The 144,179-nt window shown below is 46.3% G+C and overlaps 1 protein-coding gene across 1 annotated transcript; it reads right to left on the bottom strand.

Annotated features, from left to right (window-relative positions):
* Nucleotides 1-32,992: 32,992 nt before the first annotated feature.
* On the bottom strand, nucleotides 32,993-143,531 carry CPNE7 (copine 7). The gene is made up of 15 exons (XM_030202750.1): nucleotides 143,189-143,531; nucleotides 127,428-127,610; nucleotides 116,790-116,864; nucleotides 112,077-112,151; nucleotides 110,525-110,608; nucleotides 58,275-58,364; nucleotides 49,781-49,879; nucleotides 47,283-47,369; nucleotides 46,303-46,362; nucleotides 43,346-43,479; nucleotides 40,622-40,676; nucleotides 38,586-38,637; nucleotides 35,216-35,349; nucleotides 34,111-34,347; nucleotides 32,993-33,130 (listed from the first exon to the last, which is right to left on the bottom strand). Exons 1-15 carry the CDS (start codon nucleotides 143,363-143,365, stop codon nucleotides 32,993-32,995), a joined length of 1,680 nt encoding a protein of 559 aa, XP_030058610.1. The 5' UTR covers nucleotides 143,366-143,531.
* Nucleotides 143,532-144,179: the final 648 nt, after the last annotated feature.

Here is a 144,179-nt window from a genome sequence, read left to right as displayed (position 1 = left end):
CTGTTTTACCTTTTTTTTTTTTTTTGTAAAAGTGCCCCCTGGGGTGCCCGGTTGGTGTCTTGGCATGTGAGGGAGACCAGTGCACTACGAATCCTGGCCCCTCCCACGAATAAATGTCTTGGAGTTATTCGTTTTTGAGCTGGGCGCTTTTGGTTTCCATTATCGCTGAAAAACAAAAACGCCCAGCTCAAAAAAAGATAAACGTCCATGTTTTTAGAAAATACGGTTCAGTCCACCCCTTCACAGACCCGTTCTCGGAGATAAACGCCCATGGAGATAGACGTTTCCGTTCGATTATGCCCCTTAATATCACCTTGTATTTGTTTCTCTACCAGACTAGGCGAAAGCCTTTACGGTACTATGTAAGCCACATTGAGCCTGCATATAGGTGGGAAAATGTGGGATACAAATGCGACAAATAAAAAAATAAATAAATAAATGAAAAAGGAGCCGACAAAGGAGCAATCACAGAGTGTGTCCACCTTGGTGTGTCGGAAAGTAACCAGCCTACTTTAAAGGGACCATGTAGAGTAAGTGTGGGGATTAAATCAATCAACAATCTTCATATCATCCCAAACACTAAAGAATTAAATCATTTTTAGTATTCTCACAGTGTGTCCATTACTAACTCCTTCATGTTTAAGTAAGCGGGGATCTTCAGAATTTATAACAGCAGAAAACCATCTAAAAAACTTTTCAGTTATACTGATGGTGCTGTTCACCTCGTCATAGATCAACCCGTGATCTCCTAATTTCTTATTTATTTACTTATTTAGTTTCAATCGTTTCTTGAATAAACTTCTTCTTAAAAATTTCTTAAATACTTTTTAAATCTTTTTCCAGAAGAAATGGAATAATGTAACTTAGCTTTGAAGAAACTTAAAGCAGCATTGTATCTCCAATTTAAACCTCTACCGACTTGGCCAGGTTTCGAAGGTCTTCTTCAGGGAAGAGGTTTGCATTTAAAACTTCATTTGTTCGTATAAACAAAATGGCTGCCCAATACCGGCTCTGGCACAGACCGTATAAGTCTGCCCAGCACTATCTCCGCCTCCCAACCACCAGCCCCTCCTCCCACCACCGGCTCTGGCACAAACCATATAAGTCTGCCCAGCACTATCCCCGCCTCCCGCCACCGGCTCTGCCACCCAATCTCGGCTAAGCTCCTTAGGATCCATTCCTTCTGCTGAGCAGAGATAGACACCATCTCTGCTCAGCAGCCCTTGGAAAAGCATCTCATGTCCAGGAAGCCAAAAATGCTCTCCAGGACCCCATCTAAACAGCCGCATATTCATTTCCAGGCTGCCAGTTTCTCTGCCTTAGAACTTTTCCTGAAGTCTGATTCTCATCTTTGAAAGTGATTTAAGCGTTGCTGCACTGTAAAAGCCATTGAAGGAGGGCTTTTTAATAAAAATATTGCTGAGCATTTTTGTAAGAAGAAGCTGTGTGTGAATCCCAGTAATTAATCCTGAAAAGGAACGAGCAGGATTGTAAGCAAATCTGCCAACTCCTCTGGGTTTTTTTTGTCTCTCAGACTGTTTAAAAATACTCCAGAAGAAAAAGAGACCTTAATTTGAACTCTCGAGTTAAATACAGCTTTCTAAGGGGCTCTTTCACTAAGTCGCGGTAGGGCTGACGCACGGGTAGCACGAGCTAAATCGACAGCACCGCTGGGATAGTGCGGGGCGCCCTGTGGTATTTTCAAAGTTAGCGTGCACTGTTTCCTAAAGTAGAAAATCATTTTTTATTTTCTAGCGCAGGGGGGCGTTCCTGGCAGTAATCGGCAGCACGGCCTCATTATCATGCGCTGTCTGATTACTGCAGGATTAGCGAGCGAACCCTTACCGCCAAGTAAATACGTGGCATTAAGGGCTCAGGCAGTAAATAGCCACGCACGACTTTTAATATTAGCGCATGGCCATTTACCGCCCCATTAAAAAAGGCCTTTTTACCAGCTGTGGTAAAAAAATGGCCCAGAGCGCACTAATTTCAGGTGTCCAAATTAGCACAGGCCACTTTTTACCGCAACTTAGTAAAAAGGCCCCCTAGGGGCTGTTACCTCTACTACGACTACTACCTAACATTTCTAGAGCGCTACTAGGGTTACGCAGCGCTGTACAAATTAACAAAGAAGGACGGTCCCTGCTCTAAAGGACGAAATGTCAAGTTGGGGTAGTCTAGATTTCCTGAGTAGAGGTGTAGTGGTTAGGTGCGGAAAGCGACATTGAAGAGGTTGGCTTTGAGCAATGATTTGAAGATGGGTAGGGAGGGGGCCTGGCGTATGGGCTCAGGGAGTTTGTTCCAAGCATGGGGTGAGGCGAGGCAGAAAGGGCGGAGCCTAGAGTTGGCGGTGGTGGAGAAGGGTACTGAAAGGAGGGATCTGTCTTGAGAGCGGAGGTTACGGGTAGGAACGTAAGGGGAGATGAGGGTAGAGAGGTAAGGAGGGGCTGCAGATCGAGTGCATTTGTAGGTTAGTAGGAGAAGCTTGAACTGAGGGAAGACCGGGATCATATTGAATTTTGCACAAATGAGAGAGAAGAGAGGATTTTAAACTTTGCATTACATCCTGCGGAACCTAATTGGAGCGTTTGTAGGCGATACTGGATCCTTCTGGTGAAGAGAACTGTGAAGTCAGTTTTATTGCAAGTGAAGATATCGTTTCAGCATGAGATTTGTTTTGCTAAGACTTAACGGACTATGGAAACGGGACAGAAAGGAGACCACTAACTCAGGAGGGTTCTGTGGGGTATGTTTGATTTTATAGAAGTTGTAATGTTTGAATAAAGTGATTGTATTTGGAATTAAGATCAATGCTTATTTAATTATTTTACTTATACAATCTTATATCCCACAGTTATCCAAAAACAAGTTTCAGTTCAATGTGGCTTACAGACATTGGCATTGGGGTTACAAATTAGTAGAGGGGTACATATGATATATTTTTGTAAGTGATTCCCCTGTTGAATAGTGAGAAAAGAAGGGAGATTTATGGGCACTTGTAGACAGTGGTGTTTCTTGGCTCAGGCCCACCCAGCGTCAGTGCCACACTGCTCTCTTCCGCGTCGTCTCAGCATCTGCGCTCCTGTCTCTGAACCCCCATCCCTCCCCAGTGTCATTACAGGCATCCTTGGCGCCTGCAGCGATTTATTCTCACTGCTTGCACCTGTTCTGCAAGCTTTCATCTGCCGTGCTCTGCCAGACAGGAAACAGGCAAAGATCTGTAACAGAGTGGACACCCGGGAGGGAGTGGAAAACATGAAAAAGGATCTGAGGAAGCTAGAAGAATGGTCTAAGGGTTGGCAATTAAAATTCAATGCCAAGAAATGCAAAGTGATGCACTTAGGGAGTACAAATCCACGGGAGACGTATATGTTAGGCGGGGAGAGTCTGATAGGTACGGGCGGAGAGAGGGATCTTGGGGTGATAGTATCTGAGGATCTGAAGGCGACGAAACAGTGTGACAAGGCGGTGGCCGTAGCTAGAAGGTTGTTAGGCTGTATAGAGAGAGGTGTGACCAGCAAAAAGGAGGTGTTGATGCCCATGTATAAGTTGTTGGTGAGGCCCCACCTAGAGTATTGTGTTCAGTTTTGGAGGCCGTACCTTGCAAAGGATGTAAAAAGAATCAAAGCGGTGCAAAGAAAAGCTACGAGAATGGTATGGGATTTGCGTTACAAGACATATGAGGAGAGACTTGCTGACCTGAACATGTATACCCTGGAGGAAAGGAGAAACAAGGGTGATATGATACAGACGTTCAAATATTTGAAAGGTATTAATCTGCAAACGAACCTTTTCCGGAGATACGAAGGCGGTAGAACGAGAGGACATGAAATGAGATTGAAGGGGGGCAGACTCAAGAAAAATGTCAGGAAGTATTTTTTCACGGAGAGAGTGGTGGATACTTGGAATGCCCTCCCGCGGGAGGTGGTGGAGATGAAAACGATAACGGAATTCAAACATGCGTGGGATAAATATAAAGGAATCCTGTTCAGAAGAAATGGATCCTCAGGAGCTTAGCCGAGATTGGATAACAGAGCCACGGAGCTGGTGGTTGGGAGGCGGGGATAGTGCTGGGCAGACTTATACGGTCTGTGCCAGAGCCGATGGTAGGAGGCGGGGATAGTGCTGGGCAGACTTGTACGGTCTGTGCCCTGAAAAAGACAAATACAAATCAAGGTAAGGTATACACAAAAAAGTGGCACATTTCTTGGGCAGACTGGATGGACCGTGCAGGTCTTTTTCTGCCGTCATCTACTATGTATGTTATGTTACTATGTCAGCGAGGGCGGGACATGGCAGATGAAAGCCTGCGGGCCAGCATAAGCAGTAAGAATGAGTCGCTGCAGCACCGAGAACGCCTGTACGGTACACCGTGGAGGGACAGGGTTCAGAGACAGGAGCGCAGATGCCGGGTCGCCGCTCAGGAGAAGGAGCAGATGTGGGGTGGGTGAAAAAAAAATCTGTGAGAAGATATTTGATGTGTGGTGTGATGTGGTGTGTGGGGGAGGGGGGGCAGCATGTGCACATGGAAAGACCCATCCAATTTACCTCTGGGTCCATTCAAAATACCGAGTCTTGGCTATGCCTCTGCTTGTAGGTAAATAAGGAAAAGAGAGCAAAGTTTTTAATGAGTTCTGTGAAATTTAAGGAACTGTCTTTTGTCTTCTCCAGAGCTTTTCTGACCTAAACTTGATTAGATTGGAAAAAGAAAAATCCTGCCAAAGTAAAACAGGCACCTCTTAAAGGAGGTCAGCTAAGAGTTTTTGATTGCTGTGTATCAGTGAACCTGTAACAGGAATACTTTCTTTCTGGAAGAAGCCAGCCTAACCCGAAGAAACTAGAATAGTGAGGGAAATAAAAGTAAAGAACAGAAAAGGAATGCTAGGAAAGGAATTAAGAATTATTGATTTATTTCTAGTAAACAGGTTGTCTCACAGTGTAGGTATCCTGAGACTTCTATAGGAAAAGTCCATTGATCATTATTAAATTTGGGGGTTTTGTCACAGAGTGCTGGGCTTGATGGACCTTTGGTTTTTTTCCCAGCGTGGCAGTGCTTATGTACTTATGTACAAAGGCAGTGCAGACATTTACAGACAGGCAGACAGTTACAGGTTCTCAGCTGGATTCTTCAGCATCTGGAAGAGAAGAAGGGCCCCTGCGCCACTAGGGTTACGCAGCCCCAGCGCTGCGTAACCCTAGTAGAGCTTTAGACATGTTAAATAGTAGTAGTAATAGTAGTATTAACCGAGAAAGAAGAAGAAATTAAGTTTAAAGATATGTGGAAGCAGATAAGTGCTGCTGTCATCTACATTGCACATACATCACGCTCAAGGACTGTTCTGGAAAAACACTGTAGTTATTTTTCTGATCCACTAAAACTTAAGGGGGGAAATTAAGTACAGCTGAAGTTTTTATTTAAATTTATACTTACATGACAGGCATTGCCATTCAGTAGTGGATCCAGCCATGTAAAGTAAAAGCAAGCCAAAAGAAGTGGGTCTTAAGGGTTAATGATATTTTAAGGAACGCATAGAAAGAAGTGTTGGAGTGAGACATATTGATACTTGCCTTATATGAGGTGAAAGGGTTCCTGAGTAAAGGTTCTTGAAGTCTATAGCAGGGGCGTAACCAGACTTCGGCGGGAGGGGGGTCCAGAGCCCGAGGTGAGGGGGCACATTTTATTCCCCCCCCCCCCCCCCCCGGTGCCATTGACCCCCCCCACCATTGCCGACCCTCCCCTGGCACCACCACCACCACCACCAACAACAACTTTGACCCCCCCCCTGCCACCGACCCTCTCAACCCCCCCTCCCGCCGCCAACCCTCCCCCGCCGTCGCCATCACCTACCTTTGCTGGCGTATGTGCAGGACGTCAGACTCAGAAACAGAACGAAGGAAGAAGAGGACCTCGGCTGGTGGGGGTTGGGGTCCCTTGCCAGCAAAGGTAGCAGACGGCGACGGAGGGTTGGTGGCAGGAGGGAGGGTCAAGAGGGTCGGCGGCAGGGGGGTACAGGGCCAAATCTACAGGGGCCCAGGCCCCCGTGGCCCCACATAGCTACGTCCCTGGCCTATAGTAATTGTAAGGAAGAAAGAACTTACAGAAGAAAAATAGATTCTATATATCACGCTTAAAAAATCGGTGGGAAAATGAAATATGCCTAGGCATACTCTATACAGTATGCTTAAATTTAGATGCACTTTATAGAATAAGCCTACATTCCCACATGGTTTCTAGAATACTCTGAGCACCTGTCCACGTGACTAAATTTAGTCACAGACACTTACGCCAAGTAGAACTTGGTGTAAATGCTGACACCCAAATTACATGCGGACTGGGTGTTTTCTATAACCATGGGCACAGATTTTTAAAATGCCCACGACCCGCCCATTTCACACCCATGGCCACACCCCCTTTTCTTAGAATATACGTGCATCACGTTATACAATACGCCTAGACACTTCTGCGCATAAATTCTAACTAATGCCAATTAGTGTCAATAATTGCTTGTTAATTGGCAATTATCAGCACTGATTGGCTTGCTAACTAATTAAGTTGCGAGCGCAAATCCAGAATACGACTGGATTTGCACACACAAATTAAATTGCGCTATATGGAATCCCTTGGAATACTGTGAAAATTCAGCTGAATTTATTTAAAAGGCAATTGATGCTTAAAATAAGTTTATACAAGATGTTCTGCCTCGTATTGTGGAACTTTACCGCCCAGGCCACGCGGTAGTTCCGAATTGGCGTGCATTGGGCGCATGTAGGCGTCTACGCAACTTAGTAAAAAGGCCCCTTGGTTTTTTGTCAAGAATTACATCATGAGGTTTTAGTCAAAGAAATCAGGTTTTTTTTTTGGACTTTTCTCAAAAGTTACTGTATTTTGGCTTTCAGGACAGTGCAGATAGCCAGTTTTTAAGCCACTGTTTCCTGTATTTATCCCACTCTGTTTTAGTCTTCCACTCAATCTCTCTCTCTCTTTCTTTGTACGTCATTCCCTGTCTCCCACCTTTTCTTTGACAGTGTACCTTTTACTGTCTTTATTGTTATCAAGATATCATGCAAGAAACAAGAAGAGGCATAAACATGCAGCAATCAATCCATGACACCCTCCCGCTGTAATGAGCACAAGGGCTGTCCGGGTTGTGCCACATTCAGCTAAGTGAATCCAGACAACCACAGTCAAGCCTAAGAGAATAAATACTGTTGAAGCTTCAAAAGTCCATATGTGGGGAAACAGCAGCTAAAAAAAGGAGAAGGCGAATAAATTACAGGAGATAATCAAAACCAGATTCAATCAAGCACATCTACTCCCAGAGAGGAGGTGGCAGACAGACAGACAGACATCTTCTTCCTCTGTATCACATCTTTCCATTGAGATGGTTGAAGAAACTGGTATCATCTAGCTCAGGGGTGGGCAACCTTCATCCTCGAGGGCCGCAAACTAGTCGGGTTTTCATGGATTTCCCCATGAATGTCAACCGCCTTTTCTCCAAGCTGCAGAGCCCTAACCTTCTCAGCCTTTTCTCATAGGGAAGTCGTTCCATTCCCTTTATCATTTTCGTCGCCCTTCTCTGCACCTTCTCTAATTCTTTTATATCTTTTTTGAGATGCAGCGACCAGAATTGGACACAATATTCTAGGTGCAGTCGCACCATGGAGCGATACAACGGCATTATAACGTCCTCGTGTTTGTTTTCCATCCCTTTCCTAATAATACTCAACATTCTGTGCGCTTTCTTAGCCGCCGCAGCACACTGAGCAGAAGTTTTTAACGTCTTATCAACGATGACTCTCATGCATATTACATAGTAAAGACCTGTACGGTCCATCCAGTCTCCCAACAAGATGAATTCATAGCATAAGGTATGATGTGATGCTGCATATGTATACTTGATCTTGATTTGTCCTTGTCATTTTCAGGACACAGACCGTAGAAGTCTGCCAAACACTGGCTTTGCTTCCCAATTACATGTAATCACCACTAAGCTTCTATGCTTCCATGCCTTCTATACAGGATTCCTGTGTGTTTTTCCTACACATTTTTGAATTCCATTACCATTTTCATCTCCACCATCTCCCGCGAGAGGGCATTCCAGGTATCTACCATCCTCTCCGTGAAAAAGTACTTCCTGATATTACTCCTGAGTCATCCCTGCTGCAACCTCAATTCATGTCCTCTAGTTCTACCACTTTCTCATCTCTGGAAAAGGATTGAAATATTTGAATGTCTTTATCACATCACCCCTCTTTCTCCTTTCCTTCAGGATATACATGTTCAGGTCATAAGAACATAAGAATAGCCATACTAGATCAGACCAATGGTCCATCTAGCCCCGTATCCTGCTTCCAGCAGTGGCCAATCTACTACTACTACTACTACTTAACATTTCTAAAGCGCTACTAGGGTTACGCACAGGGCCGGGCTGATGCAGTAAGCGAAGTAAGCGCTGCAGGGGGGTGCTTGCCTTTGAGGGGCGCCACTGCCCTGCCGTCTGCTCACTTGCAAAATCTTTCACCTGAACTTGTGATTCTCCTATTTCCGCTGCCCTCCCCTTTTCAATGAGGGATACATACAGTGCTTTTTTTTCCTGAGGTCCGGCTTACTTGCCTGCTCCCTTCTGTTCCTGCTCTGCTGGACAGGGGGGGGGGGGGCGCCAATCGATAGTCTGCAGGGGGGCACCAGAGACCCTAGGCACGGCCCTGGTTACGCAGCGCTGTACAATTTAACATGGAAGGACAGTCCCTGCTCAAGGAGCTTACAATCTAAAAGACAGGTGTACAATCTAAAAACAAGTGTAGAGTCAATCTGATAGTCACAAGTACCTGGCAGAAACCCAAATAATACCAACATTCCATGCTACCCATCTCAGGGCAAGCAGTGACTTCCACCATGTCCATCTCAAAAACAAGTTATGAACTTCTCAAAAACAAGCTATGGACTTTTCCTCCAAGAACTTGTCCAAACCTTTTCTAAACCCAAATATACTAACTGCTGTTACCACATCCTCTGGCAACAACTTCCAGAGCTTAACTATTCTTTGAGTGAAAAAATGATTTCCATCCAGTTTAATTGGGCGTAGCTAGGTGGGGCCACGGGGGCATGGGCCCCCACAGATTTAGCCCTGGCCCCCTCTACTTTCGACTTCCCCCTGCCGCCGACCCTTCCTTGCCACTTTCAACCCCCTCCCACCGACACCGTCCCTCCCCTGCCGCCACCAGGTACATTTGTCCTCAACCCCCGCCAGCCTTAGTCTTCTTCAGCGCTGTTTTTTTCCGGCGCGTTCGCTGATCTGAGCTATGAGTCCTGACTCCTGACATCCTGCATGCATGTCCTGTGTGTAAACGAACGGAAACTGGCACTGAAGAAGACTAAGGCTGGCGGGGGTTGGGGACCCCCGCTAGCAAAGGTACCTGGTGGCGGCGGCGGCAGGGGGGGTCCAAAAGTGGCGGGGGGATGCGGGCTAAAATGTGCCCCCCACCTTGGGCTCTGGACCCCCCTCCCGCCGAGGTCTGGCTACGCCCCTGGTTACCGTGTGAGTCTTTATCGCTAGGTCAATTGCTGGCGGTAAGGTCTCAGACCCAAAATGGACAAGCGGCAATTTTGATTTTGCCACATGTCCATTTTCGGCAAAATTTTTTTTTAAAAAGGCCTTTTTTACAGGCGCGCTGAAAAATGGATCAGCGAGCGCCCAAAACCCGCACCTACACTACAGCAAGCCATTTTTCAGCGCACCTTAGTAAAAGGACCCCACAGTGAAATATCTTGCATGCCATAAGAATATAAGCCATCAATATTTTATTTCTTTATTTATGCATTTGTATCCCACATTTTCCCACCTATAGGTAGGTACAATGCGGCTTACAAGAGTCTGAAGTTAATAGGTTACAGATTGTATAAAACAAAGAACTTGGTTAACAGTTACATAAGTACATAAGTAATGCCACACTGGGAAAAGACCAAGGGTCCATCGAGCCCAGCATCCTGTCCACGACAGCGGCCAATCCAGGCCAAGGGCACCTGGCAAGCTTCCCAAACGTACAAACATTCTATACATGTTATTCCTGGGATTTTAGTTTTTCCAAGTCCGTTTAGTAGCGGTTTATGGACTTGTCCTTTAGGAAACCGTCCAACCCCTTTTTAAACTCTGCTAAGCTAACCGCCTTCACCACATTTTCCGGCAATGAATTCCAGACTTTAATTACACGTGGGGTGAAGAAATATTTTCTCAGATTTATTTTAAATTTACTACACTGTAGTTTCATCGCATGCCCCCTAGTCCTAGTATTTTTGGAAAGCGTGAACAGACGCTTCACATCCACCTGTTCCACTCCACTCAAAATTTTATATACCTCTATCATGTCTCTCCTCAGCCGTCTCTTCTCCAAGCTGAAAAGCCCTAGCCTCCTTAGTCTTTCTTCATAGGGAAGTCGTCCCATCCCCGCTATCATTTTCGTCGCCCTTCGCTGCACCTTTTCCAATTCCACTATATCTTTTTGTCTAGAATTAGGTTATAGTTTATATAGAAAAACGAGATTTTGTCTTGATTATGACAAGCTTTACGTGCCTATAGTCTCAGGTGTGTGGAGCGTCTGGGGTGAATTTGGTGATGGAGCTTAGACAAAGCATTCAAAATAAGATTTTGTGGGAAGTCTTTGAATTTCTCTCTCGACTTTGGGAAATGTGCCTTTCTGGTGGCTTTGTATCTTGCACAGGAGGAAATGCATTTCCTTTTTTTCTTCTCTGCTGTTGCACTGCAGGCAGAGTCTGGCTTCTTGCGCTTTCCCGTTCAGATTTTGCTTATTTTTGGACATTTAGTCAATATTACCTGTCTCTGTGCTTCCTTGCCTTTCACACATAAATGTCACACTCTCTCTTCCTCTTCCTCGTTTTCCTTTCTCTCTTTCTTCCCCGCTGATCTTTGTTCAAGGGCCTCGCTGTGTCTTCTCTTAACACTAAATGTTCATTAAGAGAACGGGGACTGCAAATTTGGTTTATTTCTGCCCGGGAGCAATTTTCAGGACTGTAATAATCACAAATTGTTGCAATCAGTCCCATTATAGATAATCACTCTGTATATTCAAATTGATCATTGTTAATATTGTTATAAGATGATTATTATTTGTTAATTAGAAAGTATTATTCATTCCTCAGTTCAAGCATCGCAGAGAATTAAGAAAATACAAGCCAGCTATGCTCAGTGGATGTCAGAAGCAATTTTGTCTCTTGCCTATGGTCAGAATCTACTCGCTTCAGACTTTGTGTTAAAGTATGGAATATACATTATAATAAAAATTATTTTTTCCACACTACCAGCGCGGTTTTCCTGCCTGATAGACTAGTGGCAGTTTTTCAGACAAAATTCAGTGATTGTGTTAATACCTCCATTCTGCATGGTGAACTCATTGAAAAAGCCATGGTCCAGTGTGTTTCAGTAGGGTAGCAGAGAATGTGTGAGTTACATAAGTACATAAGTATTGCCATACTGGGACAGACCAAAGGTCCATCAAGCCCAGCATCATGTTTCCAACAGTGGCCAGTCCAAGTCAGAAGTACCTGGCAAGATCCCAAAAAAGTACAATACATTTTATGCTGCTTATCCTAGAAATAAGCAGTGGATTTTCCCCAAGTCCATTTTAATAATGGTCTATGGACTTTTCCTTTAAGAAGCCATACAAACCTTTTTTAAACCCTGCTAAGCTAACCGCCTTTACCACATTCTCTGGTAATGAATTCCAGAGTTTAATTACACATTGAATGAAGAAAGGTTTTCTCCAATTTGTTTTAAATTTACTACTTTGTAGCTTCATCGCATGCCCCCTAGTCCTAGTATTTTTGGAAAGAGTAAACAAGCGATTCAAGATTCCCCTTTCCACTCCACTCATTATTTTATAGACCTCTATCATATCTCCTCTCAGCCGGGATAATGGTAAGGATAGTGGGTTTGGGATGTGAGTAGTGACTGATGGTGTACGTGAGGGCTGTGTAGATCAGTGGTATTAGTATTTAGCTACACAAAGTGAATTTAGTTGTATATATGTAGGGATATGTTGGTATGTGTGGGGGAGGGGAATGAGTATGGTGGATGTGGATGTGCAGGGGTAGGTATGGTAAGACAGGGAAAAGAAGCCTACACCCCTCCCCCAGCATACCTAACCCACAAACCCTCCTCCAACACACATATTTCACAAGTCTCTACACACACACACACACACACACAAACACATACTCCCAACATCCCCAAAAATACCAACACATACAACACATGGGGAAGAGTGTTATGGTATTGATGTGTGGGGGAGAAATGGGTACGATGGGTGTGCAGGAGGTAGGAGTATGGTGGGTTGTGTGGGAGTGGATATGGTGGGGGGGGGGGTATGAGGACAGATGGGTATAATGGGTATGAGAGAATGAGTATGGTGCTTAGCCGAGATTGGGTGGCAGAGCCAGTGGTGGGAGGCGGGGATAGTGCTGGGCAGACTTATACGGTCTGTGCCAGGGCTGGTGGTTGGGAGGCAGGGCTGGTGGTTGGGAGGCGGGGATAGTGCAGGGCAGACTTATACGGTCTGTGCCAGAGCCAGTGGTGGGAGGCTGGGAAAATGCTGGGTAGACTTATACGGTCTGTGCCAGAGCCAGTGGTGGGAGGCGGGGCTGGTGGTTGGGAGGCGGGGATTAGTGCTGGGCAGACTTATACGGTCTGTGTCAGAGCCGGTGGTGGGAGGCGGGACTGGTGGTTGGGAGGCAGGGATAGTGCTGAGCAGACTTATATGGTCTGTGCCAGAGCCGGTGGTGGGAGGCAGGGATAGTGCTGGGCAGACTTATACGGTCTGTGCCAGAGCCGGTGGTGGGAGGCGGGGCTGGTGGTTGGGAGGCGGGGATAGTGCTGGGCAGACTTATACGGTCTGTGCCAGAGCCGGTGGTGGGAGGCGGGGCTGGTGGTTGGGAGGCGGGGATAGTGCTGGGCAGACTTATACGGTCTGTGCCAGAGCCGGTGGTGGGAGGCGGGGCTGGTGGTTGGGAGGCGGGGATAGTGCTGGGCAGACTTATACGGTCTGTGCCAGAGCCGGTGGTGGGAGGCGGGGCTGGTGGTTGGGAGGCGGGGATAGTGCTGGGCAGACTTATACGGTCTGTGCCAGAGCCGGTGGTGGGAGGCGGGGCTGGTGGTTGGGAGGCGGGGATAGTGCTGGGCAGACTTATACGGTCTGTGCCAGAGCCGGTGGTGGGAAGCGGGGCTGGTGGTTGGGAGGCGGGGATAGTGCTGGGCAGACTTATACAGTCTGTGCCAGAGCCGGTGGTGGGAGGCGGGGCTGGTGGTTGGGAGGCGGGGATAGTGCTGGGCAGACTTATACGGTCTGTGCCAGAGCCGGTGGTGGGAGGCGGGGCTGGTGGTTGGGAGGCGGGGATAGTGCTGGGCAGACTTATACGGTCTGTGCCAGAGCCGATGGTGGGAGGCGGGGCTGGTGGTTGGGAGGAGGGGATAGTGCTGGGCAAACTTATACGGTCTGTGCCCTGAAAAGGACAGGTACAAATCAAGGTAAGGTATACACATATGAGTTTATCTTGTTGGGCAGACTGGATGGACCGTGCAGGTCTTTTTCTGCTGTCATCTACTATGTTACTATGTTATTATGTCAGCAAAAAATGATAAGAGCAAAACTGCAAATGACACAAACATATCAGAAACAGACCAATGAAAAGCATAAGAAGTGAAACACAGAATGCATAAAGACTATACAGTGAACACAAGAACATATAAATATCCTTTATATATAAAAATAAATCTGTCAACTTCATTTTATATGTCCCCCCCCCCCAAAAGAAAATGCTGCAGATCTCAACACAGAAACTATAGCAAACAGAATACCACACTTGGTTCACACACAAAACACAGACAGACCTCACCAATTAGAAATGGAAATATGAAGACAAAAATTGAACTGGGAACACCAAGAAGTCAAACTTGCAACACTGGAGAAATAAAAACATAAATCCATTATATTTTGTACTGAATACAATACAAAGGCATCTGTGGTGCACATTTTCCAAAGCTAACATATTAAATTCAAATTAAAACACTTTTTTTCTACCTGTGTTCTCTAGTCAGTTATGGACATTATGTTGGTAGCACTTTCTCTTGTCTGCTTTCCTGTCTGTCTTCTGCTAATTCTGTTTCTAGTGGCTGCTGTTCATTTGTCATTTCTTCTCTCTCCTACTGTCTTGTTCTCTCTCATTATACCTGTCTCTGACAGTCGATCTTTCCCTTTTAGGTCTTTCATTTTTATTCTTGTTTTCTGTTTCTGTCCACTCAAATTTCACCCTACTCCTTTCTATTTCTCTTCTACCCATCTCCTTCTCTCACCCCCATTTCCTATCTTACCCCTTCCCCAGACTCCTATTTCCATTTATCTTTTACCTACTCCCCATTACCATTTTTCTACCCTCTATATACTCAGTACTCTTCTCTCACTCATCTCCTTGACAACTTTCATGGACTTTCCCACATAGTTTGTCCATTCCTAGTATCTCTCTTCCCTGCCCCTTGCACCACCCTTATAGCCCTGCATCTCCTCCCTCTCTTTCCTTTCCCCCTCTCCACCCTTGAAGCCTGACATCCCCCTGTCCCATCTCTTTTCCCTCCTGCCCCCTCCCATGCATCTCTTTCTCTTCTCTGTCATCCTCCCCTCCTGTAGTCCAGCATTTCTCCATCTCTCTTCCCTCCCTTGAGTCCAATATCACTCTCTCTTTCCTTCCTCCCTCCCATTGTCCAACATCTATAATTCCCTCCCCTGTACCCCCAATTCCAAGATTTTTCTCTATCTTCCTTTCTGCCTCCTGTTGTCTAGCATCTCTCCATCCCTCTTCTTTGTCCTGAGTCCATCTCTCCCTCTCCCTCTCTCTCTCTTTCCTCCCTCCCCTCCCCTCCAGCAGCCCTTTGATTCAAACATCTCCTTGCTGACTGTTGTCCAGCATTTCTTTTCTCTTCCCCTCCAACCTACCCCCAAACATTTCTCCCTCTGGCTTCCCTTCCTGCCTCCTGTTATTTGGGTGGTGTTGGAGGGGAGGGAGGAGAAATGCTAGACATCTCTTCTTCTGGCTTCCACTTCTGCCCCCTGCTTTCTCCCTCCCCCCTCCAGCCCCCATTCAAATCTTTCTCTCTCTGGCTTCCCTTCCTGACTCCTTTTGTCCAGCGCAACTCTCCCCCTTCCCTCCACCCCACAAACATGTTTCATTCTGGCCACCCTTCCTGCCTCCTGGAAGGTTATCAATAGAAATCAAACAAAATAAAACATGGAAAAGAAAATAAGATGATACCTTTTTTATTGGACATAACTTAATACATTTCTTGATTAGCTTTTGAAGGTTGCCCTTCTTCCTCAGATCGGAAATAAGCAAATGTGCTAGCTGACAGTGTATATAAGTGAAAACATTCAAGCATTACTATGACAGTAAAATAGATACCATTGGAGATTCTACCTGGAATGTTGCTACTATTGGAGATTCTACATGGAATGTTGCTACCATTGGAGATTCTACATGGAATGTTGCTACTATTGGAGATTCTACATGGAATGTTGCTATTCCACTAGCAACATTCCATGTAGAAGCCTGCGCGGCCACATTGGTGATCTGCAAGGGCCGACTTCTACATGGAATGTTGCTAGTGGAATAGCCAATACACCAAACCAAAGACAAAGAACTGATGATATGCACCCCATGTACCTATAGGAATTCTTCTATATTTTCTATTAATTTTCTGTACTTGTAAAATAACATAAGCCCAAACATCTGAAGATTCAAAAACATGAATATACTCTAGAATATGTTTGGGAATCCTCAGAAGACACCACTTCCGGCACATTCAATAATGATTATTTTTTAGCCTAGTGGCATAGCGTCTCCTCATCGGACAATCCCTTAGGTAACTATTTTATAGTGCTTTTGCAAACACACACTGCAAAAAGTGCTCAAAGCTACATGTGCTCGCTGCTACAAGTGCTCTAAATCAAAATCAAAAACTGTTTAAAAGGACTTATCTTAAGTTCCTCTCCGTGTTAAATACTGTTGGAGTCCTTCTTTGGCTTTCCCTAAATGAACGCCCGACACCGCGGGTTTCAACATTTTCGTCAGGGACTCGGGTTAACACTCGCCCATCTTCCCTTCACAACAGTCTGTACTTCCGGACATCGATAATTCTTCCAGATGCACTCGATTGTTCTTCATAGGCGCTTTTTAAAGGCTGCACGATGCTGTCTCGTTATCATGACGTCACTGTGTCAACAAAAATACAACCTTGGTAATAGTTTTTTATCAAGGCCTGGTGGAAACCCCAGGAGTAACATAAAATAAGTAAATAAATTCAGTTACATCTTACTTAGTTTAACCTATCATGAGCAAATTCAAGAATTACAAAAAATACCTAACAAATCGGAAACAACTGTTAGGGTTTTGAGAGAACTAAATTCCAAAGATCAGATAAGTGCCCTAAAATTAGAAGTTATGGTTAGATCATGGAATTCCATTCCACCGATTCGTTGAGCCCATAAGGACTCATTGTCTGCAACCTATGAATCCACCATTGTTCTCTTCTAGCAACATTCCATGTAGAATCTATAGAAATCAAACAAAATCAAACATGGAAAAGAAAATAAGATGATACCTTTTTTATTGGACATAACTTAATACATTTCTTGATTAGCTTTTGAAGGTTGCCCTTCTTCCTCAGATCGGAAATAAGCAAATGTGCTAGCTGACAGTGTATATACTGTAAGTGAAAACATCAAAGCATTACTTTGACAGTCTGACAGAGTGAGAGGGTGGGGGTGGGTAGGAGGTATGCATGGGGACATCAAAGCATTTCATTGATATTCTAACAGGATGGGTGTTGGTAGGTGAGAGGAGGGTGATAAACAGAAAAATAAACAGAGAAATACAACTTTATGGTTTATAATGGGCTAGAAAACCCAGATCCTTATTAAGTCCTGTCTGTTGGGTGTCAAAATATTCAATTATTCTGACTTCAAAGGTCTTGCGTTCCTGTATTGTTTTAAAGTTACCTTTCAGGATTCTTACTGTGAAATCACTGGTGCAGTGTTCTGGTCTTGTAAAGTGTTGGCCCACACGGGTGGGGGCCTGACTGGCACCGGCTATTTTCATGTGATGTCTGTGCAGATTGAATCTTATCTTAAGCATCTTAAGCTATATTGGAGAAACAGGCCAGCTCCTTGTGACTCTGGGCAAGTCACTTAACCCTCCATTGCCCCATGTAAGCCGCATTGAGCCTGCCATGAGTGGGAAAGCGCAGGGTACAAATGTAACAAAAATAAAATAGATACTATTGGAGATTCTACATGGAATGTTGCTATTCCACTAGCAACATTCCATGTAGAAGGCTGCGCAGGCTTCTGTTTCTGTGAGTCTGACTCACAGAAGCAGAAGCCTGCGCAGCCACATTGGTGATCTGCAAGGGCCGACCTCTACATGGATTGTTGCTAGTGGGACTCTGGACAAGTCACTTAACCCTCCATTGCCGCATTGAGCCTGGCATGGGTGGGAAAGCGCAGGGTACAAATGTAATTAAAAAAAAAATTTTATATCATCACTGGATTCTTTTCCTTGTGTCCCTGCTCCTCAACCAAGGGATAGGAAGAGTCTGTCTCAGGGAGTTGAACTGCTGTTGCCATTTCACCCTGCTGAATCCTACAGACCTCGGAGATTTACAGAGGTCCATTAGAATTCAAACCTGCCTCAGTATTGAGGAAATAATATCTGACCTCCAATTGTACTAACAGCCAAACGCACAGTCCGGCTTTGCATCACTTGAGGCTGGAGGAGGGGGCAGAATGCTTCCTGCCACCAGGCAATGAGAACGAGTTTTCTTTTGGGGTCACTGCACAGAGGAGTTGCTAATTCATACATCCTTTGTCTAAACAGGCTGAAGTGACTCATACAAGGACAGTGTGGAAGCTCTTAACTCTGTCATAATTATGGTTATTGTAACACCGGGTGCATGTTAAATTGTATTTAGTTGAATTGCTCAGAGAGCTGCAGTTCTGATCCATGTTTGAGGATCTTATATCCATCTGTCACCAGTGGAAGAAGTGGTCAACTGATTTTCAGTAGCATGGAATCTTGCTATTCTTTGGGATTCCGGAATTTCACCACTCTTTGGCATTCCGGAATCTTGCTACTCTTTAGGATTCCGGAATCTTGCTACTATTTAGGATTCTGCCTGGTACCTGTGACATGGATTGGCCACTGTTGGAAGCAGGATACTGGGCTAGATGGACCATCGGGCTGACCTAGTATGGCTATTCTTATGTTCAGGGCCACCAAGAGGGAGGGGCAAGGGGGGGCCAGCGCCGGGGTCTGTCTCTCTCCTGCTTCTGTATGTCAGGATCTGGGCAATTGCGTTAGCATGATAACCCGGGTCCAGGCACACAGGAGCAGCAGGAGAGTGACAGACAGAGGGAAGAGCAGACACAGGAAGGTAGAGGGGGCAAGGGCTGTGGCAGCGGCCCAATTGGGGGGGGGGGAGGTCCTGCTCGGACTCGGCAGCCCTGCCCAAGACCCAGCTCTGTCTCTCAGCAGCTATGCTTATGTTCATAGAAAGTAAATGGCCCACAGAGTTGACATGCCATGGCCCTCCTTAGTCATTTGCAGAGCGGATCAGCCTGAGACATTTAAAGAGGTCCTGAGAGACACCTGCCAAAGACGGGGGTCCACCAGCTAGTAGGCAGCAGGGAGAGACAGCTCAGGTCTTTATATTATTCATTTTTCACAGTTTTAATAAGATCTGTCTGGCTCATTGGAGAGTTGCCTATGGTTATTTTCTTTCAGATATGACAATGGGATTGATGCTGAGAGGGAAGGCTAGTAATGAATTTGAACCTTATCTGATGTGAAGAGGGGGTGTTGTCATAGCAGCCTCTGCACAAGCTGGAGAAGTCACATCTGAAAATACTGTCACATACTGAGAAGAGGCAGCCTGGAGACAGAGACCTCAAGAGCTAAGAGACTCAGCTCTGCCCTTGGGGAAGGGAGTTTAAATATCCCTTGCCACAGGATGGGAATCAGAACCTGTGCCCCACCTTCAAAATCCACCTGCGATCTCCAGGTCTGCCACAGCCTCACACAGGAAAGTTATATACATTTTCAAATATACATGAAACAAATGTTATTCGGCTCAACCACCCCCCAGTATGCTGAGTGAAATATTTTTCTACGCTGTGATCACTGTCTCCATCCTCTGATTAGTTTTCCGGGAAGCTGGCATGTACAGGCACCATCCCGGGCCACTGGCTACGCACGGACTCAATTAATACAAATGCAACACTGCCAAAAGTACATGTTTGTAGGATAAATTTGGGATTAGGTCCCATTGCCAGAGGGGGATGTGATGCTGGCACAGGGCAATGGGATCAGCTCCAGCCCCCGCTCACCCTATGGGAAGAGATTTTTGTTCTAGATTTGTTCAATTCAGTGTTTCCAGCACTGGACATATCAATAACGTTTTCTTCAAAAGAACAAAACTTGAATCAGGGCGTCCAAGGTCAGTCCTCAACAGGTTGGGTTTTCAGGATTTCCCTGTTGAATATACATAAGATTCTGAACAGGTGTCCTTTCTCCGTTGCATACAGGACATCAGACTCACAGAAACAGAAGCCTGCGCGGCCGCAATGCTGATCTGCAAGGGCAGGCTTCGAAATGGAATGTTGCTAGTGGAGGAGTAGCCCAGTGGGGCTAGTGGAGGAGTAGCCTAGTGGTTAGTGCAGTGGACTTTGATCCTGGGGAACTGTATCGGGCAATCAAGCCATTGTGACATCACTGATGAGGTTGGCTCTTATTGGTGGAATGAGTGGAGGAGTAGCCTAGTGGTTAGTGCAGTGGACTTTGATCCTGGGGAAATGTATCGGGCAATCAAGCCATTGTGACATCACTGATGAGGTTGGCTCTTATTGGTGGAATGAATGGAGGAGTAGCCTAGTGGTTAGTGCAGTGGACTTTGATCCTGGGGAACTGAGTTCAATCCCCACTGCAGCTCCTTGTGACTCTGGGCAAGTCACTTAACCCTCCATTGCCCCTGGTACAAAATAAGTGCCTGAATATATGTAAACCGCTTTGAATGTAGTTGCAAAAACCTCAGAAAGGCAGTACATCAAGTCCCATTTCCCTTTCCCCCTTTCCCTTATGACATCACAATATCTGAGCCAAGTATCGGGCAATCAAGCCATTGTGACATCACTGATGAGGTTGGCTCTTATTGGTGGAATGAATGGAGGAGTAGCCTAGTGGTTAGTGCAGTGGACTCTGATTCTGGGGAACTGAGTTCGATTCCCACTGCAGCTCCTTGTGACTCTGGGCAAGTCACTTAACCCTCCATTGCCCCTGGTACAAAATAAGTACCTGAATATATGTAAACCGCTTTGAATGTAGTTGCAAAAACCTCAGAAAGGCGGTATATCAAGTCCCATTTCCCTTTGTGGACTACAAGATAAGTGTACCTACCATTTCAAAACTATTAAGTAATCAATTTAATGAAAGCAACTCTACATTATTTTACTTGGGGGAGGGGGGAATTGTACATTTTATTAATTCAGCATGATACACGGGCAATGACAGATTGTGCAATCGATTCCTTTAACAACAAAAAAAAAAGACACCAAGCCCCAGCCCCAGCCCCAACCCTTCCAACTCAAATCAGATCAAAAGCTTTAACAATGAAGAGTAACGTGCAGGAAATCCTGCTGCCCTCTTATCCAGAGAGGGACCAATGAGTAGCCAAGACTCAGGTGGCAGATCACTTGTTTTAAATAATTGAAAAAGTTACATTTGATTTCATTTTTTTAAAGATAAGCATATGTATAATTACTATTCAAGGCCAATGTAAATTAGGCAAATCTTTTAAGTCTAGCCCCCTCCCCACCCCATTACAACTAGTAGTCATACTTCACAAGTAACATTCAGCCTGAGGATTCGCCGATCACCCTTCAGACTTTTAAGCGCCCTTCCCCCTGCCAGCCAAGGGTGAGGCTGAGCTGTCTCAATAACGTTTGCTCACTGCCGCTATCCTTTTCCCATCCCCAAAATGTTGATATTTTCTTGGTTGTGAGATATGTGGCTATGTGTGCGTGATTCATGATCTGTGTACACACCATTACGCACAGCTTAGCGGGACCAGTGGTTGATACAATGTAACAGGTTTACGAGCAGGAAATGAGACGACTGAGGGGGGATATGATTGAGGTCTACAGAATCCTGAGTGGTGTGGAGCGAGTGGAGGTAAATCAATTTTTCACTCATTCAAAAAGTACAAAGACCAGAGGACACTCAATTGAGTTACATGGAAATACTTCACTCAAAGAATAGTTAAGCTCTGGAACTCATTGCCAGGGGATGTAGTAACGGCAGTTAGTATATCTGGGTTTTAAAAGGTTTGGACAAGTTCCTGGAGGAAAAGTCCTTAGTCTGTTATTGAGATGGACATGGGGAAGCCACTGCTTGCCTCAGGATTGGTAGAACAAAATGTTGCTACTATTTGGGTTTCTGCCAGGTACTTGTGACCTGTATTGGCCACTATTTGAAGCAGGATACTGGGCTAGATTTGTAGCATGGAATGTTGCTACTCTTTGAGATTCCGCATGGAATCTTGTTACTCTTTAGGATTCCAGAATCTTGCTATTCTTTGGGGTTCTACATGGAATGTTGCTACTCTTTGAGATTCCGCATGGAATCTTGTTACTCTTTAGGATTCCAGAATCTTGCTATTCTTTGGAGTTCTACATGGAATGTTGTTACTAATTTTCTGCCAGATACTTGTGTCCTGGATTGGCCACTTTTGGAAGCAGGATATGGGCTAGATGGACCATTGGTCTGACCCAGTATGGCTATTCTTATGCTCTTAGGTCAGCAAATGATCTGCAGTGTAAACCAAGAACGTCGCCTGTGTATGTATGTCCCTGTTAGGTTATTCCTGTGACATGGAACCTGTGAACTTGACAACTTACCAAATTCCAGGAGGGAAGCTTTTTGGCCAGTCCTTTACTTTGAATTTACATGCCAAAAAGCAGTGTGTTATTAGTGGTCTCTAGTTCTACTCATTGCAATAAGAACTACATGTTCCATAATGCATCGGGATGGGGTTGTCAGACATTCAGGACTGCCCTATGCTTTTCTTTCTTTTTAAACCACAAGGGCGAAACATCTCAGGCTTAGATACCTCCGTTTGCAGTGCCTTGGACTTCTTTATCTCCACTGCTGATCAATACATTTGTACATAATCTTGGGGATTTGATTATGGGACATAATATCTCCCATTTCTCTTAGGCAGATTAATTTCATCTGATTTTATCTGTAACCAGCTCCTTCACAGCAATTCTTTCCCATTTGCCCTCTTGCTTGACTGCCATTAGTAAATAGAGGATAAACTCTGGAATTGGTTGCCAGAGAATGCAGTAAAAGCAGTTAGCTTAGCAGGGTTTTAAAAAGGTTTGGATAGCTTCCTAAAAGTCCATAAACCATTATTAAAATGGGACAAATTTGTACTGTTTTGGTATCTTGCCAGGTACTTGTAACCTGGATTGGCCACTGTTGGAAACAGGATGCTGGACTTGATGGACCTTGAGTCTGTCCCAGTATAACAACACTTATGTAACTTACCTTTCAATTGTCAGCCAACAATGGTCAGTGCTTCTTTAAACACCGACACTGCTGGAATTAGACCTGGACATTCAGTGCTGGCCCCTATCCGGCTACTGGCACTGAATGGTCCGGATGATTGGTGGTAGCTGGGGAATAACTGGATGCAGCCGATATTTAGTACCAGACCTGGATAGCATTAGCTCCAGATTTTATCAATGGCATTGAAAATTGTTTGTGCCCAAATTGTACGCACAATCGCTTAACAAGCCCATTAGCTCCAATAATTGGGTGCTAACCATAATTTGGGTTTGCGTGCATCTTCCGAAGCGCTGTTCTATAATGACCTGCACATAAATCTTTCAGTGCACAACTGAAAATGGGTGGAGCCATGGGAGGATCAAGGGCGTGCAGTATTATAGATTTCGGGGGATCCGTGCCGAATTTATATGCAAGGATTTGCACCAGGTTTCAGTTGATGCAAATCCTCATGCTCCAAGCTTCGGCGCACGTCCCGGCACTATGCGCTAATCTATAAACAGCGCCCAACTGAGAGCTCTGTTTACCGAATCTAGTCCTAATTTTCTCTGTTAGCTATCCAGGCGTCGGCATTGACCACCTGCGATGCATAAGGTACCTTCCAGGTCTGCCCAACTCTTCCTAGTATTAATCAGATAGTGCTGCAGTGCTCACAAGCGGGTATTCGGCAGCTCTGTCTGCTAAATGCCGCTGAGTATCTGCTCTCCTGCCGGATTAAAACTTTTAAAACGTCAACATGTATACGCTGGGAGAGAGGAGGGAGAGAGGAGACATGATAGAGACATTTAAATATCTGAAGGGCATTTATGTACAGGAAGAGAGCCTTTTTCAAATGAAGGAGAGCTACTACTACTACTACTACTTAGCATTTCTATAGCGCTGCCAGGGTTACGCAGCGCTGTAGAGCTCTGGAATGAGGGGGCATATGACAAAGTTAAGAGGGAATAGGCTTAGGAGTAACCTAAGGAAGTATTATTTCACAGAAAGGGTGGTGGAATTGAGGACTGTTCCAGAATTTAAAAAGGCATGGGATAAGCATGTGGGATCGCTTAGGAACAGGAAGAATTAGGGGTTACAGAGGATGGGCAGACTGGATGGGTCATATGGCCTTTATCTGCCATCATGTTTCTATGTTTCTATTCCACCAATGCCTAAGAACCAACCTCATCAGTGATGTCACAATGGCTCAATTGTCCTATTCTTGGCTTACTTTCCCCCCTTAGTGTGAAGAGTTTCAGTCTCTGGTAACCAGAGCTCATATTGTGATGTCATAATGGGAATAGGCTTAGGAATGACCTAAGGAAATATTATTTCACAGAAAGGGTGGTGGAGGCGTGGAATGGCCTCCCGGTGGAGGTGGTGGAGTCGAGGACTGTTCCAGAATTTAAAAAGGCATGGGATAAGCATGTGGGATCGCTTAGGAACAGGAAGAATTAGGGGTTACAGAGGATGGGCAGACTGGATGGGTCATATGGCCTTTATCTGCCGTCATGTTTCTATGTTTCTAAAATATCGACCCCCTACTTTTTATGGGTTGAAAGAATTCAAGTCTGTGCCACTTGGAAAGGTGAACATTGAGAGATAATATTGAGCCGCGGCAGTAAGAGCAGCTCCAGGCACTGGCCAACATTCAAACTGGTGCCGTTAACTCAGCGGTATTTTCACCATCCTAACGTTATGCGTTTACTTCACCAGTTAGTGGATTGAATATCACGGATAACCAGCTAACTTGTTGCTCCACCGAAATATCCCGGCACTGCTCCTACCCTAGCTGGTTAGGGAACGGCTAGTTAGCGAAGGTATTCAGAGGCACCACCTGGTTAAATGCGAGCCAGCCACATCAGTGTGGTTGAACTGGGCCCCCTTTGTATATCGAGCCCTCAGTTACAATCGCACATTAAAAGCTTGGGGATTTTATTAATTTACGCTGGGATTTTACTAAGCTGTCGGCTCAGCCAGCAGTGCACTTGTGCCGACACAGCCAATTCACAGTGAACGGGCTGTGTCGGCAATGCCGCATGGAAGCCTCTAGCGTGAATTAGTAAAAGATCCCTTAGTGTTATCATTAGAAGTTCAGGTGTCAAATCTCTTTGGCAAATCTACTATGTGGATAAAGTTAGGCAGGAAAAGGTTATCAGACCATTAACCGGATTAATATTCAGATAAAGTTGGGACAGGATCACACCAGTAGCCGGATTACTATCCCATTATCTATGTGGTTAACGGTCTGAATATCGCTACTAACTGGATTTGGATTTCCGGGTCAGCGCTGAAACTGGATATCCGGCACCATCTGGTCGTGCGCAAGACTGTGACCTCGATCCTTGCGATGAACGAATGAAGAGAGATTATTATGCAATGGAGACAAGAACATAAGAGTAGCCATACTGGGTCAGACCAATGCTTCATCTAGCCCAGTATCCTGCTTCCAATCCAGGTCACAAGTTCCTGGCAGAAACCCAAATCGTGGCAACACTCCATACTCACTGTGGATATCCTGAAATCCAAGCGGGGGGGGGGGGGGGGGGGAGGCCCGAGGACTGGGTTCAGAACCCCTGCACTAAAATAAAACCAGCTTCCAACAAATCTCTCTGCTTTCTGTGCTGGCCAGGGCCGTAGCTACGTGGGGCCACGGGGGCCTGGGCCCCACAGATTTGGCCCTGAACCCCCCTGCCGACGACCCTCTTGACCCCCCTCCCGCCATCAACCCACCGTTGCCATCCTTTGCTGCTGGGGGACCCCAACCCCCGCCAGCCGAGGTCCTCTTCTTCCCGCGCAAGGCTTCGTTCAGTTTCTGAGTCTGACATCCTGCGCAGGAAGAAGAGGACCTTGGCTGGCGGGGGTTTGGGTCCCCTGCCAGCAAAGGTATGTGATGGTGGGGGAGGGTTGGCGGCAGGAGGGAGGAGTCGAGAGGGTCGTTGGCGGGGGGGGTCAAAGTTGGTGCTGGTGGTGGTGGCAGCGGGGGGTGTCAGCAATGGTGGGGGGGGTCGGCAGCAGCGGGGGGGGGACAACTAAAATGTGCCCCCTCACCTCGGGCTCTGGACCCCCCTCCCACCGAAGTCTGGCTACACCCCTGGTACTGGCATTACCAGAATATTCTCACTGCTAGAAATCTTCACGGTTCTTCATTGCTTGAACAAATTAAACCCCCAGAAGCTAATCAAAGGGATCATTCCGGACTTCCAGCTTCAGTGAACTTGGAAACTTCCTCCCCTTACCACCTTTTCTGTTTCTGGGCTTTTCCCTTTTACTTTAAAGGCCTGAGATCTTCCCTCCTAAAGGTCTCCACAGCTAAGTAAACACCTGGCAAAAGGAATCAGGAACACGGCAGGTGCTTTGCTGCCCAGCACGGCACGTTCCGGAGATGGGTCAGGGCTCGTTCTCTGAGTTGTCTGGAGTCTTTCGTCTTTCCTTAATTTGTCTTCCTGTTTCGTTGTTCTCCAGTGTGTTCAGCAAGGGCGTTTCTAGCTACACTCTGGTTTCAGTATGGAAAGAAGCATGAATTCCAGTTTAGCTGAAAACATCTTGTCCAAATTGCAGTGGGAGGCTGGAGCTGCACTTCTGCCTGTGGAAAGGAGTAGGAGAGATGCCGTAGCCTGAAACTGCAGAGATCTGGCGATTGCGTTTCTGTAACGCATCCGATGTATCACTTTCTGTGGTACAACCAAAACAATTCATATAAACTACATACATACAGGTACTTTCCCTGTCCCTGCTGGGCTCACAATCTAAGCCCTGGTCTGCTATTTATATGCAGAAACATTCTGTTGGAGAGGGCCAGATGTGCCATTCTGTGGGTCATGTGACTGCATTCACTTCCTGTTTCTCAGATGTGGACTTCCTTGCTTCTTGTTACTGTATGATTCTTTTTTTTATCCCCTAAATGTGGATATTTATTTAAACATACTGTTCTGTAGTACACATGTGGGTGAGCACCTAATATCCCCTAGTGGTTAGGGTGGTGGACTTTGGTCCTGGGGAACTGAGTTCAATTCCCACTTCAGGCACAGGCAGCTCCTTGTGAGACTCTGGGCAAGTCACTTAACCCTCCATTGCCCCATGTAAGCCGCATTGAGCCTGGCATGAGTGGGAAAGCGCAGGGTACAAATGTAACAAAAATAAAATAGATACTATTGGAGATTCTACATGGAATGTTGCTACTATTGGACATTCTACATGGAATGTTGCCATTCCACTAGCAACATTCCATGTAGAATCTCAAATAGTAGCAACAGTGGAGGAGTGGCCTAGTGGTTAGGTTGGTGGACTTTGGTCCTGGGGAACTGAGGAACTGAGTTCAATTCCCACTTCAGGCACAGGCAGCTCCTTGTGAGACTCTGGGCAAGTCACTTAACCCTCCATTGCCCCATGTAAGCCGCATTGAGCCTGCCATGACTGGGAAAGCGCAGGGTACAAATGTAACAAAAATAAAATAGATACTATTGGAGATTCTACGTGGAATGTTGCTACTCTTTGAGATTCTACATGGAATGTTGCTATTCCACTAGCAACATTCCATGTAGAAGGCTGCGCAGGACGTCAGACTCACAGAAGCAGAAGCCTGCGCGGCCACATTGGTGATCTGCAAGGGCCGACTTCTACATGGAATGTTGCTAGTGGAATAGCAACATTCCATGTAGAATCTCAAATAGTAGCAACAGTGGAGGAGTGGTCAGGGTGGTGGACTTTGGTCCTGGGGAACTGGGTTCGATTCCCACTGCAGGCACAGGCAGCTCCTTGTGACTCTGGGCAAGTCACTTAACCCTCCATTGCCCCATGTAAGCCGCACTGAGCCTGCCATGAGTGGGAAAGCGCAGGGTACAAATGTAACAAAAATAAAATAGATACTATTGGAGATTCTACATGGAATGTTGCTATTCCACTAGCAACATTCCATGTAGAAGGCCGCGCAGGCTTCTGTTTCTGTGAGTCTGACGTCCTGCACGTACGTGCAGGACGTCTGACTCACAGAAGCAGAAGCCTGCGCGGCCACATTGGTGATCTGCAAGGGCCGACTTCTACATGGAATGTTGCTAGTGGAATAGCAACATTCCATGTAGAATCTCAAATAGTAGCAACAGTTGAGGAGTGGTCAGGGTGGTGGACTTTGGTCCTGAGGAACTGAGTTCGATTCCCACTTCAGGCACAGGCAGCTCCTTGTGACTCTGAGCAAGTCACTTAACCCTCCATTGCCCCATGTAAGCCGCATTGAGCCTGCCATGAGTGGGAAAGCGCGGGGTACAAATGTAAAAAAACAAACAACTTTTTAAAATATTAATAATAAAAAACCAAAACAAGCAAGCCTCTTGGAGATGGGGAAGGGCGTTACATGGCCCTGTAATACTTTGGAAACACCTGGAAATCTATCATCATGCCAGTGTAATTACACGACACCTTCCACTGCCGCTCCTCGTTTTCTGTAACTAGTGAAGGGCAGCAGGGCTGGGTGCAGTATTCAGGGCGAAAAATGTACAGGAAAGAATACGAAGGGAAAACTAAGTTAACGCTCACTTTATTTTGTCATTCCTCCCAGACACTGAGAACACCACACTGGTCCAATCCAGCCTTACATGACATGAATCAATAGAGAAACAGAGAACTAGAAGCAACAGCCATAAACATGAAGAGTATACTGTGAAAAGGAGGCCAAAGCTTGCAAAGAAAAGGCCAGGCTTGCATGCAGTTTACAGTCCGATGAAATGCAGCTTTAGAGCCGGGCCAGCAGCAGGAGATGGGCTGTGCTGGTACCCGAAGGCAGTCCGGAGGCATCACAGTGCCTGAGCAGCTATGGGGTTCTGCTGTGTCACCCTGATCCCCCAAATCCAGTGTCTGTGCTAAAGGAACCAGCATGCAGGGAATCCTCAGATTTCATGTATTTAGAAGTAAGAAAAATCTCTCTCTTTCAATCCCGGATTCTGCTTAACACATAATTAGCTCTGAGTGTAAGGTATGATGATCACCAGTCATTCATCCCTGCTGGGATCCCTTCTTAGACCCTACTTTCTCTCTCCTGTGATTTGGAAGGGAGAATCCTTTCCTAATAAACATCTTTGCTCCTGTGTTTTGATCCCAAGAACCCTGGTTGTCTCACTACAGAGAGGACAGAAGACATTTGTTCTCTTGATAATTAGACTTTGGTCACAGACAAAAGACGTCTGACAGCCTCTAGGAAAGTAAAAGGTTTTCATATGATGAAATGGTGGATTGGTAGCACATTATTCTTGTCTAATCCTGAAGGTTTATAACTGACAAATTATGTGTAATTGACTGAGCTGTTTTTTTTTTAATTGTATATTATTATATGTTGTATGGTTATTCTTTGTTAAATTGTGTATGTATTTTTGTACTCCGCTAAGAATTGGAAAGATAGAGTGGAAATTATTATAATAAATAAATAAAAGCCGGGACCTGTCATGTAGGGACCACAACACTCCTCGGTCCCTAAGAAGGGATGATGACTGTTCTCTAATGAAGGGATCTGTATCCCTCAGTCTCCCACCCTGCAGAGGAGAGCCCAAGAGATCAGCAGCAGAGCAGGTAAGAGTAGGAAATCTGCTCCCCCCTGGCTAAAGAGGCAGAAAGGCTGGAGGAATCAGGCTGAGCCCTTCCAGTCTGCTCTGTGTGTAATGTGACGAGGGCTGGTATCATGTGACCAGAGACTCCCTGAGTAGGAGGAATCTGCTGAAACACGCCATCCAGACACAGTTAATTATTTTCAACCTTTTAAAATGCCAGATGCTAGAATCTGATAGGAAACGGCTTCTTCTGCTCAGCCCTTTCTCCCATAAAAGAGACAGTCTAGAGATTGAGGCTCATTTTCAAAGCGCACAGACTCACAAAGTTACACAGGTTGCTATGTAAGTCTATGTGCTTTGAAAATGAGCAACTAAATCAATGACATAAATCTCGGGCAGACTGGACGGTGTTAGACATACACTCTGCATGGAAAATGCTCCCCCTCCCCCCCCCCCCACACACACACCATCTCACCTACTGTCAGTTGTGGCACACAGGCTTCCTTGTACTGCCTCCACCCTGCAGCCTCCCCTCTCCTCCTCCTCCCCTAAAGCAGCACTCCTCTCTTTAACCTCCACCTCGTCCACCCTGAAGCTATGTGTTGCCTACCATGGTTTGAGCCAGTCCAACTTGCAAGAGAACTCGGAGGAATGGTTTCTTCAGTCATGTTGATAGACATTGTCTGAATTCATTAGTCCCTATAACCTGGGTGCAGTCAGGCAGCAAATTCAATATGAAGGAAGAGGGTGTGGGAGTCTGATCAGTGGCTCATGTGGAATTCTTTAATAGTGGGCATCCCAGAGCCTTCAGGGGTGGACACAGAAAAGCAGCAGATGGCAGACCTCAGGTTCTTGTAGTAAGTATCTTAAAAACTTATTTTATCTTATCTTAAAACTTCTTTTATCTTATTTTATCATCTCCACCTTAGTAATTCCCTTATCTCTTATTTGTCCTGTTTGTCTGGCCTAATTAGATTGTAAGTTCTGTCGAGCAGGGACTGTCTCTTTCATGTTCAAGTGTACAGCACTGCGTACATCTAGTAGCGCTATAGAAATGATAAGCAGGGCCGCCGAGAGGGGGGGCAGGGGGGACAAAATTCCCCGGGCTTGGGCCTCCAAGGGGGGGCCCCGCACCACAGTCCCACCCTTCCTCCGTTGTCAACCATCTGCCACTGGGCCGGGCCCCCTGCATTGAAATCACAGTGCCTCTCAGCTCCGTGTGAAAGCGCTGCAGGCAGCAGGGCAGCAGATCACATCCCTTCGGCCCTCCTTCCTTCCTTGTGTCCTGCCCTCGCGGAAGTTACGTCAGACGAGGGCAGGACACAGGGAGGGAAGGAGGCCCGAAAGGAGGCGATCTGCTGCTGCCTGCAGCACTTTCACACGGAGGGGAGAGGTGGCGGGCGGAGGGGGGAGCAGCAGCTGCCACCTCAGGGGTGGAGGGGGGAGCCGCGGGGGTGGGACCTCGGGGATGGCAGGGCGGGGCCCCGGGGGTGGCCTTGCCCCGGGCCTAGCCCAGCCTCTCGGTGGCCCTGATGATAAGTAGTAATAGTTAAAAACATGATGATGGACCCTGAATGCAAAACAAACACGGAGATAGACCAATTGCCAGTCCCAAATGAGTCTCCTTTCTTTATCACTGTGTCTGAGGCTGATTAAAGGGTTAGAGGAGCAACAGAACATTTATCTAGAAACAGACTTCAATGGCGGATAAAGGCCACCAGACCCAGTTGACTTCCTATTACAATATCATAGGCCCAAGTCCATTTCTGGCTTTCCCTTCTTCACATTGAATAGCTTCTCTCAGTTCCCATCCCAAGGCATTGTGGGGTTTGTAGTCCCACTTTGTCAACAGAAACAGCAAAACATGTAGAAGCAAGAATTAAGCAAAAGAGGACCGACCGTGAAGATGCAGGTGTTCATGAAAGCAAGAAATTGGCACTGCCATTCACACTCAGAGTACAGTGACTGGGTGTAAGACACCAAAGATGACACTCTGTCAGGGGGAAAAATTGTTCACTCGGAGTAAGTCTCCCTTTTCCCCCAAATCACTGACTTTGCAGACAGTTTCACACAATGATATCAGAAGAATACACCTGCTCAAAACCCCATCCTTCCACTTCAAATTCCTGGGGGGTCCTGGGCAATGCTCCCTCTTGAATGATTGATTGAGATTTATTAACCACCTTTATGAAGAGATTCACCCAAGGCAGTGTGGGAAGAAGAAGAAACCAGACAGCCACTTCCTTTTCACGCTCAGCCCAAGAACACACTTCCTCTCGGCTGGATTTTACTGAAGAAGGCAGACTCTGAAGAAGCTAATTCTAGGACAGCGCCGACAGATTCTGCCATTCCCAGTGCAAGGCCCTACAATTAGGTTTATCTTAAAGCTGAAAAGCTCACCTCCTACAACCGCTTCCTGCAAACACTGAGATAATATGTTATCAGCTTCCAGAACCATCTTGACAAAGGGTTTGTAACATAGCCAAGTACAAGCAAGTCAAAATGTCAGGACACTCCTAAAAGGAAGCTGATTCTCTCCCTCTCCTTCTAGCAACAGACTAAATTCCAGTATAGTTACGTTCTGGAGAGTTTCAGGCTGTCACTTTAAAGACCCCTCCACCCCACATTTTGGTGTGTGATACTACTGGCATTCACCTCATGAGACAGTATCCACTACTTCCATCTGACAAGTCAACCAGGGTCCATCATGTTGTCTCAGTCTCTATATTAATAAACAAGTATATCCTGGTGGCAGGGTGTATAGAGTCCTTCTGATACAATGTTCCACAACCACTTCTAACCCAAGAGCGCTTACGTTAAAACTATGCGAGACCCTAGCCTCTGCGTAGTAAGCAGTGTCAGATGGAGAGAAAGCCCACCAGTCTGCCTTCCACATTTGAAAATGGGAGATGGGGCAGAGTCACGCATGTACCCGTCACAATGCACCAGCTTCCTAGATACACAAGTACAAGAGAAGAGAGACGTCCCTGTGGTGTGGACAGTTAGCTCATGAAGTTTGACTGCTGGATGTGGCTGCCAGGGCTCCTCCACTGCAACTGCTCCCAGCACTCGGAGTGAGTCACATCTGATGCTCAGTGCATGCTCGCCCCACGTCACTCAGCCTGGGGATACACAGCAGCCTCAAAGCAGGAAGCGCTGGGTGGAATGGAACTGCTACGCAAAGCAGAAGCTACCTATCCACACCCTGCATGTTGCCCATTCCTTCCCACACTCCAGGACAGGCTCTATCAAGGGAGGGGGAGGCAGGTGCTCAGGAGCCTTCACACATCAGAGAGGCCCTGCTGGGTGCTAATAGCAGAAGAGAACTGAGCATTAGGTAGTGGTGAGTTCTCTATGATGGTGGCACACCAGTCTGCGATGGTCCTCTGGATGGGAAACAATGGTCAAATACACAGAATCCAGACATACTGGTCTCTATCACTGACATTTGTGCATTTCCCGGGGTCTGCGACATCTTTTATGCACAAACTCCCGCATCTTGTTTCTGAGTTCTCAGCACTGCTCCCAGCCCAGGAGGCGTGGGAGTGAATGGGTCACATAAAAAATAATTCACGTCATTCTTCAGGGGATGCTGTGAAGCACATTGGGAGAATCCTCTCTGGAGTCATTAATCAGCAGCTGTAACCAGCAAGACCTGATGCTCATTTTTCATTTCTAGGACGGGACAATCAGAGATGATAATGGTGATGAAAGAACGGGCTGCCAGGTTTCTGTCTTTGAACCTCCTGTGATGAGTTGATGAACGGAGATATGAAGCGTGGACCGGGATGGAAACGTTTCACTGAGGGGAGTTGAGTGAAGAATCAGGAGACTCCATCCTGGGACATCTGGGGGGGAACGCTTTGTAACTGTAGTATTCAACCACCTGTTTGGGCACCTCTGCGAGGACACACTTCGCCAATGCTGCGGGAGAAGCCTGGGGAAAAAGAGGACACCTTCGTATTCCAGATACGTTTCAGCAGTGCCCAGTTCATCCCATCAATCAGCCCGAAGACCAAAAGAGCTCTCGAGCTTCATCTGCAGTGGATTAACCTTTGTGCTATGAGGCATCATTATGCAGACAAGTCAATAACTTGGCGTCAACATGTAGATGCCGATTCTATAAAGGCACTTGGGTGCACCTTGGCAACATGCCCAAGCTCTACCCATGTGTCCACCCCTCACTAAGCAATTTTGATGTGTACTTTCTAGAATAGTGCTCAGCACGTACACACATAAATGCCAATTACTGATGCCTCTGACATGCAGAAGTGCCAGTCTTCTATAAACTACGAACACACTTGGCGCCAAGTTATAGAACAAGGGGCTATGGCTCATGTACAGACACTCGTCTAATGTCTCCTCCTCCAGATTAGAAGGCAACCAAATATTGGTTTTGGATTCAGCACCAAAACCAACCCAAACTCCAGATTCAAGTTTCGGCCATAAATGGTTGGCTAAAACTGAACTCCTGAACTCTCCACCACCGCCACCCTGCCTCCCCCCATCAGAGGAGGGCAGGACTTCCCTCCTGGACTGGCTGGCTATCTGACCCCAACTCCTCCACCCTCTCACCACCCGAAGGCCCTTTCCGGGCCTACCTTTAAAAGACCTGGCGGTCTAGTTGCTTCTTCTGAGCAAGAGTGATCCTCAGTTGCTCTTGTCCCCACAGGTTCCTGAGCCAGCCTCTCATGACTGCTACAGGAGGTCCTGGTGGCCATTTTGGTACTGGAAGCAGCATAAGCAGGAACAATCACTTTAAAGGGTGTTCCCAATAGAAAAACATCTTCTCCTGGTCCTTAATATTCCTTTCTTTCCAGCTACAAATGTATCCTCACTCTTTCAAGTCTTAGAAGGCAGTAAGACTATATTACTTGAACTCAGTGCCTCGTAAAACATGAGGGAGGAAAATCTTACACTTTTGAAGTCTCTAAATGGTACAAACTGCACGATGTCCCTGAGGACGGGCTCCCCTTTCGGAGAGCGAAGAATTCCATCATCCCCATCCAGGATCTGCATGTCTGTGAAATCTGCATTCCCCACCCCAACGATGATGATGGACATAGGAAGGTAAGATGCACGGACGATCGCCTCCCTGGTGTCTGCCATATCAGTGACGACCCCATCAGTCAGGATCAGCAGGATGTAATATTGCTGGAAAAGAACAGACAGAAACCAGTCAGAACCAGTCCAGCTAGTGACGAATGGCCCACCACCACTGGGAATATGGCCTCTTCTCCACCCATCCAGCTCACGACATGAGAAGACACTGTGGGGGAAGTGGAAAAAAGCACGACTTTCCCACTGCACTTTCCTTGTAATGGTGCAAACGTCTCTGCTTTAATGCTTTAATACTGTCTCACTGGAAAACCCCACTGAGCTGCTGTAACAGGTTTAATGAGACCTTGTCTTGCCGTTCAGCAACCATAGTAATATAATGAAGCAGTTCTAGGCAGAAAAGGAGCCTTATAATCAGGAGCGTAGCCAGACTTCGGCGGGAGGGGGGTCCAGAGCCCGAGGTGAGGAGGCACATTTTAGCCCCCCCTGGTGCCGCCGACCCCCCCCTGCCATTTTTTACCTCCCCGCCGCCACCACCATCTTTGACCTCCCCCCAGCGCCAACCCTTTCGACCCCCTCTTCCCCCCGCCGCCGCCAACCCTCCCCCGCCGTCGGGTACCTTTGCTGGCAGGGCTCCCCAACCCCCGCCAGCCAAAGTCCTCTTCTCTGGCGTGGCCACTTTATGATCTGCAAGGGCAGGCTTCTGTTTCTGTGAGTCTGACATCCTGCACGTACGTCAGACTCACAGAAACAGAAGCCTGCCCTTGCAGATCAGCAACGCGGGTCGCACCGGAGAAGAGGACTTCGGCTGGCGGGGGTTGGGGACCCCCGCCAGCAAAGGTACCCGACGACGGCGGTGGGGGAGGGTTGGCGGCGGGAGGGGCCAGGGCCAAATCTACGGGGCCCATGCCCCCGTGGCCCCACGTAGCTACGCTCCTGCTTATAATGAGGGGCAGGTACATACGGAAGCCTCCTTCGTCTGCTCCTCTTCGGCTGCCAGTCTTGCCACCTTGGATATGATGGGTGCCACATTCGTCGGGCCATACAGTTGAATCTTTGGCAAACAGTTCTGGTAGCACTCCACAATGCCCTGGATTCCTGGTGAGAAGCCAATAACAAAACAGTAAAACTAAGGAACTGATTGTAACCCTAACTTCAATTGGAATGTAGTCTCGACAAATTTAAAAACAGAATTAGACAGTCCTTTGCCAAGATGCTAATTATGATACTGGCTGAGTCAGGGCATATATGTACCAGGGGCGTAGCTTGGTGGGGGCATGGGCCCCCACAGATTTAGCCCTGGCCCCCTCTACTTTTGACTCCCCCCCTGCTGCCGACCCTCCCCCACCACTTTCGATCCCCCCTCCCGCTGCCGCCGCCACCAGGTACCTTTGCTGGCGTGGGTCCCCATCCCCCGCCAGCCGAAGTCTTCTTCAGCGCCGATCTCTGGCGCCTTCACTGATCTGTTTCTGTGAGTTGTGAATCCTGACATCCTGCGTACACGTAACGTGCAGGATGTGCATGCAGGATGTCAGGAGTCAGGACTCACAGAAACAGATCAGCGAAGGCGCCGGAGACCGGTGGTGAAGAAGACTTCGAGTAGCGGGGGTTGGGGACCCCGGTCAGGAAAGGTACCTGGTGGCGGTGGCGGCGGTGGGGGGGGGTCAAAAGTGACGGGGGGTTGGCGGCTGGGGTAGGCGGGCTAAACTGTGCCCCTCACCTCGGGCTCTGGACCCCCCTCCCGCCGAGGTCTGGCTACGCCCCTGATATGTACCTTCTGCTGTGACCCTGCTCTCCTTCCCTGTCACATCCTCTGACTTAATCTGTCTCCTCGCCTTCCTTTTATTCTTCCTTCCTATTGAAATTGTACTTCCTTTCATTGCCTTATCCCTTATAATAATTTGTACCTCAGGGTTCTATGGCTGGCTGGCTGGGTTCGTAACATCTTGTTGACGTCAGCTCGCCTCCATCGTTCCCTTCCCTCTCACTGTCCCACCCTCGTGTAGAGACAAAATGACGTCAAAGGAGGGCGGGACACTGAGAGGGAAGGCAAGGGAACGCTGGAGGCGACGCGAGCCCAGCCTGCCTACCGCAGCTCCAACCTGGATTTCGCTGGGGACAGAAGGCCGGGGGAGAGCCGCTGAGTGGCAGTGCATCCTTCCGCGGCGGGTCTGGGGTGAAACACCAGAGGCTGACTGTCCTCTTGATTGCAGCATGGCCAGGCCATGCTCCAGACCCCAGAAACCAGGAGGAGACCCAAGGGAACGGGCTAGGCGCGTCGCCAAAGTGGGAGTCCTTCCCAGCAGTGCTGGCAAGCAGACATGAATGCTGTGGGCGGCCCCCCCAACCACTGACCACATGGTTAGACAAGGCCACAGTGCTGTGGGAAGCACAGAAAAGGCAAGAATTGTGGGACACGAAGGGGAGGGGAGGGAAGAATCGCTGGACATGGAGGGGATGGCAGGGGAGAGAGGAAAAATCGCTTAAATGAGAGTCTTCCTAGGGCCCATTTCATTTTTTACGAAATGGGCTTAGTTCCACTAGTTGTATTATAAATTTGTGAACTGCCTAGATCAGTGATGGCAAACCTATGGCACGCGTGCCAGAGAGGGCACGCAGAGCCCCCTCCCTTGGCACGTGCGCCGTCGCCATCGCTGGTCCGCCCACTCTCCCTCCCAGTTCGGCGGCTTCAGCCTTCCTCCCACCCTCCCTCCAACCCAACGAGCAACAGCCTGCCCGCCCGTCCTCCCTCCCTCCTTCCCTCCCTCCCAGCACCAGGAACCCCCCCCCCCCTCCTAAAATTTAAAAAGCGTACCTCCTCAGTCGGGGTTAAGGCGGCGTGCGTCGGCAGCGAAGCGCCTGTGCTTCGCTCTACGCGCCTTCGGCCTTCCGGCGGGACCAGAGCTTGAGAGACAGGGAAGGCCGAAGGCGCGTCGAGCGAAGCACAGGCGCTTTGCTGCCGACGCACGCCGCCTTAACCCCAACTGAGGAGGTACGCTTTTTAAATTTTAGGAGGAGGGGGGTTCCTGGTGCTGGGAGGGAGGACGGACGGGCGGGCAGCCTGATGCTCGTTGAGTTGGAGGGAGGGCGGGAGGCCGGCCTGGTGCTGTCTGTGTGCTGCTGGGTGGGAGGGAAGCCTGATGGTGGGTGCTGGGTGGGAGGGAGGCAGGGCAGCGGGGAGAGGAGGGCTGCTGGACATTTGTGGCTGGAGGGGAGAGGATGGTTGCTGGACATGGATGGAGGGCAAGAAATGAAGAAGAAAGAAGGAAAGTAAAGAAATCAATGGAAAGGAAGCCCTGGAAACGGAGTTAAGAGAACAGATAGAGAGCAGCAGAATCAGCGACTAGAACCAATATGGATAGAAAAACAAAATCACCAGACAACAAAGGTAGGAAAAATCATTTCATTTTCGTGTTTGGAATATGTCGAATTTGAGAATTTACATCTGCTGTCTTATTTTGCACTGGGTATACTGGAGCTGTAACAACTTACAGAAATGATTTATAATGAAAGAAAATCATGTTATTTTTTTCTCCTATACTAGTATAATATTTTCAATGATGTCTGTTTATATGCGCCATGGCTGGTGTAGGGGGTGTGGCTATCATAGGGGTGGAGTCATATGTGGTGACCCCGCCCATAATGAGTACCGGCACTTTGCGATAAATAATTCGGTTTTGGGTTGCTGTTTGGGCACTCGGTCTCTAAAAGGTTCGCCATCACTGGCCTAGATGGTTTCCACTGTTGGTGTGGTATATTAAATAAATAAAACCAAACTTGAAACTAGTAGCAAACAGACAGTTGGCAGGAAAAAGCTCTACCGAGGTCATTATGGCCGAGCACTGGGACCTGATGAACGGGGCACGACGGAGACAGAGAGGGTATGAGCATTGGATGATCAGCTCATAAGGTCATAGACTCTGGTAATAATAAAACGACCCCGGTAAAGATCGGACCCCAGCCTGTTCCACACTGGTGGTCTCACTGTATAAAGCCCAGCGACGACAGTGGCACATCTTGGGTGGGGTCACACACAAGCCGCTACTATTTCTGTGCTTAACTTCTCCAAGGTTTTATTTCCAGTAAAAATAAATTAACGTCCTAGCATTACTCAATTATAATAAATATTCAGATTTTTAAATGAAAGATAAAGTCATGATAATCTTTAAACCACTGTATAAAAAACAGTATAAAAAGTAGAAGTATAAAAAAAGCTAATCTTTTTCCCTCCCCCTTCCTTATCACTCATATTCCCCCCACCCTTTCCCCATGTAGTTCCTGCAGGTACATTAAACCCCCACACCCAGCAACTGGTGCCTTCCCTTTGTCCTCACCTTCACATTCATCATCGTCCGGGTTAAAATTAATCGCAAAGTCATGGGACACCTAAATGGACATTAAGATATACATTAACCCAAAGAAACTGAGAAAGGCAGTGACAATCATTAGAGACATCCAGATACCGAGACTGCTTCCAAGGACATTAAGAGGCATTACAGGCCTTTGAAGGGACCCTGTGTGTTTGCCCGCTGTTATCTGAGGAAGACCCACACCATGACAGTAAATTTTACCAGTTTACCCAAAGCGGGGCTGGGGAGCAGTGGCGTACCTAGCTTGCTTGCCACCCAGGTTCGGTTGCTTCTGCATTCCCCCCCCCTCCCCCCGAGGTGCATCACCCTCACCACTCTTCTTCCTAGAAAGGGGGCTGTTGGCTCTGCCAGTCCCCTGCCCCAGAACAGGAAGTAACATCAAAGGAAGCAGGGGACCGGCGGAGCCAACAACTGTGTGACTGCTCCGTGCACCCCCTTGCTGCCTGCACCCAGGGCGGACCATCCCCATTGCCCCGCCCTTGGGACACTATTGGCTGGGGGAGCTGCTCAAAAAGTGTCAGTGTATAAACCTGATGCCAGAGACTAATCGCTGCAAAGGAATCAGCCAGTTTATGTCACACTTTGAACTGGGGATCCTCTACAGCAGTGCTTCCCACCCCTTACCAAGAAGCACACCAGGATTACCACAATGAATATGCATGAAGTAGATTTGCATATATTGGAAGCCAAGTATGCGCAAATCTCTCTCGTGCATATCCATTGTGATAATCCTGAAAAGCTGATGGGCTAGGTGTGCCTCCCGGAGAGGGATTTAAAGCATTGCTGTGCTGAGTGGGTCCTCAGGAGTCTTTGGGGGGGTCACAGCACTTGGGCCCCGATGCTCAGAAGCAAAGCCATTAGCACCGGACTTTTGCTCAGAAGCAAAGCCATTAGCCGTGTTTGCTGGCGCACAGTGCACAGAAGCCCCCACTGCTGGAAATACCGGGCTCGCCCCAGACTAGCGCAAATAGCATGCTAATGCGATTGAAATTAGGTCTTTTTCTATTCCCTGCAAAATTCAGAGAAGAGGGATGCCCATACCACAGAAAACCTAATTCCAGCTCCCAGCTGGCATTAGGGTTTCTGAAGAGAGGATCCGAGCTCCGATTGGACAAACGTACTGCTCTGGGGCTTGGGAGGAGGCTCAGGAACTCAGGACGGAGGAGTGGTGGTGGTGGCAGCTGTAGCGGCTGCGGTGGGGAGGTGGTTTGCTCAGCCTGGCTCCGAAAGTCTGCCCGGAAGAAAATCTACGTCCTGCCTGTGTGGCTGCAGCAGTGGCGGTGTCAGAAACGGAAAATATGCATGCTTCTCCGCTGGCAGGGGTGGAAGAGCGCATGCGCCAGGCACCATCCTCCTCCTTTACTTCCTAATGCTAATAATGCGCATATCATTTGCATGTCATTAGTGTCAAGCATTAGGAAGTAATTCCTCAGTGCTGTTGTGGTAGTATTTAAAACAGCGCCGGCGGCCGCTGGAGTTTTGAGCATCTGCCAATCAATGACTCATCTCAGGAAATCAATAAATGAGTTTACAGTGGAAGCCCTGAAGCCAGAATCCGATGATACTGTAAAGGATCCACCAGGCTCCCCCCCAAGCTGCAAACAGCCTGAGGGAATGCAGATCTCCACATGGCAGGCTGAGGACCACCTAGCAAAGCTGAGTCTTTAACTCCAGTCTCCCATGACAAAACATCTATGGGCTTGCAATACTGAGAACAAATACTTTGGATTCTATTAAACTCTGGAGCTCTATCATCTTAAGACCATTATTTTAAGATTGAAGGATGAAAGCATCTGTCAATAATGCTATGGAAAGCTTCGCTAGACTATATCCTATAGACTATATGATGGGAAGCAGCGGCAATCTTTCTGAGTTCTCTGACGTAGGTTTACCTTGGACGGTGCTGCCAGAAAACGAGAACCTGCCCCATCCCAACCCCTAGTTCAGTTCCTTCTGCAACCTTGCAGAGCTTGGCACAGCCTGGGACACTCATCACTCACCTCATACTTGGGAGGAATCCTGGCACCGAATCCTAAAGCTGAGAATTTCTTATCACTAGGGGGAAAAAATTACAAATCTTATGTTACCAGAAAGTCCACGGATCTTCAAAGCAAACAGACTCCAAACCAGTGAAGCCCCCAAGAGCGCAATTCTTGGTTCGAATCTTGTAAGTGATCATAAACACTCAAGCTACCACAAACACTCAACATGGACTGAGGTCATGTGATCACAGATGGTTTCCAATATTGCTGTGTGATATGTGCCCTGGCCTCTTACCATCAATCCCTTGTATACACCCCAGTGACAGTATGATATGTGCCCTGGCATCCTACCATCAATCCCTTGTATACGTCCCAGTGACGGTATGATATGTGCCCTGGCATCCTACCATCAATCCCTTGTATACGTCCCAGTGACGGTATGATATGTGCCCTGGCATCCTACCATCAATCCCTTGTATACACCCCAGTGACGATATGATACGTGCCCTGGCATCCTACCATCAATCCCTTGTATATACCCCAGTGACGGTATGATATGTGCCCTGGCATCCTACCATCAATCCCTTGTATACGTCCCAGTGACGGTATGATATGTGCCCTGGCATCCTACCATCAATCCCTTGTATACGTCCCAGTGACGGTATGATATGTGCCCTGGCATCCTACCATCAATCCCTTGTATACACCCCAGTGATGATATGATACGTGTCCTGGCATCCTACCATCAATCCCTTGTATACACCCCAGTGACGGTATGATATGTGCCCTGGCATCCTACCATCAATCCCTTGTATACACCCCAGTGATGATATGATACGTGTCCTGGCATCCTACCATCAATCCCTTGTATACGTCCCAGTGATGGTATGATATGTGCCCTGGCATCCTACCATCAATCCGTTGTATATACCCCAGTGACGGTATGATATGTGCCCTGGCATCCTACCATCAATCCCTTGTATATACCCCAGTGACGGTATCATATGTGCCCTGGCATACTACACTACCTAGTACATAATCCCAGTACCTCCCTCATTTGCTGCAACTTGTTAGTTAAAATGTGAGTAAAAAGCAGTTCTTTATATGTTAAGCCTTCTAATTTTGCTTCATTTTTTCTGATTTTATGCTAGTTTCCAAAAATATAACAAATCACAAAAAGCAGAGCACACAAATCTCATCCTCTGTCAAGTACTTTTTTTCCTTTGTCCTTAAACATCCAGCAACAAAAAGAATTTCACTTAATTGCACTTATTGAAAGGATCATGCCATCACATTCGTATTTTAATCCTTGTAATTTGCTTTGCTGGATGTTTTAGGACAAAGGAGATAATGACTTGGAGAGATCAAAGCTACTGCTTTCTCTCCCGGGAGTGACAAAAGATGCCAACTGCACTGTAAAGAGAAACCTGAAAATGATGTTGAGCTGAGGACTACAAGCTTGTGGGCAGGAGAACGTGCTGGAGATGGGATGTTACTGAGGAGAGAACTACAGTGTGAAAATTTGGCTGTGCAGCAGAGTAAGTGGCTGAGACATGGAAAGCACAAGTGAGGGTTGGGGAGAGAACAGTAACCTGCAGGTGAGGGTTAGTGAGAGGTGCGTAACCTGCAGGTGAAGGTTGGGGAGAGAAATGTAACTTGGAGGTGAGGGTTGAGGACAGGAGTGTTACCTGCAGGTGAGGGTTAGAGAGAGGAGCGTAACCAGCAGGTGAGGGTTGATATGAGAGTGTGCTGGTGACAAGTAGAATTACCATATGTCCGGATTTACCCAGACATGTCCTCTTTTGCCAATCTGCCCGTTTGTCTGGATTTCTGGACAAACAGGCAGGCTGGTGTGCGGGCCGTCGCCCACCAGCCTGCCCGTTTGTCCAGAAATCCGGACAAACGGGCAGATTGCTAGCCTCCCCTCCCCTTAGTTACTACTGCCCTGGTGGTCTAGTGACCTCATCCGCCTTCGGGGCAGGAAAGAGCCCCCCTCTTTCCTGCCCGGAGCGCTGCCCTGCATGCATCCTCCCTGTTGGTGATCTCGGCGCTGAGTCAAAATGGCCACCGAGAGTTGAAGTGACCTCGCGAGACTTCAACTCTCGGCGGCCATTTTGAATCACCGCCGAGATCACCAACAGGAAGGATGCATGCAGGCCAGCTCTCCGGACAGGAAAGAGGGGGCTCTTTCCTGCCCCGAAGAGGTCAATAGACCACCAGGGCAGTAGTAAGGTAAGGGGAAGGGGGTGACGGGGTGTGTGAAAGGGGGGAGGGGAAAATGTGGCAGGGGGCGGAGCTGGTGTGTGGTGGGGGCGGGGCATGTGTCCTCCTTTTGGGGGGACAAAATATGGTAACCCTAGTGACAAGAGTGCAGCATATGGGTACGAGCTGGGGAGAAGGGTGTAACACAGAGAAGAGATGTGAGGATGGGGTAGATGGCCAGACACCATGCAATATTCTGACTTATTTTGTGATGAAAACATTTAGGGGTTGATATTCAAAATGGTTTAACCAGGCAGGAGAGTATCCTGTCTGGTTAAACCTTGCTGGGCCGGCCATTTACCGATATTCAATGGCCCTAAACCGGGCAGTGCCCCTGAATATTACCATAGTGAAATTGGCCAATTGAGGGGTGGTCCAGGGGTGGAGTTGTAGCAATCCTGAAAGTTATGCACAAACGCGCACACATGAGAGGAGAGGAGAAAGAGAGGCAGTGAAAGGCGGGAGGTGTTCAGGAAGTACCTGTCATAGTCCTGGCAGATCTCACCCACCGCCACTAAGGCCTTCAGATACTCATTTGGCTGGTACGGGTTGATGTAGTGGAGAGAGCAGCTGTTTCGGGGGTCTCCATTGGAGGCCGTGAAGTCAACGGCAACCTAGAAGAGGTAAGCAGAGTGTTCAGAAGCTGCCGTGGAACAGGATTCATGAGAGAGGATGGGATACCGGATACCTCGCTCGGGGTCTGCTTACATATACGTAGCGCTTCTGATTCTAGCTGTTCATAGTTTGGGATTTTAGCAGCTTATTTTTTCAGGCAATTAAGGTACTTTTATCAGTGTGCTCATACTGCACAAAAGGTTTCAGTAGCTTTTCAGGTGGATTCCATTGAATGACTCAAAACAAATTTCCAGTGCCAACCTCCTTCTCCAAACTCAACAATGTCAATCCACCCTCCTCCCCCCCTTCTTCCATCCTCAGCAACAGTATTAAAACTGTAAACCATTCTGTTTTGCACCAGCAATAAGAAACGGTATATAAAATGAATAAATGATATGTGATTCCCCATACTCCCAGCCCCACTCCCCACAGCCCTCTGCACCCACTCCTCCCTTCTCCCAGCAGTGATACCCCCCCCCCCCTTCAACCCCAGTCCCACTGCTTTCTGCTGCTTTGCTGACCCCAAAGGAGCCCTTTATACACCAGAAATTGTCGGGTCTCCCATTTCAAAGCCTTTCTAGCAGTGGCGTAGCCAAGGGTGGGCCCAGGCCCACCAGTAGCAGCACATCTATGAACTGTCTGGCAGGGATTCCCAAGCCCCACCAGCCAAAAATTCCTGTCATTCCTGCATACCAGCCTTCCCTCTGATGTATTCCCGCCTATGTGGAAACAGGAAGTTGCATCAGAGGGAAGGCTGTGGAGCCAACATGAGCAGTGTGCATTATTTGCTGCTTGCTGCCAGTGAAAATCTGCTATTTAAAAGGTATGGGGGGAGGGGAACGTTTGAGAGACCATATGGCATGCAGGTGAGAGAGGGAGAGATCAAATCACTTGTGGGACAGGGCGGAGTTCTTCTGCCCACCCATCTTGGGCCCAGGCCCACCCAAAATTGGGTGTCTGGCTACGCCCCAGCTTTCTAGTACCAGCAGCAAAGCCAGCAAAGTAGCGGGAGTAAAAGCACCAGGCTCCCTCCCCCGCCACCACCAACAGACACTGCCGCAATAGTCAGCTCTGATGGCAGCTGCCAGACGACATCATCAGAGCACCAAGGAACAGGTGATTTTTCAGTTATAACTAAAAATCCTCAATTCCTCTTCGGGGGTATATTACCAGGGTTTTTTGGTTACAACTTGTGACGAAACTGGGGATTTATGTCTGTAACTTCTTATGTGAATGTAAGGCATAATTGTTCCCTAGTGCATTTCCCTTGTTTAGCCAGCAGACGGTGACTGTCTTTTTTTTTGTAAAGCTGTTACAGAAGTGACCGTTTTTTCCCGCCTGAGCTGTAAGGTAATCTTTAGTCTCAGTATGGGAGCACAGAGGTAAATATCTCTGTCCTGAGAACCTGTTCAAGGCTTGTGAGCAGTTAATTTCCTGAGGCTTCCCAGGTGCTACCCAGGTAGTGACAAAGTGTTTCGACAGTTTTAATATTAATTCTTATTCAGTTACCTGTTGATCCTTATTCAGTTACATGTTATTGCCTGTTACTTTTCCATCCGTTTTATATGGTTCACTGTTCTAATTCTGTGACAATAAACCTTGTTAGTTTATTAGCTCTGTTGTCCTGGACTGACTAAGAATCCTGGTGGTTTGTGTGTTAGGTCTGTGGGTGCTTTCTGGGAACTGTGGGACCCTTAAGAGTGTGGCCCCAGTAACCTAAAAATCACTGGGGAATAACCTGAGAGTGGGAGACTTGCCCAGAGGCAAGTGAGACCCAGTCTGTGGGAGCAGGGTGCTAGTGTAGAGCACAAGCGACAGGTGCAGGTGGACCTGAGCAGTGCTGGGGACAGACCCTCCAGGTGGCCTCAAGGTTAGCCCCAGGTGGGTGCCAGGTGTTCCGTGACAGTAGCTGAAGGTGAGTTACATTCAGGCACTGCGGGCATTTCCCGGCAATGGCGAGTTAAGTGACGTACCCAAGATCACAAGGAGTAGCAGTAGCATTTGAACTGGGCTTCTTTTCCCCTGGTCAAGCACTGTGCTATTCCTGCAGTCTGCAATTCCAATATCACTCAGCCCACAGAATAGAGCTGAGCAGTGCTAAATCCCTTTTACAGGCTCTGCGAAGGAACTAGCCACCTAAGCTTGGACCTGTCCCCTCAGCTAGATCTCCCTCACCCCCTGGGGATGATAAGTGGCTCACTTCACTAAGGGGCAGCTCTAAAACCAGGTGCATTCAGATAGGGTCCCGAATTGTTTATTTATCTATTCCTTTATGAAGAAATTACAGCAGGAGTTTAACATAAAACTTACAATTTTGTTAACAGCATAACAATAGTAAAATAACCAAGAATAAACATAAATATAATAAATGAGGTAAACTTGAAAACAGTAAATTGAAACCTAATAGTAGAACTGCGGTAGGATTGAGTGTTCCTGTGCTTTGAAAAGCTGGGACTCTGCAGTACGACTGAGTGTTCTTGCATCATGGAAAGCTGGGACTCTGCAGTAGGACTGAGTGTTTCTGTGTCATGGAAAGCTAGGACTGAGCGTTCCTATGCCACAGAAAACTGGGACTGCGGTAGGATTGAGTGTTCCTGTGCTTTGAAAAGCTGGGACTCTGCAGTACGACTGAGTGTTCTTGCATCATGGAAAGCTGGGACTCTGCAGTAGGACTGAGTGTTTCTGTGTCATGGAAAGCTAGGACTGAGTGTTCCTATGCCACAGAAAACTGGGACTGCGGTAGGATTGAGTGTTCCTGTGCTTTGAAAAGCTAGGACTCTGTAGTAGGATTGAGTGCTCTTATGCACGAAGCTGTTACTTACAGTAAAGTGGATCTGGCAGCCTCCCATAATATAATCCAGAAAGGAGTACATTCTGTGAATCTGAACACAAACCAGGCATTAGAGGTTATACTAGATCACCAGGAAATGAACCCCTAAACTCCCATCATGGGCAAGGTGTGAGCAAAGGAAGCGACTTCCTCTGAACAGGGAGCCCACCCACCGTTCCAATACTCTGCATAGAGGTACCCTATTCGTAATGGAAATGCCAGGGCAGAAGAGGTGGGGGCTGGAGCTTGCACCCTTCTTTAAACATTGGTGAGGGTGGGGTATGGAAAGGGTCCATTCTTAACCTACATTTTCTCTCCTCAGCAGCACAGGCAGCTCAGCGAGACTTTAAGGCGACAGTGCTGGAGTATTCAAGACATCCTGTGCCCATGCCACACAGCTCAACACCCAAGGGTGGCCCAGGCAGTCTCAGCAGACCTGCAGAGCTCAGTAGCGCAGGATTCACAGATGGAGACAGCCAAAATTCCTGCAACAGCGTTTGACACCTGTGGGTGACCTGAAGCAGTGCTGAGCGCATGGATAGACAGAAGGTCATTTGATAATAGGGCACCTGGCTTAAGAGAGAAAGTAGCCTGCTAATTTACTAGCATGAGTGGCAGACATTGTACCTCCTTCACAATTACACCTGCTCTCTGTGTCTTTAAGGACATGCATAAATTACCATATTTTATCATCTGTGTATGCACACTGAACTTTGTCCAGCAGCCACCCAAACTCCGCCCATGTACATGCCTACATCACGTTATTGGGCAGACTTTTACATAAGAACATAAGAATAGCCCTGCTGGCTCAGACCCATGGTCCATCTAGCCCAGTATCCTGCTTCCAACAGTGGCCAATCCAGTACCTGGCAGAAACCCGGTCAGTATTTTACGAGCGGCCAAGTACACATGAACATGGCTTTATAACATTACCCCAAAATGTCACTCACAGAACGAATTTATCACTGATACCTTCAAGTCTGATAAAATAACCACTCCAGAGTTCCTGTAATTCCTTTTCTTGGCTTTATACTTCGGATTTATACAGTCCCACTGCACCTGGGGGGAAAGAAAAGTTCAAGTGAGCCCAGGAGGCCTACAGAAATCTGGCAGGGCTCTGCCTCCAGCTGCATGAATGTGTATCACCAGGCTTCATCAGCAGACCTCAAGGGACCCCTCCTCAGCTATCTACACACAGTCTATGGACCCTTTCTCAGCCATCTACATGCACACAGACAAGCTACAGACCCCTCCTCAACAATCTACACACACACAAGCTACAGACCTCTCCTCAGCAATCTACACACACACAAGCTACAGACCCCCTCCTCAGTAATCTACACACACACAAGCTACAGACCCCTCCTCAGCAATCTACACACACACAAGCTACAGACCCCCTCCTCAGTAATCTACATACAGCCTACAGACCCCCTCCTCAGCCATCTAAACACACACACAAGCTACAGACCCCTCCTCAGCAATCTACATACAGCCTACAGACCCCTTCTTAGCCATCTATACACACACACAAGCTACAGACCCCTCCTCAGGAATCCACACACATACAAGCTACAGACCCCTCCTCAACAATCTACACACAGCCTACACACTCTTCCTCAGCAATCTATATGCATACAACCGTCAGACCCCTCCTCAGCAATCTACACACATTCAAGCTACAGACCCCCTCCTCAGTAATCTACACACACACAAGCTACAGACCCCTCCTCAGCAATCTACACACACACAAGCTACAGACCCCCTCCTCAGTAATCTACACACACACAAGCTACAGACCCCTCCTCAGCCATCTAAATACACACACAAGCTACAGACCCCTCCTCAGCAATCTACATACAGCCTACAGACCCCCTCCTCAGCCATCTAAACACACACACAAGCTACAGACCCCTCCTCAGCAATCTACATACAGCCTACAGACCCCTTCTTAGCCATCTATACACACACACAAGCTACAGACCCCTCCTCAGGAATCCACACACATACAAGCTACAGACCCCTCCTCAACAATCTACACACAGCCTACACACTCTTCCTCAGCAATCTATATGCATACAACCGTCAGACCCCTCCTCAGCAATCTACACACATTCAAGCTACAGACCCCCTCCTCAGCAATCTACACTCACACAGTGAACAGACCCCCTCCCCTACAGCATACAAAGGGGCATTTTTATATTCAGCCAACATTTAGAATCACATATCCTGTAACCTTTTCCTCTCCTATTTAGGCATTTCAAAGAGGAGGCAGGCCAAGTGATCAGCCCTACAAGTGAGGAGGAATCCTGACAGAAGAGAGTTACTTCCAGCTGTAGCTCTGACTGTGTAACTTCAGGCCAGTGCACACAGAGCGGGGTGACAGCACCTGTGTGCACTGCTCTTTGAATTACACGCGTGTACGCTTTCATGCTGTCAAATGATGACCATAAGCTGCAGGTGGCTGTGCACACACTTTCTGAAACTGAAGTGTACAAATCTAGGGGGTGATTCTATAACTCTAAAGGAGCAGCAGGTGCCTTCTTTCCTTTCTAGAATAATCTAAGCACGTATGAGATAGATGTGAGCTGGTTTAATTGTGTGTCTCAGTGCCGGAGATATGTGCATGACATACGACGTTACATAAGCACCGCCATACTGGGAAAAGACCAAGGATCCATCAAGCCCAGCATCCTGTCTCTGACAGTGGCCAATCCAGGCTTCAGGAACCCAAAGTTACATGCATCCGTGTGAGCCCCGCCCATTTGCTCACCTGTAAACTTCATGCTATGTCGCAAACGTGTATTCACCCAGCTTAGGTGGAATTTGGGCTTATATAATTGTCGCATAACTGCGAGTGTGTTTTTTATGGACCTGCATCGATAGTTTCCAGCCTCAACCCCATGATGCCTCCTCTTCCTCTCTGTGGCCAAAATCATGTGCAGATGTGAGGCAGGTTAACTCTATTTATGCTTGTGTAAATGCTGTCTAAGCCTTTGAAAATATCCCTCTATCTCCCTGTGCCTCAGTTTGTTCACTTGTCATTGGCTGATAATGTCATTTGCTCTGCTCATCTTCGTGCTGTCTTGGAGACAGTAGCTACCTTGTTCTTTTCAGTCACAACAGTGGCGTAGGAAGGGGGGGCGGTGGGGCGGTTCGCTCCGGGTGCACGCCACTGGGGGGGTGTCGGCTCGCTGGTTCCCTGTTCTTTCTGCCCCGGAACAGGTTACTTCCTGTTCCGGGGCAGAAAAAGCAGGGAAGCAGCAGAGCCGACGCAGCTCCCAGTGATGTGCACTGGGGGCGGATCGGCCCTCCCGCCTGCCCCCCGCTGCAAGGTAAGGGTGCGTTTCGGGGAGGGGAGGGTGCGCTCTGGAGGGGGGTGCGCCATGCCTGTGCTGCACCCAGGGGGGTGCACAGCGGCGACCCGCCCCGGGTGTCAGGCACCCTCGCTACGGCACTGAGTCACAAACCTTGTTGCCTCCCTTTGCTCTCTGCATTTCTTCAAATGTTGCATAAAATTCTCCAATGAAGTCATGTTTTCCTCGGGAGTCGTAGTCCCAGACCAAGCACTGCAGGGAGAGAAACCCAGAACTAAAGTGAATGTGAGCACACAGGAAGACTGGAGGAAGAAAAGCCAACATCCTCCCCGTCCTTGCTCCTTGTGAAAGGACCTTCTAAACCAGGGTTGCCCAAGCTTGGATCTCGAGGGCCGAAATCCAGTCGGGTTTTTCAGGATTCCCCCAATGAATATGCATGAGATCTATTTACATGCACTGCCTCTATTGTATGCAGATAGATCTCATGAATATTCAACGGGGAAATCCTGAAAACCCAACTCAGAGAGGGCCAAGGTTGGACCCCCCCTGTTCTAAACAGACTGTGAAATTGTTTTTACATGTCATGCAAGATAACCTCCTGTCTATATTTTACTTCCTTCCTTCTGACTCAGTTTTCCTCCATTTTAGACATAATTATATTATTCCTAAACCCTGTTTACAATCTAGGTAGAATGTGAAACAAATGGGGAAAATATGTAGAACAAAGCTCAAGGAATTCCTATTTCCGTGTGTGTGTGTGTTTGTCTTTGTGTTTGTGTTTGTGAGACCGGAGTGAAAGGAAAGGAAGGGGCAGTTCTGTGGACCTGGAAAGAATGATAAATGAAATCTAGTGTCATATTATCTTTAACCATTAGATGTCACTGTCAACAGATTTCAAAGGATCGATTTTACAATTTAACCATAGGGTGCCACTGTTCTAAGCCAACAGTACTTCACCACTAGATGGCAGTACACATAGCAAGCAGTGCCAGAACCGGTGGTTGGGAGGCGGGGCTGGTGGTTGGGAGGCAAGGATAGAGCTGGGCAGACTTATACGGTCTGTGCCAGAGCCAGTGGTTGGGAGGCGGGGCTGGTGGTTGGGAGGCGGGGATAGTGCTGGGCAGACTTATACGGTCTGTGCCCTGAAGAGCACAGGTACAAATCAAAGTAGGGTATACACAAAAAGTAGCACATATGAGTTATCTTGTTGGGCAGACTGGATGGACCGTGCAGGTCTTTTTCTGCCGTCATCTACTATGTTACTATGTATAGCAAGCAGTAGCAAACTACATGGTTCAGTCTCTAGCTGTTGTCGTGCATAACAACTAAGAAGAAAGCAAAACAATTTAGTCACTAAGTTTCACAGCATCAATATCAACACATATATACCACCGCCCTCCACAAACGGGTCCGGTGCGGTTTATATCATCAAATAAGCAGAACAAAGAGTCACCCTGAGGCGGGACAAGATGGCGTCCTAGAGAGAAGACTGTTTTGACGCTCCTCTTGAATTGCTTCGAAAATGCCTAAGAAGAAATTGCGGGAGAGTTTGCCCTGTGGCTTCAGTGGCTTCTAATTCAATGCCCAGACTTGTTCCAAGTACACTCGAGGATTTTGCAGTGTTGACACCTACTGGGGATCCGCTGCGAGTTCAGAAGGCAGGAGCGTCTACCTCCTTACTCCTGGATATCAGCATATCACTGTCCCCTGATGATCAAAATCTGCTGATGGATCGAGCTGGACTGAGGGAGAGGGCCACCAAAGGAATCTCATTGAGCCCAGAGGCAGTCCTTCCATCGATCTGCCAGCCAGCAGCTGAGGCTCCTGCGGGAACCACCGTGCAGGAATGCGATGGTTCGAAGAAAGCAGGAAGCTCTTCCATCGTACCAGAATTACAACTACAAGCAATTCCAATTGAAGAAGGGATTGAATCTCTTTCTAGAGCACCTGAAGCCAGAACCAGTTTAGCAGTGTCATTGTCATCAATAAGACCAGCTGTGTATGCTTTAGAGAAGATCTGGAATATTATTGTGGCATTAGGAAAACCACTAACAGCTCTTCTGACCATGCTAAATTAACAACTTTGGAACACAGGGTGGATTGATAAGAATCCTAACTATCTGTGGTATAGAACACTGTCCAAACTTTGGTTACTAAGACTAAATCTATGTCTGCCCTTACAACCTCCTTAGTTAAAGGTATGACAACTGTGGATTTAAAATTAGAAAATTTAGAGAATATAGTTCGTATGGGGAATTTGCATTTGATTATTTTTTCCTCAGACTCTATTTATTTATTTGTTGTATTTGTATCCCACATTTTCCCACCAATTTGCAGGCTCAATGTGGTTTACATTATGCCGTAATGGCGATCGCCATTTCCGGATAGAGAAATACAAGTGGTATTGCATTAAGGTGCATAAATGGTAAAGTTGAATACACAGTGGTATTGCATTGAAGTTCCTAAGTGATAAAGTGAATTATAGAGTAAGTTAGACAATCAACTGTAGAAAGTTCATTTCCGGTATGTGAAATAAAGTGGTAGTGCGTATTGCATAACTTTCATTAGTAGCACGTAGGTTATCAGTTTAGTGTGGAGATTTCGGTTTTGTCTAGTTCATGTAGAGTCTAGTTGTCTAGTATTTAGGATGGATCATTATGGTATGCCTTTTTGAACAGGTTGGTTTTCAGTAGTTTTCGGAAGATTGCTAGGTCGTGCATTGTTTTTATGGCCTTTGGTAGTGCGTTCCACAGTTGTGCGCTTATGTAGGAGAAGCTGGATGCATATGTGGATTTATATTTAAGTCCTTTGCAGCAGGGGTAGCAGAGATTCAAGAATGTGCGTGCTGATCTTTTTGTGTTCCTAGGTTTTTTTTGTTTGTTTTTTTGTTACATTTGTACCTCGCGCTATCCCACTCATGGCAGGCTCAATGCGGCTTACATGGGGCAATGGAGGGTTAAGTGACTTGCCCAGAGTCACAAGGAGCTGCCTGTGCCTGAAGTGGGAATCGAACTCAGTTCCTCAGTCCAAAGTCCACCACTCTAACCACTAGGCCACTCCTCCACTGTTGCTACTATTTGAGATTCTACATGGAATGTTGCTATTCCACTAGCAACATTCCATGTAGAAGTCGGCCCTTGCAGATCACCAATGTGGCCGCGCAGGCTTCTGCTTCTGTGAGTCTGATGTCCTGCACGTATGTGCAGGACGTCAGACTCACAGAAACAGAAGCCTGCGCAGCCTTCTACATGGAATGTTGCTAGTGGAATAGCAACATTCCATGTAGAATCTCCAATAGTAGCAACATTCCATGTAGAATCTCCAAAAGTAGCAACATTCCATGTAGAATCTCCAATAGTATCTATTTTATTTTTGTTACATTTGTACCCTGCGCTTTCCCACTCATGGCAGGCTCAATGCGGCTTACATGGGGCAATGGAGGGTTAAGTGACTTGCCCAGAGTCACAAGGAGCTGCCTGTGCCGGGAATCGAACTCAGTTCCTCAGTTCCCCAGGACCAAAGTCCACCACCCTAACCACTAGGCCACTCCTCCACTCCGTTGGCAGGTCTATGAGGTCTGACATATAGACCGGGGCTTCACCGTAAACGATTTTGTGGACCAGGATGCAAACATTGAACGCAATTCTTTCTTTTAGTGGGAGCCAGTGTAGTTTTTCTCTTAGGGGTTTGGTGCTTTCGTATTTAATTTTTCCAAATACGAGTCTAGCTGATTTCAGCTGAGGAGATATTTAAGAGATATATGCTAGAAGGTTTGAAAGTGCCATCACAATCATTACCTCCAATATCAAGAGTTTTCTATTTGCCTTCTGTAAAGAAAAAGAAGCAGTAGAGGTTTTTTTCTCCGATATCACAAGATAGTTTGGATTTAACAGCTTTTGTTGAATCTTTTCAAGAAGGGGTAGCAATATTCTCTACACTGCTGGTCACAATGACTTTGGACTATGATAGAGATTGATTGTTGAAATTATATTTTAAGTATGGTGTGCCTACCTTTTGTACTTTGAAAGTCCAAATCTTCCCTGATGTTGCTAAAGCTACACAGAAACGAAGATAACAGTTTCTTTTTATGCGTCCCTGGGTCATGGCCCTGGGAGGGTTATTTTTCTTGAAATTTCCTTGTAAATACGTAGTGAAATATCAATCTGATACTACTTTTTTTTTTTCGATCCTTCACAATTACCATTATTTTTGAAAGTTAAGATTGTGGCAACTGGCCAAGGTGTTTCTACTAGGATAGAGGAACCTCAACCTCAGCTTTTCTCATAAAGTATATATATATTCTTTTCTCTAGGGTATTTTTCTTTGAATTAATGCTGTAAAAATTTATTCTTGTTGACTCTCATCCCTCCTTAAGTAGCGGACTGGTTCGGTTATCATGTGATTGAATTTCCTTTGCATTTTATCCTTTTGAATACCGTATTATTGATGATCGATTTTGAGTTATAAGTATATTTTACTTGGATTAAACTTGAAATTTCAATAATAATTTCAAAAATAAGCAGAACAAAAGTAGTACAATCTAAAATACAAAACTAAAATACAGCAGATTCAATTATATCTAAACCATAACCAAACTAAGAGCAGGAAAACAAAAAAGTCTTAATTTTCTTACGAAAAGAAAAATAACTGGCTTCTGTTCTAATGTCAATGGAAAACGCTTTCCAATAAGGAATCAGAAAAGATGGTCTTAGCTACCGTTACAAAAATCAAATGCCCTTCAAAATTACTGAGCGTAATATCAACAGACCATTTAGTCTGTTTGAAAACGTACCTAAAGAAACGCAGATCAAATCAGTAATCGGAGAAGAAGAAAGGCCATAAATAGCTTGGAAGAATAGACAAAGTGATTTGTAAAGTAATCTTTGTTGCATCGGAAGCCAATGTAACTGAATTCTATAAGATGAAATACTGTCAAACTTCCTAAGGTTAAAGATCAGCCTTTTGAATCTGTTGCAATTTTCTTAAAAGCGTAATAGGTAAATTCAAGTATTTTATTTGTTACGTTTGTACCCCACATTTTCCCACCTATTTGCAGGCTCAATGTGGCTTACATAGTACCACTAGACGTTAGTCGTCTTCAATGAAAAACAGATACAAAGTGATGTTAATTTCAGAAAGGTTCATGTGTTGCAGATACGTTAGAGTCGTAGAGAAGAAGAGTTATATAGTGTTCGTTAAGGGCTTTGGTTTCGTTGTGTTGCTGGGTTCAGGCATTTTAAGTTGGGTCAGTAGGGTATGCCTTTTGGAACAGGATGAAACAGTAAAGAACGTTACAGTAATCTAAATACGGAAGAATTAACATTTGAACTAATACGGTACAAGCAGACTGAGTGAAGTATGACCTTATTAATCTTAATTGTCTTAATTTAAAGATCGTTTTCTTCCACAGATGGCTAATTTGTGGTTCAAGGGTCAAAGATGAAACCAAAATTACTCCAAGCAGTTTCGCTTTAGTTTCAACAGGGAAAGTGATACTCTGCATTAGAACTATCTCTTTAGGGGCTACAGAACCATAAAGTCTTGGTTTTGTTAGAGTTTAATTTCAACAGATTTACAGAAGCCCAATTTTGAATCTTTTCCATACATAGAGAAATTCTGTCTATAATATCCTGCATATATCATCTATGTATGACAGTAATAAATCCCCAGGATTAAAATGAAGATCACCTAAGGAAGCCATAACAATATTAAAAAGGAGGGGTGACAAAGGGGATCCCTGAGGGAATTTGCAACTAGGAAAATGAAATGCACATCCTAATCAGTGGGAAATGGCAGGGGGAGGGGTTCCTGGTGAGTAAAGCATGTGAACTATGTCTGATGGAACAATCTCTAACCCAGTGGTTCCCAAACCTGGTCCTGGAGGCTCCCCAGCCAGTCAGGTTTTTGGGATATTCACAATGAATATTCATGAGAGAGATTTGCTTACATTGCCTCCACTGCATGCAAATGTCTTTCATGAATATTCATACTGGATATCCCGAAAACCTGACTGGCTGGGGTGCCTCCAGGATCAGGTTCAGGAACCAGTGCTCTAACCCATCTCCATGTGTGTGTATGTCTGTGTCTATGTGTATTTGTGTCTGTGTGTATATGTGTTTGTCTCTGAGTCAGTGTTTGTGTTTCCATGTGTGTGTCTCTGTATGAGTGCCTGGGAGCCTTCGAGCCTATGCATTCACAAAGGTCCTGCTGTTCCTGCCCTCTCAGATACATTCCTGACTCATACAGAATAAGTCAGAAGGGTGGGACCAGCATGGCCTTCGCGAACACAAGGGCTTAAAGGCTTTATCGCACTTCTCACTGGTGCTTCATTTGCTGCTCCGGGCCAGTGTTGCCAGGACTGTGGGTTTCCCGCACAATTGGGCAGCTGTCTGCGACCAGTTGCGGCCAATTTTTGACGGCTGCGGGACGGCTGCAGGCTGCGGGAAATTGGGCGGCTTTTTCACGACAGCTGTGCGGGTTTGGGCGCTTTTCTGGTGGGGCTTCTATTGGTCCAATTTGGTCCAATAGAAGCCTGGCGGAGGCGGGGTTAATGATGGCAGAGGCAGGGTTAATGATGGCAGAGGCGGGGTTAATGACGGCGGAGGTGGGGGTCGGAGGCGGGGGTTAATGACATCAGAGGCAGGGTCAGAGGCGGAGTTGATGACGTTGGAGGCGGGGATAGTGATGTCAGGGGCGGGGTTTGCCTTTGTGCGGTTTGGAGCTGGTTTTGGGCGGGGAAATTTTTTTCAGTCTGGCAATCCTGCTCTGGGCCCAGAAACAGAGCAGTGACAGAAGAAAGGAAGGAGGTAAGTTTGAGGGGAAATGCTGAACTTGTAGCAGGAGGGGGCGAGAGAGAGGGGGTGATGTTGGACTGGGGGATGGGGAGAGAGGGAGTGACGCTGGATGGGTGGGTGAGAGGAGAGGGAAAAGAAAAGTGATGATGCTGAAGTTGGGGGAGCAGAGAGAAGTGGTGATGCTGGACTCGGGGGGGGGGGTGGAAAAATAGAGCGATGCTAGACCAGGGGAGTGGAGTAGAGGAAAAGGCGCTGTTGCCTGAGGTCAGGACAGAAGAATGTAGGGACAATGCTGGACTTGGGAGAAAGAGCGCTGCTGGATCGGGGAGGAGGGAACATCCACAAAACTTTGCCAGGGCACCAGAGGTGCTCAAAGCAGCCCTGTCTATACGCTGCAGCTACTGAAACTCCCTCTCTCATAGAAATGCACTAGACATTTTTTTAATGGGGGGGGGGGGGGGCTTATATCTCTGCAGCTCCTGGTCAGATCTGATCCATTTCTGAACTTGATGTGTGTATGTGTATGTGAGTGAGACCGGGTGGGTGTGTATCGAAGTGTGTGTGTATGCCTGTGTGTGAGTGGGTGGGTGCATATAGGAGTGTGTGTATGTGTTTCTGACCTGGCAGTGCATAGAATACAACAGATTTCCAGTGAAGAAGGACTTGCAGGGAATAGAGATTACCCAGCATTAGGGTTACCATATTTTGTCCCCCAAAAAGGAGGACATATGCTCCGTCCCCTTTCATGCCCTACCCCGCCCCCTTTCACGCCCTCGCTCTGCCCCTGTCACATTTTCCCCTCCCCCCCGTCACACACCCCGTCACTCCCCCTCCCCGTACCTTACTACTGCCCTGGTGGTCTAGTGACCTCTTTGGGGCAGGAAAGAGCCCCCTCTTTCCTGCCCGGAGCACTGCCCTGCATGCATCCTTCCTGTTTGTGATCTCGGCGCCGATTCAAAATGGCTGCCGAGAGTTGAAGTCTTGCAAGGTCACTTCAACTCTCGGCGGACATTTTGAATCGGCGCCGAGATCACCAACAGGAAGGATGCATGCAGGGCAGCGCTCCGGGCAGGAAAGAGGGGGCTCTTTCCTGCCCCGAAGGCGGTAGGGCAGTAGTAAGTAAGGGGAGGGGAGGCTAGCAATCTGCCCGTTTGTCCGGATTTCTGGACAAACGGGCAGGCTGGCAAAGCCCACCCAGTTGCCCAGACATGTCCTCAAAAAAAGGACCCTACCCAGCATGCACAGCAGTGGTCACGACACATATGACCGGGCGTCCCTGGCAAGGAGCAACTCTTACAGTCTCCAACAGCCTCACATTTATTCTCACCCACTGACAGAGTCTGTACAGGACTAAAAAAGGGGTGTACTGTTCACCATGAGGCAAAACCCAAAACATCCAACATGGGCAATGACTGATTAAAGGAAGGAAGAAGGGGACCTGCTCTCTACCACATTCCCACCCACCATTAAACTACTTCGGGTAGAAACATGAAGGGATCACTGTTGAAAAGCACCAGTAACCAGCATATTCAGAGGCAGTACCTGGACAGAGTCAGGACAAAGCATGGGCAGGGGCCAGGGCAGGTAGCAGAACCTGTCCAGATAACTGAAATATTCAGACTGATATCCAGAGAACTAGGATAGCAAAAAAGATAGAAGACTGAAAATCTCAGCTGTCCGGATAAAGTTCCAGCGCTTTACACCATTATCCACAGTCTCCTGATAGTGGCATTGGATATCCGAACGTGGCATCTGAATATCTGCTATAGAAATCCCAGTACAGAGGAGATATGGAACTAGAGTTCGTTCCCAGGAACTTGTACCCTCCTTTAAACACGGGTCCCCCTTCTTACCCTAAGTTTTCTCTTCTCCTCACAGCAGCAGAGGGAGCTCAAGGACACTTTAAAGGGCTCCCACACTGGGTTCAGGTTGTTCTTGATGACCTGTAAGAAAGAATTGTCCATATAGTCACTGTAACATCACAAGGTCAGACTAAAGTCAAGTGGTGGCAGATGGCACTGCAGACCAACCCACAACTTCAACACCCTGCCTGAAATTAAACAGTAGCACAGGAAAGTCTCCTAGAAGAGAAATTAAACTGATTATTTAAAGAGGCTCCAATATTGAAAAATTGATTGGGATGAAATGTCAACGGAGGAAACACCAGTACTTACATTACTACTACTACTATTTAACATTTCTAAAGCGCTACCAGGGTTGCGCAGCGCTGTACAATCTAACAAAGAAGGACAGTCCCTGCTCAAAGGAGCTTACAATCTAAAGGACAAAAAGTGCAGTCAATCAAGATTGAGGCAGTCAATTTATTTATTTATTTATTGCATTTGTATCCCACATTTTTCCACCTCTTTGCGGGCTCAGTGTGGCTTACAATAAGATATGAATAATGGAAATACATTTGTTACAACTTGGCTATAGGTTACATTGTACAAGTTTTGTGAAACCATCGAAGTATCATTAAGAATATGACAATGGGACATCAACATTGAAACGTTGGAAAGAGACAATGGGAAGCTTAAAGGGCAGTGTTAAGACACAGAGATATATGGTGTACATATTCAGGGCCGTGCCGATGCGGTAAGTGGGGTAAGCACTGCAGGAGGGCGCCCACCTCTGGAGGGCGCCGCCGCAGTGCTTACCCTCGCCCTGCGCCGCCGAGGCCTTTAAATCTTTTACTTGCAGTCGCAGCAGCGTCTGTGAAAGCGGAGCGCTGCCGACGTCTTCCTTCCCTTCGCGCTGTTGGTTCCCTCAGTGTCCCGCCTTCTTCTGACGTCAGAAGAAGGCGGGACACTGAGGGAACCAACAGTGCGAAGGGAAGGGAGACGTCGGCAGCGCTCCGCTTTCACAGACGCTGCTGCGACTGCAAGTAAAAGATTTAAAGGCCTCGGCGGCGCGCCGCGATCATCTTCACGGGGGGGGCGCACGCGCCAACTGTTCATCTGCGGGGGGGGCGCCAACTGTTCGTCTGCGGGGGGGCGGCACAGACCCTTGGCACGGGCCTGTACATATTCCTGTGAGTAAATGTATGAGTGATGTGGAATTACGGGGGATGAGGGTTAGGAGTGGATGTATGGAGCATTGATGATCAGTGAGTGTGGACTCTATGTGTTTTGGCTCTTGCCATAAATTGTTTCAAACAGATAAGTCTTCAGTAATTTGCGGAAGGAGGCTGGATAGAGGTACAATGGTTAGGTGCCGAAGGCGACATTGAAGAGGTGGGCTTTGAGCAAGGATTTGAAGATGCTTTTTCTGTAGCCCTGAGTCCAGGCTAGTCAGGAAGAAGTTTGCACTACCTTACAGACACCTTGAGTGCTAGTGGTATGGGGGGAGAAATGCTCATGGGACAAGGGACTATCAATAGCATTATTATAGAAAGTGATACACAGAAGGTTTGCCTTCCAATTGAAAATCAGTAAAGCAGCACCGACACTGCTGCTTAGAAACCTGCAGATCTGACTTTTTTTGGCTTCTCACATCCAAAAGGGTTCTCCCCAGGGCTTTTTTTGAGGCGGTACTTGGGGGTACTGAGTACCGGCACCTTTTCCATTGTCTGCTACAATGACCCATGGACCCCAAGTTTTAATGAAAGAGCTCAGGCTCTACACACCAATTCTGCCTTGTCATAGATTCTGTGACTGGTTGCAGGGGGCCTGGCTATTGTGGGGTGGGTCCCTCAGTGATTACCCCACCCCTGAAGGGTGGCCTAGCATTTGAGTACCGGCACCTTTTTTTTCCTAGAAATAATGCACTGGTTCTCCCACACCCTGCTCTACACTCGGCAGGGCCACCGAGAGACTGGGCCGGGCCCGGGGCAAGACCGCCCCCCGAGGTCGAGGTCCCGCCGCTCCCCCCTTCCACCCCTCCTAGGTCGCAGCCGCCACTTCCCCCTCCGCCTGCCCCCTCCATCCACCACCGGGCCGGGCCCCCTGCATTGAAATCACAATGACTCTCACCTCCGTGTGAAAGCGCTGCAGGCAGCAGGGCAGCAGATTGCCTCCCTTCGGCCCCTCCTTGTGTCCCACCCTCACGGAAGTTATGTCAGACGAGGGCAGGACACAGGGAGTGAAGGAGGCCCGAAGGGAGGCGATCTGCTGCTGCCTGCAGCGCTTTCACACGGAGGTGAGAGGCGCTGTGATTTCAATGCAGGGGGCCCGGCCCGGTGGCAGACGGTCGACGACGGAGGGCAGGTGGGACTGCAGCGCCGGGCCCCCCTTGGAGGCTTGGGCCCGGGGAATTTTGTCCCCCCTGCCCCCCCCCCCCCCCCTCTCTGCGGCCCTGACACTCGGGAGTTGAGTTTAGATCAGTTCTTGAATTATTTAACTTCAGGCCAGGTATTCTGTTAGCACTGCATGTCTATGTAGGAACAATCTGTTGTAATCTGACCTGTAATAGCTGTACTGATGTTCTAATGCCCACTGCAATGTTTATGGTGCTTCCTTTTCCCATGTAGGCCCTTGTTGTGTGTGACTCATGGCAGCTGCTGCTATTATAGTATGGAAGATTTTCTCTATATGTCCTGAGTGACTTTTATAGAGTTTTGTAATACTTCACAATATCCCTGGTATTAGAGAGGATTTATATTAATAAGCATTGGAACAGCTAATAGAGATGATACATATTCCAACCCTGTTTGGAAACTCAATAAACTAACGGCCAGAGATCTGGACCCTAGTGGCCATTTGACAGCCTACCAAAAAAAAAAAAACCTGATAGGCAGTAACCGCAGGATTTCTGCTGAACACCATTATTCTCATGGTCAGCAAGATGACGCTGGACTGCGTGACGAGGGCTGACAGGAAACTAATTATTAAAGTACCTACGTATTTTTTCAGAATACTGCAAATACTGTACTGTTTAATATGTTGCAAATTATTTTGATTTTTTTTTTTGGCACATAATTCCCTGGAGTCTGTTCAGTGTGCATATTACTATCAGTAACACAGACATTTTGCTAATTGGATTATAAAAGCTTCTTTGCTAGCCACTGACAATATATCAAGAAGTCGTAAATAAATAAAAATACTTAGGCGAGGCAGGCTGCACCCGAGTGACATAGCGAAGCTGACATATCCTTCTTGTCCAGGGAGAAAAGTGTCTCCCAATTTATTTAAAATAGTTATAGTCTGCCTATTTAATACAATTATGTTTGAAAAGTATGATTGGAACAATACATAACAGACAGAAATGCTCATACATTTAATGCTCATATACCAGATAACAAAAAGAATTAAAAATACCTAAGGAACATAAATCTGCATGGCTGTACAACGCAATTTGATTTCTGACTCTTTGCAGTGGGCTGGATGGGGCAGTGGATGCATTTAAGGTTAACTCTCTAGTGTGCACTTAAGGGATTTGGAGGCATGTTTAAATCTGAACTGTATTAGCTGGTGTCGGGGTTGGGGGGGAGTGGGGAGTAGGATACAGAGTGTATTTAGGGTTGGGTTTGGAGGTATGTTTAAAGTACTGAATTACTGTATAGTTTCTTTATTTTTTTTCAGTGCTGTTTCTATTCTGTGGAATATTATTCTGTCTCTCTCCATGTGAAGTGTAGTTGCTTAGTGAGACTGTTTTATATATAAAATGGTCTGGCTATTGTTTACAAACTTAAAAAAAGGATTTGCAATAAATAAAAGTGCCCCCGCTGTTCCTTTTTGGCTGACAAAGGTGTTATCTCCCCCCCCCCCCCCCCACACACACACACACCAAGGATTTTAACTTACCCTACTCCAACCAGCTGAGTCACTAACCGCCCATGAAGGGCACACAGCTGAAGGTCAACCTAGGGCATCTGGTACCCATGCACTGGCCCTGAGGACGGGCAAGAGCCACCTAAAAGCATCAATCTGTAGCAGGAGCATAGCCAGAAGTCCAATTTTCTTGGGGGGAGGGGGGTGGAACCCAGAGGAGGACTGGGAGGCAAGCATTTCCTCTCAGCTCTTTTGCCCCCGCTCATACCTTTGCTGGCGAAATGCCCAAGTTCCACCAGCTGAAGAGACTCACTGGACAGCCCCCAGCCCCTGCTGCCTCTGATTCAATGGCTGATGCTGGAACGTCCACGCATGCTCAAAACTGAGCTCGGAACCAGGGCCGCCAAGGGGGGGGCAGGGGGGACAAAATTCCCCGGGCCCAGGCTTCCAAGGGGGGCCCAGTGCCAGGGTCAGGCCGCTGGCGCTGCAGTTCCCAGTCTCACCTGCCTGCCTCCTCGGCTCCGGGCCCCCTGCATTCGAAGCGGCAGTCACAGATCGCCTCCCTTTGGGCCTTCCCTCCCTATGTCCTGCCCTCACGGAAACTGGAAGTTACATCAGACGAGGGCGGGACACAGGGAGGGAAGGCCAGAAGAGAGGCGATCTGCTACCCTGAATGCAGGGGGCCTGGAGCCCTGGAGGCAGGCAGGTGAGACCATGGCCTGCAGCAGGGGGGGAGCAGCGGCGGGGGGCGGAGGCGGGGCGGTCTTGCCCCGGGCCCGGCCTAGTCTCTCGGCGGCCCTGCTTGGAACTGAGCGTGCATGGAGGTGCTGAGACAGCACTGATGGGAGACCAGTCAGTAATCTCTTTGGTTTGGCAGGGGCTTGGGCATTACTACCAGCCATTCATCTGCTGCTGCAATTTTGCAGGGGTGGGGGGTTGAGCCCTGTGATAATGCGTGAACCGAGCTGGGCAGGAGGCCCTCATAAACATACAGCCAGACCAGGGGGAAGTGAAACAAAACTTTTATTAAACCATTACTGTAGCCTGTTATCCCACGGGTACAGTGAACAAGTATAGGCTCTTTTACTCCACAGTCAGCTGGGCAGGCTTCAGACCCACAGTCCTTCCACATATACACCTTTCCTTGCCAGGTTTTACCACCCAGGTCTGTCTCCTACCAGACCTCAACAGTATCCTTATACAGCTTATAAACCAAGCTTAGCCTACCTTGATTCAGGCTCTGGCAGCTGACTTACAAGCTGAAGAGACCCTCAAATAAGGGCGGCTTCTCTCCTCCCGGGACCTCCCTGGTGGAAACCTCTGTATCAGGGCCTCCTTAACATCTTCCCAGCTAAGGCAATTTAATGCCCACCTGGCCTGAGCCCCGCCCCTCTGACTCAGGCTGGGACTCAGCCTCTGCCTCGGCAGACTTTCGCCATCTTCTGGAAGGTGGCTGAACAGCATCAACAGGAAGGGAGTACTGTTCCCTATACCATCTACTCCCTCACAAGCCCAAAGTTGGGGGGTGGCCCTTGTAGACAAACACAGGGGAGGAGGCAAGGAGGTGCTGTAGCTTCTCATCACTCCTAGGCACTTACTAAATCATCTATGCTCATCAAGTCTGTTCCTACGTAATCTGCAGTAACTTAAAAGATGTAAAATCAATTATTGGGACTCTATAAGAGTTTGATTAACCCGTTTTCTGCACAGGAAGGGCAGTCGCATTAGAAAAAAGAGTTCAGAAGTAGGCACTTTTTAACTTTATGAAAGAGAGAGTTCAAATTTTCCAGAGCTCTGTCACATCTTCTCTTGTGCCGTCATCCCCCCTCCTCAATGGGTGGTGGTACGTGCTCTCCCCCCCCCCCCCCCCATGGCCAAATGGGGGCCTTGGCACACGTCAAAAACATGTACCAACACCAACACAGGCCCCCTTTTGCCACAGCTTCGCAAAAGGACCCCTTAACCAGCTATGCGTTACCTGTATTCAATGCTGAAGCCCAGACGTGACCCAGCATTAAATTTGCAGACAGAATGTCCGCAACAGAAAGCAAAAACGCTGAATACTGGGGCCCCTAGATTGTACTTGTTTATAAAAACCAGAATAGTTCTCTCAAAATCTGATAGTTGCAGGAAGGTTACTCCAGAGCTGTGGATCTACCACAGAGAACATTGACCCTCCGGCCCACTGCAAGCACATATTTCCCGAGGAGACAGTTGGGAGCAAAACAGAAGATACATACAAAGTTCTCTTAAATATTCTCACGATCCCCTTTCAACGCTTTAAAAGGCAAATGTCAGCATGTTACATTGACAGCACTTGACTACTGGCAGCCAGTGAAGCTGTTTCGTAGACGCAAAAAGAGGCTAAATTAGTACAAGTCTGAAACTTGTAAGCAGAAACGCCAATCATTAAGGCTTCAACTGTAGCTCCTGTCCAGTCACACGTCTTTCAATCATCTTAAAATATCCATTAGAACCTCTGTGAATAGAATTACGTCTTTCATTCCCTCACCTTGGGCTCTGCCAAACAAGATGAGCATTCAGGCTACAAACTCTTAAAAAGTTTTCTTAGGAAATTTAGGCCTTCTTTTCAAAGGGTCCGCACCAGTACACAGACTGTATGGAACTCTCTCTTTGAAATTTGCTGTGGGTGTCAAAAACGTGATCACTTGCACCAGTTTTTTTTCTGCAGGTGGATTTTTGCCGCAAAAGATTTGAATACGATGCCATTCTTCGACCAAAAAGCATTCGCATCACTAGTCGAAATGTTAGTCCTACCTCACTTGGATTACTGTAATGTTCTATTTCTTGGTATTACTACTACTACTTAACATTTCTAGAGCGCTACTAGGGTTACGCAGCGGTGTACAGTTTAACAAAGAAGGACAGTCCCTGCTCGAAGGAGCTTACAATCTAAAGGACGAAATGTCAAGTTGGGGCAGTCAAGATTTCCTGAATAGAGGTGTAGTGGTTAGGTGCCGAAGGCGACATTGAAGTATTAAGGTCGATATCAGAAAAAACTGCAAATCTTACAGAATACAGCTGCTAGACTAATATACAGATTGAATAGATATACTAGTGTTTCAACTCATCTAAACAAACTGCACTGGCTTCTCATAGCAGAAAGACTCGAGTTCAAAGCTGCTTGTTTAGTTTTTCAAATCTTACAGGGCTTCACCTCTGAATTGCTAAGACCACTTCGCTATGTCTAGTGCAGTCTAACAGACTGAAACAACAACTGATGCTAGCATCACTGTTCCGAAAGACAATTCGAAATCAGAAGATTTTCAGCTCTCTATTTCCCATTCTTGGAATCAGAATATAGAGCTCTCTAGCTATTCCCATCAGAACAGAAAACAGCTATCTCAAGTTGAGGAAGAGGGTAAAAATCTTTCTCTTCCCAAAGACTGCTTTGTAACAAGCCATCATGACGTCTACCTCCTAGTATCATCCATCATCCTTTCCTTAATGTTTTTAGTCTCATGTATTAATCCAATGGTCTCTAATGTTTCTCAAACCTCACACTAACACTTTTTGCTTTTATCTCACCTAGAAGGTAAACCACACTGAACCCTGCAAAGAGGATATTAGTGGCATTCAAGAATTGAATTAACGTAGACTACAGTGATCTGACTACAAAGATTTTGCACTAGCTCCAATTGATTCAGAATGCCACAGAGCAACTGATAGAAGGTTCTACATGAGATGATCGCACCACCATTTCTGCAAAAACTCCACTGGCTACCAGTACCCTATGGGGCTAAATTCAAAACTCTATATCTGATTTTCAGGACCCACCAGCTGGCACCTCGAATCTGTGTCCCGCCCTCGAGGAAATAGGAAGTTACATCAGAGGGCGGGACACAGTGAGTGAAGGGCCAACGACGAGACGGTTTTCTTCTTTTAAAGTCAGCAGCGCTGCAGATTCGAGGTGCCGGCCGGTGCACGGAGCTCAGCTGGTAGGCAGGTGGGGACTGTCGGGGGGAGTGAGAGGCGCTGCGCCGGGGGTGGGGGTCCACGCCAGGGGGGGTGCCATGCCACGCTGGGGGAAGGTGGACGGAGCACCCCCCCACCCGTTGTCCCCCGGGCGGACCGCCCCCACCGCCCCACCCTTGCTATGCCACTGCCTTCCCCCCTCACGCCTCCACTACCCCCTCCTGTGTTCACCTACCCATTGCTCATACCTCTCCTACTCCCTTCTCCCTTGCCTAGCTCTACCTACCTATCTCTTTTATTCTACTATATCTATTTATACTCTGTAATCCCTATTACTGTGTAAGCCGCATTGAACCTGCTTTAAGTGGGAAAGCACGGGGTACAATTGTAATAATAATAATAATAATAACCCAGTTCCCCAGGATCTCAGCCCACTGCATTAAGCATTAGGCTACTCCCAGCCCTCTCTAACCCAGACATGAGGTGAGCGATTGGAAGATGGTCTTCCATGTTCAGACAGATTTTTTGGTACTTTTAAAGATGATTGACTGTAGCACTATTAGACATACACAGCACTGAACATGTCCACCTTAGAGACACCATCAAGGGTGGGACACAGTAGAGGGACGCTTGCAGGGCCGACGCAGGCTGTCTATAAGAATTGCCACCAGTGACAACTCTGAGGTAGACATGGGGGGGGGGGTTCATAGAGAGATGGACAGATACTATGCCGTGAGCAGAGAAGAGGGAGAGAGGAGTGTGACATGCCATCACTGAGGTGCTTTGGGGGCCGTATGGACCGCTAGATTAGATGGGCCTGAGGCAAGAATGGGTGGGCCTGTGCCCACCCAGGCCCACCTGTAGCTACGCCACTGGCCAAGAGCCTGCTTTCAAATAGGTCCAGAATCTTGCAAAATAAACAAAACCCTGCAAAAAGACAGTTTTAAAACCTACAGAGCAAATTCATCAATCCATAAAAGCCCTAACACACCTAGGAGAAGAGAGTGCCATAAGAACTAGACCAGCCCTAGTGCACCAATATACCACCCCCATCTCCCCATCCCATAAATCACTTCCACTCCAGTCTTTGCCTGGGCAGTGGCACTCATAAGCTGCCTGCAGCCTGCACCGGGAATTTCTCTCTGAACTGTCCTGCCCTTCACAAAACAGGAAGTTGTGTCAAAAGGGGCGGGACGCTACAGAGAGAAAGTTCCAGTGCAGGCTGCAAGTATCCTATGAGTGCCGCTGCCCGAGCAAAGACTGAAGCGGAGGTGATTTTAAGGCACGGGAGGAGGGAGGGAGAATTGCAGAGCTTTGTGGGGGCCAGGAAATGAAGTGAGAGATGCCAGACTGTGCACAAAGGCAGGGGGGAGAATGCAAATCAACTGTCTGATAGGGGGTGAGTACGCAACACATGCACCTTGAATGGACACACCACTGCCCTACTGGGAAACTTTAGAATAAGATTACCCTTCACCTCAATCACACCTGCAGAACATGGACAGACCCTCAGCTGATACAAAATAAGGACCGTAAGAAAAATGCAGACAGAAACTGAAATGGTGACACCATCACCCCCCCCCCCCACACACACACACACACACACACCTCCATCCAAGAAAGCCAGACTCTATATGCAGTGCAATACTAGTTTTAAAAAAAATCACACAAAACACAAATGCAAAATACCAAAATACCAAAATACCTTAAAAGTTATTAAATAATATTTTTCTATCTTGGGCATTTTATTTTTCTAAGTGGGCTGGTCCCAGTCTCTTTCCCGCTTTCCTCTTAAATCCTTTTCCAGGTTTCCCTTTCCATTTCTACTCTCTCCTCTCGTCTTCTTTCTTTCTTTCTCGGCAATGCCGACATAGCCCATTCAAAGTGGATGGGATGTGTCTGCATTAGTGCCCGGCAGCTGCTAGCGCAGCTTAGTAAACGGGGGGGGGGGGGGGGGGGATGTTTTCTCTCTCACTTTGTCTGCATGTATATCCACCAATTTCAATTCTCATCCACTTACCCAGCTTTTCTCATCTCCTCTCATCCCCTCTGCAGCATTCCCCTTGCTCTCTCTCTCTCTCTCTCTCTCTCTCTCTCTCTCCTTTCCCAGTCTCCTATCCCATCCACTCTATCTTTCACCCACTCCCTAGTACTCATTTCCATTCTTTGTACTCAACCTCTCAGTCCTCACCTACCCTCCGTTGCCTCTCACTCCCTCAACAGCCCCTGCTCCATCCCTGTCTCTCTTTCCTTCCCTTGCCCTCTACCCCATCATCTCCTATTGCCTCTCTTTCATCATCTTTTTAACCCCATTTCTACCCCCACTCAACCCCTTCAGAGTTCCATCTCTTTCCTCTCATACCCTTCCCCAGTACCCCTATTCCTTTTCAATGCCTCTCATCCTCTCTCCAGTCTTCCAGGTCCTTCACATTATGTCTCAAACTTTCCCCACACTTCATCCCCTTTACTGTATCCCCTGTTTCACATCCTCACTGACTCATTCTCCCAGCCCATAAACATACCCCCACACTCACTATCCCCTTGAAATTCCCTCTCCATCTCTCACATTCATAATTCCCTGCTCTGCCTACCTACATTCTCCCACTCAGTCACCAAGTCCCAATCATCTTCTGCTCTGTTCCCCCTCCCCCATCCTATCTATCTTCTGCTCTGTCCCCCCCCCCCCCGAGTCCCATCCACATTCTGCTCTTTAAAGAGTCTCCTGTCCATTTGACATTTCTTTCCATGACCACCATCATTCCATTTGTGTCATTATTTGTCCAGTCCAGCATCATCTTTTTGTCCCTATGTACAGCTTCCCCCCTTACCTTTCTCTTGCAGCCCACCCCAAGGCCAGTATTTCTCCCTCTCTCTTCCTGCCTCCTCCCGGTAATCCAGCATCTCTCCCTCTGTCTCTTCCTCCATGGCTTCAGTGTCTCCCTCAATCCAGTCTTTCTTTTGAGTCTACTCCCTGTGTCCCAGCATCTCTTCCCCACCCCTTCATCTGATCTCTCTCTTCCCTCCATTCCCCTCCCCCATCCAGCATCTCTTCTTCCCCACCACTCCTGCAATTGGACACCTCACCTTCCCTTCCCTTTCTTCCCAATATGGCATCTCTTACTCTTCTGCCGCCCCTTCCCTCCATGCTTTCTGGTATCTTTCTCCCTTCTTTCCTCCCTTCTCTCCATCCTTTGCCATATCCTGCCTATCATGAAGTTGTATCAGAGGGAAGGAAGGCTTCTGAGGTCCCTGGAGACGGTCTGTCTTGATCACTGACACTGGGCTAGATGCATCAACCAAACGTTAAAAAATCTAAATCGTAAAAGTGCTTAACGAATTTGAAACAACGAAGAATGCACAAAAAAAACAGCTCAGAAATGTTCGGTGCGGTATTGAAAAGTACAATGTATCAAGCGTACGTTATCCCCATCGTTAATTTGCTCCTTAAGCATTTGTAGAGCAGCCACAAACGTATTAAACCTACGTGGGTTGCTTACGTCAGACTGGGGCGTGCGAGGGGGGGATCCCGACCTGCAAGCCTTTTAGCTGTCTGATCTAGCAGAAGAGTACAGTTGAAGATAACTCTAAAAAGAACGACCGACCCTGTAAATCCCCTTTTGTAACAAAAGACCTCTTTGCAGTTTGTTTACAGTACTGGGAAAATTGGCTTTAGGGGATAGAGTGTTAATTTTCAAAGCTGTTGGAGAAGGGGAGAGACAGGATTTTTAAGCTGCAGGGAGAAGCAGTATATTTTGTTTTGTAATGATGCAGGGGAAAGCGGAGAGCCACGTGTTTGTGTTTGTATCTCACTTTTCTTTTTAAACATGCTGGCTTGGATTTTTATGGTGCAGGGGGCCTTAACCACAGGTCTGAGCACACGTAAAATTTCTGACGGTAAATGATTCGTTGCAATCATCGGTATGGTTAGTGCATTCCGAATTGTCCACATTTCAATGGTAGTTTCTCCTTTGCATTCCGTTTTCGTTAGCTGCTTGCTTCCTAGGAAAAAGGCCTTAATGCATGCAACGGTTAGGAATTTCCTTCGTTAAAGGGTTGTTAGAGGGTCGTTAAGGTTTAGTGCATCTAGCCCACTGTTGGCTGACCCGTGAAAAGGTTGGAGGATCGCAAGGGAGGAGGGAGGAAGGAAAGAAAAGAGATGCTGAGCTGCATGGAGGGGGGGGGGGTCAAAGAGGGAGCTATGCCAGACCTCGCATGGAAGAAAGATGCCAGACAGGAAGAGATAACCTGTTCTGCTGCTTTCCTCCTCCCCCTCTCTGCATCACCTGGGGTAGCAGAAGGATGGCAAGTTGCCACCCCATAGTGAAGCCTATGCGAGTTGTAAGAGGGATAGCTCCATTGTTGGGGAATATGGAGTTTATTTATTTGTTGCATTTTTATCCCACATTTCCCCACCTATTTGCAGGCTCAATGTGGCTTACATAGTACAGTAGTGGCAGTCGCCAATACCGGCATGAACAAATACAAAGTGAGGTTATGACAGAATAATGATCAGGATTGATAGACACATTGGCGGTCATAAGGGGAAGAGTAGGTTATGTCCAGTACGAGCATTTATATTGTTGTGTTGCGGGGTTAAGGCATTTAGGTTGGGTCGTTTGAGTATGCCTTTTGAACAGGTTAGTCTTTAGGAGTTTATGATAGAGAATTGGAGGTGCAGGGTTTATGTTGAGATTCTGCCCAGTTCCGTTGAGAATCCAGACTTCACTTACACAGAAGAATTTGTTGTTATCAATTATAACGGTGGTTTTACCTGGCACCTGAAGCTAGCTGGAGGGGGGGATTTCTTTATACTAAGAAGGCCCTGGTGTTTTCTATTGCTAATTTGAAAATGGGGGCCAAAGGAGGGGTGCATGATGTGGTGGTGGGAATGATGTGCGGAAATGTCTCTTTGGTTCGCCCTCCTCTATACTTAGTTGCCACCCAAATATTTCCATCTAGAGATGCCACTGAGCCTCAGGAATGCCTCCTTCTATCCTGGCTACAAATAGACCTGTTACAAAAGCATGCAAAGACTGGATAAGTGTGGCCAGGATTTACTTTTTGTACAGGATGGGAGGCTGCAGATTTCAGGTGAGTAAGAAGAAAGGACAGTTTGTGTGTGTATGTATCTCTCCTAACCAATGAAAAAGTGTCATTTTATGTTTTAATTAGAAGAGTCTCCTGGATGTCCATACTGTAGACGATGGTCAGAAAGCTTCCCTGACCCCAAAATCTGGAAATAAAAAGTTGTATTTCCCTGTGTATCCTGCTCTTCTTGCTTCCTTTTATCTCTCACACCATGCATCTGGCAGTCTGGCAGGAGCTGTTCCTGCCTGTGTCTCACTGATGCCTTAATGGAAGCCAGAAGGATTTCTGATTCCTTGTCAAATGCAAGTCACAGTTGGACAGAGATGTTGAACAGCACTTAAATAAATCAGAGAAATCTGCTCCGGATGTATTCCCAGCAGGGGGAGGAAGGCATGCTGAGACCTCCGTTTCAACTGTCAGTCCACAGGAATTATAAGGTAGCACTGAAAGGCTGTGGCCTGCTCCTGGTGAAGGGAAGTGACAGGTGCTGCTGGGTCGGAGGAAGAGGCAAAAAGGATGGAAGCTTGGGACCAGGACTCCTGAAGGTTGAACGACCCAACACTGTCAGTGCAGCCAAATCAGGAAAAAGCAAATGCAAGAATTATTTCTAACAACACAAGCATCCTCTTCTATAATGTATAAGCTCGTAATGGACTGAAAACCTCAAATGTAACAAAAGAACTCTTTAATGATTCAACAATTCTGTCTAACACTATGAGGTAACAGAACACACATTTGCCCTGTTGATCTTGTACTAGACTGAGTGTGTATTGTATTGTAACTGTTTATATGTCCCGCACCTGTGTAAGACACATTGACCCGAACTTTTGTTTGGATAATGTGGGATATAAGAACCAATAAATGGAAATATATATTTATTTATTTATTTATTTGTTGCATTTGTATCCCACATTTTCCCACCTCTTTGTAGGCTCAATGTGGCTTACAATACATCATGATTAGTGGAAATACATGATAAAGTATACATTTAGAGATGACAGAAGGGTTTTGGGTAACATGATAATGATAGAGCATGATAGTATTTTTACAACCAAACATAGTAAGAAATATATAGGAAATATATCAGAATTATATAAGAAAATATACATTTAGTGATAGCAAAAGGATCTTGGGTAGCATGGCAATGAAAAAACAAGTTAATATTTTGGCAAGTAGATATTGTGGATCTGGTAATAATGGGAAGAAATCTCTCTAATACTATGATACAAAACAATACAACATATATGTAACAAAGGGATGGCCTCGTTCTTTACAGTGGGCCACCAGCAGTGCTCCAATCATGTATTCTGACGTACAGGTTATATGAAATCACAATCTATACACTTTGCCATCTCTGGGATTGGTAAATTCTGTGCATTCCATAGACATATCACAATATCTACCAAAGATCCGACAGAAGATCGTTCGAGAGTGGTCATACAGTCCACATGGACTCCTCAGATTCCATTGGATCCAACAGTGAAGATTTTCAAAGAAGTATTATTACGGGAAATTAAAAGCTTTGCGAGTGTACAGAAATGGACGAGAGACAATTTGACACGCGATGAATGAAAATCTTTATCACAATTACGTCTGGACGACAGCATTATTATCAAAAAAGCTGATAAGGGGGGAGCAGTGGTCATTCAAGACAGAATGAGCTACATTACGGAAGTAAAATCCCAACTAGCTGATATGAATGCCTACGTTCATCTACAAGAGGATCCTACGGATGAATTGCAAGAGGAAATTAAGATTGTGACGGAGGATTGAGTCAAATTACACTCGTACACTGAGGTTTGTTTTGCTGAAAGATTTCTTCTGCCACTGACGCATGCTTTTTGGTTGCTGTTCCAGGGTAGACGGTGAGGACTCTTGAGGAAGCAGGAGCGAAACGGGTCCGTCGGGACCTCACTCCACAAGAGAGCAGTAACGGAGCAGCTACCACAGCACAGATAAGTGGTTTTTTGATTTATGATATTGCCGAAGAAATTTGGGTTTTTTGAGATCATTGATGGGATTTCATGAGAGGTTTTTGTGCCTACAATTACTTTTTCACTGTAGGCTCAGAGATTTTTTTTTTTACAGATTTTCACGGTCTTTGTTAATATTTCCGGTTTAAGCAACCGAGTTGAGCCACAGCAGTAGGAGGTTTTTCCTCTCATTTCAGCAAATACACATGAAGTGGTTTGTTAATATTACATTTGATTCACAGTGTGTTTGGTCTAATAATTTATTTATTTATTTATTTATTTATTTTTAGTACATTTCTATCCCACATTTTCCCACTAGAGCGGGCACAATGCGGCTTACAGGGTTACATAAGCTTACAACTCAATGAGGGTAATGATACAAATAGACAGAAAAATGGGTTGAACATGAAGATAATAAAGGGTGCAAGACGAGGTTGATGCAGTCGGTGGTTAAACATGTGTAGTCAATATGAAGAAAGTGAGGGCTGAATGCTATTGGTTGGATAAGCTTTCTCGAATAAAAATGTTTTTAAAGATTTCTTAAAAAGCTGGTGGTCGTCAATCTGTTTGAGATATCTAGGTAGACCATTCCAAGACTTTGGGCTGACGTAGGAGAAGGAGGAGGAAAACAGTAATTTATATTTTACAGACTTGCAGCTTGGATAGTGTAGGTTAAGGTAGGAACGAGAAGTCACTGGATGGAAGATCTAACAAATCTAGCATGTAGGCAAGGGCTTCCCTGTAAGTCAATGAGCAGATTTTAAAGGTAATACGATCTATAATGGGGAGCCAATGTAGGTTAAAACGAAGAGGCTGAGCATGTTCAAAGCGTGATTTGCCTAAAATTAGCCTTGCAGCTGTGTTTTGAGCAGTCTGGAGTTTTTTCTGGATGAATTTTCGGCAACCAACATTAAGTAGAGGAGTGTGGTAGCCGTGTTAGTCCACTCTAAAATTCCACTACAGTAGGACCAACCAGTGAGTGAGGGTACGGAAGAGTTCCCTTTTGAGGAATTGTCTGATATGCATCAATCCCCACATTGAGTGGAACATTCTTTTTGTGATGAGTTTAACTTGGTTATCCAGTTGCAAGTGATTATCTAACAAGACACCAAGGATTTTCAATGTAGTTGAGATCGGAAGAGTAGAATCCTTAGTGACATGCAACACAACATGTAGTAACAATGTAGTACAAAGAGGTAACAGAACACAGGATCTGATAATAATGTGGGAAAGCCTTTCTAATACTATGATGCAAAACAGCACAAAATATAGTCAAAACGGAGTGTTCTCTCTTTTACTAGGAGGTAACAGAACACAGTAATAATGTGGATCAGCTCTCTAGTACTACAAGGTAACAGAACACAGGATCTGTTAATAATGTCAGATTTATTTATTTTATTACATTTGTACCCCATGCTTTCCCACTCATGGCAGGCTCAATGCGGCAATGGAGGGTTAAGTGACTTGCCCAGAGTCACAAGGAGCTACCTGTGCCAGGAATCGAACTCAGTTCCTCAGAACCAAAGTCCACCACCCTAACCACTAGGCCACATAAACTGACTAATACTATAAAGGTGGTCCAAGAAAACAAGAAGGCAGATGATCCGCAAAAGCCAATGTGGAAGCAAACAAAAGAGCAGATCGCTAGGTGGTATTAATCAGACTTTATTGGAGAAATAATCGCCCGACACCTAGCGATCTGCTCTTTTGTTTGCTAATACTATAAAGGATCAGAATACAGCATATAGTAACAATGCAATATTCTCTCTAATACAAAAAAGGTAACAGAGCACATGATCTGGTAACAATGTGGGGAAATTTGTGTAATACTATTATAGATTATAATACAACACGTAATAGTTTATAGTTTATTAAAATTTATTATACCACTCGAAGTAACAAACAAGAGAACAGCAGTTTACAGGCTAGATATACAGTAAGAAAGGAACTCCATTAAAAATAGGACAGAACGGTCAAGCACGCAAAAACAGAATGGAAAAGGGGAAGGTAGGTAACCATGGGAGGAGGGGCAGGGTGAGCGACAGTCCTAGGGTGCCAACATCAGACAATCCAGGGGGGTCAACCAGAGGTACTAAATGCTTCATTGAATAACCAGGTTTTTTTTTTTTTTTTTTTTTTTTATTATTTATTTATTCAATTTCATCAAACATTTCAAGAAAACATCTTGGTTGGAAAAGCAACATAAAATAGAAAACAAAATCATATATCATTAAAGATTAACAATCTGTTAAGAAATTATTAATACTCAAGTCCATAAATTGGAAATCCAAGATTCAGGAATACAAGGAGAATCAAAAAACAAATTTAGGAAACTAAATTGAGTTAATGCAAATTCCATTGAGGTGATTACTTATTTCTTTAGCGTTTATCCATTTTTACCGAAGTTATAAGAGCTGATGCATGCGCGGGCTCTGTAAACACATATTTCTTCCCATCAAGTCTTACTATACATTTGCAGGGGTATCTTAAAAAGAAGGTGCCCCCCAAATGTATTATTTCAGACTTAAGGAGCAAGAATTGTTTCCTCCGTCTTCTTGTCTCCTTGGAGACATCAGGAAATAATAATATCTTATAACCCAAGAAGGGTTTTTCTCTGTTACGAAAGAAAAGACGGAAGATCCAATTTTTATCCGGTAACAGCGCAACGGTAGCAACCAAAGTTGCTGCCGTTGCTAATTCGGAGTCAGAAGTCTCAAGCAAAAGAGATACATCTATTGGAATATCAGGAATTTGATTCAGTTCCCTTCCTGGGACATAATAAACAGAAGTAAATGGTGGTAGATTCTGGTCTGGTATATTCAAAGTATCTCGCAAATATCTCTTTAACATATCAAGAGGAGAACTGTCTTTATCTTGGGAAAGTTTACAAATCTTAGATTATGACTTTTAGTATAGTTATCGAAGATTTCCATTTTTCTTCTAAGGTTAGTCAAGTCATTTGTCATCAAAGGTTGTAATGTTTCCAATTTCATAATCCTTTGATCAACCTGTTCGGCTTTACTATCCATTTCTTTAGTCTTTTCCTCCATCTTTCTTAAATCTTTTTCTAATAAGTTCACTTTTGGAGCAGTTTCATTTGCCTGTTTCAAAAAGGAATGTCCCAAGGCAGAAACTAAATCCCATAGCTTATCTAAAGTTACCTCCTTTGGTTTGACAATGAGTTCCTTAGGCATTTCAAACCTCTCAGACACCGTCACATGGATCTCGCTCTGTCCTTCGGTACTTCTCCCCGTATTCCACGGTGGTAGCGTCTCTCCAACTTGCGATGGAAACGAGTCCTCCACTCGAAGTTCTTCCGGGTCCACCACATTTTCGTTGGGAGACCCCGTCGAGTCAGCAAGAAAGGAGCTTGCTCCAACCGGCTGGGGAGGCGGAGTCCGCATAGCGGGGCTGAGAGTGGTATCTAATCCAGGGGAGACCGAGTCTCCTAACACGCCGGGCGTCCCAACTGGCAGCGTCCGAATAACCAGGTTTTAAGATTGGCTTTGAAGCTCTTAAATGACAAGTAACCGCAAAGTGAAAGGGGAAGGTTGTTCCAACTGAAAGGTGCCAGAAAGTAAAAAGCAGTGCGTCTAGTGGATTTGAGTTGTGCGGCCTTCAGCTTTGGCAAGACTAGGTGGTGGTCGTAAAGGGAACGTACAACTCTGCTAGAGCAATAGGGCATGGTAAGATTTGACAAGTAATCTAGAATCCCGAGTCGGAGGGCCTTACTACTACTACTACTACTACTATTTAGCATTTCTATAGCGCTACAAGGCGTACGCAGCGCTGCACAAACATAGAAGAAAGAGAGACCCTGCTCAAAGAGCTTACAATCTAATAAACAAAAAATAAAGTAATCAAATCAATTAATGTGTACAAGAAGGAGGAGAGGAGGGTAGGTGGAGGCGAGTGGTTACAAGTGGTTACGAGTCAAAAGCAATGTTAAAGAGGTGGGCTTTCAGTCTAGATTTAAAGGTGGCCAAGGATGGGGCAAGACGTAGGGGCTCAGGAAGTTTATTCCAGGCGTAGGGTGCAGCGAGACAGAAGGCGCAAAGTCTGGAGTTGGCAGTAGTGGAGAAGGGAACAGATAAGAAGGATTTATCCATGGAGCGGAGTGCACGGGAAGGGGTGTAGGGAAGGACGAGTGTGGAGAGATACTGGGGAGCAGCAGAGTGAGTACATTTATAGGTTAGTAGAAGAAGTTTGAACAGGATGCGAAAACGGATAGGGAGCCAGTGAAGGGTCTTGAGGAGAGGGGTAGTATGAGTAAAGCGACCCTGGTGGAAGATGAGACGGGCAGCAGAGTTTTGAACCGACTGGAGAGGGGAGAGGTGACAGGGAGGCATATTTTCAAAGCACTTTGGGAGGCTAAGTTCCATAGGTTTCTATGGAACTTTGGGAGGCTAAGTGCTTTGAAAATGAGCCCGTAAGTGGGAGGCCAGCAAGAAGCAGATTGCAGTAGTCTAAACGAGAGGTGACAAGGGTGTGGATGAGGGTTTTGGTAGAGTGCTCGGAAAGAAAGGGGCGGATTTTACGGATGTTGTAAAGAAAGAAACGACAGGTCTTGGCGATCTGCTGGATATGAGCCTTAACAATGGAGTATGTTCTTTAATACTATGAGGTAACAGAACACAGTAATGACATAGGGTCATCTAACACTATGATGCAACACAACACATAATATAGTAACAAAGGAGTATCCCTCTCTAATACGAAGAGGTAGCTCAATATGGAGAAAATTTCTCTAATACTACGATGCAATTCAACACAGCATGTAGTAACTATAGCATATTCTCTCTAATACTATGAGGTAACAGAAAACAGTAATAGTGTGGGATAATCTCTCTAATACTATGATGCATTACAACATATAGTAACAATGATCTAGTAATAAACCCATCTCCGACTGTGTGACATATGGGGCTTTTGTGACAGACATCCCCACTGAGTGGAAGAGTCAAGAGTGAATGACAGCTCTCTGGAAGGAGGGAAATGATGGGAAAGAGGTCAGTTTGGAGGGAAGGAGGAAGGGAGGGAAAAGAAGGGGTCAGAGTGTTTTTGGGTGGAGCGAATGGAGGGAAGGAATAAGAAGAGGTCAGAGAGGTGAAAAGGGGGAGGACTGGAGGGAGAGAGTGAGAATGGCTCAGAGTGGGAAGGAGGGACAGAAGTGGTGATAAAGCGGTCAATGTCCGGACGGAGATGATGAGAAAGGGGAAGAGTGAAGGGAGAAAGGAATGAGATAAGAGTAAAAGGAGGGAGAGAAGGAAGGACAGAGAAGGTGGTCAGAGCATCTGGAAGTGTTAGTGAGGGGGGAAGATTGGAGGGGAAAAGACTAATCTGGAGAGAAGAGTGGAGAGATGGTAACATAACAATAAAATTTATATTCCGCTATATGCCTTCCAATTCAATGCGGACCACAATAAAGAGACTGATCATTTCCAGGAAGTATATAAATGACTAATACAAAGCAAACCTATTACACCTTGTAAAGCAGATATGATTTGATACAAATTTCTTGAATAAATAGGTTTTTATCTGTTTCCAAAACTGTCTATAATTAATCATGGAAGATAATATGCTTTGGTTCGATTTGTCTAAGCAAACTTCCTGATAGGAAGATCTGGAGTTGCTGGAAAACAGTTGAGAAACACGGTAAAGGGGCCGATGAAAGGGACAAATCTGTAAAATGGAGTGAGAGAAGGGAGTGAAAAAACTGGGTACCAGGTAAGAGAAAAAGGAAAGGGGATGGATCCCAGGATGGACTGAGTGAAGGGCAAGGAACTGGGGCCGGTTAGGAAATGACCATCAGAGAAAGATGAATGAGGGCTGGGGAGAGGGTGAGAGTTGAAGATGGAAAGCCTGTAGGTAGGTGAGATGTGAAAAGAGGGAGAGTGAGAAGGGGAGAATGAGGGATAAAATCTTGCTGTGAGTGAAGAGGCAGAGAAGAAAGAAATGGAGAAAAGAGATGATGAGAAACAATGCCAGAGGCAGATGGAGAGAGATGAAAACAAGACCTCGGAAAGAAATTTAGATGAAAACGAACATTAAAAAGTGGAGAGAGTAGGACCAACCCAATCTACTACAATAAAATGCTCAGACTGTAAAGGTAGAACATGTTTATTTTCCGTTAAGTGACTGGAATATGTAAGCTTTTGAAATGTGCAACGCTGATAGTCAGCAAAGAGGGGCATAATCGAAAAGGCGCCAGCCAAATAGCTGGCCGGCCATCTCCGGGGCCGGCACCGCAAGCGGGCAGAGCCAACCGTATTTTCAAAAAAGATGGCCGGCCATCTTTTTCTTCGTTAATACGGTTGGGCCCGGCCAAATGTCAGAGTTCGCCAGGTTTGAGATGGCCGGCATCGGTTTTCAGCCATAATGGAAAATAATGCCGGCGATCTCAAACCCGGCGAAATGCAAGGCATTTGCTCATGGGAGGAGCTAGCATTTGTAGTGCACTGGCCCCCCTCACATGCCAGGACATCAACCAGGCACCCTAGGGGGCATTTCTAAAAATTTTAAACAAAACTAAAAATAGCTCCCAGGTGCATAGCTCCTTCCCTTGGTTGTTTAGCCCCCCAAATCCCACGCAAAACCCACTCCCCACAACTCTACACCATTACCATAACCCTAAGAGGTGAAGGGGGGCACCTACATGGGGGTACAGTGGGTTTTGGGTGGGTTTTCGAGGGCTCCCATTTACCACCACAAGTGGAACAGAGGTAGGGGGATTAGAGCCTGGGTCCACCTTTCTGAAGTGCACTGCACCCACTAAAAACTGCTCCAAGGACTTGCATACTGCTATCAGGGAGCTGGGTATGACATTTGAGGCTGGCATAGAGGCTGGCAAAAAAGGTTTTTTTGGGTGGGAGGGGGTTGGTGACCACTGGGGGAGTAAGGGGAGGTCATCCCCGATTCTCTCTGGTGGTCATTTGGTCAGTTGGGGCTCCATTCTGAAGCTTGGTCCTGAGAAAAAAGGGACCAAGTAAAGCCGGCAAAATGCTCGTCAAGCCTGGCTTTTTTTTTTTTTATTATCGGGCGAAGCCAGACATCTCATGAGCACGCCCCCATCCCGCCTTCACTACCCTACCGACACGCCCCCTTGATGTTTTGCCGGCTCCGCGACGGAAAGCAGTTGAACCCGGCCAAAATCGTTTTTCGATTATACCGATTTCACCGGATTCAGGAGATCGCCGGCCATCTCCGGATTTGTGTCGGAAGATGGCCAGTGATCACTTTCGAAAATGAGCTGGAAAGTTAACTGGTCAGGAGCGGCTCTTGCATTGCATATCGTGTGTGACTGCCATAGCACTCTCAAGAGGCAGCGCCAGAAGTTACCAAGGACAACATACACAGCAGTCCTAACTTGACTGGATAACCATCTGGTCCCGGTACTGAATATCGGGGGCATCCAGATAACGTCTGGGAGCTGCCAAAGACCCAGATGTCCAGTGCCAGTACCTGGATATGTGCTGACGCCGACTACTCAGGTCTAATCCAGCATTTTGAAAAACACTGCCTGCCGTGGACGGAATATTGCTAGATTGTATTTACACAGTGAGAAGGAAATGCATTTCTGTTTCCCAGTGTTGCGCTGCACTCAGACTTCTCCGAGTCTCTGTTTCCAGTTAGTGGCTGCTTATTGTGTAGTTAAGACTCTGTATCTGCAGGAGTGACAGAAGTCAGGAGTTTCAATGTAGGGGTCTGTGGCAGGTTGACCTGTTCTTTTTCCAGTCAAGTATATTGGTATTCTAGGGTGCTGTCTTTTATAGGGAGAGGTAATACTGTTTTAGTATGACAGATCTGCTATATATATCAGCAATACATGTGGTTTGTTTGCTTGGTTTTTTTTTTTTTTTTTTTGCAGGGGTCTGTGTTTGAGTTGCCGTTACTGAGGTAACTCCAGAATTTACATATTATGAACATTGTACTTCACTGCTATGACAGTATAATTGTGTATTTCTGCAGATGTTCATGTTTTACAGATCAATAAAGAAGCATTTAAGAAATCATTCGGGTTGTGGAGCTGAATTCCATATTGATACAAATTGGTTTATTTCTATTATGTAAAGTTTTTTATATATATAATAGTCATGTGTGAGACAGCGATGAGAAAACACGTGCATGTGGCAACACTTTGGACTTTTTAAAACTGTTCATCCTAGTCGCATCTTTGGAGAGGACAGTCTGTCTGTGCCCCCTCCCCCAGCCCACCCCTCTGCATCAGCCTTACCAAGCAAATGAGTCACCAGCTGCCTACGCAGACAAGAACAATGTGGGTAAATCCCTGGAATACAGCACCACATCAGAATTGCAGCATATTCTCTCTCTTTATGATGCAATGCTCCTTCTCGGTTTTTTCTGGGGGGGGGGGGGGGGGGGGTGCACCTTCCTACCACTGTCACCAGCAGGGACCTGCACTCCGTCCTCATCTTTCCCCTTGCTGCCCTCATCCTCTCAGTCCTCACTCCTCTCCATCAGTCTCTTCCTTGCTTCCACTATCTTTCTTCATTGCCATCGCTCCTTACTTCTCTCAGTTACCTTCTCCACTCCATCTTCCTCTTTCCTATCCCTTCATCCTTCCTTCTTTCCCAGTTTATGCCCTTCTGCCTTGCTAGTCTACTGAGCTCCTTTAAAAGCATAAAGCCTCCACTTTGGTTTGTAACTCATTTTTTGCTGACTTCAGCTATTAAAAAGTGCTAGTCTCACACTTTGTGTCTCCTGATCCTTCTGCTAAACGTGACTCTCAACATGCATCCCTCAGGAAACATCTGGCTTACTAAAGAGAATCCCTGAAATATGTACCACAACATGGGCTGACTAAATAAAGCAAGTCAACCACAAGAAAAGACTTTATCATTAAGAGACCGAGAAAGAGGACAGAATAGTAAAGAATGTGCACACACACATCTAATATAATAATTCGCACCTCCAACATTCTGAAGCTGACTCCGTGGCAGCGTGGCAGTGAAGCCAGGTAGTGTTCATAGAGTTCGTAATCACCCCCGCCCTCGAGGGAACTCTGTGGTTTCACTTCTGTTTCTGCAGTTCCTGTGGTCCCGCCCTTCTACAAACAGGAAATGAGGGCGGGACCAGAGGAACAGCTGAAACAAGCGGCGTCTGTACTTGCTGCACTTCAGTGTTGCCGGACGAGCAGGAGAGGTAAAACTTTTTAAACAGCAGCTGCCACGTACGAAGGGCTGGGGCACCCGCACACGTCCTCCTTGCACTTGGAGGCCACAGAGACAGAGGGAGGGAGGCGCTGGCCGGCGGAAATGGGAGGAGGGGGGCGCAGACATCGGAGGAGAGGGGGGGGCCCGGATGGAGGGGGGTCCTGAGACGAGGAGTGGTCCTGAGAAGAGAGAGAGGGGGGGGGGGAGTGCTGCGATGACAGGAGGGAGGGGAGTCCTGAGACGACAGGGGGGATGCGGGGAGGGGGTAGAGGAGGGGGAGAACATTAATGGCAGAAGGCAGGGCCGTGCCGATGCGGTAAGCGAGGTAAGCACTGCAGGGGGGCGCCCACCTCTGGAGGGCGCCGCCGCGGTGCTTACCCTCGCCCCGCCGAGGCCTTTAAATCTTTTGGTCGCCCCGGGTGTCACCAGAAAGGGGGGTGCCGCCGCTCCCGCTGCTCTTCATCCTGGCACCCCCCCCCCCCCCCCGCACCAGCCCTTTAAATTTATTTGCCGACGCGATAGCGAGCGCAGCACCTCGTGTGGAAGTAAAGGAAGCGGATCCGATCATCTCATTGGGCCTTCCCTCACTGTCCCGCCCTCCTCTGACGCAACTTCCTATTTCCTCTAGGGCGGGACAGTGAAGGAAGGCCCAATGAGATGATTGGATTCGCTTCTTTTACTTCCACACGAGGTGCTGCGCTCGCTATCGCGTCGGCAATTTCTTTTTAAAGACGGGTGGCAGGGAGAAGACGAGGCAGGGTGAGGGTGGGGGACAGATGGGGTGACCGTGAAGGTGGGGGAGGACTCGGATAGCAGAAGGGACTGGGTGGGAGACAGATGGGGTGAGGGGGACTCGGATGGGCAGAAGGGACTGGGTGGGAGACAGATGGGGTGAGGGTGGGGGGCACTTGGATAGCAGAAGGGACTGGGTGGGAGCCAGATGGGTGAGGGGGACTCGGATGGGCAGAAGGGACTGGGTGAGAGACAGATGGGGTGAGGGTGGGGGGCACTTGGATAGCAGAAGGGACTGGGTGGGAGACAGATGGGGTGAGGGGACTCGGATGGGCAGAAGGGACTGGGTGGGAGACAGATGGGGTGAGAGTGAGGGGCACTTGGATAGCAGAAGGGACTGGGTGGGAGCCAGATGGGGTGAGGGGGACTCGGATGGGCAGAAGGGACTGGGTGGGAGACAGATGGGGTGAGGGTGGGGGGCACTTGGATAGCAGAAGGGACTGGGTGGGAGACAGATGGGGTGAGGGGGACTCGGATGGGCAGAAGGGACTGGGTGGGAGACAGATGGGAGAAGGGGCATGGAGCTGGAACTGGGGTCTGAAAAGTGAGCAGGAGGGAGAATGGGGTCATGCCTGGGGCAGGGGTGGATGGGAGAATCAATGGATCTGGAACTAGGGGCAGCCGCAGGTGGGAACTGGGAGCCGAAAAGAGGGGGCAGTGAGAGAGGGGGGATAGATCCTGGATGGAATGGGGAGTGAGAGGGAGGGCAGACCCTGAATGGATGGGAGGGGGAAAGAGAGAGGGCAAATGGTGAATCGAAGGAGCAGAGAGAAAGGGCAGACAGTGGATAGAAGGGAGTGAAAGAGCAGACAGTGGATGGAAGGGGGCAGAGATAGAGGGCAAATGCTAGATGGAAAGGAGAGAGAGAGGGCAGATGGTGGATGGAAGGGGGAGAGAGAGATGGCAGACTGGGGCAGATGGTGGATGGAAGGAGCAGAAATAGAGGGCAGATGTGGATGGAAGGGACATTAGAGAGGGCAGACACTTGAGAGCAGAGAGAGAGCGAAGACAGATGCTGGATGGAAGGAAGACGGTGAAAAGAAGATAAGGAAAGCAGAAACCAAAGACAACAAACTGTAAATATATATTTTTATTATTTTGCTTTAGGATATAGTATTTTAGCTGTGTTAATAAATGTTTATAAATAGAACATGTAAATAAGGTAATCTTTTTATTGGACTACTTTTAATACATTTTGACTTAATTTTCAGAGAACAAAACCCCCTTCCTCAGGTCAGGATAGGATACTGTAACAGCACTATACTGTACTGACCTGAGGAAGGAGATTTTGGCCTCTGGAAGCTAAATGTATTAGTCCAATAAAATGGTATTATTTTACTTTCTATATTTGTTTTATTTCTATTTGTTAATTTGTAAAGTGGTGATTGGTACTTGTTAGTTTTTTTCAAATTTACATCTGCTGTCTTTATATTTTGCACAGTACTAGGGGACAGTTTCTGTTTCTGTGGTGTTGCATTGTATGCAGAGTCTGGCATCGGGGGTTCAGTTTAATTTTTGTCTAAATAGAAAGTTTATGATTACTTATCCTATAGTGGATTAGGGTGTATCTGTGTTTGAAAAAGACATGGCTTTCAGTTGGCATTGACTGTGCAGGATCTACGATCTGTACTATTCTGTCTGGTTTCGTTTTACAATAGGTGAATTGATGTTCTAGTGCTCACGGTAGTGTTTAAGATGCTTTCCTTTTCCTTGTGTGACTCGTAGAAACGACTGCTTATGGTATGGTAAAATTGCTCTATAGGTCGTGAGTGTTTTGTATTCTCGGTATGCCTAGTACTGGATTTGGGGGGGGGGGGGGTGTTAAACAATGACCGGCCCCGGGTGTCAACTACCCTAGCTACGCCACTGCTGCCGACGTCTCCCTTCCCTTGCACTCGTTGGTTCCCTCAGTGTCCCGCCTTCTTCTGACGTCAGAAGAAGGCGGACACTGAGGGAACCAAGAGCGCAAAGGGAAGGGAGACGTTGGCAGCGCTCCGCTTTCACTGACGCTGCTGCGACTGGAAGTAAAAGATTTAAAGGCCCCAGGGTGCAGAGGGAAGGGCAGAGAGGCATGGATGGGAGGGCAGGGCCCAGGGAGAGGACAAATTGCTGGAAGGGGAGGGGAGGGGAGAGAGGAGGATTGCTGGCTATGGATGGAGGAGGGAAGGGCAGAGAGGGACAAGGATGGACATGGGGGCCCAGGGAGAGGACAAATTGCTGGAAATGGAGGGGAGGGGAGAGAGGAGGATTGCTGGCTATGGATGGAGGAGGGAAGGGCAGAGAGGGACAAGAATGGACATGGATGGGAGGGCAGGACCCAGGGAGAGAGGAGAAATTGCTGGAAATAGATATAGAGCAAGAAATGAAGAAGAAAGGAGAAAAGTAAAGAAATAAATGGAAAGGAAGCCCTGGAAATGGAGTTAAGAGGACAGATAGCAGCAGAATCAGATACTGGACCAGCATGATTGAAAAAAGAAAGTCACCAGACAACAAAGGTAGAAAAAAAATCATTTTATTTTCATTTTAGCATTTGGAATATGTCCACTTTGAGAATTTACATCTGCTATCTTATTTTGCAATGTATAGCAATTTGTTTCTAAGAATATTGCTGACAATTCCTTTCAGTGTGGCAAGTGGTGAGCGATCATTTTCATGGGGGGGGGGCGTGATCATTTTCACGGGGGGGGGCGCCAACTGATAGTCTGCAGGGGGGCGCCAGAGACCCTAGGCACGGCCCTGGCAGAAGGTCATTACCTTGCTAGCGGCCGTTTCATTTCATTTCATTTTTTTAGGACAGAACAACATGACTGAGCTCTAAGCAACAACCACAACAGATGCTGTAGTTAAAATTCAATCAGTATCAGGCACCATAAATTTGATTCCATGATCAAATTCAAATAAATATAAACAAATTGGGACAAGGCAGCAATCCCCATTGAGTGGAGTGGAACTGCTAAATATGGATTACTTATTTACTCTTTCCAAAAATACAAGGACTAAGGGGCAATGAAGCGACTAAGTAGTAAATTAAAAACAAATCAAAGACAATATTTCTTCATTCAGCAAGTAACTCTGGAATCCATTGCCAGAGAATGTGGTAAAATCAATTAGCTTAGCAGGGTTTAACAAAGGTCTGGACAATTTCCTGCAAGAAAAGTCTACAAGCCATTATTAAGTTGGACTTGGGAAAATCCACTGCTTATTTCTGGGATAAGCAGCACAAAATGTATCGGACTGTTTCGGGATTTTGCCAGGTATTTGTGACGTGGATTGGCCACTGTTGGAAGCAGGATACTGGGCTTGATGGACCTTCAGTCCAGTGCCATAGCGAGGGTGGCTGACACCCGGGGCGGGTCGCCGCTGCGCACCCCCCCCCCCCCCGGGTGCAGCAAGGCACCCCCCCTCGGTGCGCACCCCCCTCTGGCGCGCACCCTCCCCCCCAGGAGCGCATTGTTACTTACTTTAGAAGCGAGGGGTGGGTGGGAGGGCCGATCCGCCCCCGAGTCCACGTCGCTGGGAGCTGCGTCGGCTCCATTGGTTCCTTGCTCCCTCTGCCCCGGAACAGGAAGTAACCTGTTCCGGGGCAGAGGGAGCAAGGAACCAACGGAGACGACACCCCCCCCCCCCCAGCGGCGTGCACCTGGGGCGGACCGCCCCACCGCCCCCCCTTCCTACGCCACTGCTTCAGTCTGTCCCAGTACGGCGATGCTCATATATTAATTGCTGCCATTTCTCAACGGGAAAAAATAATTACAGCAGAAGGAGAAAATACCTATAATACTTGGCCCAAAAAGAACAATGAGAATGCACATTCTGCACATACCCTATCCTATATAATAATACACACCTCCAACGTTCTAACCTGCCTGGGACCGTGGCTCCCTTGGAGGTGATCTGCTAGGCAGGCTAAAACACAGTGACGTCAGTGACAGCTCCTCCCCCTGCCTGGGAATCAGCTGTCAGTGCGCCACTCCCTGCCACTTTGGAGCAAGTGGCAGGGAGCGGGGCAACACAGACACCCCGCCTCGCCGCATCACCAAACCAACCCCCCGCCCACCCGATGAACATCAACACCCCGGCCAGGCAGGGGGAGGAGTACGTGTTTCCCTACTCCTCTCCCTGCCTACGAAACAGCTCTCAGTGCCCCCCCCCTCAGCGCAACACACAAACCCCCCCCCCTCGGTGCATCACCCAAGCCCCTCCCCCGGCGCATCACACAAGCCCCTAACCCCCCCTCGGGCACATAAACCCCCTCGCCACCCGCAGCCACCAATACTAACACTGTCCAGCCGCCGCTGCTTCTCCTGTTGAGCAGCAGCGGCCTGGACAAAAATAAAAAAGCAAAAAACATTTCAAACCTGGAACAGTGCTCCGTAGACAGCCAGCAGGCATTGGCTGTCCTCTCTGCAGCCGCTCCTCTCCCCTGCATGTCACTGCCCCTGGAGGAAGACCCCGTAGGAGCGCAGCGACGTCACGGGGGAGAGGAGGAGTGGCTGCAGAGACGACAGCCAATGCCTGCTGGCTGTCTACGGAGCACTGTTCCAGGTTTGAAATGGTTTTTTGCTTTTTTCTTTTTGTCCAGGCCGCTGCTGCTCAACAGGAGAAGCAGCAGCGGCTGGACAGTGTTAGTATTGGCGGCTGCGGGTGGCGAGGAGGTTTATGTGCCCGGGGTAGGGGGGTAGAGGCTTGGGTGATGCACCGGGGGAGGGGATTACCTTGCTAGCGCCCGTTTCATCTGTTTCGGAAAAGGCCCTTTTTTTACTAGTAAATAAATAAAATGAGACTGCTTTCCTCTATAGACTACTAGTGTAGCCAAGCATACATATGCACTTAGGTGTGAATCCTTTCCAGAAACATCTGCATATGGCCCTGCTCACACTCTGGCCCAGTGGCGTAGCCACAGGTGGGCCTGGGTGGGCCAAGGCCCATCCAGTTAGGGCTCAGGCCCACCCAACAGTAGCACACGTTTAGCGGTAGCTGTTGGGGATCCCAAGCTCCGCCAGCTGAAGACTTCATCCTGATGGTAACAAAAACGCTGCTCTCCACGATACTGGCACCTGTGCCAGTGGCGTTCCGAGGGGCGCTGACACCCGGGGCGGATCGCCGATGCACCCCGCCCCCCCATGCAGCACGACCCCCCCCCCCTGGCGAAGGGACACCCCCCCACCCCGGCAAAAGAACCCCCCTGGGTGCACGTCGCTGGGGGGGGTGCCATGCGCCGGTCAGCTTTATTGGTTTCCATGCTCCCTCTGCCCCGGAACAGGTTACTTCCTGTTCCGGGGCAGAGGGAGAATGGAAACCAACGATGCTGACTGGCACGCGGCACCCCCCCCCCCAGCAGCGTGCACCCGGGGCAGACCGCCCCCACCGCCCCCCCTTGGTACGCCACTGACCTGCGCATTCTCCTTTTTCAACACATGCCTGATACAGGCTGCCAAGATGGAGAGAAGCATTGTCCCGCCAGCTGAGATATTTTTTGGTGGTGGGGGGGAGAGAACACTTGGTGCCCCACCCACTTCTTGCCTAGGCCCACCCAAAATCTGCTGTCTGGCTACGCCCCTGCTCTGGCCACATGTCTATCCACCTGCAAACTACATCGGACCTATCGGAGATATGCAAATAGTTATAGAAGAGCATGTAGGTGCATATTTTCCATTTATCTAGACCAATATCCTACATTTTCCAAATCAGAGTTTAGTTCAACGTAGTTTTACATTGTAACAAACAGCTAACATGGCTTTATGTTGTAACAGTAAATAAAACAAACCAGGGTTTTAGAATTTTACTAAGAAACTCAGGAGAATGTAATAGAATGTAGGTCGAGTGCTTTGTGTGACCTCTTATAAACAAGACATGTGTTAAAAATATTTATGTGAAAAGGAGAAATTCTCAGAGGTAATGCCCGCTCAAGGTTTTTGGCTACCCCTAGAGGGTGGATGGATTTCTCTATCGTTGAAAATCTCCCGTGTGTTTAAATAAACCACAATGAGCAAACTAGTGCTCCCAATGCAAAAAAGTGATAATCACAATTAAAACATAATAATTATTTACCTATAAAGAAAGCAAAGCCCTCTATCTATATCCTCATTTTTAGAAAGATGTATATAGACTCTCCCATACACATGTACACTTACATCAACATTCATTCCTCCTGGAACTATATATTAGCTTTTTCATCTTATGATCATCATAATGACACATTCATTACAATATAATCACATTCATCTTGCTGCAGGACAAGAAAAATATAAATGAAAGATGTTACATTTATACTCCTAAGTGTAGCAAAAAAACATTTGTCCCTGCAATATTAATAGTTATTCACCCGTCCACTGCCTTACTTGTGCTTATCTACTTATTTAAACGCATTAAAGACTTGTTTAAATACTTTGAGTAGAGAGATGTGGTAGCTGTGTTAGTCTTCGTCCGATCTGACGAAGAAGGGCTACCTTCGAAAGCTAATAAAAAAATGTATTATGTCCAATGAAAAAGGTATCATCTTATTTTCTTTTCCATGTTTAATTTTGTTTGATTTCTTTTGATTACCTTTAAATACTGTATATTAAAATACCATAATGCCTATGTTTAAAGACCAATCGACTCCTAAGATCTGAAGCTCTAATAGCTGTACAGAACTAATCTCTATATGTGTCCATTACCAATTCAATAAGAGCTTATATAAACTGTATGAGAAAGTGAAAGAAAGTAAAGAACTCATTACTACTACTATTACTACTACTACTTATCATTTCTATAGCGCTACTAAACATACGCAGCACTGTACACTTGAACATGAAGAGACAGTCCCTGCTCGACAGAGCTTACAATCTAATTAGGACAGACAAACAGGACAAATAAGGGATAAGGACAAAGAGTAGCAAGATTCCGGAATCCCAAAGAGTAGCAACATTCCGTACGGAATCCCAAAGAGTAGCAAGATTCCAGAATCCCAAAGACTACTGTACTACTACTTATCATTTCTAAAGCACTATTAGACGTACGCAGCGCTGTACACTTGAACATGAAGAGACAGTCCCTGCGCAAAAGAGCTTACAAACTAATTAGGACAGACAAACAGGACAAATAAGGGATAAGGACAAAGAATAGCAACATTCCGTGCGGAATCCCAAAGAGTAGCAAGATTCCAGAATCCCAAAGAGCAGCAAGATTCCAGAATCCCAAAGAGTAGCAAGATTCCATCCAGAACCTCAAAGAGCAGCAAGATTCCGGAATCCCAAAGAGTAGTAAGATTCCACGCAGAATCCCAAAGAGTAGCAAGATTCCAGAATCCCAAAGACTACTGTACTACTACTTATCATTTCTAAAGCGCTACTAGACGTACGCAGCACTGTACACTTGAACATGAAGAGACAGTCCCTGCTCGACAGAGCTTACAATCTAATTAGGGCAGACAAACAGGACAAATAAGGGATAAGAACAAAGAGTAGCAAGATTCCAGAATCCCAAAGAGTAGCAACATTCCGTGCGGAATCCCAAAGAGTAGCAAGATTCTGGAATCCCAAAGAGTAGCAAGATTCCATCCAGAACCTCAAAGAGCAGCAAGATTCCGGAATCCCAAAGACTATTACTACTACTACTTATTTCTATAGCGCTACTAGACGTACGCAGCGCTGTACACTTGAACATGAAGAGACAGTCCCTCCTCGACAGAGCTTACAATCTAATTAGGGCAGACAAACAGGACAAATAAGGGATAAGGACAAAGAGTAGCAAGATTCCAGAACCCCAAAGAGTAGCAACATTCCGTGCGGAATCCCAAAGAGTAGCAACATTCCAGAATCCCAAAGAGTAGCAAGATTCCAGAATCCCAAAGAGTAGCAAGATTCTGGAATCCCAAAGAGTAGCAAGATTCTGTGCAGAACCTCAAAGAGCAGCAAGATTCCGGAATCCCAAAGACTATTACTACTACTACTTATCATTTCTATAGCGCTACTAGATGTACGCAGCGCTGTACACTTGAACACGAAGAGAGAGTCCCTGCTCGACAGAGCTTACAATCTAATTAGGACAAATAGGACAAACAAGAGATTATAAGCTCCTTGAGCAGGGACTGTCCTTCCATGTTAAATTGTACAGCGCTGCGTAACCCTAGTAGCGCTTTAGAAATGTTAAGTAGTAGTAGTAGTAGTAATATTAAAGTGAGAATGAAATAAGGGTTCTGAACAAGTGAATAAGGGTTAGGAGTTAAAAGCAGCATCAAAAAAGTGGGCTTTTAGCTTAGATTTGAAGACAGCCAGAGATGGAGCTTGACGTACCAGCTCAGGAAGTCTATTCCAGGCATATGGTGCATTAGAAAATATTCTTCAAGTAAGGTGCACTACACCCGGCAGCTGCATTATGGTATTTTAAAGTATTTAAGCATTATGTTGTGATCAGTGGAAAGTGGGGGGTTTACCTTGTTGCAGGGGGAACGTGAACCCAGCACTTATGCCCTCATTAGTTTCATATGTCTCCTTCCAATGTTTCTATGTTGATGTCCCATTGTTATATTCGAATGTCTTGCACAACTCTGTACAATGTAATCCATAACCAAGTTGTAACAAATGTAACTCTATTATTCATATCTTATTGTAAGCCACACTGAGCCCGCAAAAAGGTGGGAAAATGTGGGATACAAATGCAATAAATAAATAAATGTTGGTCCCAGCTGAACTGTATAAGCATCAGAAGTCTGACAAAATCTGGTCAGCCACCAGGGCCCAGACACTGCCTGGCAGGGAGCATCAGAAAACAATGATGGCAAGATTAGCCCATTGGACAAGCTAAGACCGGCAGCAAAGTTCTGGTTGATGGTCAGCTGGTTCCATCCTCCATTGTAGCTGGAATGCCTGGGCACTGAGGCACCCTCACTTCACTGAATATCGGGACCTAATTCTGCCCATAACGATCAGCATTTGCAAAACCACTGACCGCTGCTGGATGAATGTTGACCGACATACGTGTTGTGATGAGGCTGGCGAATCCAGGCAAGGTGGGATAAAATGCGGGGCCAAACTACATGTCCCAGAAGGTATTGGGAGAAGGAAGCAGGAAGGTGTGTTCAAAAACCTGCCAGGGACTTCACATAGGGGGAATGGAGGGAAAGACTGGAAGGAGCAGCTGCTATGGCGATCCATGGCCAAGATGGGGAGCAGTGATGAAAAAACTCAATTTCCCTGGGTCAGGAATCAGTACAAGATACCTTCCACCTGGGAGGGGAGAGAGAGCTCTAACCGACAAGCTGTGAGACAGACAGAGTTAATGGAGTGGGTAGAGATTGGTGAAGGGGAGAGCTCAGGATTACCAGGTTTGGAGGAGCAGATGGATATGGACTGTCTGTAAGTACACTTTGGTGCAAGGTTGCAGGGTTTGAAGGCGGTGGGTGGTCACAGGAGTCAAGTAGCTGTGTAGTGGGTGGTGTACTGTCATCCTGCAACCACTTAAGAGCAAAAGACTTTAAAACTGAAAACCAGGAGGTTTGAACTTTGGGGATGGGGTGAATTGGGGTTGAAACGAAGAGGTTTTGTGCTATGATTCTTTTTTCCGTCTTTTGGGATTGAGTGGGACATTATACGTTTGAACTGAGTTTGGGGAAGGGAGGGGGAATAAACAGTCTGGAACTAAAAACTGTGTTGCCTTGAAAAACTCTGTTGTGGACTGCTGGAGGGAGGAGCTGGATTGCTGAGAACCCTGGTTATAGCTGAACAGAAAGGGAGACGCCAAAGAGCCTGCCACCACCCCAGAGGGATTACTATGGAGGCATTACAGTGTACATGTTAGTATTCTATAATTTACATGTGCCTAACTTTAGATGACTTGTTATAGAAAGTGGAGGATAATGATTTCCCACCACCAACTGGCCTGTCTGAAAACTGCTCTCTTTAGAGCAGCTAAATGGATGCGAGAAGTTCACAGCGTAAATGCTTTCAGCCTCATTACCAAGCGGCGTTCCTTTGGGCCTATTTAGGCCAGTAAGTAAAAGTGTGTTACAAACTCCGGGAAGGTGAGTCCTTGGACCACTGCCGGGAACCGGCAAGCAGCAGGCGAGTCACTTGGTCAAGGCACAGCACTAGGCAAGGCAGAATCGACTGGCTGGAGACGAGGCAGGGCCTGGAGCTGAAGAAGGGACACGGACAAGGCTGGACTGAAGACAGGCACAGCAGGATAATAGGCAAGAGGATGAGGCTGGAGTCAAACAGGCAAAACTGAAGTCAGGCAAGGCAAGACTTCAAAGGGACCTGTTGCGAAGGCAGAGACTGAGAGCCAGGAGCCCCCAGAAATACTCCCCAACTCTCTGAAGTGGAGTCTAGAGCGTCCCTTCTGCATCCCGGTCCGGTGGCTGAGCAGGGTTTCCAGGCACACACCCAAACGCCAGCGCCAGTCTGGACCAAAAGTGCTGCCGAGGAGCGCCACGAAGACTAACCATTACAGGGAAAGGGTGAGGCAGGTGCGGATCACGGCGGTAGTCGTGAGAAAGTGGATACATTATTGAACACCTTTGTGCCTCCTACACTTCACACACACACTCTGTATTTATGGTGAATTGTGTGTCCTCAGGGCAGGTGGTGGAGGGGTACAAAGACGCAACAACTTGATGTAATACAGGCACATGCTCAGAAGGCCCGCAGAAATGCAGGTGATGTTCATACCACGTCAAGCAGCATAAAATGGTAAATTTGGGTGTCAAATTAAGATACAGATTATTGTATCACAAAATCTGTTGCAGTTGTTTTGTTTTTTCAAAAACCAAGTGTAGACCAGAGAAAGATGAAATAGAGAACTTGAACAGCTTGATGGCAAAATGGTTTAGATGGTGGGAAATGTTGAGTTGAGATGGCCAACTAAAAACAGGGGTCTTAAGCACAGGCACAGTGTGAAGTTATATTGGACCATTGAATCGTAAAGCATAAATGAAAAACCACAAGCAATAAACACACGAGTTACTAACTGAAGCTTGAGGTGCAAGAATAAATAGTTAAAAATCTGGCGACCACTGTGGTCTACCACGGTCACTCAGCTCTGATAAAATTCAGTGCTTGTCTCAGAATTGGACTGGTTCCTGAAGAATCACTGGGGCGACCAGGAACCAGGCCAAAGTTTCAGTAGTAGTCGTGGTGATGACAATGAAGGCAACACACCTCCTCCCCTCCCCCGCCCCGCCATCCCCACTCCAACCACAGTCTTCTCTCTCTCCCTCCTAATAATTGATGTGATTCATTCATTATCCCTTGGAAGCTTACTCCTCTGGGGATGTAAGAGCTATTACTGAACAGGTTGCTGAATTGATAGCTGTCATTGCTAATCAGTCTTTTCGTGAGGGTATTTTTCCTGCATCTTTGAAGCGATCCATTTTTGGCCTCTGTTGAAGAATTCTAAGCTTCATTCCTCTCTTATTGATAGCTATTACCCTTTTTTAACTAAAGTGATTGAATCCTATTGCAGATAGAAGAGTTGATTGATGCTACTGGCATTCTTGACTTATGTCAATTTGCTTTTTGCATAAGCATAGCACCAAGACTCGCTCAATTTCTATGCTACACTCAATACATAATGGGTTTGACCAAGGTACTAACTTTATGATGGTTACCTTAAATACATCTGTCACTTTTGATGCAATAAATCATCCTTTGCTCATTAGCCAAAGGATTAGCCAAATAAGCATTTTTATCAGATCGTCAGTTTTAAGTACATTTGGGGAATAATGTCTCTTCTTGGCTGAATGTGTCTTCTGAAGTTCCTCAAGGTTCAGCCCTTTCAGGATTGTTTGTAAGCTTTTAGAATATTTAGATGTTAACTATCATTAATATACAGACAACTTGCAGGGTTTCTTTCTATTGAAAATTCAATCCATGCAAGTTATTGATTTTTTAACACTTTGTTAAAGATTTATAAGGTCTTGGATGACTGCAAATAGATTTAGCCTTAATGTTGCTAAAATTCAAGTTTTGTTTCTGTCAGGCTTAGGATCAATTAATGCTCCTTGGACATTTTTTAAGGATGATGTATTGATTCCAACCATGAATGAAGGATTGCTGTAGACACTCCCTTTGTCCACGTGCCTTCAATTGAAAATTACTTTATGGAGGGTCTTTTTCGAATAAGGTGCCTATCCTGCTTATTTTCGAAGGAGATCGCCGGCCATCTTCCGACACAAATCGGGAGATGGCTGGCCAACTCCTAAACCCGGCCAAATCGGTATAATGAAAGCCGATTTTGGCTGGCTCCAACTGCTTTCCGTCGCAGAGCTGGCCAAACTTTAAGGGGGCGTGTTGGCAGGATAGCGACGGCGGGACGGGGGCGGGACTGGGGCATGGTTAACATATGGCCAGCTTCGGCTGATAATGGAAAAAAGAAGGCCAGCTCGAACGAGCATTTGGCCGGCTTCACTTGGTCCATTTATTTTTAGGGCCAAGCTTCAAAAAAGTGCCCCAATTGACCAGATGACCACTGGAGGGAATTGGGGATCACCTCCCCTTACTCCCCCAGTGGTCACCAACCCCCTCCCACCCAAAACAAACAGTTAAAAAAAACTTTTTTTCCAGCCTCTATGCCAGCCTGAAATGTCATACCCAGCTCCCTGACAGCAGTATGCAGGTCCCTGGAGCAGTTTTTTATGGGTGCAGTGCACTTCAGGCAGGTGGACCCAGGCCCATCCCCCCCCCTACCTGTTACACTTGTGGTGGTAAATGGGAGCCCTCCAACTCCCCCCCCAAAACCCACTGTACCCACATGTAGGTGCCCCCCTTCACCCCTTAGGGCTATGGTAGTGTTGTATAGTTGTGGGTAGTGGGTTTTGGGTGTGTTTTGGGGGCTCAGCACCCAAGGTAAGGGAGCTATGCACCTGGGAGCTATTTGTATATATTTTTTTAATTTTTAGAAATGCCCCCTAGGGTGCCCAGTTGGTGTCCTGTCATGTGAGGGGGACCAGTGCACTACAAATGCTGGCTCCTCCCACGACCAAATGCCTTGGATTTGGCCGGGTTTGAGATCACCGGCATTAGATTCCATTATCGCCGGAAACCGATGCCGACCATCTCTAAAGCCGGCCCAAATGCTGACATTTGGCCGGCTCTGACCATATTATCGAAACGAAAGATAGCCGGCTATCTTATTTCAGTAATATGGTTGGGATGCCGCTTTACGGGGCCGTCCATCTACGCCACTGCCCTGAACCAAAGTGTAGAGAACGGTTCATAATAAACACGTGGTAAAAAGTGGCCTGCAGTAGGGTGGGCGCATCTTTTTGGTGCGCGCTGGGCCACTTCTTACCATGGCTGGGAAAAAGACTAGTTTTTAATGGGCCGAGAACTAGGCATGCGCCAAAATTAAAACTAGTGTGCGCCTATTTACGGCCTGAGCTCTTAACGCCAGCCATTGACCGAGCGGTAAGGGTTCACACGCTCCCTGCGCGGTAACCATGCAATGTGTGCCAACATGGCTGTGCTACCGCCGGAACGCCCTCATGGTAGAAAATAAAAAACTAATTTCTACCGCGGGACTCAGCACGCGCCAAACTCGGAATTACCACTGGGCGCACACGCTACCCCAGTGGTAGTGCCGATTTGGCGCATACTACCTGCGCGGTAGCCCTCCTGCGGCCTTGTAAAAGGGCCCCCCTTAATCTGTCAAGTTTCTCACTTTGATGCTATAACACCTTTTCCAGCTCAGTTGCACTGGCTTCCAGGTTTAAAGTTTTGACTTTAGTCCATCAGGCTCTTAATAATGAAGTATCTTTACACATTGTAAACTCTCAGAATCTACCACCTCACCAGGGTTTTATGTTCTGCTGGTAGAGGAGTGTGGTAGCCGTGTTAGTCCACTCTTAAGGTTATCAATAGAAATCAAACAAAATAAAACATGGAAAAGAAAATAAGATGATACCTTTTTTATTGGACATAACTTAATACATTTCTTGATTAGCTTTCGAAGGTTGCCCTTCTTCTTCAGATCGGAAATAAGCAAATGTGCTAGCTGACAGTGTATATAAGTGAAAACATTCAAGCATTACTATGACAGTCTGACAGGGTGGGTCAGAGGTATGCAATAAAATTGTTAGTCCACTCTTAAGGTTATCAATAGAAATCAAACAAAATAAAACATGGAAAAGAAAATAAGATGATACCTTTTTTATTGGACATAACTTAATACATTTCTTGATTAGCTTTCGAAGGTTGCCCTTCTTCGGCATTTGCTTATTTCCGACAGCTAGCACATTTGCTTATTTCCGATCTGAGGAAGAAGGGCAACCTTCGAAAGCTAATCAAGAAATGTATTAAGTTATGTCCAATAAAAAAGGTATCATCTTATTTTCTTTTCCATGTTTTATTTTGTTTGATTTCTATTGATAATGTTCTGCTGGTAAACTTCTATTTTATTCTACTCACTGCTTTTATTAGTCGCCCATTCCCTAAGCTGGTTCTAAGTGATGTACTTTACAAAAAGAAACTTGCACCTCCACTTAAACATTTTTAAAAAACAAAAATAGAATCAAGAGTCTAATATTCATTGTCGGGATGCGCAGCAAAGAAATACGTTTTCCAAGACCCAATGACATTTCACGGTCGCTAGAACCTGTCTGATTTTCAATGTGAGACCGTCCTAAAGTTTTGGTGCCATAAAAATAAAAGAAGAATCAAAAATTCATTTAAATCTAAGTCCTCCGATTGGAAGAAACGCAAGCAAATAATGGATTCCAACATCTACTCAATTCGTTTGAGTCAAGAGTTGTTAAAGAACTCAAAAAATATTCTGAAGATAAATCCCACAATGAACTGAAAATTATACAGGCTACTTGTTCTGCCCCATATTCATGGAGGCAGGGTATATTGTGATGTATATTTAATATGATCTGTATTCAATTGCAGTGTCTATGGAATAAATAGTATTGTGTATAAGGACTGCTTTTCCTATAGTTTGCAGTATCCTGTGATTGACTCCTTGTGAGCTTCCCCTATTGGCTGTTAGCTCTGAGCTAAGGCCAGTCCTCCCTCTCTGCCCCTGTGGGCTATGTGACAGAGCCCAGCTTACCTTACATGCCTTGGTGATCAGCAATTGCTCTAGGGGGACTGACCCCTCCTTAATCTACTGAAATTCCATCAAGATTTTTCACCATTTCCCCAAGCCATTCCCCATTTATTTTCCTTGAGTTTCTCCCCCTTATTCTCCTTTGAGTGTTACTTTTCCTCTTTTCCTCTCAGCTTTTCTTCTCAGCTGGGCTGAGGTTCTGGCCATCTCCCTACCTCTGGGGTGGTTAGATACAGATTCTATGTGCAGAAGGCAACAATTCTCTTCTGAGCAACTGAACTGTAAGTTGGATTTTCTTTGTTTATTCTGAGTACTGCAATAAAGAAGATTTGCTTATGAATTGAGAGTCTACTGGTAAAGCTTCTACTTGGGGATGGTTTAAACTAGCTGTTTAGCTACACTATACTATACTTTGCTTAGCACAGTACAGTGAAAAATCCTGGACGCTACGGTAAATATTTCATGGGGAGTGAAACATCCTGGTCACTCTATTGATTTCTACTGACAAAGATTTTAGTGGACATATGCATACAGAGTAATTATAAGCATTCCTCAATCTGAAAGAAAGAGCAGAGTTACAAGTATATCCATTCCCATTCCCACTAACTTGCTAAAGAGAACACAAGCAATGCTGGCAGAGGCCAATTTGAGACTTCATTAAAAAATCACCTCCAATAAATAGTGGTATCTACCGATACCAGGCGGGGAATATACTACCCCCATATTCATGAAGGCAGGGTATATTGTGATGTATATTAAATTTGTCTACAACAGTACACTACCTTAAGCATAACCCTAACTTCAACTGGCAACAAATATAATTTCATCAACAAAGGGGTTGCTTCATCATACCTATGGGCTACGAAGACGAACTTAGATGTGGTATTTTATTACAGCTGCAATCTATTGCTGAGACTTACAAAATGTCCCCAACATGTGGTAAAATCATTAATTGTACCAATAACCTAAAATGGTACTCAGAAAAGTAAGCCCTAATACAACAAAGTTGTCTCGGCCTGAAAATAACGGTCCTGAATCTTTTTTTTTTCACTTGTGGTTCCATTGAAAGAGTCATATGTAATGAAACCCCCTAATACTATATATGTTTTTCACTGGAAGCATCATACCACAACTAAAAGACAGCTCTAAAAGGCACTGACTCCAAACAATTACTAAACCACAATATTTTAGATTTTTTTTTCAGTATTTAAGTGATTTCTTATAGCCTATTACTGAACAGTGTTCATGCAATCATTATTAAAGCAATAGATTTAGCAAAATCCGTTAATACTGGAGCCAATATAAAAATATCATCTGCATACAAGAAAGATTGACAACCCAACACCGTAAAAGACCTTCCCAAGGTATTCACATATAAATTGAACAACACGGGAGACATAGGGGAGCCCTGAGGGACTTCACTAGAAGGAATTCAACTACAGAACTGAATGCCATTTTTATAAACACAGTATTTATTTATTTATTTATTTATTTATTATTTGTTTGTTTGTTTGTTACATTTGTATCCCACTTTTTCCCACCTATTTGCAGGCTCAATGTGGCTTACATAGTACCGTAAAGGCATTCGCCAATTCCGGTAAGAACAAATACAAAGTGGTGTTATGGAAGAGTAAGGTTCTAGTGTGAAAGACGCGTTATGGAATCGTAGAGAGGAAGAGTGAGTTTGTGTCCATTACAAGATTTGATCTCATTGTGGTGCAGAGTTCGGGCATTTAAGTTGGCTCGGTAGGGTATGCCTTTTTGAACAGATTAGTTTTTAGTGATTTCCGGAAGTTTAGGTGGTCGTACGTTGTTTTCACAGCTGTTGGTAGTGCGTTCCATAGTTGTGTGCTTATGTAGGAGAAGCCATAAGTTGATTTGTATTTAAGTCCTTTGTTGCTTTGGTAGTGGAAATTTAAGTATGTTCGTGTTGATCTTGTTGTGTTTCTGATTGGTAGGTCTATGAGGTCTATCATATATCCCAGGACTTGACCGTAGATGATTTTGTGAACTAGGGTGCAGATTTTGAAAGCAATACGTTCTTTGATGGGGAGGCAGTACAGTTTTTCTCGGAGGGGCTTGGCACTTTCAAATTGCGTTTTGCCAAATATAAGTCTGGCTGCCGTGTTTTGAGCAGTCTGTAGTTTCTTTATGATTTGTTCTTTAATCCCACATAAATTCCATTGCAGTAGTCTACGTGGCTTAGTACCATTGATTGTATCAGGTTACAAAATGTTTCCCTCGGGAAGAATGGTTTCAGGCGTTTGAGTTTCCACATTGAGTGGAACATTTTCTTTGTTGTAGATTTCGCTTGGTTCTCCATTGAGAGGTTACGGTCAATTGTAATGCCGAGAATTTTCAGACTGTCTGTGATTGGAAGGGTACCGCCTGGGATGTTTATGTTTGTGGGTTTGTATGTATTATATTGGGATGAGATGATGAGACAGAGTGTTTTTTCTGTGTTGAGTTTTAGTTGGAATGCATTTGCCCATGAGTCCATAATGTTCAAGCTGAGCTTGATTTTGTTGGTGATTTCTGCTAGATTGTGTTTGTAAGGGATGTATATTGTGACATCGTCTGCATAGATGAAAGGGTTAAGGCCTTGGTTGGATAAGAACTTGGCTAGTGGGGTCATCATTAGGTTGAAAAGGGTTGGTGATAATGGTGATCCTTGAGGTACTCCACAGTCTGCTTTCCACAGTGATGATATGTTTGAACTTGATTTCACTTGATATGATCTGGTGGTTAGGAAGCCCTTGATCCATTTGAGTAGGTTTCCGCCAATCCCGAAGTAATCTAGGAGTCTTAGTAGTATTTTATGGTTTACCATGTCAAACGCACTGGACATGTCAAATTGGAGAAGTATGCTCTTACCTATTGCTATTTCCTGCTTGAATTTGGCTAAGAGAGTGATTAGTACTGTTTCAGTGCTATGTAGGGGGCGAAATCTTGCTTATGATTCATGTAGTATTGTGAATTTGTTTATATAATCACTAAGTTGTTTTGTTACTATGCTTTCCATCAATTTGACTACCAGTGGGTTAGATGCTACTGGGCGTTAGTTAGTGATTTTGTCTGGGGTTTTTTTCTTGGTGTCTTTTGGTATTGGGATGAGTAGGATGTTGCCATTTTCCTTGGGGAAGAGACCTTGTTGAAACAAGTAGTTTAAGTGGGACGTGAGGTCTTCTATGAAGCGGTGGGGGGCGGATTTAATTAGGTAGCTGGGGCAGGTATCCAATTGACAATGAGTGTTTGAGAACCTTTTTATCGCCTTGGTAACTGTTTCGGCGGTAAGGAGAGCAAAGTTTGACCAAGTTCGGTCCGTACGGTATTCGCCAGGAGCTCTGCCCACCGGAAGTGAAAGAGTGCTAACATGATTTGCTACTTGCAACCCAGGGAAGGTGTGCAGCATCGGGGTTAATTGTACCATTTGTTTCTTAGGCTCAATGCATTTTTCACTTCAGAGATAATAGCTATTAAAAGGAGCTCAATACTGAAATGAGACCTAAACCTATGTTGGGATGAGTGTAAATAATTAAATTTTTCTGAATAATTTGAGAATTGCTGAGCTACCAAGGTTTCTAATAATTTAGGCTTAATAGGGAATGCTAGCTACATGTTTTTGCCTTCAGTGCATCTATCTTTGAGGACTATTTTAAAAAAGGACCAAGGGAAAAACGCACACATTGGGACGAAGGAGGGGCTAGCATTCTTAGCAGACTGGCACCCTAGGGGGTGTTGCAGTGGACGTCACATAAAAGGTCCCAGGCACCCCCTTATATTGTATGGTGAGCCCTCCAGGAGAAGTACTACTGTACCTCACAGAACACAACTACAATAGCTCTCAATCTTGCAGATATCACCTATATGTAGGTCCAGTAGATATTTAGTGTTTTTTGGAGGGCTCACACATTCCACCACAAGTGTACCAGTTAGAGTGGGCTATGGGCCTGGGTCCCCTTCTCTACAGCCCACTGCACCGACCACTAGGCTACTCCAGGAACCTGTTTGCTGCTCTAATAGAAAAATGTTCAACCACCACTTTACGCCATTTTGGGGATGTTTCTCTCTTTTGAAAATGAGCCCCAAAATCTCCTACAAGTATAGGAAAGACACCCAGATTCAACATACGATTCACTAAGTTTGTAAGCCAGATTAGTAGATCCCATGGAATGTCTCTCTCAAAGCAGAAAAAACACAATGCCTTATAATAACCTCACAACACAATACAAACAAATTCACCACCATAACTACTCCAAACTTTTCCCTACCCGTTTCAAACAACTTGAAAATTCTGGGAGTCACCATTGATCGAAACCTCAACCTTGAAGATCACGTGAAGAACACAACTAAGAAAATGTTCCATTCTATGTGGAAACTCAAAAGAGTAAAACCTTTCTTCCCAAGGGCCACCTTTCGAAACCTGGTACAATCAATGGTACTAAGTCACCTGGACTATTGCAATGCACTTTATGCCAGCTGTAAAGAACAGACCATCAAAAAACTTCAAACAGCCCAAAATACCGCAGCCAGACTCATATTTGGGAAAACAAAATATGAAAGTGCAAAACCCCTAAGAAAGAAATTACACTGGCTCCCACTTAAAGAACGTATCACATTCAAGATCTGCACGATTGTTCATAAAATCATCTACGGAGATGCCCCGACCTACATGCTAGACCTCGTGGACCTACCACCCAGAAATGCTAAGAGATCTTCCCGCACCTTTCTTAACCTACACTTCCCCAGCTGTAAAGGACTAAAATACAAACTAACACACACGACCAGTTTTTCTTATATGAGTACGCAGCTATGGAACTCACTTCCAACTCACCTGAGAATGATCAACAAATTAACCAAGTTCCGCAAATCCCTGAAGACTTACCTCTTTAACAAAGCCTACCACGAGAACCCTTAACTAACTATAACACAACACCTAGCCAACTTTATTCAGAACGTATCTTTGTACAACTGCTTGAACAAATCCTCTTGTCTTCATTAACTTCTTTATAACACCAATCGTATTATTCAACCTGGTATGGCGATGCCATAACAGGTCTTTGTAAGCCACATTGAGCCTGCAAATAGGTGGGAAAATGTGGGATACAAGTGCAATAAATAAATAAATAAATAAGATGGTCGTTGATCTAGTCTACAATAAGCAGAAGATCATTTACGTATAACGGACTGTACTGTTTGAGCTGAAACTTGGGAAAAGGTAAATCCAAGTTCTATCAGCTCTAATTCCTGCACTATCATTCCTTTCATCACAAAGAGGAGGACAGACTTTGCAGCTCAAGGTAGATCTCTCTTTCTGGAGTTTTTCCACCTTATCTTTAAAAAAACCAATGTCAAGTCCTCTGCAGAGAGTTGAGAATTAATATCAACAGGACGGACAGATAAGGTTGGAAGAACATCAGTCATCGTTGTTTATGGTTGTGGAAAACTTTACCATTACCCGTGTGCTTGAATGCCATCTGTGTCTCGTTTTACAAAGCAGTTGAAAACTTATGGCTTTAAGCGAGCTTCTTCTGACTATTGCTGTGAAGTTTACCTGTGTTGGTCACTAATGGGCCTTTTTAGTAAGCGATGGTAAGCTTATCGCTCGCCAATCTGGAGCTACCACTGGCCCAGCCACAGGTGCCGGACAGCAATTCCACCCCCCAGTGAGCGGCATTTCTGGATCTAGTGTAAAAATTCAAAAAATATTTCTGCAGGAGTTACCTGGCAGTAATCGGGCAGTGCCACATGCTACCCGGTTACCAACAGGTTAGCGTGGGAGCAGGGCCGCCGAGAGACTAGGCCGGGGCAAGGGCACCCCGCCTCTGCCCCCTCGCTGCTGCCGCCCGTCGTCGCTCCCCCCACCGTTGCCGCCCTCTGTCGCTCCCCCCGCTGCTGCAGTCCCCGGTCTCACCTGCCTGCCTCCACGGCTCCGGGCCCCCTGCATTTGAAGCGGCAGTCGCAGATCTCCTCTCCTCTCTTCTGGCCTTCCCTCCCTGTGTCCCGCCCTTGTCTGATGTAACTTCCTGTTTCTATGAGGGCGGGACACAGGGAGGGAAGGCCAGAAGAGAGGAGATCTGCGACTGCCGCTTCGAATGCAGGGGGCCCGGAGCCGTGGAGGCAGGCAGGTGAGACCGGGGACTGCAGCGCCGACAGCCTGACCCCAGCGCTGGGCCCCCCTTGGAGGCCTGTGGAAGTTCATCCCCCCTGCCCCCCCTCTCAGCGGCCCTGCGTGGGAGTCCTTACCACTACCTTAATGGGTGGCAGTAAGTGATTCTCCTCCCACCCCCCCACCCCGCATGGCCATGTGGTAAGAGAAATCTTACCACATGGCCACGTCTTGTTTTAGCCTTTTTACCCGTTACAGTAAAAAGGGCCTCAGCATGTGGTAAAAATGGCCCCCACCGCTAGCGTAGGGCCCTTTTTACCGCAGCTTAGTAAAAAAGCCCCTAAATGTACTGATTTTTGTTTTAATACACAGAAGCATTAAATATGAGCGGTCTAAATCAGCAAGATGGGACATATTTTGTACATTTTTATTTTATCTCATTTTATATATGTTTTTTTCTTTATTTTTATGATTTTATTTTGTATATTTATTTTGAGAGTTGGGCAAGAAGACTTTGTAAAAAAATAAAATAAAATAAATACTAGATTGCCCATGACCTGAGACTCGAATTTTTTATACTTTTGGCTCAAACAGGTACAATATACTTAGATTTTGAGTCCAACAGGGACAGTTCAAGTCGAAAGAGGCGGTATATCAAATTGATAAACTTAAACAGTCTGGCTCCAGGTAGCCTAGGAGGAGAACACACCCTGAGATGCTACACTCCTGCTCTCCTTCGCTGAATCATCTGGGGGAAGGGGGTCAGTGATGGTGCAGGGGAGGGGATCCTGGTGGCAGCAATGATGAGGGCAGCAGGAGCCTGATAAGGAAAGGTGGCTGGTAGAATGTGGGGTTGAGAAGGTGCAGGCTTAATGCTGAAGCTGAATGAAGTGATTTAGGAGGTGCCTGAGGGAATATACAAAACAGGGACTGTGGAAGGAAGTGACTGAAGACCAGCCAGGGGATTAGACAGGTTGCCAGGGGGTGCCATTTTGAAGAAGCTGGAATTGAAGCTGATGTACTATTTTTGCAGGTACTGGCGTGAGACACAAATATTATGCTGTATGGTAGGATATACACCATTTTTTTGTGTTTGAAATTTACCTTTTTTGCAGGACCACTCCCTGATGCAGTGATCGAAACATGGCCCATGTCAGCGTTTGGTCTGCAAACAATAAGCTAAGGGGTCCTTTTACTAAGGTGCACTGAAAAATGGCTTGTGGTAGTGTAGGCGTGGGTTTTCGGTCTGCACCGATCCATTTTTTTAGCGTGCCTGTAAAAAAGGTCTTTTTTTCCTGAAAATGGGTGTGCGGCAAAATCAAAATTGCCGCACGTCCATTTTGGGTCTGAGACCTTACCGCCACTGACTAAAATGATAAAGGGGGTGAGACAACTTCCCTATGAGGAAAGGCTAAAGCGGCTAGGGCTCTTCAGCTTGGGGAAAAGGCAGCTGAGGGGAGATATGATAGAGGTCTATAAAATAATGAGTGGAGTTGAACGGGTAGATGTGATGCGTCTGTTCACGCTTTCCAAAAACACTAGGACTAGGGGGCATGAGATGAAGCTACAATGTAGTAAATATAAAACGAATCGGAGTAAAGTTTTCTTCACTCAATGTGTAATTAAACTCTGGAATTCGTCGCCAGAGAATGTGGTAAAGGCGGTTAGCTTAGCAAAGTTGATGGACCTTTGGTCTTTCCCAGTATGGCAATACTTATGTACTTATGCACTGACCTAGTGGTAAAAAATCCAGGTGGCAATGACCTACACAAATCAAATGCCACTTGGCATATGTTCGTGACACGCAACCGAAGATAAAAAATATTTTTCAGACGCGGGTGTTGGACGCATGCCAAAAATGAAATTACCACAAGAGCCATATGGTAGTCGGGCTGTAACTCCATTTTAGCATGTGTTGGGCACATGTAGACACTTACCCAGCTTAGTAAAACATCCCCTAAATATGCTTAACTCAATTTCAACATAAATTCAGAAACTTGATACAAGTTGACAAACATTTGACAATTCAGTATATAGAAATTTGAATGTTAAAAGGTTTAGTTCAAAATATAAATTAAAAAATTATTTATAGTATATAAATAGCCACAGTGGTGAATCATGGGTTGTTAGTCTATGTGGAAAAAGTCACCACCAATGGTCCATACTGTGGTTTTTTGCCAAGTTCTATTTTCTATATTTTTTATACATTTTCAATGGGACAATTGAGTTTTGATACGAGGTAAATTAAGCTCTGATATGAGGTAAATTAAGTTTTGTCACAGGTGTTGGGATTGATCTGGTAGTTGATTGAACATCAAGGCATGTTATGCTTGCAGTTCATATTTTGATTGTGGATTTTATGTTTTACATAACTACATAAGCATTGTCATACTGGGTCAGACCAAAGGTGTATCAAGCCCAGAACCCTGGTTCTAACAGTGGCCAATCCAGGTCACAAGTACCTGACAAGATCTCAAAACAGTAAAGCAGATTTTACGCTGGTTATCCCAGGAAATTGTTTTTTAATTGTTTTACATTTGTTTTTGTTTTATGTGAATTTTCTTTTGTTTTCTTTTAATTGTTTTAAATGTATATTTTTATTGTTACCCAACTAGGATTGTAGATAGTGTGAGCTACAAATTTTTTTTAGATAAATAAATACATTCCCTACCCATTTCCATCACTTAACACCATGAGTTAGATAAGATCAGACTGTATTAAGAGCATCTGAACTAAATGATCCCAATAAAGGAGCAAATATTTATTCTCGATATTGCTTACCATTAACCATACAGTGCGAATGAATGACCAATAATATTATAATTCTTTATCAACTAGTAGAATTACGGCCTCTGGATTAATTTTTAACCGATGAAAACCAGTAGAACACCCCAATACAAAATCATGGGATAAACATCAGAAAATCCCCACTTCCCCTAGTATTCCCTCCTCCTCCCCGGCTTGTCTTGTATTCTCCAGTCAGGTATTGTGCCTTTCCTGCACTAAGTGACACAAAGGTACATGCTTGAGTCCACCAAAAAGGTAGCCAGCAATAATACCTGTTTTGGACAACGCCGATAAACATTGATATTTTTGTGCTCACACAGAATGGAAAATAAACACCCAAATTTACAATTTATAAGCACCTAGGAATTGAAATCCTAACCATAACACATGTCTTCTCATCACTAAAAACATTCTGCTTTTATAATACATGATTCAGTCCTTGATTGGAGAGAAGGGGAAAAGGATTCCTCAGAGACTGGAGAGACATATGGGGTGCTAGTGGGGTGCAATAGAAGCTAGATACAAATTCTGCCTTCCACAGTGTGTTAGACTTACTGTAGCTAGGGCATCTTGGTTTGGTTTGTCAGCTGTGAAAAGCCCTGGACTGGAGATATGTCCTCTGTGGCTTTCCATACTATAAAGTGCCCCAGGGATTACATCCCAAGATGGAGTTAGCACAATATAAAGCACCTGAAGCATCATGCATGTGGCGTACTGTGAATTAGATTGTGGACAGTGGTACAAGTATCAGACAGCGTCTGTCTCTTTCCCCCTTCCCTGCCTTCATCCCCCACCTCCCCTTGCCCCCCATCCATCAGCCCTTCTTCAGCTGGTGGTAGAACCCGCCCCTTGGCTGCTGATTGCTCTTCACTGGCACCATGAGCATTTTCAAAACTTGTGAGCTGCTGATCTTGTGACATGTGGACCAGGAAGTGCCAGCCTTTGCTTGTGACGCCAGCAAAGACCAACTAGAATGGTTGCAATAGAGAAATGGACTCTGACTGTTACTCGTACTTTTCATTTCTGGTCTTCATAAGTAGTTGCCATCTGTTGGTGGGCAAGGTTAGGTAGCAGCAGGGTTCTACAAGCTGCACAATGTAGTTTGTGGCATGTCATAGCTGGAGGGGCTGTAAGCATTCACCCCTTGCAGTCAGCTAACAGAGGATACAAGGAGACAGTAAGACCGGTGCAGGGGCACAAGTACTATCCCAGCAACCCCCGTGCCGCAGGGAGGGTGGCTAGTCAAGAAGATGCCCCGAAAACTGTTCCCTCTAATGTATGTGCCATAGAGGTCCTCCAGCAGCTGCTCACAATGCACTTTCCATTACACTCAACCTGTCCACCACTGACCCACCACTGTCCCCATCGCTCTCACCCACTACGGTCCCCACTGCTCTTGCCCACCACTGTCCCCTCTTCTCTTTCCCACTACTGTCCCCACTGCCCCTCCCCACCACTGTCCCCACTGCTCTTGCCCACCACTGCCCCCCCACTTCTCTTTCCCACTACTGTCCCCACCGCCCCTCCCCACCACTGTCCCCACTTCTCTTGCCCACCACTGTCCCCTCTTCCCTTTCCCACTACTGTCCCCACCGCCCCTCCCACCACTGTCCCCATCGCTCTCACCCACTACGGTCCTCACTGCTCTTGCCCACCACTGTCCCCCCACTTCTCTTTCCCACTACTGTCCCCACCGCCCCTCCCCACCACTGTCCCCACTGCTCTTGCCCACCACTGTCCCCACTTCCCTTTCCCACTACTGTCCCCACTGCCCCCCACCACTGTCCCCACTGCCCCCCCCCCACCACTGTCCCCACCACTCCTCCCCAAAGCTCTTCCCTACCACTGTCTCCACCATTCCTCTCATATATACCAAGTTCCCTTCCAGCAGTTTCCAAACTCTAGGCTACACTTCCTCTAGGCTGATCCCAAGAAGAATAAGATAAATCCTTCAAGAATTACAGCCAGGGAGTTTGGAAATTGCTCACAGAGAGCGGCAGCACAGCCTGATAGCATCAGATAAATGGAGGCTGATGAATGCAGCATTAAAAGGAAAAAGTAGAGAGAAAGAGAAAACCTGGTCAGAACTGAAAGAGACGGAAGGGAAAGAGAGAACTTAGTAGGGGACTGATGGGGGAATAGGGGAAAATAGAGACAGAGAGAGACAAACAAACAACCCATACAGACAGTGAAGGAGACACAGAAAACAACCAGGCTAGAGGGAAACCCAACAAGACAAGAACAGCTGGGACTGTCTGGAGAAAACAAAAGCAAAGGATTCCTGGCTAATAGAAGAGACACTGTCTGTCTGTCTGTCTGTTTGTGGTGCAGGCCATGTATCTCTAGGTCTGTGTTTGTCTGTGGTGTTGTCTTTGTATCTCTAGATCTGTATCTGTCTTGATTTGATGTGTCTTTCTCTCACTGTGTCCAGGGCCGCCGAGAGACTGGGCCAGGCCCGGGACAAGGCCGCCCCCGGGCCCCACCCCCACTGCCACCCCCCCCCAGGTTGTCGTCGTCGCCGCCCCCTGAGGGGGGCCCGGCGCCACAGTCCCACCCGCCTCCACCACCACCCTTCCCCCCCCAAACCCCCGCCAGCAGAAGTGCTGTCTTCTGATTCCGGCGTGCGCGGCCCACACAGACGCGCTCCTCTCAGCTGATCTTCGCTGTACTCTGAAGGCTTCTGTGCGTCTAACGTGCAGGACGTCAGACGCACAGAAGCCCTGCAGAGTACAGCGAAGATCAGCTGAGAGGAGCGCGTCTGTGTGGGCTGCGCACGCCGGAGTCAGAACAGAAGACAGCACTTCTGCTGGTGGAGGTTCGGGTGGAAGGGGCCCAGTGGCGGTGGCAGGTGGGACTGCGGCAATGGGCCCCCTTGGAGGCCCGGGCCCCGGGAATTTTGTCCCCCCTGTCCCCCCCCTCTCGGCGGCCCTGACTGTGTCCATCTCTCTATCTGGGTAAAGTGTTTGTCTCTATTTTCCTGTCTGGGTGTGAGGTAAATTGTGCCTTGGCACTTTCCCAGCTGTTACAATATCAATAAAGGAGAGGAGGTAATCAACCCGCCCCAAACTCCCCTCATTCCTGCATCTTCAGATAGGATCTGATACCCACTGTGCTCCCAGATAAGAAGAGAATGGCCCCCCACTGCTATGAGGGATCCTTTGCAAAATATTTGCTCCAGTTATGGGATCAAACAGAACATAAGGATACAGTAACTCAATGCAGTGGTCTCTCTGAGCCTGGGATGGAACTTGATATACCACCTTTCTGTGGTTACAATGAAAGTGGTTTACATATTATATACAGGTGCTTATTTTGCACCTGGGGCAATTGAGGGTTAAGTGACTTACCCAGAGTCCCAAGGAGCTGCAGTGGGAATCAAACCCAGTTCACGAGGATCAAAACCCTTCTTACACTAACCACTAGGCTACTCCTCCACTCAAGGATACTGTAGCCCAGTGCAGTATTCTCTCTAGTACTGTCGTGTCGGACATATTCTGCCCTCAGCTCACTGACCTCTGTCCGATACACCAGCTGCTCACTCTCGTCATCATTGACCCGGTATATCTCCAGAAAAGGGTCGGACTTGCTGAAGAGATCCTGTTGGATGGAAGAGAAATCAGATCCAGCTTGGAACCTCCTCAAATATAAAACCTGACTCATTCTCCATTCATAAAGCAGACCTCCATCATCTCCAAAGCTGCACAATGGTTGCAGTAATAGAAAGAATTTAAGGAACAATCTCGCTTGCACAGAAAAGCCACAGATTGTGTGTCTTGGAGGCACCATGATCTCAAGTTGGACTTGAACCCTAGTCCAAATCCATTCTAGGCTGATGGGGGGATCGGCGTGGTGAAACCCAGAGATCTAGGTTCCAGTGAAACCTCTGCCACTTACCATGTGCCCTTCAGAAAAGAACTTTACAGCCCCATTTTACCTACAATCCTGCGACTCACTGGGTTCAAAGTGCAACACTATTCTGTTCTTCGGTAGGTCTGGAGGTTGTTGCTTCCTCCTTGTTCCTGCCCCATCTCTACGTCTTCTCTTTTCCATTCCCTTGGAACCTCTCCTGTTTCATGCTATCTGTAGTACACAATTTGATTCCCTTTCGAGTTGTGAGGGACTTAGTTGGCCCCTCCTTTAGTTCCTTCAATATCCTTAGAATGTTACATAAGTACATAAGCATTGCCATTCTGGGAAAGACCAAAGGTCCATCGAGCCCAGCATCCTGTTTCCAACAGTGGCCAATCCATGTCACAAATACCTGGCAAGATCCCCAAAAGTACAAAACATTTCATGCTACTTATCCCAGAAATAGTGGATTTTCCCCAAGTCCAATTTAATAATGGTCTATGGACTCTTCCTTTAGGAAGCCGTCCAAACCTTTTTTAAACTCCGCCAAGCTAACCGCCTTTACCACATTCTCTGGCAACGAATTCCAGAGTTTAATTAAACGTTGAGTGAAGAAAACCTCTCTCTGATTCGTTTTAAATTTACTACTTTGTAGCTTCATTGTATGCCCCCTAGTCCTAGTATTCTTGGAAAGCGTAAACAGACGCTTCACATCTCCACTCCACTCATTATTTTATAGACCTCTATCATATCTCCCCTCAGCCGCCTTTTCTCCAAGCTGAGAGCCCTAGCCCTTCAGCCTTTCCTCATAGGGAAGTCGTCCCATCTCTTTTATCACGTTCATCGCCCTTCTCTGCACCTTTTCTAATTCCAGAAATACGGGGACCAGAATTGAATGTTCTCCATTAGGTCACACGGCTTCCTTTTCCTTCACTTGTACCAGGATTTGAATATCACCTTCTCGGTAAAGGAAAGGGTAGGATTCACCCCAAAACATCGTATCTTCCTGTCTTCAGTGCATCACCCTGTCCATTAGTGTAAATAATGAATACAAGTATCTGTTCAATATACCCGTTTCCTTCTGTCCCTCCTTTTTACTGCTGGACAGTCCTAGCCGTGACCCAAGGTATTTGTGACGCCCAGTTACTGGCAGAGTTCTGCTCACTGGGCTTCTAAGAACTTCAGGTTAGGGTGTCACTGATATTAAGATTATTACCTTATCATCCAGTTTCCTCGCACATAGTGAAAGCTCCACATAGCCATTATTTCCAGAAATTTCTTCTGCAGTCACCTGAGGGGAAGCAAGGAGATTCTATAACACGTATGCAGAAGTTCAGAAATGCTGTAGCATGTACAGAAACGTGGCAGACCCAAAAGACAGCACTGCTGCATTTCTACAGGATACAGGGACCCGAGGAGCACGGTTCACTCAGGAACACTGCAGATCCCACACAGCACACAGATATAGTTAGGGGTGTGCTGGTAAATTTTTAACAACAGGCTCTTTCTCCGGACGTAGCCAGCTCTGCAGTTGGAAGGGCCAGGGGTGGCCGGGGGGGGGGGGGTAGCAACACTTGACTCTCTCTCCTCCCTCCCTCCCTCCCTGCAGGCACGCTAGGCATACCTTTGCTGATAGCCAATAAATGGACTGCCACCACTCCCAATGTCTTCCTCTGAGCAGCATGCTGGAACTTCTCACACATGCTCGAGAAATCCCAGCCTGCTGCTCAGAGAGCTGGAAACAAGGAGCAGGGAGCAGCAGTAGTCTATTTACTTGGCTGGGAGGGCTCAGCATCCCCACCAGCAAAGTAAAAGAGAATTCAGCAGGGGGCCCAAGCCCACATTTTGGGAGCCAGTTGTTAAAGTAGCCATGGAGGGCCCTACTTTAACAACCGGCTCCCAAAATTCTTAAAAACTTAACAACCGGCTCTTGCGAGCCTGTGAGAGCCTGCTCCAGCACACCACTGGATATAGTGCAGTATATACACACGAGCACTGCAGATCCCAGGACACACAGATACACTGCAATATATACACAGCAGCACTGCAATCCTTGAATTAGTAGTGTTGTAACAATCCTGCTTATTTTCGAAGGAGATGGCCGGCCGTCTTCTGACACAAATCGGGAGATGGCCGGCCATCTCCTAAACCCGGCCAAATTGGTATAATCGAAAGCCGATTTTGGCCAGCTTCAACTGCTTTCCGTCGCAGGGCCAGCCAAACTTAAAGGGGGCGTGTTGGCAGGGTACTGAAGGCAGGACGGGGGTGTGGTTAGCAGATGGCCGGCTTCGGCTGATAATGGAAAAAAGAAGGCCGGCTCTGACGAGCACTTGGCCGGCTTTACTTGGTCCATTTATTTTTAGGACCAAGCCTCAAAAAAGTGCCCCAATTGACCAGATGACCACCGGAGGGAATCGGGGATGACCTACCCTTACTCCCCCAGTGGTCACCAATCCCCTCCCACCCAAAAAAATATATTTTTAACATTTTTGTGCCAGCCTCTATGCCAGACTCAAATGTCATACCCAGCTCCATCACATTAATATGCAGGTACCTGGAGCAGTTTTTAGTGGGTACTGCTGTGCACTTCAGGCAGGTGGTCCCAGGCCCATCCCCCCCTACCTGTTACACATGGTGGTAAATGGGAGCCCTCCAAAACCTACCACAAACCCACTGTACCCATATCTAGGTGCCCCCCTTCACCCATAAGGGCTATGGCAGTGGTGCACAGTTATGGGTAGTGGATTTGGGGGGGGGGGTTGAGAGGCTGAGCACACAAGGTAAGGGAGCTATGTACCTGGGTGCTTTTTCTGAAGTCCACTGCAGTGCCCCCTAGGGTGCCCGGTTGGTGTCCTGGCATGTGAGGGGGACCAGTGCACTACAAATGTTGGCTCCTCCCACGACTAAATGCATTGGATTTGGCTGGCTTTCAGATGGTCGCCATTAGTTTCCATTATCGCCAGAAACCGATGACGGCCATCTCTAACAGCGGCCCAAATGTTGCAATTTGGCCGGCCCCGATCGTATTATCGAAACAAATGGCCAGCCATCTTGTTTCGATAATGCAGTCGGGTATGCCGCTTCACGGAGCCAGCCATATAGATGGCCGGCCCCGTTCGATTATGCCCCTCAATGTTAATTTAGGGTTTCTGTTGCTCCCCCAGTCGGACGCCTGTATAAGTCAGTGGTCTCATGGGTTGTATGCCTTTATAGGGTATCTGCATATTATTTCTTGATTCTTTGGTCAATTCATTGGTCTGCCGATAATGTTCTGTGTTTTTCTATCGTAAGCACACTTTTTGTTACTGTCATTAATAAGAAGTTGAACAATACCTGGCTTGGGGAGGAGAAGTAGGAAGTTTGGGAAAGGAGAGTGGATGGTGGGGTGATAATGGGAGTCGTTCATTTCTAAACAAAAGTTTTTTTGATGATCTTTGTTCTAATATTGCCAGTATTATAATTAGTCTTTATCTTCTGAAGCTCATCAATAAAAATGATTTAAAAATACACAGCAGCACTGCAAAATCCTAGGTAGAATACAGATATACTGCAATATATACATGGGAGCATTGCAGATCCCAGAGAGTACACAAATAATACTGCAGTAGACACAAAGGAACACTGTAGATCACTGGGCACTGTATATACACAAAAGAGCACTGTGAATCTCAGGGAGCACAGGCACACTGCAATATATACACAAAAGAGCACTGCAGATCTCAGAGAGCACAGGCACACTGCAATATATACACAAAAGAGCACTGCAGATCTCAGGGAGCACAGGCGCACTGCAATATATACACAAAAGAGCACTGCAGATCTCAGGGAGCACAGGCACACTGCAATATATACACAAAAGAGCACTGCAGATCTCAGGGAGCACAGGCACACTGCAATATATACACAAAAGAGCACAGGCACACTGCAATATATACACAAAAGAGCACTGCAGATCTCAGGGAGCACAGGCGCACTGCATTATATACACAAAAGAGCACTGCAGATCTCAGGGAACACAGGCACACTGCAATATATACACAAAAGAGCACAGGCACACTGCAATATATACACAAAGAGCACTGCAGATCTCAGGGAGCACAGGCGCACTGCAATATATACACAAAAGAGCACTGCAGATCTCAGGGAGCACAGGCACACTGCAATATATACACAAAAGAGCACAAGCACACTGCAATATATACACAAATGAGCACTGCAGATCTCAGGGAGCACAGGCACACTGCAATATATACACAAAAGAGCTCTGTATATCTCAGGGAGCACAGGGACACTGCAATATATACACAAAAGAGCACTGCAGATCTCAGGGAGCACAGGCGCACTGCAATATATACACAAAAGAGCACTGCAGATCTCAGGGAGCACAGGCGCACTGCAATATATACACAAAAGAGCACAAGCACACTGCAATATATACACAAAAGAGCACTGCAGATCTCAGGGAGCACAGGCACACTGCAATATATACACAAAAGAGCACTGCAGATCTCAGGGAGCACAGGCGCACTGCAATATATACACAAAAGAGCACTGCAGATCTCAGGGAGCACAGGCACACTGCAATATATACACAAAAGAGCACTGCAGATCTCAGAGAGCACAGGCGCACTGCAATATATACACAAAAGAGCACTGCAGATCTCAGGGAGCACAGGCGCACTGCAATATATACACAAAAGAGCACAGGCACACTGCAATATATACACAAAAGAGCACTGCAGATCTCAGGGAGCACAGGGACACTGCAATATATACACAAAAGAGCACTGCAGATCTCAGGGAGCACAGGCGCACTGCAATATATACACAAAAGAGCACTGCAGATCTCAGGGAGCACAGGCACACTGCAATATATACACAAAAGAGCACTGCGGATCTCAGGGAGCACAGGCACACTGCAATATATACACAAAAGAGCACTGCAGTAGTTTTCACTGTCTGTGTGAACAGCTACTTTTATAATATTCAGCAGTTGGTAAAATTAAATATAAGAAATTATGATCAACTTCATTTCCACAGCAAGCGGCAATGGTCTGGAACAGCTTATCATCTTGCATTAGATTGCAAAGAAATTATCGTATTATTAGGAAAGCAGTAAAAACACTTTTATTTCGAAACTTTGTGCTGTCCAAAAAATAGCTGTAATAATTTTACATAAAAGTTGGCTGTCTCTTAATTTTCCCAAACCAAGCTTTCTGATTTGTTTATTGTGATTCCTTGGCTTGTTCCAAGTTATCTTGCTTTGTTACCCACATAGAACCTGAAAAGGTGATTGCAGTTTATAGAACTCTGTAATTTGTCATATAGATAGATAGATAGATAGAGGGGCAATGCAGATTCCAGTGAGCACAGATATACTGCACTGCAATATATACACAGGAGCACTGCAGAACCCATGGATCACAGACACAGTGGAATATATACACAAAAGTACTGTGGATCCCTGGAGCACAGAAGCACTGCAATATATACACAGGAGCACTACAGATCCCAGGTAGCAACACAGATATACTGCAATATATACACAGCAGCACTGTGGATCCTAGGGAGCACAGAAGCATTGCAAGATTTATACAAAAGTACTGTAGATCCCAGGAGAACAGAAGCACTGCATTATATATGCATAATGAATGCCTAAAGACAGCGTTCCATTTATATAGAAGCACCGTAGAACCCAGGGAGCACAGAAATGTGTACTCTACAGACGCCAGTAAAAAACAACCCATTCCAGCATTTATACAGGTGGACTGTAGATCCCTGGGAGCACAGAAATACTGTAATACATATACTGGAGCACTGCAAATGCCAGTGAGCATGAAATCACTGCAGCATTTAAACAGGTGCACTGCAGACACCAGCTATAAACTTGGAAAAGATAAGCTCGTACACAGAGCGCTCGGTTACTCACCATGATGCTGGATTTCCCAGCGTACTTCCCGTACTTCAGAAAAAGAGGTTTCGTTATCTTCTTCTGTGCCACAATCTGAAAGCAGAATAAAATGGAATAAGCAGTATATACTGTTTTGTACATTTTGGAGATCTTGTCGGGTATTTGTGACCTGGATTGGCCACTGTTGGAAACAGAATGCTGGACTTGATGGACCTTTGGTCTTTCCCAGTATGGCAATACTTATGTACTTATGTAATATTTGCAGGACATTTTGACCCTGGATTATACTGTGGTACCGTCTGCTCCAGAGATCAGACTCAGACATAGATTAAGAAGGGCGTCTGAAAGCGTCTAGGAATTGATGAGGTTGCTTTTGCACTATTTGACTGTTATAATGAGGTGATCTGTTATATGAAAGCTCATGGTACATTATAAAGCGGAGTCACTGTGCGAACAGCAGTGAAAGTTGTCATTCAACCTCTTGTCTTTCTACTTCTTTAATCTTTATAGGATCATTTCCAAAGCCGTTTCCAACTGCCCCCTCTCAATGCAGCTAAAGGTTTAGCTCTGTTCAGAAAGTATCACGTGACGATCACACATTCAAATCTACACACAATGCTTTTCAAAGAAATCCTAGCCACAGACAGGGGCGTAGCCAGACTTCGGCGGGAGGGGGGTCCAGAGCCCAAGGTGAGGGGCCACATTTTAGCCCCCCCCCCGGTGCCACCGACCCACCCCCTGCCATTACCGACCCCCCCTCCGCCGCCACCAACAACAACTTTGACCCCCCCCCCCTGCCGACGACCCACTTGACCCCCCTCCCGCCGCCGACCCTCCCCTGACGTCGCCTACCTTTGCTGGCAGGGGACCCCAACCCCCACCAGCCAAGGTCCTCTTCTTCCGGCGCAAGGCTTCATTCTGTTTCTGTGAGTCTGACGTCCTCAGACTCACAGAAACAGAACGAAGCCTTGCATCGGAAGAAGAGGACCTCGGCTGGTGGTGGTTGGGGTCCCCCGCCAGCAAAGGTAGCCGACGGCGGTGGCGGGGGAGGGTTGTGAGTGGGAGGGGGGTTGAGAGGGTCATTGGCAAGGGGGTCCAGGGCCAAATCTATGGGGGCCTAGGCCCCCGTGGCCCCACGTAGCTACGCCACTGGCCACAGAGAAGGCAGGAGTGAATGACCTGCTATTGCTCTGCTCCATGAGAAGATTCCCAGTGAGAGGGCTAAACCCTAATTCTATAAAAGTTGCCAAAAATTGCGTGTGCAAAATAATTAATGAGCTAATTAGCACCAATAATTATTGGCTCTAATTAGATGTATTTGGAACATACATGCGTAAATTTCTGCATGGCATCTGTGCCTAAAAGTTATTTGTGATCAGAAAAAGGTGATGTGGAATTGGGAGGGGCAGGGGTGGAATGGGGGCGTTCATAAGAACATAAGAATAGCCCTACTGGGTCAGACCAATGGTCCATCTAGCCCAGTATCCTGCTTCCAACAGTGGCCAATCCAGGTCACAAGTACCTGGCAGAAACCCAAATACTAGCACCATTCTATGCTACAAATCCCAGAGCAAGCAGTGGCTTCCCCCATGTCAATAGCAGACTATGGACTTTTCCTCCAGAAACGTATCCAAACCTTTTTATAAACCCAGACACACTAACCGATTTTTCCACATCTTCCAGTAGTGAGTTCCAGAGCTTAACTATTCGTTGAGTAAAAAAAATCTATTCACTTTTACCCATTCTACGCCACTCAGGATTTTATAGATCTCAAAAAGTTCACATACAACAGTTATCAACATTTCATCTATTCAAAGAGATTTACAGGGTACAAACCATATCGTAGTGATGATAGAGTAGATCAAAATGGTGGAGGGGTAGCACTGTATGTTAAAGGAGGGCCTTGAATCAAATAGATTGAAAATTCTGCAGGAAACAAAACACATCTTGGGATCCCTATGGATTGAAATTTCATATGTAAAGGGGAAAAGGATAGTGATGAGTGTACTACCGTCCACCTGGCCAGGATGAACAGACGAATGCAGAAATGTTAAAGGAAATTAGGGATGCAAACAACCTAGGCAACACAATAATAATGGGTGATTTCAATTACCCCGATATTGACTGGGTAAATGTAACATCAGGGCATGCTAGGCAGGTAAAATTCCTTGACGAAATCAAGGACTGCTTTATGGAGCAGCTGGAACAGGAGCCGATGAGAGAAGGAAAAATTCTAGACCTGGTGCAGGAGGTAATGGTGCTGGGGCCGCTTGATAACAGTGATCATAATATGATCAGATTTGGTATAATCTCTGGAGTAAGGACACAGGAAATCCAATACATTAGCAATTAACTTTCAAAAAGGAGACTATGATAAAATGAGAAGAACAGTGAAAAATAACTTAGAAGAGCGGCTGCGAGGGTCAAAAATTTACATCATGCGTGGATGCTGTTCAAAAACACCATCCTGGAAGCTTAGGCCAAATATATTCCGTATATTAAAAAAGGAGGAAGGAAGACAAAATGACAGCCGGCATGGTTAAAAAGTGAGGTGAAGGAAGCGATTAGACCTAAAAGAAAATCCTTCAGAAAATGGAAGAAGGAACTGACTGAAAATAATAAGAAACAGCATAAGGAACGGCAAGTCAAATGCAAAGCGCTGATAAGGAAGGCAAAGAGGGACTTTGAAAAAAAGATTGCGTTGGAGGCAAAAACAGAATAAAAAAAATTTTTTAAGCAAGAAGAAAGCAAAAGAATCGGTTGGACTGCTATGTGACCAAGGGGTAAAAGGAGCGGAGAGATTAAATGAATTCTTTGCTTCAGTGTTCACCGAGGAAGATTTGGGCCAAATACCGGTGCCAGAAATAGTATTCAAAGCTGACGAGTCAGAGAAACTGAATTAAATCTCTATAAACCTGGAAGATGTAATGGCGCAATTTGACAAATTGAAGAGTAGCAAATCGCCTGGATCTGATGGTATTCATCACCAAGTACTGATAGAACTGAAAAATGAACTTGCATAACAATTATTAGTAATATGTAATTTATCTTTAAAATCAAGAATGATACCGGAAGATTGGAGGGTGGCCAAAGTAACACTAATTTTTTTAAAAGGTTCCAGAGGTGATACAGAAAATTATAGACCAGTGAGCCTGATGTCGGTGCGGGGCAAAATGGAAGAGAATATTATAAAGAACCAAATTTCAGAGCATATTCAAAAGCATGGATTAATTAGACAAAGCCAACATGGATTTAGTGAAGGGAAATCTTGCCTCGCCAATCTATTACATTTCTTTGAAGGGGTGAACAAACATGTGGATAAAGGTCGGCATTGTGTATCTGGATTTTCAAAAGGCGTTTGACAAAGTACCTCATGAAAGACTCCAGAGGAAATTGAAGAGTCATGGAATAGGAGGTAGTGTCCTATTGTGGATTAAAAACTGGTTAAAAGATAGAAAACAGAGAGTAGGGTTAAATGGTCAGTATTCTCAATGGAGAAGGGTAGATAGTGGGGTTCCTTAGGGGTCTGTGCTGGGACTGCTGCTTTTTAACATATTTATAAATGATCTAGAGATGGGAGTAACTAGTGAGGTAATTAAATTTGCTGGTGACACAAAGTTATTCAAAGTTGTTAAATCGCAAGAGGATTGTGAAAAATTACAAGAGAACCTTATGAGAGTGGGAGACTGGACGTCTAAATGGCAGATGACGTTTAATGTGAGCAAGTGCAAAGTGATGCATGTGGGAAAGAGGAACCCGAATTATAGCTACGTCATGTAAGGTTCCACGTTAGGAGTCACGGACCAAGAAAGGGATCTAGGTGTCGTTGTTGATGATACGTTGAAACCTTCTAGTGTGCTGCTGCAGCTAAGAAAGCAAATAGAATGTTAGGTATTATTAGGAAAGAAATGGAAAACAAAAATGAGGACCTTATAATGCCTTTGTATCACTCCATGGTGCGCCTGCACCTCAAATATTGTGTGCAATTCTGGTCACTGCATGTCAAAAAAGTTATAGTGGAATTAGAAAAGGGCAACGAAAATGATAAAGGGGTTGGGATGACTTCCCTATGAGAAAAGGTTGAAGCAGTTAGGGCACTTCAGCTTGGAGAAAAGACAGCTGAGGGGAGATATGATAGATATGATAGAGGTCTATAAAATAATGAGTGGAATGGGTAGACGTGAATTGCTTGTTTACTCTTTCCAAAAATACTAGGACTAGGGGGCACGCAATGAAGCTACAAAGTAGTACATTTAAAATGAATTGGAGAAAATATTTCTTCACTGAACGTGTAATTAAAGTCTGGTATTCTTTAAAAGCAGTTAGCTTAGTGGGGTTTAAAAAGGGTTTGGCTAGCTTCATTAAAAAAAAATCTGTTAAGCTATTATTAAAATGGATAAGCAGTAAAAAATGTATTGTACTGTTTTGGGATCCTGCCAGGTACTTGTAACCTGGATTGGCCACTGTTGGAAATAGGATGCTGGGCTTGATGGACCTTCAGTCTATCCCAGTATGGCAATACTTATTTACTTTATGTACTTATCCATTAAAAGTGAACAGAAAACTCTACAGATAAACCCCAAACTAATTAAAACTACACAGAACACTATAGTTAAAGGATTAAAACTGCACCCTACAGACAACCCACATCTGACAAATCATCGTCCCCTGTCCTTATTCAACCAGGAACCATGTCATTATCCTTAGATACTTGTCGTTCTGTTCCAGTACATGGTATAAGAGGCCACAGAGAGCTTCTAGAACTCTCCACAACTAGGACGACAGGAAAGCAACATGAGCTGTAAGACAATTTTGTCCACTCAAACATCTTCTTTGTGCAGGGATTTGTCTGTTCCCTTGTATGATCTGTAGCTTCAGATGCATTTTAGATGAAAAGGATCTGCAGCTTCTAATACACGGTCTGTTGATGAACTGCCTGGATTACTGCAATTCTCTTTATAATGGCTTAGGGACCTCCTGAATAAAAAAATTATAGCTACTTCAGAACACTGTAGGTACAAATCTTTTGATAAAGCTCACAAAGAAAACAGTCCCATTCCCCTTCTCCATGTCCAGCACTGGGTTCCTAACACCTTTAGGCTTCAATTAACATAGTAACATAGTAGATGACGGCAGAAAAAGACCTGCACGGTCCATCTAGTCTGCCCAACAAGATAAACTCATATGTGCTACTTCTTGTGAGTACCTTACCTTGATTTGTATCTGCCATTTTCAGGACATAGACTGTAGAAGTCTTGCCCAGAACTAGCCCCACCACCCAAACACCAGCCCCGCCTCCCAATCTCGGCAATTCAAGATCGTACTTACACTTCATCTTCCCACATTATCCCTCGTACTATGCACTTTGCAGGCGTATCATGCATGCTTAGATCATCACAAACCAACATCCTTAGTTAACATGATGCATTGTGAAGTTACACACTGTATCACCCACTGCCTCTACCCTGATTTAGGCTGCTAGTTGACCTTAGCCCAGTGGCATAATGAGAGCGGGACGGTGGGGGCGGTCCGCCCCAGATGCATGCTGCAGGAGGGGTGCAAGGAGCAGCCACGTGGCTGTCGGCTCTGCTGGTTCACTGCTCCCTCTGTTGTTACTTCATGTTCCGGGGCAGAAAGGGAGCAGGGATCCAGTGAAGCCGACAGCCGCGCAGCTGCTCCCTGCACCCCAGCAGGTAGGAAGAATGCACCCCAGAGGGGGTATCGTGCTGCACCCGGGAGGGACGGATGGATGATGCTGCACCGGGGGGGGGGGGGTGCACAGCAGCGATCCACCCCGGGTGGCAGCCGACCAAGAAATGCCACTGTCTTAGCCTGGAGCCTACATATACAATGTTCAAAGACAACCTATGAACAGGGGACAAGCTATTGAAAAGCATTTATTCATATACCACGGCTGGAATCCTAATAAATCCGTTAACGTTCACTAGCACTCTGCATATAGTGATGTTGAATACTCTTACAGACTGTGCTGGCATAGCAGCAGAGGAAGGAGGGACAGAGTATGAGTGTTCCACCTAACTCTGCTTGCTGATATTCAGCCACTATCCACAAAGCTATACAGATAAATTTTGGCCTGCAAAAGACTGTCCTAACCTAAACCATATAACTATCAGGATAGTGTCTGAATATTGCTGTTAAACTGTTTGTGCCCAGGCAGAGGCTTAGGAAGGACCTTGGCCAAGGCCTAGGGTGGACCAAACAGGCGCTAAGCAAAACCCTAGCCACAAAACCCCGCACACTCAGTGCAAACAACTAGCACCACCAGAAAAGGGAGACAGACCACTCCCAAATGGGAACCCACTCGTACAGAGTCCAAGCATGCGGGCCACACGGCCCAACTGGAACCGAGTCACACACTGGGGAAGGGAAAAAGAACGAGGGGTCCCAAAAGGGACTGGCGCACATGCAATGCACACCGCACTAGCTAGTGACACAAGGGAAGGGTGACACGAGAAGCTGTCAGGTACAAGCTATGACCAGAGGAAGAGAAAGTCAAGAACAGAATGGGACAAAGAGTCTATAAGAGCGAAGCTCCACGGGAACACTCCAGGCTACACACAAATACACTAGGCTGTGCCACACAGCACCCAAAGGAAAAGGGAAGTCTCCTAAAGGAATACTACTACTACTATAAATCATTTCTATAGCGCTACCAGTCGTACGCAGCGCTTCACAATTAAACATGAAGAAAAGACAGTCCCTGCTCAAAAGAGCTTACAATCTAAATCAGGACAGACAGACAGGACCAATAAGGAAAAGGGTAGGACAGACATAAGGACACATAGGGAAAGGGACTATTGAAGAGAGGAAGACAAGATAAAGGTTACGAGCAAGTGACAAGTTAGGAGTCAAAAGCAGCATCAAACAAGTAGGCCTGTAGCCCGGATTTGAAGGCAGCCAGGGATGGAGCTAGACATAACGGCTCAGGAAGCCTATTCCAGGCATAAGGTGCAGCGAGATAAAAGGATCGGAGTCTGGAGTTAGCGATGGAGGAGAAGGGTGCAATTAGGAGAGATTTGCCTAGTGAACGGAGTTCTTGGGAAGGAGTGTAGGGAGAGATGAGGGTGGAGAGGTACTGAGGGGCTGCAGAGCGAATGCACTTATAAGTCAATAAGAGGAGCTTGAATTTTATATGGAAATGGATAGGGAGCCAGTGAAGTGACTTCAGAAGAGGGCTGATATGGGCATAATGACTTTGGCGAAATATTAGTCATGCAGCAGAATTTTGAACAGATTGAAGAGGAGAGAGGTGGCTGAGTGGAAGACCTGTGAGAAGCAAGTTGCAGTAATCTAAGCGAGAGGTGATGAGAGTGTGGATGAGGGTTCTGGTAGCGTGTTCAGAAAGGAAAGGGCGAATTTTGGCGATATTATAAAGGAAGAAATGACAAGTTCTAGCAATCTGTTGAATATGTGCAGAGAAGGAGAGGGAGGAGTCGAAGATGACCCCAAGGTTACGAGCAGATGTGTCACGGTGGTGACTGTTTCCTTGTCTGTGCTCACCTCACCATCTGGTGGCCTGAACCGGTGGCTGCTGTGAACTGTCACACATTCCAGATTTCAGCCCAGTCCGGTCCGTATCTTCCAGGCTGCCAGACTTGCTTTTCTTGTTTGTGCCTGAACAGCACCCGTAGCTGCCTTGTGATTCCTGCAGCTGAACTTCAGCTGCTGATGGGCTTTATTAGCCACCTGGAAAACTTCTGTGTTTGCCTTTGCATCATCTAAGGTTCCTGGTATGTGGGTGTGCTCTGTGCACTTCTGCCTAGTCCAGTTCTAGTCTGAGTTTCTTGCCTGGTTCTAGTTTGTTTGTGTGTAGTTAGCTTTGGTTTTATTGCTTAGTTCCTAGTCTTGTTTCTGGTCTGTATTTCCTTGTCTTGTGTCTGTGTTCCTTTTTAGTGGCTGCTTGGCAGCTTTCATTCCTGACTCTCACCTGTCCGTGTTTCTGTCTTAGTGGCTGCCTGGCAGCTTTCAGTCCTGACTCTGTTGTGTGTTTCCTGTTGGTATCCAGTTCCTGCCCTGTCCTGTAAGTCCTGCTGGCCGCCTGCACCCAGGGGCTCAACTCCTGGGGAACGGCGGTCAAGCGCAGGTGAAGTCTAGCTGTTCCTGCTCTGCCTGTCCCAGCTTGTTTGCCTCTGCTGCAACTCCAGTCCGGAATTCCAGTCCTGTTCTGCCTTGCCTCTGGTTTGGGGGTGGTTTTGCCTGCCACCGCTGCTCCAAGCAGTGGTCCAAGAGCTCACAAACCCTGTGCTTCTGTGAGAAGCCTGACAAGATGAGACAGGAAGAATGAGCGTGTTGTTGACATAAACAGAGAATGGGGGAAGGGGAGAGGTTGGTTTACGTGGGAAGATAAGGAGCTCAGTTTTGGACATATTGAGCTTCAGGTGGTGGTGAGACATCCAGGTAGCAATGTCAGAGAGGCAGGCAGATACCTTGGACTGGATTTCTGCCGAGATTTCTGGTGTGGAGAGGTAAATCTGGGAGTCATCAGCGTAAAGCTGATACTGAAAACCATGGGAAGAGATCAGAGCACCAAGGGAGGAAGTATAGATGGAGAAAAGGAGAGGTCCTAGGACGGATCCTTGAGGTACACCCACTGACAGTGGGATAGAAAAAGAGGAGGATCCACCAGAGTATACACTAAAAGTACGCTGTGAGAGATAAGAAGAAAACCATGAGAGAGCAGAATTCTGAAATCCAAGTGAGGACAGCGTATCAAGGAGTAGGCTGTGATCAACAGTATCAAAAGCAGCAGAAAGATTGATAAGGAGGAGAATAGAATAGAGCTCTTTGGATTTAGCCAGGAATAGATCATCGGAGACTTTAGCAAGTGCTGTTTCAGTTGAATGAAGGGGATGAAAGCCAGATTGGAGTGGATCAAGAATAGGTTGAGAAGAAAGAAAGTTGAGGCAGCGACGGTGGACAGCTCGTTCTAGTATCTTGGATAAGAAAGGGAGGAGGGAGATGGGGCAATAGTTGGAAGGAGAGGTAGGATCTAGAGAAGGTTTTTTGAGGAGTGGGGTGACTATGACATGTTTGAAAGCATCAGGGACAGTCGCAGTGGAAAGTGACAGATACAGAATACACAAGGCTGTGCTGCACAGCACTCAAGGAGAAGGGAAACCACTATAGGAATACACAGGACTGTGCCGCTTAGCACTCAAGGGTCAAGGGAATCCACAAACAAGAGTACGCAAGGCAGTGCCACGGAGTCAGATAACAGATACTAGAGACATAGGGAAAAGAAAGCAAACAGGAAAGGCTGCCTTTACATACACCAACCAGATAACTACTACTATTTAACATTTCTAGAGCGCTACAAAGTGTACGCAGCGCTGTACAAACACAGAAGACAGTCCCTGCTCAAAGAGCTTACAATCTAATAGACAAAAAGTAAAGCATTTAAATTTAAAATATTTAAGCAGTCAAGCACAAGAGAACAGTCACAGAAGGACAGAAGATGTTGAAGGGTGGTCAGTGTGATTAGGTGTAACTCTGGTTGGAGTAGTGGGAGAAGGTGATAGAAGAATAGAAATGGGTGAGGTAAAGTAATGAGTGGGTTGATAGGGAGGTTATATAAGACATGTCACTCTAGGGGTGGGTGGGTAGAGGGGTAGGGTGGGTAGGATTAAGTCTAAAGCAGGAGAAGGTATTCTCTGCAGCCTATCTGTGAGATGGAAAATGCTCTCTGAAGCTGCTGCTATAAGTTGTTAGTTTTCTCTCCCTGAAAGAGATCCAAGCCACACCCACGAAGATAAGGGCAATGTTCACAAGAATCAGGAGACAAGCACAGCAGACAAAGCGTAAAAGCAGGCTAAAGGGAAGGGCTACTAAACACAAGTCAGGGAGAGGCAGGCTTACACTGCAGTTAAAGGACAAAAGCTAACAAAGGGGAAAAACAAATAGCATTCTTGCCAGAACTCAGTCAGCACACAGAGACAGAGCAACAGAGCACCCACAGGTGCAGGGACGTAAGGTAATCAGGGAAAGCAGCTTAGCTAGGGAAACAAACAAGCATACGCTGGAAACAACCAGCACACAGAGAAGCTACGAGAAATGAGAGGAGTAAACAAACTCCCATGAAAGCACGGTGTGCTACAAGCACAGACAGAGAGAGGGTAACAGGCTTCAGGTGACAGGGATCAAATGCTAAAGCTTGGACTGTAGGGAAAGGTAGGTTTAAATAGATCTGACTTCTGACGTCTGCTGCCTCAGACATCAGCTCAATCCCTAACAGATCAATCAGAGGCGAGTCCCAGTCATTCCCCTGCCTGTCTAGCAGAATCATAACATATTAAACTGTCTATCACTCCTATATGTTATCTATCTTCATTATTATACGCCTGGGGTCTCTGTGATTTGCAACCCCTCCATTTAGGAAAATCATTCTGTTTTAGTTTAGCTATTGACTCCCTAATTTTTCTCTCTGTGTCTTTTAAACCATTTATTTCTTTATCAAAATTCTGTTTTTCTTTACCCTCTTTGATCTGTATACTCCTTTGCCAACCCACACAAAAAGCAGCTAATCAAATTAATGAACATTAGACATAAATGAACACATTTGTTTGTCCAAAACGTTCTGGGGATGCAGAGAGTTTGGTTTTCTCCTTCCAGTTGGGAAGCAGAATCATAACCCTGTACCTGTCCCAAGGTGCATTCCATGCCTCCTAGGAAATCATCCTCTCTGGGGCCGATGCTGCAGTGGCCATGGATATCGTACGCCTCGAAGCGCAGTTTCTGAGCCTCCTCGAAGTAGTAATCCACTGTGAAGACTTTGGAGAATACAGGGTGTAGGTTATTCTTAATAACCTCAGTCCTGTCCACCTGAAGCACAAAGAAAAAGGGAAAGTATTAACTGATGTCCCCAAAGGAGAAACAGTAGATGGTCCGTGCTCTTACCCATCATTCTGGTTCATTCTGTTGAATACAGTTTGCTTTTTTTTTCCAGATATTGGCCTTATTAGACTATCATTAGCCACAGGTTCAAACAATGTGGAAAACAGATTTCTCATTGAGATATATTCTTTTCATGCCCCAGCACCTTATATGTAATTTTTCTATTTCAAGCTACAACATTTTTAGATTTAATCATGTGTGGTATGAAACAGGCTCAAAGGGAGAAGTTATTTACTCTTTGAAAAAGTTCTAGGACTAGAGGACAGACCATTAAACTAACTAGATGCAGATTTAAAACAACTCATTCAACACACAGTTAAGCCGTGGTCCATATCAGTACATTATAGGTAGGTTATTCAAAGGATTGAACAAGTTTCCAGAGGACACCTCCTTTAACATCTCTAAGCCAGATAGGCCAAGGAAATAGCAAAACCTGGAAGAGAACAACAAGAAATGGATTTTCCCTTTAGGATGTGCAGGGTAATTCCAAGTGACCCAAACTGGGCACTCTTGGACACAGGATGCTTGGATCCAAAGACCTTTCATCTGAGTCAATATGGTATTTCCGATTCACTCTATTTTGCAGAGCAATTTTCAAAGCAAACCAGATGCATTAAAATGGATTAACAAGCCTAATCTGCTCTGTTTGAAAATTCGTATTCCTGTGCTCATTTCCAAGATGCTTCGAAAGTGTGGGAATAGCCAGGTCACCCTGAGTATTTCCAGAGTCATCTGTCAAAGGGTTTACCTTTAAACATTTCACAGAAAGGTCTAGAAAAGTGGAGGAAGAAGCAGAGAAGTACATCAGAGTGTAGGGAACATACAATGAGAGGCAAAGACACACAGAGAGAAAGAGAATGATGGAAGAAACTGGGGAAAGAAAAGAGGAGAAAAAACTAAGAGAATTAAAAAAAGGGCACAAGAGGAGACAGAGACAAAGCAAAAAGGTGAGAAATAAAAAGAAGGGCGAGAAAGAAGCAGAAAAAGTAAGGAGGACACAAAGACAAAGCAAAGATGTGAGAAAAGAAGGATGGGAGAAAGTGGGGAGAGAAAAAAGGAGAAAAAGTGAAGAGAAGAAGGACATGGGAGAACACAAAGACAAAGCAAAAAGGTGAGGGAGGAGAGGGGAGATAAAAGAGCGATGAGAAACAAGAAAGGGAGAGGAGAGAAATGGTGGAAGGAGGAGGGGAAGGGAGAAGCAAAGACTGTTGAAGGAAACACTCTTAAAAGCCAACTTGCACTGGTGGCACCCCATCCCCTCCACTGCATTGCTTCTGGTGCCCTCTCCCTTTCCTCCTCTCCCCCCCCCCCCCCACCCCGTAGTTCAGCAGCTCTCCATCTCTTGGCCTAGCATCTCTCCCTTCTCCAGTCTAATCTCTCTTTCCCCCCTCCTCTGTCCCCATCCGTGTGGGTCTGGCCCTCCTCCATCACCTCTCTCACTCCTACTACTACTACTACTACTAACTAGCATTTCTAAAGCGCTACTAGGGTTACGCAGCGCTGTACAATTTAAACATAGAAGGACAGTCCCTGCTCAAAGAGCTTACAATCTAAAAGACAAGAAAACAATCTAAAGACAAGTGAACAATCTAGAGGACGAGTGAACAGTTAGTCTGATAGGGTGGATAGATTGGGGTATTTTATATATCTCGAGTGGTTAGGCGCCGAAGGCAGCATTGAAGAGGTGAGTTTTAAGCAGAGATTTGAAGATGGGTAGGGAGGGGGCATGGCGTATGGGTAAAGGAAGATTGTTCCAGGCATGGGGTGAGGCAAGGCAGAATGGGCGGAGTCTGGAGTTGGCAGTGGTGGAGAAGGGTACTGAGAGAAGGGCCTTGTCCTGTGAGCGGAGGTTACGGGCGGGAACATAGGGGGAGATGAGGGTGGAGAGGTAGTGAGGAGCCGCAGACTGAGTGCATTTGTAGGTAAGGAGGAGGAGCTTGAATTGTATGCGATAACTGATCGGAAGCCAGTGAAGTGATTTGAGGAGAGGGGTGATATGAGTATATCGGTTTTGGCGGAATATAAGACGTGCAGCAGCGTTCTGAACTGAATGAAGGGGGGATAGATGGCTGAGTGGGAGGCCGGTGAGGAGTAAGTTGCAGTAATCAAGGCGAGAGGTAATGAGAGCGTGGACGAGAGTTCTGGTGGTGTGCTCAGAGAGGAAAGGGCGAATTTTGCTGATGTTGAAGAGGAAGAAGCGACAGGTCTTGGCAGTCTGTTGGATATGCGCAGAGAAGGAGAGGGAGGAGTCGAAAATGACTCCGAGGTTGCGGGCAGATGGGACAGGGAGGATAAGGGTGTTATCAACAGAGATAGAGAGTGGAGGAAGAGGAGAAGTGGGTTTAGGAGGAAAGACGAGGAGCTCGGTCTTGGACATGTTCAGCTTCAGGTGGCGGTTGGACATCCATGCCGCAATGTCGGATAAACAGGCCGATACCTTGGCCTGGGTCTCCACGGTGATGTCAGGTGTGGAGAGGTATAGCTGGGTGTCATCAGCATAAAGATGATACTGAAAACCATGAGACGAGATCCGTGTGGGTCTGGCCCTCCTCCATCACCTCTCTCACTCCCCTGCAGTCCTGTAAAATTCATGTTGGTTGACAACGGCGACAGCAGCAACGTGATAGGTTGCCTTAGGCCAGCCCCTGGGTCTTCCTTCTGCTGTGTCCCCCACCCATAGGAAATGCATCAGAGGAGGCAGGATGCAGCAGAGTTTAGGCCCAGGGGCTGGCTGAAGGCAGCCTGTCATGCTGCTGCTGTCCCTGGCAACCAACGTAAACTTTACAGGACGCTGGGGAGTGAGAGAGGCGAGGGAGCAATACTGGATCTGCGGGGGTGGGGGGGGAATAGATAAGGGGACAGACCGGATTGGGGGGGGGGGATGAGAAAAGGCCTAACCTTTAGACCATGTGAGATCAGAGGCTGGGTATTTTGGTGCCCTTAATCGCCGGTGTCCTGGGCCAGAGCCTCACCTGGTCCAATGGTTAAGCCAGCCCTGCTCGGTATACCCTCTGCCTGTCTTCCTGTTATTTCACTCCGTAGCCTGGAGGATGACATTTTGCCAGATGCACTGTGCCCTTCCCAAGGGCAGTCATAATTCCTTTGCAGGAATTAGACGCTCTCTTCCTTACATTACTATACAAGTTATGGAGTTCTTTCCCTGACTCTTGTATCCGTCTCCAAGCCTCTTAAGGAACAGAACTGCACCTTTCTCTTTGACCCTTCACTGCTGTCAAAACAGGACCTGTATGTAAGTCACCTTGAGATACAACTGGAAAAGGCACGACCTAAAAACCAGGGGGTCCAATATTCAAAATGGTGGGAGGGGGTTAGTGACCACTGGGGGAGTAAGGGGAGGTCATCCCCGATTCCATCCGGTGGTCATCTGCTCTGTTCGGGCACCTTTTCACAGTTTGGTCATGAAAACAAATGGACCAAGTAAAGTCGGCCAAGTGCTCGTCAGGGACGCCCTTCTTTTTTCCATTATCAGCCAAGGACGCCCATCTCCTAATCACGCCTCAGTCCCGCCTTCGCTACCCTGCCGACACGCTCCCGTGAACTTTGGTCGTCCCCGCGACGGAAAGCCATCCAGGGTGTCAAAAAATCGGCTTTCAATTATGTCGATTTGGGCGGCCTTGCGAGAAGGGCGCCCATCTCTCGATTTGTGTTGAAAGATGGGCGCCCTTCTCCTTCGAAAATAAGCTGGATAGTAACATAGTAGATGATGGCAGAAAAAGACCTGCACGGTCCATCCAGTCTGCCCAACAAAATAAACTCATATGTGCTACTTTTTGTGTATACCTTACCTTGATTTGTATCTGCCATTTTCAGGGCACAGACCGTAGAAGTCTGCCCAGCACTAGCCCCGCCTCCCAACCACCAGCCTCGCCTCCCACCACCGGCTCTGCCACCCAATCTCGGCTAAGCTTCTGAGGATCCATTCCTTCTAGCAGGTCGGGAGGGGATATTCAGTGACACCTAACCAGACAGTGCCACTGAATATCCTGTCCTCCTGCCACAGTACTCACTGGCTTGTGCTGACGTGGTCCAGGAGCACCGACGACATTCATTAGCGACCACAGCAAGTAGGATCACGTAATTATCAGTTCTAACTTTACTCAGGGGCCATTTCACTAAGCCGCGTAAGCGTCTACGTGGGCCCAACATGTGCCAAATTGGAGTTACTGCACGGCTACCACATGGCTCTTGCGGTATTTTCATTTTTGCCGCACATCCGATACACGCAGCCGAAAAATCATTTTTATTTTCTGCCGCACGTATTGGAAGCACCAAGTGGCCTTTGGCAGGTGTAAAGTCATTACCGCCCAGTTACCACATGAGACTTTACCGCTAGGTCAATATGGCTGACGGTAAGGTCTCAGACCCAAAATGGATACGTAGCGATTTTCATTTTGCCGCACGTCCATTTTCGGCAAAAATTTTAAAAAGGCCTTTTTTACAAGTGCGCTGAAAAATGATTCTGCGGGCACCCAAAACCCACGCCTACACTACCGCAGGCCATTTTTCAGCCCACCTTAGTAAAAGGATCCCTCAGTCAGCTATGTGGGTGGGGCACTGAATATCAGACATACCTGGACAACTTCTACCAAAGGACCGGTGCCAAGATTTCAGCTTTCTTTTTTAAAGACTTTCCAGTCAATATTCAGCTGCTGGCGGGTCAGCGTTTTTTTAAACACTGACCGTTACTGGCTAAATTAGACCCAGATATTCAATGCTGTGCCATGTCCAGGTCTGACCAGACTCCTGATCCATCTGGAAAATGGCCACTGTGAGCTCTAGTGGTAGTCTCACAGTACTACCACTAGAGGGCAGACATCCACATATGGAATAACATAATTTTACATTCCGCTATATACCTTCCGGTTCAATGCGGATCACAATAAAAAGACTGGTCATTTCCAGGAAGTACATAAACGATTGATTCAAAGCAGAGTAATTACAGAGTTATTAAATGTCTTAAATATGTAGGTTTTTATCTGTTTCCAAAACTGTCTATAATTGATCATGGAAGATCATATGCTTTGGATAGATTTGTCTAAACAAGCTGCCCAATAGGAAAAGAGCATCTAAAAGTTTAGTCCTTTTCTTTAAATATTGTATTGATGGATAAGCAAATAAAGCTAACGATCTAGTAATTCTAGATTTCTGTAACAAAACAAATTGATACATAAGATATGAAGGGGTAAGACCGTATAAATCTGGTACAGGAAACGTAAAATTTAAATCTCAATCTGGCCTGTATAAGGAGCCATTGCAAATTTCTACAGTATTGAGAAACCGAGTCATATTTTGATAGTGAATAAATGCCACATTTTGAACAGTCTGTAATTTCTTCAAAATTTGTTCAGATGTCCTATATAATAATTTGCACCTACGTCTGGATGCCTGGGTTTGTAACACAGTTCCCATTGGTCCGCCCTGGGGATGATGTCACAGGGCGGACCAATGGGAAGTGAGAGGGGAGAAAAGCCAGCACCAGCCACTGGAGGTGAGTACAGAATGGGGCCCCCCGAATTCTATGACCCCCTACCTCCCTCCCTCCCTTCTTCCACTCCCATCCGAGTTCCACGGCCCCCCTCTCCTGCGAGTTCCACCGCCCCGAGTTCCAGGACCCCCTACCTCCTTCAACTGCCATCCGAGTTCCACGCCCCCCCTCTCCTCCGAGTTCCACCGCCCCGCGCCTCCCTCCCTCTCTCTCTCTTTGGCCTCCGAGTGCAAGCAGGACGTGTGCGGCAACCCCTCCCCTTTGTAAGTCGTAAGTGCCGGCTGTTCTTTAAAACTTTTTACCTCCTGGTCTGCCGGCAACAGTGAAATGGAGCAGGCACAGCGCCTTCAGACTGCCTTCGCTTTCGCTTCTGTTGTATCGCTCCATGGTGCGACCGCACCTGGAGTATTGTGTTCAGTACTGGTCTCCGTATCTCAAAAAAGATATAGTAGAATTGGAAAAGGTACAGCGAAGGGCGACGAAAATGATAGTGGGGATGGGACGACTTTCCTATGAAGAGAGGCTGAGAAGGCTAGGGCTTTTTAGCTTGGAGAAGAGACGGCTGAGGGGAGATATGATAGAAGTGTATAAAATAATGAGTGGAATGGATCGGGTGGATGTGAAGCGACTGTTCACGCTATCCAAAAATACTAGGACTAGAGGGCATGAGTTGAAGCTACAGTGTGGTAAATTTAAAACGAATCGGAGAAAATTTTTCTTCACCCAACGTGTAATTAGACTCTGGAATTCGTTGCCGGAGAACGTGGTACGGGCGGTTAGCTTGACGGAGTTTAAAAAGGGGTTAGATAGATTCCTAAAGGACAAGTCCATAGACTGCTATTAAATGGACTTGGAAAAATTCCGCATTTTTAGGTATAACTTGTCTGGAATGTTTTTACGTTTGGGGAGCGTGCCAGGTGCCCTTGACCTGGATTGGCCACTGTCGGTGACAGGATGCTGGGCTAGATGGACCTTTGGTCTTTCCCAGTATGGCACTACTTATATACTTATGTACTTATGTAGCTGTGCCTCTGGTCCCGCCCTTTCGCAAACAGGAAATGAGGGCAGGACCAGAGGCAGAGCTGAAACAGAAGCGAAAGCGAAGGCAGTCTGAAGCACCATGCCATGCCTGCTCCACTTCACTGTTGCCAGCAGACCACAAGGTATAACGTTTTACAGAACAGCCAGCACTTATGAATGGGAGGGGCAGCCGCACACGTCCTGCTTCCACTGGGAGGCCAAAGACAGAGAGGGAGGGAGGCATGAGGTTGTGGAACTCGGAGGGCAGGGGACAAGAGAGGGGGGAGGGGGACCTAGAACTCGGAGGACAGGGAGGGAGGCAGGTTGGGGTGCATGTTACTCAGAGGGAGGGAGGGAGGCAGGTAGGGGGGCATGGAACTCGGAGGGGAGGGGGGCTGGAACTCGGAGGAGAGAGAGAGGGAGGGAGGTAGGGAGGGGGCCCTAGAACCTTGCTAGTGCCCGTTTCATTTCTGTTGGAAACGGGCCTCTTTTACTAGTTCCTAAATAAATGATGTTATGATAACCTAAGGAGGTCAAAATCAAAGATTGTATTATAAGCTGAAAGTGTTTTTGATCAAAATATTTTCTTACACATCGTAAATTTTGCATCAACAAAAGTGATCTTTGTATTAGTTTAGAAATCTGCGAATTCATATAGAGAAGAAAAATTGTATAAATTTTGATTGATCATCACAGAGGTTCAGTTTCTTCTCTAGAGTGACTAACTAACAGAAATTTTGTTTTATTCTGAATTCAATTTTAACTTATGTTGTTTCATGCAAGAATCTACATAAGTACATAAGTATTGCCTTACTGGGAAAAGACCAAAGGTCCATCGAGCCCAGCATCCTGTTTCCAACAGTGGCCAATCCAGATCACAAATACCTGGCAAGATCCCAAAAATGTACAAAACATTTTATACTGCTTATCCCAGAAATAGTGGATTTTCCTTAAGTCCATTTAATAACGGTCTATGGACTTTTCCTTTAGGAAACCGTCCAAACCCTTTTTAAACTCTGCCAAGCTAACCACCTTCACTACGTTCTCCGGCAACGAATTCCAGAGTTTAATTATGCGTTGGGTGAAGAAAATGTTTCTCCTATTTGTTTTAAATTTACTACACTGTAGTTTCATCGCATGCCCCCTAGTCCTAGCGGTTTACAATCTTAGGGCCCTGTTTACTAAGGTGCATTAGTGTTTTTAGCGCACAAACCATGTAGGTGCCTATAGGGATATTGTAGGCACGTACATGGTTAATGTGCGTTAAAAATGTCAACGCACCTATAACGCTGCTTAGTAAACAGGGCCCTAAGTCATGATTCTCCACGAGGTCCTTTTACTAAGCCGCGGTAAAAAAGTGGCCTGCGGTAGTGTAGGCACGAGTTATGGGCGCGCAAAGAATTATTTTTCAGTGTGCCTATAAAAAAGGCCTCTTTTCCTCCCCCCCCCCCCCTGAAAATGGAAGTGCGGCAAAATCAAAATTGCCACGCATCCATTTTGGGTCTTAGACCTTACCGCCAGCCATAGACCTAGCAGTAAAGAATTTGTGCAGTAATCACCTACGCGTGTCAGATGCCACTTGGCGCACGACTGCTATGCGGGCCAGAAAATTAAAAAAATATCTTGCGGACGCGCACCAAAAATGAAATTACCACAAGAGCCACGCGGTAGTCGGGCAGTAAGTCTATTTTGGCGTGCAGACGCTTACGTGGCTTAGGAAAAGGGGCCCATGACCGCCACTAAATCCAATCAGCCTCTAGATCCAGAACCTTCTTTCCCATACTACAAGCATTAGTATTACACAGCTTTGCAGATTTTGCCGTTCTGTCTAGGGAATATGCAGGAATGTAGAATTACGAACAGTACTGCTGTTTATTGTAGAACACGTCATTGTATGATAATGATAAAATTCGAATACTGATGTGAATGAGGAGGCTGGAGGGGATAGGTAAGAGGAACTGGTATTGTGGAATTCTTTTGGTGTAGTGGGTAAATGTGAAATAGTGAAAGTAACATACAGTAATACCTCGGTTTTCATCGATAATCCGTCCGAAAACAATCGGTGAAATGCGAAACAGACGAAAACCGAGGCAATTATTTCCATATGAATCAATGCGCGGGGTGATGCTCACACACCGAGAAACAACGCCACACTGAGCAGGAGAACGCGTGGATTGCCCTTTGTTTTTGCAGAATTAGCAGCGAGGTCACGTGGGCATGCCGACGAAATCCGAGGCAACCAACGAAATCCAAGACAAATTTATCGCGGAAAAAAAAATTGACGAAAACCGAAACCGACGATAACCGAAGTCAACGAAAACTGAGGTATTGCTGTATATCGCTTATTTCACTTGATATACCGTTTCTCTTGAAGTCAAACCAAAACGGTTTACAATATAAAAATAAAACAAATTAAAACAACATAAAACAAAAGGAATGCCAAGACCAGTCAACATTAGCACAAACATTCTCTAGATTCAAACCAATCACAAGCATTTATCTAAAATCCAAATTCAACTATATTTATGTTAATATAGAATCATCATTTGCATTTTCCTTTTCTCGTTGCAGAAGATCTGTCAGAAAAACTGAATAATTGAGGACAGTTTATTGTCCAAAAGCCAAACTGAAAAGAGCCACAAAGCCTTTGTTGAAGCAATGAAAATACGGTCAAGCAAATTATAGCCGTTATCATCCAAGTGCAAAAACTTTCCTATCTGGTTAAGGTCATTGAAGACTGGTTGTGTGTCGATTTGTGGATTTTATAGACACTCATGATGTATCGGATCCTTCTCAATAAGACGCAGAAGCTGTACTGCTATCAGTATCTGATGATCTGCTATTTTGGACAGACAGGGGTCAGAGTGCAATTCTGTTGATTGATTTAACTGCTGCTTTCGATACAATTAGCCATGGCTTGCTCAGCAATGAACGGAAGGGTATGGGGGTTCAGTTTTGGCATGGTTTAGGTCTTGCTTGGAGCCCAGACAACACTGGGTGATGCTCAGTCCATGGAGCTCCCAGAACTGGAAGCTGTCCAGGAGAGTTCCTCTCCCTATTTAATCTGTATATAAGACCTTTGTGCAATGTGCTGAAAGAATCAGGCTGCACTTAGTACGTGTTTGCAAATGAAATGCAAAGCTTTGCCCTGTTGAAGAGAGGAGTAAGGAGTTGGGGAAAATGAATCATTGTTTGGAAAAGGTCACAGTTTGACTTTGGAAATGTCAAACAAAGGCAATATGAATTGGAGACAATGTTCCTCATGGATACCGATCTCTGGTTGGACGATATTTGTGTTCCACGAGTGTCACAGGTAAAGGATCATGGGGAGTGGCTTCACTGTTCTTAGCGTTGTGAGTCAATTGTGTTTTGTACAACTTTGCATATTACGATAACTGCAAATGTATGTGTCTTTTTCAAATTTGCTGACTACTGTGAATGGCTCAGCCCCTGCACTTGGATCTTATCCAAAAAGAGGCCAAGATGTGATCAGTTACCAAAATTTGTCTTGCAAGTGCTTAACCAACCCCATCATAAAGGTAGCTTCTCACCATTTCATAGGAACATATGAAAAGCCATGTTGAGTCGGGGCAAGGTCCATTGAGCCCAGCATCCTGTCTCCAATAGTGGCCAGTTCACAAGTACCCAACAGATCCAAAAAAGTAGATCACTTTTATCATAGCTCATTTCAAGGCTTTCAGAAGTCTACCTAATAATTTTTATGGACTTTTCCTCCAGGAACATCCAAACTTCCTCTAGCAACAGATTCCACAACTTAATTATAAGCTGGATGAAAAAATACTTTCTACTTTTTGTTTTGAATCTTCTGGTTGTCAGTTTCATGGAGAATCCTCTTGTTTTAGTGTTCTTTGAAAAGTTAAACACCTGTTACCTATTTAATCATTACATCCTATCCCTGATTTTATAACCTTCTATCGCCTCTCAGTTATCTTTTTTTCAACTGCTTGCCCTGGGATTTATAGTACGGAGTGTTGCCACGATTTGGGTTTCCGCCAGGTTCTTGTGACCTGGCTTGGCCACTGTTTGGAAAACAGGATACTGGGCTAGATGGACCATTGGTCTGAGCCAGTATGGCTACTCTTATGTTCTAACTAAGGGGCCCTTTAACTAAGGTGTGTCGAAAAGTGGGCTGCATGTTTTGGACACGCACAGGTCCATTTTTCAGCGCGGCTTGAAAAAAGGCCTTTTTTTGGTGGCTGAAAATGGGCATGCAGCAATATTAACACCAGCGCGCATCTATTTTCGGCCTGAGACCTTACCACCACCCATTGACTTAGCGGTAAGGTCTCACCCGCTAACCGGACAGTAAGCGTCAGCGTGCGTAAACTGCTGATTACCACCAGGTAAGTGCCACGTGGTAGAAAATAAATAAATATTTTCTACTGCGTGTTTTGGATGCGCATCAAAAATGGAATTACCGCCCAGGGCAACTGGTAGCCGGGTGGTGGTTCCAATTTGATCGCGTAGGCACCTACGCACCTTAGTAAAAGAGCTCCTAAGAGGAGGAGGAGCCTAGTGGTTAGTGCACTGGACTTTGATCCTGGGGAACTGAGTTCAATTCCCACTGCAGCTCCTTGTGACTCTGGGCAAGTCACTTAACCTTCTATTGCTCCTGGTACAAAATAAGTATCTGAATATATGTAAACCGCTTTGAATGTAGTTGCAAAAACCTCAGAAAGGCAGTATATCAAGTGCCATTAACAAGATTCCAGGCACAATCTCAAAGAGTAGCAACATTCCATGTAGAACCCCAAAGAATAGCAAGATTCCGGAATCCCAAGGAGTGGAAGAGTAGCCTAGTGGTTGCTACTATTTGAGATTCTAGTGGAGGAGTAGCCTAGTAGTTAGTGCAGCGGACTCTGAGTCTGCAGAACTGGGTTCGATTCCCACTGCAGCTCCTTGTGACTCTGGGCAAGTCACTTAACCCTCCATTGCCCCTGGTACAAAATAAGTACCTGAATATATGTAAACCGCTTTGAATGTAGTTGCAAAAACCTCAGAAAGGCAGTATATCAAGTCCCAGTTCCCTTTCCCTATTTGAGATTCTAAATGGAATGTTGCTACTATTGGAGATTCTGTTGCTACTATTTGAGATTCTATATGGAATGTTGTTATTATTGAGATTCTGTTGCTACTATTGGAGATTCTACATGGAATGTTGCTACTATTGAGATTCTGTTGCTACTATTTGAGATTTTACATGGAATGTTGCTATGTAGAAGCCTGCCCTTGCAGATCAGCAACGTGGCCGCACAGGCTTCTGTTTCTGTGAGTCTGACCATTCAGGTTTTTATCTGCTGTCACTTACTATGTTACCCCATTATGTATTTATAGATGACAGAAAGTTTAATATTTAAATGTATGATGTTCAGTTATGCATTTTTACAGTATCATTTTGGGGAGATCATGATTGTTGAGATTATTACATTTCATAGACAGGGTGGTGGAGGGTTGGAAAGTTTAACTCAGGGAGTGCAAGACTGAAGATTCATAGAGGATATCAATTCACCTTGCACCGGTTCTGTCACCCCCCACCCCTCCCCCTTCCCGCCACACACACACAAATAATCCTAAAAACTAAATGGAGTATTTTAAAATGAACCCACATTATAATAGGAAGCCAGCTTAAACCCATAACACAGGCAGGGTAGGATTCTTTCTAGGGTGTCCAATCACCGAACTGCCAGCAGCCTACATGAGCTTTCGTGTGAGGCCCAACCATAAGCTATTGAAATAGTCCAGTTGTGAAATGGCAACAGCCTGAAGCAGAGCATACCCCACCGACCCAACATAAAAATACCTGGTCACTTGCGACACAATGTAACCAAAGATCGTAACGGACATTATCTGACTCTTCTTTCCCCTCTCCCTCTCTAACTCCCCCCCCAACCGCACCTACCATACATGTAACTACCTTACATGTACCTCATTCTACTACAATATCACTTTGTATTCATTCATACCATGTATTTGTTCAGACCGTAATCGGCTAACATTGTTAACGGTAATATGTAAGCCACAGTCACAAGGAGCTGCAGTGGGAATCAAACTCAGTTCCCCAGGATCAAAGACCACTGCACTAACCACTAGGCTACTCCTAGTGGGATACAAATGTAACAAATCTAATATAATAATTTGCACCTCCAACATTCTGAAGCTGACTCCGTGGCAGCGTGGCAGTGAAGCCATGTAGTGTTCATAGGGTTCGTAATCGCCCCGCCCTCAATGGAACTCTGTATAGTTGCCAGGGAAAGAAACGTGAAATCAGAAGGAGAAGGGACCAACCACAGGCCTAGCACTTGCTGTCAGTGCCCCACCTTCAGAGGGAAGGCAAGGCTGCATATAATATTCACCCACCGGAAGTTCGTTCCCTCCCTCCGAGTTCCAGGGTCATTGTCTGTCCCCCCTCCCTCCCTCCCTCTCAATTCCAGGGCCCCCCCTCCCTCCCTCCCTTCCAGTTCCAGGCCCCCTCCCTCCGAATTTTAAAAGTCATCCTGACTTACCTCACGCAGTAAAAAGCATACAGGCTTGGCACTTACTTCAGTTTTTCCTTCTCTGTCTCTCAGCTCTGGTCCCGCCTTTGCGGAAACAGGAAATGAGGGTGGGACCAGAGCTGAGAGACAGAGAAGGAAAAACTGAAGTGCCGAGCCTGCACACTTTTTACCGCGCGAGGTAAGTCAGGATGACTTTTAAAATTCGGAGGGAGGGGGCCTGGAACTGGAAGGGAGGGAGGGAGGGACGACGACCCTGGAACTGGGAGGGAGGGGGGACCCTGGAACGTCCCTTAAAAACATTAATGGCAGAAGGTGATAACCTTGCTAGCACCCATTTCATTTCAATGAGAAACGGGCTTTTTTTTTTTACTAGCAATAATAATAATAACTGAAATCTAAGAATAGTCAAAGATGTTTAAGAAGCCGCAATTTAAACACCATGTCTGAACTATTCTAAGAAATGCATGACTCTAGCAACACCTCAAAGTCCTTCACTACTAATAACGGTAATTGTTCTGCCCCCATATTCATGGAGGCAGGGATGCATTGTTATGTATGAGTACTATTTGTATTCAATTGCATTGTCTGTGTATAGCTAACACTGTGTATTAGGGCTGTTATCCCTATAATTTGCAGCTCCTGTGATTGACTCCTTCTGAGAGCGTATCCTTCCTCTCTATGTGTATTGTGAGCTTTCCCTATTGGCTGTTAGCTCTGAGCTGGGGCCAGCCCTTCCTCTCTGCGCTGGGGGCTATGTGAGAGTGTCCCAGTCTCCCTAGCATGCTTTCATGATCAGTAGCTATTCTAGGGGCTAATCCCTCCGGAAACTACTTTGATACCATCAAAATTCTTCACCTTTTTCCAAGGCATTTCTTGAGTTATTTTCCCCTTTGAGTATTATAGCTTTACCTCTCAGCTGGGCTGAGATTCTGGCCATCTCTGTTTGTGCAGAGGACAACAATTCTTTCCAAGCAACTAAGCTGTAAGTTAATTTTCTTTGTTTGCTATGATTGCTACATTAAAGAAGCATTGGATTAAGAATTGAGAGTCTACTGGTAAAGTTTTTACTAGGGAATGGTTTAGCTGGCTTTTGAAGCTTTGTGACCATCACCTTGCCTAGAACAACACAGATGACTCCAACACACCTTCTTCAACTGACACTGATACTAACACTGTGCTGAGATAAGGAGTTGGTATAACATCTCTGATGGCCAGGTGGAGAGTGCCCACAAACTTGACAGAAACTCAGAACAAATATCACGGACTGTGAGAATCGTGTACTTCTATGGGGATTCCTAGAGGCTTCCAACACAACAGGACCCTACAGTCCACAACCAGCAACTAACTGCTTCCACAAAGCTGTTTTTCAGCTGAAGTCAGGCAGTCAAAGAATACAGGGGTTTTCAACCCAGTCCTCGGGGCACACCCAGCCAGTCAGGGTTTTCAGGATATCCTGACTGGCTGGGTGTGCCCAGAGGAATGGATTGAAAACCTCTGCATTAGAACATGAGCAAAGAAGGAAGAGGCAAAAACCAGCAGCATCCAGGAGTTATGATTAAGGACTCTTCCCAGCTTCAGTGAGTAATTCCACAACAGAGAATCTGATAAGCAGCAGTCTGGTAACTACTCTACACCAGGGGCGTAGCCAGACTTCGGCGGGAGGGGGGTCCAGAGCCCGAGGTGAGGGGGCACATTTTAGCCCCCCCCCACCATTGCTGACCCCCCCACCACCACCACCACCAACTTTGACTCCCCCCCACCCGCCGCCAACCCTCCATCGCCTACCTTTGCTGGTGGGGGACCCCAACCCCCGCCAGTCGTGCCGAGGTTCTCTTCTTCCCAATCCCGCGCAAGGCTTCATTCTGTTTCTGTGAGTCTAACGTCCTGCAAGTACAACATGCAAGACGTCAGACTAGAACGAAGCCTTGCGTGGGATTGGCAAGAAGAGGACCTCGGCTCGGCTGGCGGGGGTTGGGGTCCCCTGTCAGCAAAGGTAGGCGACGGCGGGTTGGCGGCGGGAGGGTGGGGTCAAGAGGGTCGTCGGTAGGGGGATCCAGGGGCAAATCTATGGGGGCCCAGGCCCCCGTGGCCCCATACTGGCTATGGCACTGCTCTACACACCACACATGGCAATCAACAAGCATAATAATCTGTAAATATAAGAGGCAGAACACGGGAGAAAAAGAAGTATGAAAAATTCCTGTGAATGCATGAAGGCAGCAAGCTCCCTCCCACCTACCTCTCTATCCATTGTCACAGGGATTGCATGAGATACCCTAACCCATCACACCTACCTCTCTATCCACTGTCCCTGAGATTCCATGAGATACCCCACCCCACCCCCATCACACCTCCATCCACGGTCCCAGGTGTTGCACGAGGTACCCACCCCCTCCCCACCCCCATCACACCTCCATCCACGGTCCCAAGTGTTGCACGAGGTACACCCCCACCATCACACTTACCTCCATCCACTGTCCCTGGGACTGCATGAGAAGCACTACACTGGGATCAGATTTGTTTAATGTGTCTCTGTCCAGCAGGTTTTTGCAGGAGACCCTCAGTTCCACCTTTGATACACAGGTAGCAGTGACGACCCCCAGAGGGGAAGAGGAAGCCGAATCACAGATTTCATTCATCATTAGAGAGGTATATGATGCTATCTCCCCACGGATTGGCAACCTCTTGGCAAGGGCACACACACCACCACCCAAAATCTCTGTATGCAGATGAGTGCTTTGGTTGATCCACTGAAAATAATTTATCCCGGGCACTGTTCTTACCCACTGCCACCCGGGCCTCTCACTGGACCAGCACTGTCACCGGAGATCCCACTAGGACCAGCAGCGTTACCATGGGAAGTCACCCAATCTGTCTTTCCTCTCCCCCCTCCCCCCAGCCTTGGGAGGCGTTCATGGATCACTCCCGTAGAAATCCAGATTCTGTTTTTCATCCAAGAGGATTCCTGACACTGGTAAGTTCTCCTCATCCAGGGCAGATGATAAATGTCACTGCTCCATCCTCCGGAACCCCAGGCAGCCGCAGTCCTTGGACTCTTTCTCTGCATCCATTTTTAATTCTGTGATCAGCCTTTCCTGGAACTGGAACGAATAAGGAGAGAGGGGATTATAGGGGGAATGTGCATTTCAGGGGCACAAACCCCAGGACTGAAGTTAAAGAATGGCTAGCAAAGGCCTCTTTACGTATAACAGAAGAACTGAAGGCTTGGCATTTATCACTTCCCAAGAATCCAAGGCCTGAAGCAGCAGACAGGAGAGGCAAGTTTCTCTGGATGAAGCTAAAATTGGAGGGGCCCCGTCTCTCAGGACTGAAACAGCAGAGCAGAGGGAGCGATGGCCGGAAAGAGATTTCCGGAAGGTCTCTGGTGCATGTAGATGGAAGGGAAGGTCCTCAGTCTGTGCCCTGCAATTTGAAAACACACAGGTTAGTTTGAGT

This window comes from Microcaecilia unicolor, chromosome 5, assembly GCF_901765095.1.
Source record: "Microcaecilia unicolor chromosome 5, aMicUni1.1, whole genome shotgun sequence".
Classification (NCBI taxonomy): Eukaryota; Metazoa; Chordata; class Amphibia; order Gymnophiona; family Siphonopidae; genus Microcaecilia; species Microcaecilia unicolor.
The sequence above is the reverse complement of the archived record's forward strand: the minus strand, read 5'-3'. Positions and strand labels throughout refer to the sequence as shown.

Excerpts from the sequence above, each read along its gene's own strand:
- CPNE7 (XM_030202750.1), bottom strand. The coding sequence starts at position 143,365 with ATGATGAATGAAATCTGTGATTCGGCTTCCTCTTCCCCTCTGGGGGTC. Across the intron at positions 47,370-49,780 it reads GAGCAAAGGGAGGCAACAAG|GTGCAGTGGGACTGTATAAA; the intron begins GTTTGTGACTCA and ends CTTTCCCCCCAG. Across the intron at positions 38,638-40,621 it reads GGATTCCTCCCAAGTATGAG|GTGTCCCATGACTTTGCGAT; the intron begins GTGAGTGATGAG and ends ATGTCCATTTAG.